The 144,179-nt window shown below is 43.7% G+C and overlaps 1 protein-coding gene across 1 annotated transcript; it reads right to left on the reverse strand.

Annotated features, from left to right (window-relative positions):
* Positions 1-8,832: 8,832 nt before the first annotated feature.
* Positions 8,833-112,319, reverse strand: SPRED2 (sprouty related EVH1 domain containing 2). The gene is made up of 6 exons (XM_038751599.1): positions 112,114-112,319; positions 32,991-33,168; positions 31,313-31,481; positions 26,598-26,662; positions 10,271-10,420; positions 8,833-9,588 (listed from the first exon to the last, which is right to left on the reverse strand). The coding sequence occupies exons 1-6, from the start codon at positions 112,137-112,139 to the stop codon at positions 8,911-8,913; spliced, it is 1,266 nt and encodes a 421-aa protein (XP_038607527.1). The 5' UTR covers positions 112,140-112,319; the 3' UTR covers positions 8,833-8,910.
* Positions 112,320-144,179: the final 31,860 nt, after the last annotated feature.

Genomic DNA, 144,179 nt, shown 5'->3' on the forward strand with positions numbered 1-144,179 from the left:
GCTCTGCTACTGCCATGGTGCTTGCATAGACAACCCCTTCACAGGAAGAGGCTGACTTACCTCAGAGGCAACTTGCATACTGAGTCTGCTTCATCTTCCAGTGTTTTTGTCTCAGCCAATCGGATTGTCTCAGGAGGCTTGGCCTTGTTAGGCCTTGGCAGTGCTGTACTGGACACTACACCTATATCCTGTAGAAATACAGAGAATGGTAACCAAAAGCTCTTAGGATGCTATGCCCACAGTGAACATTCAAATTCTAGAGTGTGAGCTCGCTGTCTCTGTTGCTGAATTATACCTCCCAAGCACTTAGTATAGTGCTTGGCACACAGTGAGTGCTCAATAAATATGATTGAATGAATGAAATTCCACTGACTGACCCACCGTCATGGATGATTTGTATCCAAGGTGCTTTAGGCACTTTGGCTGGGTCTGGGAGAAGTCAGCTGAAACAGAGGGGATTCAGACTAGGGGGCAGGAGATAATTTAATTCTCTAAAAACTGGGACTTTCGGTCAAAGATGTGTGATCCCTAGTGGCGGATACCAAGAAAAGTTGCAGACTGGCCCAGTTTAAAGTCCACTAACAGCAGGAGAGAGTGGGGTGGCTAGAGTGCGGTAAGCACTCTCTCTGACATCTGAGGCCTAGTGAAAGAACTTAAGATATGAAGACAGGAAACTTGGGTTCTAATCCCTGCTCTTGCTCCTGGCCTGCTGTGTGACCTTGGGCAAGTCATGGTGCTTGTTTCCACATCTATAAAATGGGGAGAGTCATAAGTGGAATAGTGACTGAGTTTCATATGATTATTTTGTATCTACTTCAATGTTTGACCCAGAGCGAGGTTTTCATAAATACCGTACTATTAAGAGCCTGAGTCAAACCAGTTCTTAGAGGCCGCTGCTCCACTCCAAAGGCTCAGTTCTTCAAAAAGGGCATCTCGCAGGACCTAAAGAGGATCCCAGTGGGGAAAAGGTATGTGGTGAAATGATCCCTACTGTGAAAATCAATCACAAGCCTCAGAAACTCCTTAGTGGAGCAAGGGAGTCCAGCACCCAGGCCCCTAGTGAATGGAGGCGGGAAGAAAGGAGGAAAGGTAAGCAAAATAGTCTAATGGAAAGAGCACTGGCCTGCGAGGCAGAGGATCTGGGTTCTAATCCTAGCTCTGTCACTTTCTGTGTAACCTTGGGTAAATCACTTAATAATAATAATGGCATTTTATTAAGAGCTTACTATGTGCAAAGCACCGTTGGGGAGGATACAAAGTGATCAGGTTGCCCCACGGGGGGCTCACAGTCTTCATCCCCATTTTACAGATGAGGGTACTGAGGCACAGAGAAGTCAAATGACTTGCCCCAAGTCACACAGTTGACAAGTGGCGGAGCTGGGATTTAAACCCATGACCTCTGACTCCAAAGCCCGTGCTCTTTCCACCGAGCCACGCTGCTTCTAACAACTTCTCTGTGCCTCAGATACCTCATCTTTCACATGGGGATTAAGTACCAGTTCTCCCTTCTATTTGGACTGTGGGACAGGGACTGAGTGTGACCTTGATTAACCCGTATTTCCCCCAGGACTTGGTACAATGCTTGGCACATAGTAAGCGCTTAAACGGCGTCTGTGAGAGTCGAAGGCAGCAGTGACTCCAGTGTTACCTCCAGGCCCAAGCCCGGGCAGGTAGTGTGGTGGATCTAGTGTGGTAGTATGGCAGGTAGGATCTTGCCATACTGTGGTGCCCTTCGCCCGCCTTTCCCAACTCATGTTTGCCACAGTTAGGCCTATATCTAGTCTATTGGCCCTCTGAAAAAAACTATGGAACTGGTCAGCATCATCCTTCCAGCGCTTAGAACAGTGCTTAGCACATATTATTATTATTATTGAAACCACCCTGTATAATCCAAGGGAAATGTATGCCAGTGATCTGCACACAGTAAGCGCTCAATAAATACGATTGAATGAATGATCCCGGTCCCTCATTCCCTGGAATTGAACTCACAATGTGCTTCTAGGGCTAGTGGTCCAAAACTAGCTAGACAGGCTGGTCACTTTAATAGCTAGACCAAGTCCCAGCCCTCACCTAAGAGACTTCCGAGAGAAGCAGCGTGACCTAGTGCATACAGCGTGGACCTGAGAGTTGGAAGGCTCTGGCTTCTAATCCCGGCTCCAAGGTCTGCTGTGTGACCTTGGGCAAGTCACTTAGCCTCGCTGTGCCTCAGTTACCTCATCTGTAAAATGGAGATTAATACAGAGAAGCAGCATGTCTTCATGGAAAGAGCCCGGGCTTGGGAGTCAGAGATCATGGGTTCTAATCCTGGCTCTGCCAATTGTCAGCTGTGTGACTTTGGGCAAGTCACTTCACTTCTCTGAGCCTGTTACCTCATCTGTAAAATGGGGATTAAGGCTGTGAGCCCCTTGTGGGACAACCTGATCACTTTATATCCCCCCCAGCGCTTAGAACAGTGCTTTGCACATAGTAAGCGCTTAACAAATGCCATCATTGTTATTATTCTTACTGTGAGCCCCATCAATCAATCAATCAATCGAACCCAAATGGGGGTTCTTTAGGGTAACCTTGGAGGCGATAAATCTCCCTTCGGAGCCTTGGGCAGTTCATACGGGAAGTGAAAACACGCTTCCCCATTTTATGGGACAAAGATAGGCAGGCGTTGACTGTGTGAAAGCAACACACGCTTACCCCTCCGTCTTTCAGCAATAACTGCTTTGGCTGTTTAAACGTGTTTTTATCAGGCCTACGACAGCCCCACATATCTGACTCCTTTGGATAGATTTTCTGAGCCCAGTCTTGGTTCCAAAGCGCAATCTCTGAAATGACTTACGTTAATGCTGGTGAGCCCAGAGTGCTTCCTAGTCACATGGTTTTGATCACAAAACGGCCACCTCACAAAATGCACTGAACCTGAGGAGCTTACCACAGAGCTGGGCCGGGCTGCAGAGAGAGGCAGCGATTTGAAGTGTTTCCAGACCACACCTTCAAAGCCCAGAATGAAGAAAAGGGTTAAGCAAAATAACCCTAATTGAAAGGCCTCCCCTTGGCTATCTAGGCAGCAAAACCAAAATCAGCTTAATTACCTGGAGTGGTAGTGGCTGTGAAGTCTTGGCCTTCCAAAGCTCTGAACAATTCATGTTGTCAGTTCTAGGAGAACAACGCAAGGGCAGAACCAGAAATTCTTCCAAAATTGGGTAGTTCCATATTATCCCAGATGAGAGAGCCAGTCTTGTAAACCCACTGTGGAATGCTGGGAAGGCAAGCTGGGACCACAGCCCCTGCCCGCCCACGCACCCTTCAGAGTAACCCCCAGCTGTCCGCATCACATGAATGTTTGAAAAAACTGAGGAATCAAATCCTATATTAAATTCCCAGGCCCCCTCTCCTCAGACAAATACCATTTGCAGAACAGAAATCCAACCATAAGCTCACAAATACCAAATACAATGCTTGCAAGTCCTGAAGGCCATTGGCTTTTAAACTAATACAACATTTCCTCACTTTTCAAACACTCGATGGGTACAGATCTAGACTTGGACAAGCTTCTTCTCAAGGAGAAGCCCATGGCCTGTGGCCAGAGCATGGGGCCTGCAAGTAGGGAGGCTGGGGTTCCAATCCCAGGTCTGCCACTTACCTGCTGCATGATCTTGTGCCGTCATGTGACTTATCTGTGCCTCGGTTTCCTCAGCTGTATAATAGGGATAAAATACCTTATCTCCTACTTAGACCATGAGCCCTATGTGGGAGAGGGACTCCACCAGATCTGATTACATTGTATCTACTCCGATTGACGCATAGTAAGTGCTTAATACACTGATCGGTATTCCATAAAGTCCATAAAGTCAGAGGGGCTCAGAAAAACTCCACTTCCCCAGCTTATGCTTTCAGGAAGCTCCGTGGGATAGCACGTCCCCATCAGCCGTGGCTTAAGAGTGTTTGGGTAGAACCCACTTTAACCCAACATTCAGTCTCTGACAGTAGCAACAGAAGGAACTGAATGATTGATAGCGGCCTCCTCAACGGCCGATCGGTAGCGAGCAAAGGATCCCCGGACATGGAATTTTTCCCTCTCTAGTCCAAAGTTTCCCTCCCGGCAACCCATTACGGACCCCAGCCGTGAATTCAGCCAAACACCTCCTGATATATTTCGTCTGCACAACTTCCTGTGGTAACGAATTCCATATGCTTTCCTCCTCCTTGTGGGAAAGTGTTCCCTTGTTTTCATTTTGAACCGACCACCTTAGAGCTCAACTCATCCCACCAAGGGATTTAGCGAACAATGGCATGTTAGGCCTTTCCACACCCTTCACGATGTTCGACTTCCTCATGTCCCTCTCAGTCTTTGTCTTTCCCATGAAGAGAATCCTTCTTAAACTTTTCCACTGGTCCTTGTTTGGAAGTTTTTGTAGTCGTAGCCATACTTGGTGTCTTTTCTAAAAGGGAGCTTCCACTCAGGAATTCTAAAAAAACTATTCCGTAGTTTTATACTGTGGCAAAACTGTGCCTAAGCCTCTATTCTCTAATTCCTGGGCATTTTATTGGCCTTTCTGCCTGGTGCCCGTCCATGAGCCAGTCAACGGCGACTTCCAAATCTCCAGAGTTGTGATAGCTCAGTGCTCAGGCTCATTGTCGTTTGAATCATTTTCCCCAGTCGGTTATCTCCCACTGATAATCTACCATTTTTCAACCTAGATGTTTTGCTTCTGAAATCTTCCTGCAGCTCACCGCCTGGGGAGAAACATGGTGGCATTCGCAAAACTGGAGATTTCATTGTGAACTCCCTCTTCTGTATCATTTATGAAGATGTTCAAACAAGACTGGTGCCACCACGAATCCAGCTTGGGTGGGGGGTGGGGGGAGAAGGGCAGTGTAGAGGTATTATTCCAATGTTTATTGCTCTCCCTCCACAAAGTGCCTTTTCATACCCTTTGACATTTTTAATAGTTTCCTTTTTGAGGCAGAAGATGCCTTCCATTTCCTGATTGGAGGAAACACCCAATGCCCTCTGCCCTTCCAGGTTCAGAGGGGGTGGAGAAGTAGGGTAAGGTAGACAATCGCTCTAAGAACTGCCCCCTTCCCCCCTGCCCACCCTGTTAATCTTTATGCTTGGTGTAGGGCCGAGCTGTGCCTTTTGGACAAAGGGCAGCAGCAGTAACCTCATCACCGCAAACCTGTTTACCAGGCCAGGTGAGGGGAGCGAATTTATTTCCCCAAAGGGAAAAGGCACAAAGAATGTGCATTTTTCTCACTCATGTATATATATATATATACACATATCAGCGGGGACCCTGGGGAAGCTTTGTTGAATGGCTGGATTACATTTTATCCTCCCCAATCCAGTAAAAATCACATCACTCTCATGGAACTATTTCCCAGCCATTGAAGACGAAATCCTTAGCCTCGTATGGTGATCGTACCAGTCAGTGGTAAAGTTAGTTTTCAACATCTCCATGTCACTAGGACACACCACACCAGCAGGAAGCTTAGTAAGCTGCTCTCCATATTCCTTTTGGTGCCTTGATTCATTTGATGCAGGTTAATTTGCAAGAAGGTGTGGAGGCTGAGGGATGTGTCAGGGATTTAAAAAAAGGTAGCAATTCTTACCTCTTACCCCCTCATTCTGTCTCATCTAATTGGAAAGCATCACCGGTAAAGGGCTGGAACCATGGGACAAAAGTGTCCGGAAGAGAGGCTGATGGGAGAGCCAACTGAATTGCCGCAGTGGCTACAACTGCTTTTGGGAATAAGTTTGTATTTTTATAACCAGTACTTCCAACTTGGGCTTCCAGGATCATTTGCTCAGGAGACAGCCCAGAGAAAAAGCAGGTGTTCCCTCCATGGCCCGGGTGTGAAACGGGGGCCTCTGTCTGGGAAAGAGAGCCCTCACTCTTCTTCCTGCAACACCTGGCATTCCTTTCGCTCTACATATGTGTAGCCAAGGGTCATCTCCCATCTTCCTGAAAAACGTAACATAACTATCACCTTGGCTGCGAGAAAGCAGCGCCCCAAAATTCAGTTCCACTCTCAGCTTCCAGACTTCCCAAATTAAATCCCAATCCGGACCCTGGGAGAGCGTCTTTTTACAGGGTGACCAAGGGGACAAATATTCTAGGAGGCAGAAATCTGATATGATGTAATTATATTTACATGGTATATTTTAAAGCAACAGCTACATTGATCATACATATTAGAAACCATAAAAAAAGTTAAGAACTAAAATGTACATCATACACTTGTATATATATTTTTACACAGAGGTAAAAAGGCTTATAAAAAAATCAATACAACAGGGTTTTAGTATACAGATACATAATGAATGTATGCTTCAGGCACTTTAATCTGTTAATGTGAGCAAAGAGTTGGGGGGGGGGGGGGTGAGAGGTGAAAAGGGAACTTTCACAACAGAAAAACTTTTGGTTAATGTTGTGTTACCACAGATACAAAAATAAAATCTGAATAATTTCTTTCCAATGGTTGGTGTCAGTACTACAAAACTGACTGGGAAAATACCCCACACTGTTTAAGCTGCAGTGTGAAGCAGCGGGAGAAGTATTTACAAAAAGTCCCCATGTCTGTCCTTGTGCCCTTATACCGCTGCAGTCCCAGTCCCAAAACGTACACATACAGCAAAGGTCGGGAAGTACTTCCAAACAGGGATGAGGGTGGGACCTGGAGGGACAATGAGACTGAAAAAACAAAAATAAACAAACTGAACACAAACCAAAATAAAAAGGACGTGACATTCCAAAAGGCTTTGAGGATGTCTGCTCTGAAATAAATAGGGGCACTTAAAAATGTGACTTGACAAAAGCTCATGTTAGTGTTGTGCTTTGTAGAAATGAGACCGTGGACAGAAACAGAGAGCAAGAGCAAGCTAGAGAGAGAGAGAATGGGGGAAAGGGGGGAAAGGAAGAGAGAGAGAGAGAGAGAGAGTGTCACTGAGGATATAAGATGGTCTCACCACATCCTTTTGAGACTGGCTTGATGGTTATTCGATGCTACTGAGATTTGTCATTTGCTATCAGGCACAGAAGATTTTATCTTTTCATCCAATCAACATAAACCAACTTTCACCAGCAAAACCTGCCCTCATTCCTCCCTGGCTTGAAGACCTAATGAGTAACTGCTACCGAATAAGTGCTCAATAAATAGGATCGAATGAACGAACGATATAAACGCCAACCCTATGTTATGAGCTCGCTGGGATGATTTTTGTAACCAAATGAAACCGACTGAAAAGACCCATTCCTAGAGCAAGTGCTGAAAACTCGTTCTTGTATTATTAAGAATGTGGCAAGAACTTCTCCGAGACCTTCTGCAAAAGAAAAAAAAAGTTTGTCTTCAAGATGACGTCCATGTGCTAAAAGAGGGGAAGAGAAGGCCATGCTCTGACTGGCAATTAATTGACTGCAGAAAGAAATTATGGCAGGAACAGCAGTGCAGGCCTTGACAAGCCAATCCCTAGCTGCCTCAAAGGTATTCTGATTGTACTATGCTAGCTCTGGCTAACGGTTCTACTGTCTTCATTTTAATACAAAATTATTTGGCTATTCCTTGTGATATATTAGAAAAATACTCTTTTCCATCTAATTACAAGTCTTGTACACCGAGAGAAGACGTTTAGGGCAAATCTGCTGAAAACATAACCCATCTGTAAACACCAAACGACCAGTCCGGGTGTCGGGGAGGGAAAAAGACACTTAGGCATTGGGGTAGTTTTTACATATGGCCTTATTTCTTAAAACATAAACTCAGAATTGAGTTTTGGCGAACCGATTCAGAAACGTAAAGGAAAAAAGTCCTCAAATTGGGGACAAAATTTCCTCTATTCCGAGAAGAGAAAGTTTATTTTAAAAAAAAATTCACTACAATTTTAGTGTTTCTCAAAAATCCCAGTGGATTTTGGTAATGACTTCCGTGTTTACGTGGCTACCGAGTTTGTGACTACGTGCATCAAAATGAGCCGAATTTTAACTCGATTCGGATGTTAGTGTTTAACTCTAAAATGAGAAAAATCTTATGAGTGTGTTAAACTACGCATTGAGTAAAGCTGTCAAAATTAAAGTTTCATTTAAAACACAAAAACTCAGATGGGGGCCTTCCGTATAGTTGGAGGCCTCAGGCCTTTTCATGTTGAGGCTCATTTCTCATAGTCATTCAATAGGGAAATGTTTCACATCAGTGAATAATTTAAAATCCGGTTGCCAAAAGAAATGATGAGGGCCTGAAAATAGAAACTGCAGCTTACGTGGCCATTTTGGCTTCAGAACAGTAACAGCAATACTGCGTGTGGTTCAAGTCTGCTACTCGTGCACCTTCTGGACAAAAACAGGCTGCAGAAAACACGTTTGGGGTGGGAAATTTCCCAACGGATCCCAGTGGGTCCCATCTCTAAAGGTGTCAAAGCCTGCTGGCTACTGGCGGGCGGTCAGGGCCAACCTGACAGGAGCAACAGTCCCGAGATTCTCTTCCCGGAAAAGAACAACAACAACAGCAACAACAAAAAACGAAATTAAAGATAGGCGGGGGGTGGGGGGAGGAAGCAAACAAATAACAAAACCATCCCACTAGAAAAGACCAGTTCAGATCGAAAACTCCTTTCACCTGGGAAGGGAAAAGAATACAGCCAAATGTACAAGATACTCTGCCCGATCACGGATCATCAAAGATACGAGAGTCTCCGCCGAAGGCCCGTCTGGTCCGGGCTCCGGGGACGCGGTGGCTTCCGGGGGCCGAGGAGGGAGGCGGCCGTCCGAACGGGTCCCGGGCCGGGGTGGCCTCGGAGCGTCCGAGGCCCCGAACCGGGTCCTCAAAGCACCCAGAGCGGCACTTACTCCTGCACCTCCGCGTGGGGGGGAGGAAGAGCGGGGGGTGGGGGAGGCGAGGAGGTGGGGGACCCGCGTCCCCGCCTCACCCCGCAGCCTTGTGCTTCCCCCCGCAGCACCCGCAGGCGACCCCGCAGTGATAGCAGGCGCGCAGGGGCAGGTAGCAGCACATGCACGGGGCAATGAAGGACAGGGCGAGAAGGGCCACCCACCGGAGGCAAAACTTCTCATCGCTGGTGTCGCAGGAGCACGGGTCCGTGTAGTCGCCCTCGGGGTCGGACATGCAGTGGTAGAGCATGCTGTCCGCGCACCACATGCAGCTTGCCCGGCGGATGCAAGTCCTGACGGGGTCGGGGGCGTCCTGGCAGTGGCCCCGCCGGTTCTCCTCGTGGTTGAACATGTCCCGGCAGTAGACGCAGCGCGACCGCTCCCCGTCCTCCTTCCGCCGCCGCCGCCACTTGCAGCGGCCGGGCTGGGTCTTGATGGCGCCCCCGGCCCCGCCCCCGCCTCCGCCCTTGGGGTCCCGGCCCCGCTCGCTGTCCGAGCGGTCCACGTAGGGGTAGCTGTAGTCGTGCTTGGAGCCGTCGCCCTTGGCGAAGCGCACGTACGAGTCCACGTCGTCCGAGGCGTCCGGGAACTTGGGCCGGGTGGGCGCGTGCCGATAGTCCTCGTAGCCTGTCATCCAGATCTTCTCCCGCGGGTTGATGCGCACGATCTCGTCGTCGTCCTCGGGGACGAAGTGCCGGTAGGGTCGCGGGATCGGCTGTTCGCGATGGCGAGAGGGGGAAGCTGGGGTTGTTTGCCGGCTCCAAGCACGGTGCCTGGGGCCAGGAGCCCGGGGCAGCCCTCTGCTCCACCCAGTCCCTGACTACAGTTCCTTACCCCGTCGCCCCTTTCCCCAGCAAGCCCAACCTCGGTCGCCTCCTCCCCCAGCAAGCCCTGAACATGGTCGCTCCCTTCCCCGCAAGCTCCACATCATCAATCGTATTTATTGAGCGCTTACTATGTGCAGAGCACTGTACTAAGCGCTTGGGAAGTACAAATTGGCAACATATACAGACAGTCCCTACCCAACAGTGGGCTCACAGTCTAAAAGTCCACACCCACTCACCCGCCTGCTCTTTGCCCAAAGAGGGGTGAGTGGCCACACCCATCTCCCCCCACCAGGCAGCCCCAAGAGGCCAGCGGAATGACCACCGGCCTAATCTGAAAAAGCTCCCCTCTGAGCTCTGATTTCTGCCCGCGTCAGGGCCGGGACTTTCAGCCACCCTTCGTTCAACGGGACGCCTGGATCGTGTTCCCAAGCTCTTGTTTCCACGTTCCGTGGAACAAGGAGCTGGGGAAGGCAGGAGGGGGGCAGGGGGATGAGGAGAAGGGAGCCCGGTGGAACAGAGCCAACCTACCCCCTCCCAAGAAACAAACACCCCCAGGGGCAAGCTACTCACTTGTTCAAGCTGGTAGTGTTCGGGGCAGTATTGGTCATGGATCCGCCCCAGTGTGTAAATCCTGCGTTGTTCACAGGCTGGGGGGGAGGCCAGGGCCCGGGTGGGCTGCTCCCTCTTTTGAGAGGAATTAGAAGAACTGTCTGTAGCTGTCTGAGAGAGAGAGAGAGAATATAAAACAGGAATTGGCTCTGCCAGATTTCTCTTTTTCTCCCCCATGCACTCCTCACATATTGGCATCAGCTCTCAAGTACCACATATTCCCAGTGGCTGTATCCTGGTGCGGCGTCCCAAAATCTCCTGTTTATCCTGGCCGAGAGAGAGCAGGGTTCTCCCGAGGCACTGGGCTACCGGGATTGAGTTAGCCCACTTCCGGCCTCGATCGCTCACCGGAGCCTTGGAACAATTGCTTTGTTTACTCCCCGAGGCAGCAACGAGAACCTCGACTGGAGATCTGATCCCCGAGGCCTCCTGCTATCCACTTCGGTGAGGCCACGGCGCCTCTGATGCTTCAGTCGAAAGGTGCCCCGACCAAGACACAGGGACCAAAGATGAAGCTCTCTGTTGTCCTGGAATGGGAAATTCTCATGCCCAAAGGTTACTACTTGGAACGCTGAGGGCACAGATCACTCCTGTCCCTCCCTGGACTTGGTATTTTTTCACGCCTTCCTATCATAATAATAATAATAACTTTGGTATTTGTTAAGCGCTTACTATGTGCAAAGCACTGTTCTAAGCGCTGGGGAGGATACAAGGTGATCAGGTTGTCCCATGTGGGGCTCACAATCTTAATCCCCAATTTACAGATGAGATAACTGAGGCACACAGAAGTGACTTGCCCAAAGTCACACAGCTGACAAGCGGCGGAGCCGGGATTTGAACCCATGACCTCCGGCTCCTAAGCCCATGCTCTTTCCAATGAGCCACGCTGAGTTCTGGAAAGAGTTGGGTTGGAGGGGTTTGGGGTGTGCATGGTGGTGGAGTGGTGGTGGAAGGATGGATAAGGAAGCGGGGGGAAGTGTTGCTGAAATTCTGATTGTCCAGATAGGAAACAGCCAAGCAGAAGGATGCTCACAATGATCTCTAAAAGGCCCATGTCTTTTTCCTTCGGCAGCCAACTTTCCACGGTCTTGACTTGATTATCCCTTAGGTTCTTGCAAATCAACTCCCTACTAGCTTGGGCATCGAGTAACCTATCCTTGACAAGCTACTCAATTCTCTCTCTCAAAAATCAGTTGACACACGGAGAGCTTCATGGCCTAAAGCCGCCCAAACGTGCAAGTCCACAGTCATTACTCCTTGGTTAGGCAGCTCAATTTTCAACAAAAGAAGCCCTTAGGATTTCTAAATACACCAGGCACTGCTCCTCCAATGACCCGAAATTTGGTGATGGAATTGCCGCTCAACTCTCTGTACTAAAAGACTGGAGGAAACTAGAAATCACTGGCCAGCCTCTGACCAGAACCAGGAGGCTGTGCGCTACTCCAACTGCCTGCCGGAATGACTGGCAGGAGCCCTGCTTGGGACTGGTGGGAAAAGAAGAGAGGGGAAGTGCCAAAGCTTTAAACTAAAACCTGTCTTAGCACTGGATCAAGCATAACTCTGAGTTTCCAGGGTGGGAATCCCACTCCTTTAGGGCACAGGGGTTTTAACTGAGGAGGGAAGAGGAGGATAAGGAGAGAGGGTGAGGATGCTTTGGGCAAAACTATGTAAACCATTTTTTAAGCTCTGCACACACACACACACACACAAAATCACCTACTTTACTGACCAGATGAGAGCTTTCAAAGTCACCACTGTTCTAAATTCCTGCAGATCTTGGCAATCACGTGAAAATAAGAATCCTTCACAGTGGAATCTACAGTTGGCCTGAAACTCATTTTGAGGTCTCCTTTCCCAACTTATTGAGCTCTGCACCACCAAAATGGGCTTTATCCCGCTCCTCTTCCATTAGCTGTGAGATCCAATGAGGGCTGGGCCCAGGTCTTTGGCTTCTATTATATATTTTCCCAAGTGCTTAAGCAGCGCAGTGTGGCTCAGTGGAAAGGGCACGGGCTTTGGAGTCAGAGGTCACGGGTCCAAATCCTGGCTCCGCCAATTGTCAGCCGTGTGACTTTGGGCATGTCACTCAACTTCCCTGTGCCTCAGTTACCTCATCTGTAAAATGGGGATTAAGACTGTGAGCCCCGCATGGGACAACCTGATCACCTTGTAACCTCTCCAGCGCTTAGAACAGAGCTTTGCACATAGTAAGCGCTTAATAAATGCTATCATTATTATTATAGTAGGCATCACTGATGGGAAGCCCTCCTAAAAACCACGAGGCACGCTATATAGCCTTACCACACAGCCTCTCGCTCTCTGCCCAATCTCTCTCAGTACTTGTATTGATTTATATCTTTCACTTGGACGATTTCTGCTTATTTTTGTAAACGGAAGAGTTGAATACGTTCTCCTGCTTGTTCCCATTTTAGGAATACTATATCTGTCAGTTTTTCCCATTGGAGTGTAAGCTACTGAAGGGCAGGAAACATGACTTCTATATTTACCATGTGCACCCTAACACTTAATACTATGCTTTCCCTATGTATTGAGCCTTTATTCTGTGCAAGGCACTTGCCCTAAGCATTGGGGAAGCGTACACTGGAGTCAGTAGGCACGATTCTGCCCTCTATGACCTTTCAATCTAGCAGTGGAGACAGATACTAAAACAATTATAGACAGTGGAGAAACAACAACAATATGTACTTAAGGGCCAGGGTGGGGGAAGGCTGAGTACCCAAATGTTTAGGTGACCTGGAAGTGACCAAGTGACAATTGTGGTGGGAAAATAGGGTGGGGAGATACCCCATCCTCAGCCCTAAACACTTACGTACATATCAGTAATATATTTTAACGTTTGCCTCCCACTCTAGGCTGTAAGCTCCTTGTGGTCAGGGAACATGTCTACTGACTCTGTTGTAGTGTACTCTCTCAAGCACTTAGTACAGAGCACTGCACACGTAAGCACTCAATAAGAACTGATATTAGCCAATCAATGGTGTTTATTGACTGCCTCCTATGTGCAAAATGCTGTATGAAGTGGCCTAGAGAGTGTCATACAGAGTTGGTAGACCCATTTCCCACCCAAGTCCTAACCCAAGAACAATCGTCAAATTAGGATTCCCCTACACTGATTCTGAGAGACAGTGCTAATGTACTACGGAGGTTAAAATACCTCCAAGACAGTAGAGAGTGCCATACAGAGTTGGTAGAGCCATTTCCAACCCAATCAAGCCCTAACTCAAGAACCATCTTCAAATTAGGATTCACCTACACTAATTCTGAGAGACAGTGCTAATGTACTACGGAGGTTAAAATACCTCCAAGACAGACACTCACCTCAGTCGTCTTAGCAGAAATCCTTTACCTGCGATGGACAATTAAGTAGAAAAAGGAGGTGGAATAGTCCCAGAAATGACGTTAACCAAATTACACTTGGGGTCAACTCATCTAGAGTCAATCATTCATTCAATCATACTTATTGAGCGCTTACTGTGTGCAGTAAACTGCCCCTTCAAAGTGCTGATCCTTCATTCTGGCAACCCCATCTTTTTCTTTTTTTAAATGGTACTTGTCAAGAGTTTCCTATGGACCAAGCACTGTACTAAGTGCTGGGATAAATACGAGCTAATCAGGTTAGACACAGTCCATGTGCACTCGCACAAAGCCAGGCATGAGACCGCGCTGGAAGCAAGTTTGTGCCTTTCATTCATTCACTCAATCGTATTTATTGAGCGCTTACTGTGTGCAGAGCACTGTACTAAGCGCTTGGGAAGTACAAGTTGGCAACATATAGAGACAGTCCCTACCCAACAACGGGCTCACAGTCTAGAAGGGGGAGACAGATAACAAAACAAAACATGTGGACAGGTGTCATCTTGATACTGTGAAACTATGCAGGGTGATGGGATGTGTCAGAAGTTGAATCTCATTCACCATTAGTTACCCAAACTTGGCCTGGCCAATAGGTGTGAACTACCACTTCCGAAGAATGTACATATAAGGCCACCTCCACCGAAGACGAAGGAAAACAAAGAGAGAAAGAAAAAGAAAAAAAAAATCAATTTCCACCTCTCCACCCACTGACATCCTCAAAGACATTCTCTGCGTCTTGGTTGGGGCTGGTAAGGAAACCGGCTCAGGGTAATAGCAGGTGCCTGAGTGAAAGCAGCTCTGCATGTGCCAACCTGTGCCTTGGAAAAGGATCTGCAAATGAGTACTAATTTGGTGGAAAATTAGTCAGTGTGCAATCATACACACAATGAAAAACCCTTGCCCTCAAGGATGCTGAATTTTCATCTGTGCCCCAAGGATTAACACCTTCATAATCTTTGCAAAGCTTGTGTGTGTACACACACACCCCCACACACCCCCACCAAACAGGGAACATTGTACCTCCAATTAAAAACCCTTCACAGTCACACGGCTTCTAGACAGGCCACTGGCGCACAGAGAAATGACTTACCTAAGATCACTCAACAGGCTTGCGGCAAAGCTGGGATTAGAACCCCTGACCTTCTGCCTTCCAGGCACATGCTCTAGTCACTCTATCACGCTGCTTCTAGAATCACTAACTACAGCAGAAATGTACCCAAATTCGCCCAGTGCCCCAATCAATCATATTTCTTGAGTGCTTACTGTGTGCAGAGCACTGTACTAAGCACTTGGGAGCATAGAATTTACCCGAGTTGGCAGACACGTTCCCTGCCCACAGTGAATTTACAGTCTAGAGGGATGATCTTTCCCCCATGTAAAGGCAGGCCTAAAACAGGACCACACTGTGCAAGGAGGAAGGCTTTGGTTTAACTTCTTGGGCAGCAAACTGCAGGCTAGAAAACCTAAGACAGCAGGCCCGCCTGCCAACCTGCTGTCACCCTGCCTTACAAGCCAAAGATTGAAGAGGTGCTGAAGGACCCTTCGCTGCTCAGGCAGATGGGTTGACAATCTCCTGAAAAAAGGAAGTTTTTGCCAAGTAAATTGACCAATGAGAAAGTAGAAATTTTCTCTCTCCTAATGGAGACTGCGGATGAAAAACCCACACACCCAAACCACCTTCTAGTGCTGTGGGTGAGCAGAACTGTTGCCTCTCTGCCTCCCAATGGAAGAAACCGGCAAATAAAGGCACTATTTTGTTGCTTTTTCAACACCAGACGGCCTGGATGTTTTAAGATGTCTGTTAGGAGTTGCTTATTTGCAGTTATGATGACCATCTACATTATTTTTGCTGGAATCGACTACCAAAATAGAACTTGACAGCTGATGGAATTAAAACTCTTAATTTTACAACAAGCCTTCCACATAAAATCGCTCATGCTGTGTTCTAAAATACAGGAGTAAAAATTTCCAAACTCCTTTCATGCCCAGGACCGCCAAGGAATGAAAAGACCCCTTCCAATACTCCCTGGTTTTGACCTTTCTCAGAGCTGTCCTCCCGCGTTGAGAGGGCACCCAATTTCGGGAAAAACACTCCTGAAAGCTGGGATAAAGAGGACTGCTTACTGTTACATCCAGGGATCTAGTTCCCAGACCCATTGCTCCCAACACTCCTGGGATACTTGGCCCGTCTAGACTGTGAGCCCATTGTTGGGTAGGGACCATCTCTATATGTTGCCAACTTGTACTTCCCAAGCGCTTAGTATAGTGATCTGCACACAGTAAGCGCTCAGTAAATACAATTGAATGAATGAATGGATACCCTCGCTGGAGTGAAGGAGAAAGAGGAAGGACAGCCCTCAGCCCCACAGCTCTTTAGGTACACATTCTTATTTATTTTAGTGTTTATCTCCCTATCTAAACTGTAAGTTCTTTGTTGGCAGGGAACATGTCTACTAACTTTGATATATTGTATTCTCCCAAGCTGCTTAGTACAGTGCTCTGCACACAATAAGTGCTCAATAAATACCACTGATTGATTGAAGGTGGAGAGAAAAAGGGGAGGGAAACACTGATCCCCTTTTTATTACAGCAGCCATAAGGACCTGTGTGATCTTGGGCAAGTCACTTCACTGCTCTGTGCATCAGTTACCTCATCTGGAAAATGGGGATTGAGACTGTAAACCCCCTGAGAGACAGGGACTGTACCTACTCTGATTAGCTTGTGCTTAGACAAGTGCTTGACACATAGTAAGCGCTTAATAAATACCATCATTCAGAGCTTAAGTTGTGCTGGGTGTGTCCTTCCCCTTCGACACTGTGAGCCCAATGTTGGGTAGGGACTGTCTCTATATGTTGCCAACTTGGTTTTCCCAAGCGCTTTGTACAGTGTTCTGCACACAGTAAGCGCTCAATAAATACGACTGAATGAATGAATGAATGACTCTAGGCACAAAAAAAAATCAAAGCAATTCCACCTAGCCTGTGCAGCAATCTGCGATCATTAAGAAGGGCTTAATCTCACTTCACATAGCGCAGCCTTATTCCAGCTGAGAGGGAACAATGCAAGACCATTTTTTTCCCACTCTTCAACTGCCCCCAGCTTCCTCACCCCTGCTGAAGATGGTCAATCAGTCACTCCAGGGCAGCAGCGGGTTTTCAGGCAGGCAGAAATTCTCTTTCCATTACTGAGGAGGTCTTTTAATTACAGCAAGGCTCTTACTGCTTGGCCAGGCCTGGCTCCTACTCCTGTTCCTGGTTCCCCCTCAGGCTGCTCTCCTGGCTGGGAAGGAACCACAAGCCCCACACCCTGGCCTGTGTTCGGAAAACCGGTCATTCCAACAGGCTCTTGCCTCGATGGAGAAATCAATCAATCAATCGTATTTACTGAGCGCTTACTGTGTGCAGAGCACAGGGCCTGTTGCCTGGCACCACAGGGCACAAACAACTGGGTTCATTATGAAAATTTGCTCCCTGCACTCTGGTAATGTTTGAAGCTTGACCCCTTGTTTGCTACTCTCCCCCTCTTCAAAGCCCTCTTAAACTCCCATCTACTCCATGAAGACTTCCATGACTAACCACTTGTATCCCCACCAATCCTACCTCTTACTGTATCACCTAAATACTTGGGTCTGTACCCCTGAAGCATGTAGATACCCACCCCATCCCAGCCCCATGTTACTTATGTACATATCCTTATACCTGCTGCTTCCCCTCTCTGAAATAATGGTAATAATAATAATGGTATTTGTAAAGCACTTACTATGTGCCAGGCACTGTACTTAGCGCTGGGGAGGATACAAATACAAGCAAATCGAGCTGAACACAGACCCTGTCCCACGTGGGGCTCACAATCTCAATCCCTATTTTACAGACGAGGTAACAGGCACAGAGAAGAGAAGTGATGTTCTCCAGGTCACACAGCAGACAAATGGCAGAGTTGGGATTAGAACCCATGACTTTCTGACTCTCAGGCATGTGCTCTATCCACTATGCCATGCTCCTTCTCATTATGCCGTAAGATCTGTTATTAACTCCTTCAGGGCAGAGATCTCCCAAGCACTCAGCTCAGAGGTCTGCACACAGTACGTGCTCAATAAATACTACCGGTAGATGGCATCTCTTGGAGAAAAAAAAACTCCACTTAAAGAGTACATTCACCACTATAACACATTTTACAAAACTGTTTCTTGGGGAGTGCTATTTCCCATGGCTTCAATGACGACTTCAGTGTGTACATCCCACCCACACCTCCATTTCCAATCCAGCTCTCACCACTGCTCTAGGGCTGCCGTTAGTCCCGTTTCCAGGACGTGTGTACACACTGACCTTGTCTAAAACCTGCAGGACTGCCTAGCTTTTCCATGACTACTTCCTCAGTGTCTCATGCTGGCATCATCTTTGACTCATCCGCTGTTCCCTCCGTTCGGTCAACAGGCCCATTAACATCAACATTTCCTAGATGCGCCTTTTTCTCTTCATTCCCACAGCCATGGTAACAGTTCTGAACCGAAAATCCCTGCCCCTGAAATACAACAGTCTACCCATTTCTCTTGTTGCCTCTCCCCCTCCTCCAAATCCAGAATAATCTTCAATCTGGACAGGCCACTCTACTGCTCAGAAGTCTTCAGGGGCTTCCGGCTGCTGCTTACACCAAATCCAAAACTGCAACTTGGGCCTCCGAGACTAACAGAAGTGGTTCCTCATTCCCAGTCACCAACTCGCGCTACACCCTCTGCTTCAGTGTTTACAACAGTGCTTGGCACATAGTAAGCGCTCAACAAATATCATTATTATTATTCTCTCCAATGCTCTAGTCAACTAAACCTGCTCGCTGTCCCCCAGCAATAATTGTGGGATTTAAGTGCATACTACGTGCCACTACCGTTCTCTTGGATCAGAGCACACAATAATGATGGTATTTCTTAAGTGCTACTTTGTGTCGAGCACTGTTCTACGTGCAGGGGACATCCTCTTCCTCCTCCCAAAGCTTTAAACTCATTTCCTTCTCACTTATTGTCCTATTTTTTTCCCCCAGATGGTTTAGAAAACTCATTAAGCCAAGGCACAGGTCAAGACCAATGGCTAGGAACTCAGCAAGGCAGCTGAGCTTCTAGCCAGATGCTCCCAATGTCTGGGCATTTGAGGATGGAGATCCCGCTGTTGAGCAGCAGCATATCCTAGTTGAAAGGGCACAGGCCCGGGAGTCAGAAGACCTGAGTTTTAATCTCAGCTCTGCCACCTGTCTGCTGTGTGACCTTGGGCAGGTCACTTCAATTCTCTGTGCCTCAATTACCTCATCTGCAAAATGGGGATTAAGACTGTAGGCCTATATGGGGCAGGGACTGTGTCCAACCCAGTCACCCTGTATCATCATCATCATCATCATCATCATCAATCGTATTTATTGAGCGCTGTGTGCAGAGCACTGTACCAAGCGCTTGGGAAGTCCAAATTGGCAACATATAGAGACAGTCCCTACCCAACAGTGGGCTCACAGTCTAAAAGGGGGAGACAAAGAACAAAACCAAACATACTAACAAAATAAAATAAATAGAACAGATATGTACAAATAAAATAGAGTAATAAATATGTACAAATATATATACAGGTGCTGTGGGGAAGGGAAGGAGGTAGGATGGGGGGGATGGAGAGGGGGACGAGGGGGAGAGGAAGGAAGGGGCTCAGGCTGGGAAGGCCTCCTGGAGGAGGTGTATGTATCCCAGCGCTTAATACAGTGTCTGGCACATAGTTATGTACATTGAAAAAAAAAGGGGGTGGGGGAGGGAGAAGGGGACACTAACCCACTCCCAAGGCATATCAAATCATCTGTGGCAATACTTAAAAGACACCCAAATTTCCAATATATATTTTTAATGGCATTTATTAAGCGCTTACTATGTGCAAAGCACTGTTCTAAGCGCTGGAGAGGTTACAAGGTGATCAGGTTGTCCCCGGGGGGCTCACAGTTTTAATCCCCATTTTACAGATGAGGTAACTGAGGCACAGAGAAGTTAAGTGACTTGCCGAATGTCTCTGATTCACTGCCCAACCGCCTTTTCTCTCTCTGTTCCATGGTTTTAAACTAATTACTTGGGAAAAGTGGGATCTTTTTAAGGAATGCCTAAAGGCTTTTACATCTTTCATCCTAGCTCGGCAACCATAGGAGGAAAAAAAGCCACACTTCACAATGATTAGTGTATTAATAGTCCATCCTGGCCACTGCTCTCCAGAATTCATGGGCTAATACAGGATGTAACTTGTGACCGCTGTTCTAATGCCTAATCAGCAGTATATTGGGACCAGGGGCAAACCGGATATTAAAGGATGCAAGCTTGTTGGCACCTGGTTCTCTAAAGCTCTTTGCTTTTGGCAAAACATGGCTAGATGGAAATTTACATCATTACAAGAGGCTGTATTTCAGTTTCCTACAGGATACATCACCATCCATTGCAGAAATGCAGTACCTAGATGAGAAGGTAAAGCCCCAGGAAACACGTTAAAACAAAAGAAAAAAAAACCCCTCAACTAAATCCTGTTTATTTGATGCCAAAAAAAAAAAAACCCACTGGTAAGTAGATACGACACCAGCTGAGTGGTGGTGCTGTCCAAGGCTGCAAAACCACCAAAATGTCAATAATAACTGGTATCTGTTAACTGTTTACTATGTGCCAAGCACTATGCTAAGCACTAGGGTAGATGTAAGATAATCAAGTCCCACATGGGAGAACAGGCATTGAATCCCCATTTTGCAGATGAGGGAACAGAAAAGTTAACAAGGCAACACAGCAGGTATGTGGTGGAGCCAGGATTAAAACCCAGGCCCTCTGACTCTCAGGCCTGTGCTCTTTCCACTTGGCCATGCTGCTCTCTGAGCTGTTGCTCAGCTGTTCGTTTTCTTGAATTATACCAAAAACAGCCATTTTAGTCACCGGCACTAGAGCGCTTACCTTGTACAGAGCACTGCACTAATCACTTCGGAGAGTACAATAGTTAATAGATAGGATCCCTGCTCTAGAGGAGTTTATGGTCTAACAAATCTTTATCACCTGGTAGACCTCTAGAGAAGCAACCTCATCCATCATCTAGTTGTTCCCACCTTATCTGTGGATTTTTTTTTCCACTTGCCTCCATGAAATTCTGCATGAAGCTCTTTGCCCTTCACTCACAACTCACATCAACCAATCTCTTATCTATATTAATGTATTCATTAATATAAATTAATAAAGCAGGAAGCAGCGTGGCTCAGTGGAAAGAGCACAGGCTTTGGAGTCAGAGGTCATGGGTTCTAATCCCGCTCTGCCTGTTGTCAGCTGTGTGACTTTGGGCAAGTCACTTAACTTCTTTGTGCCTCTGTTACCTCATCTGTAAAATGGGGATTAAGACTGTGAGCCCCCTGTGGGGCACTGATCACCTTGTAACCTCCGCAGCGCTTAGAACAGTGCTTTGCACATAGCAAGCGCTTAATACCAAAATTATTATTATTATTATCTATTTGACCCTTACAGAGTCTTCCTGCACCTATCCCTGTCATCCTTTACCCATGTATTCCCCATTAACAAAGGACCAATAATCTTTGACCACTTGTGGATTCCCCCTTCTCACTGGAAACAATGGCTGGAAATGTCCTATTTGGATTTGGAATAAGAAAAATGCATTCACTCCTACAGCTTTTCCCACTATAGTTCTTCCAACAGCCTGATTAATCACCCCTACACTCCAACAATAGGAAGAGGCAGTGTAAATACAATCCATTTGTGAAAAGCCTGAGGAAGGATTCATTGCTAAGAGAGCCTCACTACTCAATGACTTCCATTTTACAAGATTTAAAGAGCCTTACAATTCACTCAATTCACTCGTGTTATGAAGACCAACCCTCTTTGGGACCCAATACTGAAAATGTTCAAGATTTATTTAACAAGTCCATGCCTTTGGGAAAAGCACAGGCATTGCAGTGGAACAAACACTGTCCATTCAAGTAAGTCTCAACATTCCTGAAAAAGAATTAAATCTCTTCCCATCATCTAGGGGGAAGAAAGCGGCCCATGATTAATTCAGAAGGTCCATGTAGAATATGGCACATACATGAAATGGACCATCATCTGGCCCAGAAGGGAGTCATGACAACTTAATAGTATTTGGGGGCTTCAGTAATCTCTCACTTTTCCCCAGTGTTCTTTGAAAAATATTAGTCTTATCCATTGAAAGGCCAATAGTGTCACCATCCAGATCCTCTGGCCCTTGGCCCCGACCATGGCTGAACAGGGATAGGCACAATACCAGGTTCCAGGAAACCATCTCCCTGACTCCTACCATATTAGCTGTGGCACACCAGAGGAAGAAAATCTAGCAGAAAACCAATTATCTGAACATTAGTTACCTGAAACAGGACTAATTCCCATAATCGAAAAAGGTGTTTGAAAAGCTTAGCTTTCAATAATCCAAACTAGCCTTGGCCCCAATTAAATGGGATAATCAGCTTTTCTATTGCCCATTTACAGAGAGCAAAGGCCCTTCTCATCTTCCAGCTTTAGAATTAGAATCCAGTTACTCAGCAACAACTTCCGAGTATCAGTGAATGATATTCACAGCTTGTATTTTAGGCTGAAAGCTGGTGTAGATGCACAGATACATGTCATGTTTGTGCACAAATACACACCCCCAAAATCAACTAGCCTTATCAAAATATCATAGTGAAAACAATTACATTTACCCAGTGAGCTGGATCAAAAAAGGAGCCAAGTTAAATAAAAACATAGGGGCCACAGAACCAAAGAAATGCAACTTGGAACAAAGTCCAATGAATTGACCATCAGGACAATGACGTAATCTTAATGGGACTTGAAGATTTGGAGGCTCCTCATGCTAGAGGCTTCTCCCACTCCTATGTTTAGGGGGATGTAACGTGAGGGTTAAGAGTCACTGGTGACAGGACCAGAACAGATTTCAAGGGTAAGGGGTCTCGAGTTGGACCCTGGGGAGAGGGGAGCCAGGTGCTACCTGAGAAAGCTTCTTCAACTCTTAAGCTATGATAAGTCCAGAAGACAACTGGGAGCAGACACCAGACATGGTCACCTCCCAGGTCCCTTTCCTCATTTTTGGATACAGTCCTCTTGGAAAAGCCATCCCTAGCTGCATTTAAGAGTACTGCCTGGACAGACAGACAGGCCCAAGGTTCTTTTTTGGCTCCTGGCTAATTCAGTGTTTCACCCACATTTACTCCCCTCAACCCAGGTTACTTCCAACTGAAAACAGCTCTCTATAACTAAGTTGCAGGGGCAGAGCCGAGCTCTGGAAGGGAGAACTCCTTGTCTTCCCTCCCAAACCCTGCCCTCTCCCTGACTTTCCCATCACTGTTGATGGCACTACCATCCTTCCCATCTCACAAGCCCGCAACCTTGGTGTCATCCTCGACTCCACTCTCTTGTTCACCCTTCACATCCGAGCCATCACCAAAACCTGCCGGTCTCACCTCCGCAACAATGCCAAGATCCGCCCTTTCCTCTCCATTCAAACCGCTACCCTGCTCGTTCAAGCTCTCATCCTATCCCGTCTGGATTACTGTATCAGCCTCCTCTCCGATCTCCCATCGTCCTGTTTCTCCCCATTTCAATCCATACTTCATGCCGCTGCCCGGATTGTCTTTGTCCAGAAACGCTCTGGGCATGTTACTCTCCTCCTCAAAAATCTCCAGTGGCTACCAATGAACCTACGCATCAGGCAAAAACTCCTCACCCTCGGCTTCAAGGCTGTCCATCACCTTGCCCCCTCCTACCTCACCTCCCTTTTCTCCTTCTCCAGCCCAGCCCGCACCCTCTGCTCCTCTGCCGCTAATCTCCTCACCGTGCCTCGTTCTCGCCTGTCCTGCCGTCGACCCCCTGCCCACGTCATCCCCCTGGCCTGGAATGCCTTCCCTCCACACATCCGCCAAGCTAGCTCTCTTCCTCCCTTCAAGGCCCTACTGAGAGCTCACCTACTTCCCAAGCGCTTAGTACAGTGCTCTGCACACAGTAAGCGCTCAATAAATACGATTGAATGACTGAATGACTGAATGAAAATGGCTGTTCTCAGTTACAAATTCAGATTACAAGGAGGCAGGGCACACTTGAAAGTTTTGTAGTAACATGTCAGGACTTGTATGCTCACACTACCAGATGCTGACCAACTACATCAAACCATCATACTCTGCACAACACATGGTGGAGTTCCTGCTGCTCAGATAAGGGGTCCCACAGACAATGACCACTGATCAATTCACCAATCAATGGTATATACTCAGTGCTTACTGTGTGTGGAGCACTGTACTAAGCACTTAGGAAAGTGTAATACACCAGAGTTGGTAGGCACAATCCCAGCCCTCAGGTGCTTACAGTTAACAGAGGGAGACTGATGAGGTTCTAATGACCCCCAGGACACGGGTGAACCAAACTGGATCTCAGCAAAGTGTGTCAGGGACATAGACAAATGCTGGTAGAAAACTCAATTGTTCATAATATGGACTAGTGTTGGGCCTGCTAGCCCAGATAATGGGAGTCTTCACTGCAAAGAGTTAGGCAAACATCATAGTTTCTTCCTTCTACTATTAGATATACTCTCGTACGTACTGAAATCAACATGGCTGGGCTCCACAGTAGACGCGGTCATGAAACGGTGGCCTGCGTGGAAGCAACAGCTTGGTCTGCAGGTGGGGGTGGAAGTTGCAAACTAAAAGCTGGCAAAGAATCAGTGGTATTTATTGAGCCCTTACTCTTTGCAGTGCACTGTGCTAAACGCTTGGGAGACAACAACAGAGAAAGAAGACATGATCCTTGACTCACGTTGCTCAACCCTTGAGGAATTACCTCCCATCTAATTCTAGCACAACTGGATTGGCTAGAATAACTCATTTAAGCACAACCCAGCCTGGTCCGGATTTTTGTCTGTAAGGACACAAATAAATTTAAACAGATGGAAATGACGGACAGCATCAGCAGAGCCAAGGTCACTCAACTGACCTGAAATCCCATCACCAGGTTTGAGTGAAAACACTTGCTCTCACAATTCTCTTCTTTCTCTCCTGGTTTCCAAAGAATTCTAACTTCTAGGTATCTGCAGGGGAGTACCAATTTATGAGACATCTGTTCTGGGATGAAACAACCTCTTAGCACCCAGAGCCTGGGGAGGCAGTGGGGCCTAGTAGAGAGAAGTGAGTCAGGAGCCCTGGGTTCTAGTCTCAGCTCTGTCATCTACCTGCAGTGTGCCTCTGGCAAGACATTTAACTTCTCTGTGCCTCAGATTCATCTGTAAAATGGGGATAAGCTATCTGTTCTCCCTCCCTCAGACTGTAAGCCCCTTATGGGAAGAGAGACTTTGTCCAATGTGACTGTGCTTAGCACAAGGCTTGGTGCTGAGTAAATGTTTAATTATTATTATTACATTACCATCCTAGTTTTTCCCTTTCTGTTAAACTATAAAACGGACAGTCACAATGATACTACATTTGCATTTAAACAGCTCTTTCCCAAATTTTGGGCTCGTTAGTAAAACACGCTTCATTTTTAAACAAATAGTTGGTGGGAGACGATTATTCTTCTGCCCAATTTCCAGCTGAAGACTATAAGTAAAATTTTTCACCCACTGTTTAGAAAAGATGACTTGATTATGATTATTCCTTCTGCTGGTCATCTACATTTGCTCTTCCCCCAGATGACACACACGCCCTTCCGGGTGAGAGGACAAATGAAACCACCATGGCTCCGATCAGGCCTCCTCTCTATAAATCACTCCTGGCAGGTAACTGGGAAGCAGCTGCTAATGAGAGTTTTGCTCTGGAGCACAGGAAGCCACCTTTTAACCCAGCCTGCTGTTGTTTGTCTCTAGAAACAGTGACAAAAGAACAGAGGCGAGCTACGTGCCAGGAGCTGGTGGGACAGTCCACACACTACAGGAAGTCGGCCGGGATCCACACTTCACCAAGTGTCTTGCGGAAGTTTAATATAGTCCGTATTCTCCAAGACCTCAGAGGTGCTGTTCAAGTTCATGAATGAACATGTGAAAGGGATGAGAATCAAATTAATTAGGTCCATGTCTATTAGTTGAAGGTGGGCAGGCTACATAGCCTTCTCCCCAGTGGCACTCGGACTGGATGGATCAATCAATACATTTTATTTACTGGGTGCTTACAGTGTGTGGAGCACTGTTCTAGGTTCTTGGGAAGAGGACAATATAACCGAGTCGGTAGACATGTTCCCTGTTCACAACGAACTTACAGTCTAAAGGGGGAGGCAAGGGAAAGGTGGCAACAAAACACAGTGGGAAGAACAGGGTCCTAGTCCCAGCTTTGTCACTGGCCAGCTGTATGACCTTGGGTAAATCTCTTATCCTCTCTGGCCTTCAATTTCCTCATCTGTAAAATGGGGAAAAGACAGACTGGGCATCCCATGTCAGAAGTGAATAGCGCTCAATACATACAACTGAATGAATGAAAGTGTATCTCTAACTCAGTGCTCACCACAGGAGGAGTGTTTTAAAAAATGCAAAATCATCATCATCCACATGGACTGCTCTCACAGTATGACGACAAATTTTTGGGTGATCCTGGGCCATCCATCCATTTTTAAACCCCTCCCCTCATGCTCCCATTCCCCTAACCACCCTCCCCCCCACCCCCCAATCTCCCCACCCCCATGCCTGCCAGGGAGTCATGTATACCACACACTAAAACAGCATCTGTATGACCTTGCAGGTGTTAGCTGTGTGAAGGACCGTACAGCAAGATGTCAATGCGACGAGGAAGATGATGAAAGGACATATACTCTATTCATGGCCCTTGAAGAGCAACAGCAAATGCACACTGAAAGAGTGTTTCATGACCATAACAGAACCCTTTTGATATTTCATTGGCAATTCCGGAAAGTGAGAGACTAAGTGAACTTACTGTAAATACATCATCATCCCCAAGCTCAGCTTCATTATGGATTGTTGAAGAGGAAGTCGTGGAGCCTGGAGGGGAGAGAGAAATGTTCAGTTTTCAAGGAGAATAAAAGCTACTTGTAAGAATAAATTGTTTTATATAAATGGATTAAATATCCCCCAGTTGCATGTTTCTGACCCAAATAGGTCCAAAACAGCCACGAACACTAAAAGCTCCCTGGGAATTTGCTGTTTTCAATGGGTCTCCTTATACCGCAGAGGAAAACAAAAAAATCAAGATGATTATTATTTGCTTAAGGGAATTTGGAAACATAGATGACACTGCTTCCTTTCAGAAGTTACATTTGCACCCCATCTCCTGCACGCATAAACTAGATGATTCAATCCTAGAATCTGAATCACTTAAATCGACAGAGTAGTATTTTAATACATGCAATGAAAATGAAAAATTTGTCCTGAGAATTAAAATGGTTCAGGTTTTACAAGTTACTGAGTCAAAATACGCTTCTTGGCCCCGACCTTCTCAACAGCATCAATTATATCTCAGGGTCGTGATTGAAAAAAAAAAAATCAGTGTTTTTCAAATCACAGAATTGTCCGCTGAATAAATTCACAGAATTCTTGCTGCATACTTAAGGAATCACAGAAACATGGAAACAGAGAGGACCTCAAGAAAGGTCAGGACCTTTCCTCTGCTGTGAATTACGGTGGCGTCACCAACCTCTAGACTGTAAGCTTGGTTTTTGGTTTTTTTTTTTTTTTCAATGGTACTTGTTAAGAGCTTACAATGTGGCAAGCACTGTTCTAAGTGCTGGGGAAGATACAAGTTCGTCAGGTTGGCCACAGTCCCTGTCCCACATGGGGCTCACACTCTTAATCCCCACTACACAGATGAGGGAACTGAGGCATAGAGAAGTGAAGTGACTTGCCCAAGGTCACAGAGCAGACACGTGGTGGAGCCAGGATTACAACCCAGGTCCTTCTGAACCCCAGGCTCGTGCTCTACTCACTATACCACACTGCTTGTTATGGGAGGGGAACGCGTCTGCTAATTTTGCAGTACTGTACTCTCCAAATCGCATGTACAGTGCTCAATTAATGCCACTGATTGAGATCCAACTTATCTGACAAAGGTGAAAAATTACCTTCTGGAATCCTTGCTCTCTTTGGTATATCCTCTTTCTGTAGTTACTGATGATACTAGGGACTGAAGCAGAGAGGTTTATCTCCTTGCCCTAGGGGACCTGTCTTAAAGTTTAGCTTTAGTTCTTTGTGATACAGTCAGTTTATGAAAGTTAAATTTATTTACTACTTCACATCTTTCTCATCTTGGTATGCATGTCTGCACAAATACTCCAAGACAGACTAAACAAAAGTTTGCATTTACAAGCAGTCAGTGCCACTCCTCCTTTTCTATTAGGATCCTGAATGCATGGATTAAGCCGAATGAAGGGAGTTCAACAGCCTGGAGGAAGGGCAGTAATCAAACTCAGAATGTGCCTGAGCTGGTATGAAAAAGGGGAGAGATACCAGAAGAAATGTTATAAATCCTTCCTAGCCCAGTAGTCTTGATCAGATCTTCATGAGTGTTAACAGTGACCCTGCAACCGGAAAAATACTTAGATTTATTTGGTAAAATCTTATGTTTTTTAATCAAAATTCTGGGCTGGGAAATCTAAAGTCTAAAAACCAATGAATAAAGATTTAATAGTTCACGGGGCTTGGGGGGGAAAAAAAACCTCAATCCAAAGGATGGTGTTTCATTAGCACAAATGATACCTGGTTTGCCCAACTCCATCCTATGTTGCTATTCCTCTATTCCAAGATAACCTAAGCAGGTTTGTTGGGAGAACACACCTTCAAAGTAGGCAGAGGGCCAAGGTCACCACAAAGGAAGTTACAATGATAGCCTCTGTTCTATGGCTACAGTTCCTTGGGGACAATCACTCACTACTATACTTACCGGTTTTAACACTTTGCTGATGCTGCCTTCTCCTCCTTTCTTCAACATCAGCGTTTACTTGAAATATTTGTACTTCAAATTTATATTTTAAGCACTCACTAATCATTAGAGTCTTATGACATGAAATTGGCTTCAAGAACAAACATCTCCTCCCTCTCCAATGCATTTAACCACCTGTCTGTGCACTATTTCGATGTTCAACCCTTAAAGCAATATTACTTCCTTCATCCCACGCTTGCCCCAGGAAAGGGGAGTTTCTGAAAACTTGTTAAACATGTGAACATCCTCTTAGGGAAAGAATTAATTTAAAGTGTCAGTAGACAGGCAGTGTTGCCTAATGGAAAGGGCATGGGCCTGGGAATCAGAGGTCCTAGGTTTTATCCTAGCGCCACAAAATTGCCTGCTATGTGACTTCAGGTGTATCACTTAACTTCTCTGTGTCCCAGTTGCCTCATCTGTATAATGGGGATAAATGCCTGCTCTTTTTCCCCTCTTAGACTGTGAGACTCATGTGCAACTGTGTCCAATGCTGAGGAACATGCTCAGCAGAAATGTTCTCAACCAGATTTTTAACCACATGTTAACTAATAATAATTATGGTACTTGTTAAGTGCTTACTTCTAAGCACTGTTATAAGAACTGGGGTACATTCAATTTTGTCAGGTTGGACCCAGTCCCTGCCTCACACTCTTAATCCCCATTTTACAGATGAGGTAACTGAGGCCCAGAAGCTAAGTGACTTGCCCAAGGACACACAGCAGACAGGTGGTGGAGCTGGGAATAAACCCCATGACCTTCTGACTCCCATGCCTGTGCACTATCCACTAAGCCAGGCTGCTACAATAATAATTATGGTATTTGTTAGACACTTACTATTTGTGTCAGGCACTGTACTTAGTGCTGAGATGGATACAAGCAGATTTGGGGCACTAACCCACAGCAGTAAGGTAGTTTCAACTACCCTAAAGACTGTAACCTACTTTTGGTCAATTTTTGGTATGCACAGGTAGAGAAGCAGCGTGGCTCAGTGGAAAGAGCACGGGCTTTGGAGTCAGGGGTCATGGGTTCAAATCCTGGCTTCATCAATTGTCAGCTGTGTGACTTTGGGCAAGTCTCAACTTCTCTGTGCCTCAGTTACCTCATCTGTAAAATGGGGATTAAGGCTGTGAGCCCCCCCTGGGACAACCTCATCACCTTGTAACCTCCTCAGTGCTTAGAACAGTGCTTTGCACATAGTAAGCACTTAACAAATGCCATCATTATTATTATTATTCCTAAGCAACCAAAATAGAGGTCAAAGACATGTTCCCTGGCCAAAAGAAGCATACCATCCAACCGGGGAGACGGACCTAAAATGATAAATAAGTGCTCAAATGAGGGCTCTTCCAGACAGAAAAGCATAAAACAATCAGGTTGTTTTGGCACTTCTGAAAGGGCTGCATGCTTGGGGGCAACTGCCCCAGTCAATCAAAAGTATTTGCTGAGGACCTCCAGCATCGTGCTCATCTCTAAATCCTGCCAGTCATCTCTGCCCTCTGCCTTATGGCCCCCATGATGGTTCAAGCCCTCATCATCTGTATATATGTTTGTACTTATTTTTTACTCTATTTATTTATTTATTTTATTTGTACATATCTATTCTATTTATTTTATTTTGTTAGTATGCTTGGTTTTGTTCTCTGTCTCCCCCTTTTAGACTGTGAGCCCACTGTTGGGTAGGGACTGTCTCTATATGTTGCCAATTTGTACTTCCCAAGCGCTTAGTACAGTGCTCTGCATATAGTAAGTGCTCAATACGATTGATGATGATGATCATCATCATCATCTCTCAGCTGGATTATTGGAGCAGCCCCTATACTAGACATCCTGCCTCAAGCCTCCGCACAGCCACATGTGCCACCTTCCTTCTTACCATGCTATTCAGAACACAGCACATTCCCCTCCTTCAAAACTTCCGGTGGAAATTCATTCAATCGTATTTGAGCGCTTACTGTGCTCAGAGCACTGTACTAAGCGCTTGGGAAATACAAGTTGGCAACATATAGAGACGGTCCCTACCCAACGGGCTCACAGTCTAGAAGGGGAAGACAGACAACCAAACATGTAGACAGGTGTCAAAATCGTCAGAACAAATAGAATTAAAGCTATAAGCACATCATTAACAAAATAGATAGTAAATATGTACAAGTAAAATAGAGTAATAAATCTGTATAAACATATATACAGGTGCTGAGGGGAGGGGAAGGAGGGGGAAAAAGGGGGCTCAGTCTGGGAAGGTCTCCTAGGAGGTGAGCTCTCAGTAGGGCTTTGAAGGAAATCTATTTCTTCTCACCAAACACAAGAACACAGCTGTCCCTCTGTTAGCTAACTGTCCTTTTTCTCTCCGCTCATACTCTTGCCCTCCTTCCAGATTGACCTTTTAACAGCTCCTCTCCCATATAAAGAACTCCTTCCCCCTCCTTTCCTCCAACCACATCCTCTCTCACCTGCAAAAAAGCCACCTCCTTCGAGAAGCATTGCCTAACTAGTTCTCCCACAACTCAATCAGCCATCATAGCACTCATACATCAGTTTTTGCTTTTTAATCATCTGATTTTGTTTGTATCAGCTTGCTATGCTCTAACTCTCTCCTGTTGAATACTTGGCAATTTATTGTCACATCGACCTCCATTAGCTTGTTCATTTGTGACGGATGTGGAAAACAGGACTTAAAAAGACAAGTGATGCTAGTGGAATGAGGTTATGGCATTCAGTACCTTCAATAAGATCTTCAATTGCTTTTCTCACTCCTCTGTCAAATGCTCGTGCGTCAGCTGGGCTTTGAAAAGTAAGTCCAAACTTTCTGTTGTCCACCTTCCAATGATGAAATGTCGGATTTGCTTTAGTGTAGACCAGGTCCTTCCGCACAAAGCATTCCAGTACCACCTAAGGGTTAAAGACACAGGAGTGGTTACACTTCAGAAGTGCATGAGGCTTTAGGCTTGTTTACAATGAGATGCTTTCTTCTTCACAAGCACAATACTAATCCAATTGCCACATTTTGGTAGTTTGGAACAAATAACACTCACAAAGTCTGCTGGAATAGTGTGTGTGTACAAAATAAAGTATGTCTCATCTATGAAGAGATGGATGTATATCTATTAATAGATAGGTGGGAGGGGGAATAGGCTTGGAGACAGCATGAGCAAAAGAATTTCCAAAAACACTTTATTTCACTCCTCCATTAAGGACCCTGAAGAAATTATGACCCATTATATTCTACATATATTTTATTAGGAGTAGTCAACTTTACAGGTAACAATAATAAATTTACCTCATACTGTTGCATTTGCAACAGTGCCTTCTCCAATTGAGATGCACAATTTTTCTAGGTTAAGTTGCTCTTTACTTTCAGGGGGGCAGAAAAAAAAAATCTCTTTTTGACCACAATTTTCCAATTTTAAGATTCAACCAAAAGGCACTGTGGCCAATTGGAAAGAACCTAGGACAGGAACAAAGTGAGGAGACTTTGTTTCAAGTTCCAGCTCTGCCAATGGCCTGTTGTGTTTATTTGAATTCATTTAATCTCTCTAGGCCTCATTTTCCTTATCTGTAAAAAGTGGGGATAAGAATTGGGAACTCCAGGTAGGTCAGGGGTTGCATCAGATTTCATAACCTTGCATCCACTCCAGGACTTTGGATATAGTAAGTGCTTAATACCATGGTTAAGGCAATTTTCTTCAGCAGGTTTAAGCTTAAATCAGCACAGATTTTTGAATTCTATAAGAACAGGAGGGAGGAAAAACTGCAAAATTTAATGCCAACAGGGATAATAATTTATATCAAATAAAAGTTTGAACTAGTTTGTAATTGTTTCTTTCTGCTGAAATGTTTTATTCAAAATTCTGAGCAATTAAAGATGATCTGTTTTCTTCGATAAATGTATCTGAAAGAAAGTGATGCACATACTCCTAAAATAACATCCTTAATTTTTACTCTACCAATGCCCACATCAGTAGCTCACCCACATGAATAACTAGTTTTTCAGGTTATTTCTACAGAGTGGGTATGTGATGGACTTTATGGATTCCTTATGATCAGATTGGTAGATAAGACTGCAAAATTCTGGTGTGATTTTCGAAGTTGTGAATGGAAAAAATGTTCAAATGGCCTTTCAAAGGCACCAAATGATAGCCTAATGTTGATCCAAATTTACCTCAGACCATCACTGTGGGGGCAGAGGGGGCGGTGGCGTGGGGAATTGTTGGACATAGAGGCTTTGTCTGAATTGGAGGGCAAAGGGAGTTTGTGTAATCAGGTTGCCCAAGTTTCAGAATCTTGCATACAAGTTGGTAGTTTAAAATTTACATAAGCATTTTTTTCTTCAAAGGAAAGCAATTTCTTTTTTGAAAAAAAATCACTGGCCAAAAAACTAAGAAGTCTTTTTTCAGTTACCAGTTTGTCTTTCTGCCTTTCACCATGGATGAGATAGCCGCTCCTCCCATTGCCTTCTGGGTGCATGACCTTACAGACGCCAACTCGACTGATGCCACCTCCTTCTTGCGGTAACCATCCCCCACTGGAGTCATCGCGGGTCATAACCACAGCTTTGACACGCACAATATAGCTGTCACTACAACAAAAGAAAATTTGGTAAGATTGGAGTTTGGTGGCTGAAGGAGCTTGGCCTATTGGAAAGAGCACAAAGCTGGTAGGAGACCTGGGAGCAATTCTTGCTGTCACGTACCCAATGTGTGATTTTGGATAAAGTCAATTAATCCTTCTGTGGCTCAGTTTCCTCATCTGCTAAAAGGGAGGATTAAATCTCTGTTCTCTTTCCCCCCTTAGACTGTAAGACCCATGGGACAGATCCTGTGTTTGATTTGACTGAATTTTGTCTACCCCAGCATTTAGTATAGTGATTGGCATATATTAAGTGCCTAAATACTATACTATAATAATAATGTTTATTTTTATTAATATGGACAGTGGTAGTATTGGTAGAAATGCCTTTTTTAAAAAGGTAAACTTTCTGTGAACTAAGTGGGCCAAAAATGAAAACCAATTTTGTTTTCAAATAAAACATTTAAAAGCTCACCCAATCAAGTATGGTCTTAAGCAAATGTATTGGAAAAAGGCAAACAATATGCTAAACTTTTCCCTAGACAGTATCTAACAAACAAAAAGTTTAAATTTGGTCATGGTCCTCGCTTTCTTGAAAACCCTGGGGTCAAATTTTTAAAGGGATTATCTTTTGGTGGGATAGCCAAATTTTGCAACCACAGATAGGTACTTTACAATTACCTTTGTTTTTTATTTTTAGGGTTCAAGTAGAATGTGAATTTGTCCTAAAATATATGTAGAGCTGCAAAAACAAACTGATACGATCCTTTAGGGCTCATATTAATTGATCATCTCACATGGTATTCAGCTTTCAAAAATATGTTGGTTTCATCCATGTGACACTTTTAAATTAAGGAAGGAAAAAGACAAAAAAAGTTCAACTGAGAGTCCAGAGCAGTTTACATTTGCTGCTCAGCCACATTTCATAAACCCAATTACATTCTGATGTAGGATAACACCGACAGTAAATTTTTCACATTACAAAACAAATTTTTATATTAGAAAACATTTCAATTGGAATACCCTATTCAACCCATTGCCTTCTGTTTTCATTTTATTTTCCAGTCTAAATAATTTTAACTTTGCGATAAGTAACTATGCACAAGTGTCAAAATTCTCCTTTTCTTCCACAGGCTGGACACTGCCTCCTCTGATCCTTCACCATTCTTTGGAAAAACCTGGATTTTGGTAAGACTGTTATAATCTTATTTAGAATAGTCCATTTTTGTATTTAATGCAACTTACCTAAATTTCCTAATTATTCATTCATTCAATCGTATTTATTGAGCGCTTACTGTGTGCAGAGCACTGTACTAAGTGCTTGGGAAGTACATGTTGGCAACGTATAGAGACGGTCCCTACCCAACAACGAGCTCACAGTCTAGAATGTTATGCTTGAGCAAACCATCATAGAGAGAAAATATTTTGCTCAGTGACTTCTGTGTATTTACACACTACTTTTGAGGAAATCAAGCTATTCGAAAAATTCAGGTGATGTTAGTAAGTGGTAAAGTTGTGACAATCCCTGAGCTTGATTCTCTCCTGTGTGCCTAAATCTGGCCCTTGTGTGCTAGGCAGGAACTGAGGGCAGCAGCTTCATTCATTCATATTTATTGAGCGCTTACTGTGTGCAGAACACTGTACTAAGCGCTTGGAAAGTACAATTCGGCAACAGATAGAGACTATCCCTACCCAACAACAGTTCACAGTCTAGAAGGGGGAGACAGACAAGAAAACAAAACAAGTAGACGGGCATCAAATCAGGCAAATTGAACTTAATGAACATCAAAGGTCCTGAAAGAACTAAGCCCACTCAACGATCCAACTTTTTAACGCAGCATTTTTATTAAATGTTTACGATGTGCTAAAGTCTGGGGTAAATAATCGGACTAGACACCATCAATTCCCAAGCGCTTGGTACAGTGCTCTGCACACAGTAAGCGCTCAATACAATTGAATGAATGAATCAATGTCCCACAGTCGAGGAAGAAGAAAGCAAGTATTTTATCACTATTTTTAACAGGTGAAGAAACTGAGGTTCAGAGGTTAAACCATTTGCACCCTGAAGGCCAAGACAGAATTGTGACCCAACCCAGGGTACCTGGCTCCCAGCCCTATGCTCTTTTCACTGGGTTCCACTGACCCATTCTCTCCCCAGTGCTTTCTAGGGCCAAATATCTTTCACCACTCCGATCTCCCATTATGCAGGTGGGAAAGTAGCTTGCCATGATGGGACACCTAGCAGATCGGCTTCACTAGAACAAACATTTAGATCCTCCCTTTGGAAGAGACTGTAAAAGAAGGAACAAAATAAGTTCCAATAAATTGCATTTATGGAATTCATTATCTTCAACAACGTATCTGGGTTATTTGAGTTGGCTAAATGAACATCAAAACGGTTACCCACAAATTAAATATACTCTGCTGAATTCTAAGCCAAAAATTCAAGGCCCTAGGATTTTTTGCTTTACAGTTTGCAATAATAATAATGATGATGATGACATTTGTTAAGCACTTACTATGTGCAAAGTACTGTTCTAAGCGCTGGATATAGTTTAGATTGATTTTATCACCTTCCCAAAGTGTACAAAAACAAACTGGTATATCTGTCTATATTTTAGAAAAGACTATAGGATTAGAGTGTTAAAGTTAAGAAGGAAAAAGACTAGCCAGCTGCATGGGCAAGGAGCCAAATACTTCCTGTGCATTTAAATTCTGCATTCACCTCACCCAGAATAAAAATGACAATGAACTTTTCTGCCATAAGATATAGCAGAGTAAAGCAGTCTTTCCACTACCAATATACCTTGCTTTCTTTTTCCAAAATCTGGAAAGAAAGGATTAAGTAACAGATTGATAGGGAAGGAAGCAAGAGGCAAAGGAGGGGGGAATGATCAAGGTTTCATTTTGGATGTAAAATGCACCTATTTTATTTATAAAAATATAAAAGGCATAATCATGGAAAGGAAAGCAATGGGACACGGATACCCACTGTGGAATTTTACATTCTTGGGTTTGACTGGGTTTTAAAGAGGTTGACAGATCAGGGTGCTATTACAGAAGGCCCTGGCAGAACAAATTATGCTCTTCCAAAGCTAAGCCTTTCATTTTGTTGGTCTAGCCTGGAGTAAAGTTGTGTGTTTCACTTGATACACTGGTTTTTGGTTGGGGAGTTAGTGCAAAAAATCTGTTCAGTACTTTTTTCGAAGTGGAAAGAAATATGGATTTTGGGTGACTATTATCCATTGCAGTAAGAGTCTTTTTTTTTTTAAAAAAAAATAGGCACATTTGTATACGTACATACATAAAAACAGTTAACATGCGGAACCGTAAGCTACATACTCTTAGGATTTGGGGATGTTTAGACCATCTGTGGTCCATATTTTTTAAAAATCAGAATAATCCTAAAAAAGGAAACCCCAACTCAATATATTATTTGGTGATTAAAACTTTTTCGATCTCCTACACAAAGATTTATTTGAAAGAGACTCCAATATAAACTAGTACCCTCTACCTATGTCAGTTACTAGTTTAATATATCATCAACTTTTCCTTCACCACCACCCACCCTCTCCATTCCTTTCTTCTGGTCTTCCTGTTGGCTTTGTGGTAGACCTAGAAATGCCAGTAGTATTTTTATTTAAGAATAAGTAATCAAACATGTATTAAGTAATTTCTATTTTTGTGAAATGGTTTCAGCAAATGTCCAACAGCCACACCAGTAAGGTCTGGGTTGTCTTAGTAGCCTATGGAAAAATTTTCAGGCCACAAACTGATGGTTAGAGGGGAAAAAAATTCTCAGGTCAAAACTTAAGCAAGGTAGGTGCATATTTTTGAAAGCTGAATTCCATTAGATTTAGCAACTTTAAGTCAGGTATAATTAGATGCCCCAACTACCCAGAGGGTCTCCTGTTAAGAGATAAAAATTAATGTCTTTTCATTTATTTCCATTTCAATTCCTTTATACATGTTCACGGGAATTCTATGGCAGCTCTGTGCACTGACACTCTAGATCAGGTCAGGCCATATTTAATATGTCTGCCTTTCATTTTTCAATTGTGCTTTTAAAATATGAAATGCTTCCCTCTGAAAGGGGCTGCAAGCATCTCTTTTCAAGCTGGTAATTCAAGTGATATATTTAACTACTCTCTTTAAATATACATTGGTTGTCTCAAAATTGCCACTTAGAAATTCAGATTTTTAAATGCTTTCTGGTCCCAAATCTAGGCAAAGTTTAAAAAGCTATCTTATAGAAATTCAGATTTTTAAATGCATTTTGGTCCCCAGTCTAGACAAAGTTTAAAAGCTATTTTAGAAATGCCTCATTAATAGCTCTGAAACAGTGATTGTTTTTCCACACAAGTCTTGTCTTCAGATTCAATTTTCTAGTTTTTCTCTCCAAAAACTGAACAAAAGAAAATCCTGCCCTATTGGAAAATTTAAGCAATTCTTTGAAAATGCCTTGTAAAACTCTATGGAGAAAGAGAAAATGGTAGAGACAGAGACAGGAGAACCCAAAGATTAGCATAATGATTACTAAGTGACTAAAGTAATTAGAAAAAATTAACATATTCTAGATAACTTTTAATTTTCTCTTCCTAAAACTACACAAAGTTTTATATGGAAAAAAACAATCCGCAAATAACCCACTCCCTCTGAAAATTAATACACTAACTGTGCAATTTCCGGGTGTGCCAAAATTGGAATGGTTGGGGTGAAGTACAAGTTTTAAGAAAATCTGTACGTGCTTAGTCCTGTAAACAGGGAAATAAAGCATATATACAAGTGTTAGAAATAGAAACGGTAAAAGTTGAATGAGGTACACACATTGCAAAACAGACTACAAGATTGTGCAATTAAAGGAGGAGTGCTCTGCACACAGTAAGCACTCAATAAATACCATTGATAGATTGACTCTAATTACTGCATCCCATGACATCTCCTGTTGTGACAATGATATATGAGCAATTAACCCTTGAAAAAGGGTAATGCATCTAAGCCAGAGAATCAGCAGGGATTTCACTTGATGTGCTGTTTCTTGGGAAAGGGGGTGGAGTTAACGCCACCTCAATTGCTGCAGTTTGGGGTTCATTCACTCATTCAATCAATCATATGTACTGAGTGCTTACTGTGAGCAGAGCACTGTACTAAGCGCTTGGGAGAGTACAATACAACAGTAAACAGACATATTCCCTGTCCATAATGAACTGAGTCTAGAGGTGGGGAGACAGACCTCAATACAAGAAAAATTTGTAATATTTTTATTACAAAAATTTGTAATATTTATTATTACAAATAAATATGTTACAGATATGTATGTTAAGTGCTGTGAGGCTGGGAGGGGGTTAAATAGCCATTCTACTCTCATGGCTCCTAGCATTTACAGGTCTTCTGCCACCCCGACCCATCAACAGTGCTCTTTACTGAACACTACGCAGTGCTTTTGGTAGCACACAACGATAGAAGATATGATTCCTACCCTTGAGGAACTTAGAGTTGAATTAGGGACACAAGAGGACACAAAATAGCAGGGTATCGAAGTTGTGATATGTACAAGAGCTAAAGATGGTGGTGCGTGCTGAAATGGTGAAAAAAAAAAAAAAAAGAATCAACACCACTTTCCAGGCCACTAGATCTCAGTACTATCCTTACTATCAGGTACCTTACCATCCTTAGTCAGTCAGCTGGGGCCCTCCTACCGCACCAGCAGACATGATTCATTTGTCTAATCATATATGTCACCGTAACTCCTTGTCCACGTCCTCCCTCTGGCCTGGAACTCCTTCCCCCTTCACGTACGACACACCACAATTCTCCCCATTTAGAAAGCCTTATTAAAATCACAACTCCTTCAAATAGCCTTCCTCGATTAAATTCTTAAATCTCCTAATCCCTCTCCCTTCTGCTTCACCTAAACACTTGGTGTATCCTTTAAGCACTTGGAATTCAGCCCCACACCACTCATGTATGGATTGTAATTTATTTTAATACCTGTCTCCCCTTTAAATGGTAAGCTCCTTGTGGACAGTGAACATGTTTACCAACTCAGTTGTATTGCACTCCCTCCAAGCACTTAATAAAGTACTCAGCACCTTAAGTGTGCAATAAATACCATTGACTTATACCCTTCTCCCCTTTAGATGGTAAGCTCCTTATGGACAGGAAACATGTTTACCAACTCAGTTGTATTGCACTCCCTCCAAGCACTTAGTACAATACTCAGCACCTTAAGTGTGCAATAAATACCACTGATTGATCAACACTATTTGAAATGGCCCCTGGCAGAGTTGATGCATTACTAGTTCTCAGTGAGAAACAGAGGGAATAAATATAGGGGTAGCAGGTGCTCCCCAGAGACTAGGAAAAATGGTGGTCCTGGACTCTGGTGCCTAAGGTGGGTACTTCAGGCTGAAAGGGGAACTAACAAAGAAAGTCTTAGAAAAGTGCCAGGAAGACCCTGACTCTTTATGAATATCCACATATACATCAAGCCTTTCCTCACTGATTTAAATAAGCATCTGCACATGATTAGAATACTTTGTGTGTAACCTTTTTGTAACTTTCTAAAAGAAAAATGATCTGCTCTTCCCCTGGGTAAGGAGGTTAGTCTGGGAGGCAGAAAACTGGACTGGAAAGCACGCTGAGGCTTCTACAAACATTCAGTTCTGCTAGGCATAACACTCCCCACCACAACCCTTCACTGTTGAACTTAATATGTATCTTTATACTCTATAGCTTCCTTCTACCTATAATTTATTTCAGCATCTGTCTTCCCTGCTAGACTGTAAGCTCCTTGAGAGGCACACAGTAAGCACTCAAGAAATACATCTATTCTTCAAATTACACATATTTGAGAAAACAGCAACCAAGTTGGACTGGAAGCCCAAAGCACTACAATTGCAAACTTTACAGACGTTATTTTACACAAACAAAAACCAACAAGGGTTCTCAGCAACACACTACTGAAACTAAAAATGCACAGTGAAACCAGCATGACCTAGTGGAAAGTAGGGAGTCTGTTCAAATCCCAGGCCTGCTGTGTACCTACTGTGTGACCTTGGGCTAGTCACTGCTTCATGTGTCAGTTCCCACATCTGCAATATGGAGTTCAGTACTTGTTCTCCTTCTTACTATGAGCCCCATGTGGGACTTGATTATCTTGTATCTACCCTAGCACATAGTACAGGGTTTGACACATAGTAAGTGCTTAACAAAACCCACAATTACTGTTAATTATTAAGGCCAGTAGGATGGATGTGAGTGGGGAAAGCAAAGAACCTGTTAAAACAACAAAATTAAATAAGCACTTTTAATTACTGGCAATGGCACAGCTATTACCAATTGCTTTTTAAACCAGATTTTTTACCAATGTTTAAAGTGTTCATCATTGTAGCTACTATTTCTAACTGGTTCTCCTGTTCACCCTTCTTTTAGTTCTAATGAGTTGCAACTCTTTCCCACTGTCTTCTAAAAACTACTGAAATTTCACTGATCTCACTTGGCATATACTTCTGAACAGGAAAATGGCCTTCCTAGGCCCACCAATGCATTAATCATCTTCTATTATTGAGCAACGTTTATGGTAAAGTGAAGCCTCACACTCCTTCCCCACACCCAAGGCCTAAATTTGCCCCCTCCAGGGGATGATGAGAAGACAGACACACACATATCAACTCTTCTCAGTCTGCATGGAAATGATTATGAAAAATCTAATATTCCCGGACACATTGGATGTCTTAATCCATCTGTCTCAATGTCCCGGGGGCCATCTTGAGAATTAAAGAAACGTGATCACTTAGTGTGGTGCAATGCTCTCAAATACCATTGTTAAGATTTGATCAGCCATAAAACCGTTTGAAATTTTTGTCAGTCATAGACAGTCCTTGACAAGCCTTGAACTCTGTGAAGAATACTAATTTTGAAATCTAATTAATTATAAACAAAATAAAAATACATCCAAACTTTCCACATGGCCCAATACAGCATAAACCAAATTGAACGACTAGTAGTAGTAAAGGAGTTTCAGAGCATACTGGTTGCACAGCACTAGTTCTGCAGTTCAGAATTTCAAGGTGATTTCACTGCGGTAAATGGTGACAACTTACCCCAAGAGGTAAAAGAACAAAGTTTAAAATTTGGTTTTACAATTTTCCTTTTATTGGTTCCTTAGAGCTTCATCACCAGGCAGTCGTATATATGCATATAAAATATTGGGGGGCGGGGGGCGGTGGTTGAAGAGGGGACAGTAAATCCCATAGATTCACATTTTAGCTCAAAAAGTCAGACAACAGAACTGGTAAAGTTCATCAAGCATTATCAATTCACTTATAAATACACCATAACCAGGTATATAAGCAGCGTGGCTTAGTGGAAAGAGCACAGGCTTGGGAGTCAGGGGTTGTGGGTTCTAATCCCACTCCGCCTGTTGTCAGCTGCGTGATTTTGGGCAAGTCACAACTTTTCTGTGCCTCAGTTATCTCATCTGTAAAATGGGGATTAAGACTGTGAGCCCTAAGTGGGACAACCTGATTACCTTGTATCTACCCCAGGGCTTAGAACAGTGCTTGGCACATAGTAAGTGCTTAACAAATATTATTATTATATAAATCAAAAACACAGGCAATGCCAATTTTTAAAATATTCCTATTTCCAATGCATGTTTTACACTGAAGCCCTATGCACAATTGCAGATATCTACATCTGATTTTCTCAGATTTTTGGTGAAAGGATAAAAAACAGCAGCTTCCTAGAAGGGCTAACTTCTCAAACAGTGCATCTCAAAAACTTGTTTGGGGTTGGTGTGTGCGTTGTGGGGTGGAGGGATGAGTAACAATTCTACTAGAGAATGCTGACTTGGTTCTTGAGTAACCTACAAAGTAGAGAGATGCTGCCTCAGTAACTGAGAAATCTGATAAGTTCCTCTCCACCCACCCCTAGGCACAAATTTAAGAGTTCACCCCTAGAGTAGAGGCCAAACTCTGGTCAAAAGGTCAGGAAATGACTCCAGTAAACTATGCTAATTCAGAACAGTAATCCTTTGACAAACCAGTACAAAAAGAAGAGAAGAAACAACAGCAGGCTCCAACTTCACCCTCAAAGAGGAAGGAAATTCAGCATTAAGACTAGCACCATAACTTGCACACTACAAATTAAGTAGTTCTCCACCCACTCCCCCCTTCCCTTACAACCTATTAGAAGTTCAGAACAATGAGCCAATGTAAATGTAATATATGACTGACCCCAAGAGTAAGTCAAACATACCAAGTCCTGGAAGAATTGTGTTATCTGGCCCCAGTGACATTCCTGATTATCTCCTATTTGAGAGTAGTCTTGGTGTGATTGATCCCTTGAGGAAGAAGTTTACAATAATCAGGATGTGTTTGAGTCCTTCCTGAGAAAGGGGGTGGTGGCGTGGGAGGGGGGGGGGGGAGTCTGTCTGCACTCTCCCTGGGGCAACAGTCCTTCCAAATACTTGACCTTATGTCCAGTTGGAGTCTCAACAAAGCAATAAACTTTTCTCTCTGTCTACAAAGTAAGCTCCTTATGGGCAGGAGGTATGCTCCTTATGGGCATCAGTTACAGATGAGATAACAGAGGCCCACAGAAGGGAAGTGAATTGCCCAAGGTCACCCAGCAGAAAAGTGGCTTTTGGCTCTGGAGATGGAGTGCCAGGTACTGTACTAAGTGCTGTGGTAGATTTAAGCTAATTCAGTCATTCAATCATATTTATTGAGCGCTTACTGTGTGCAGAGCACTGTACTAAGCGCTGGGGAAGTACAAGTTGGCAACATATAGAGACGGTCCCTACCCAACAACGGGCTCACAGTCTAGAAGATGAGGTAGTACACAGTCCATGTCTCACATTGGGCTCACAAGCCTTCACTCTTTTACCCTCTGTCCCGGCTTAGGATCTCTCACTGGGGTACTGGCTTGGCTATCTCCTGAGGTAATTCATTCTACAGTGTCTTGTCCAGTGGGATGGGGAGCTGGAACTGGCTCAACTCCCAGACCTTGTGTGTCTGTCATAGCATTTCGTTTGTCTTACAGGTGGCTTTAGATAGTCCAATCTTTCAGGGGAACATGCTGTTTCCATGACCACTGAAACATGCCCTCCCCTGAAAATGGAAGGCTCCTACGGCATTATGGCTGAACCAATCAGATCTAGTTCAACTGAGCAGTGAAAAAAGTAGAGCCAAATAACCATCAGCCAGGACCAGAAATGTCCAACTTCCCACGGCATGCCAATGAGGCTACTACTCCACAGTGACACCTTTAGCAGTTCAATACTACCTGGCCCTTATTTGAGCAAGTTTGGGCAGGAGCACTAAAAGTTGAGGTTAAATACTAATGGCAAACAGCATACCTGCAGCCTGCTTGCCCTGGCTCCCGTTATCATTAGCATCTGCAGAGTCATGGTACACGAAGCAAGGTAGTCCATGAGCCTGAGACCATGAGAGCAGAGACACAGGAATATCTCCACAAAGTCTAGCTAAAACCCACTAGACATAATAAAGAGAAACCAGAGGGAATTGCATTGTGGGGCTAAAGCAGCCAGGACATATTGCACATGTGCAAACAGACCACAGGGCAGATGCCGGGGCTGGAAGATAATTAGAGCAATGATTCTCCAAGTGTGGTCTGTGGTCATTCTGCTGCTGCCACCACCCCCCACCACTCCCAAAATCTTTCATCTCCAGAAGGGGTTGCCTGCCTCCCTCCTCCCACCCCCTACCACCCCACTGCTCCAGCTCCTTTGCTGAGAGTGCTCCTGCCCTTCCGGCTGTTTCTGATGCTATTTATATTACAGAGCCATTGCCACATGGTCTTGGTCTAAAATCAACGTAAGTTGGTGGCAAGGGGGAGGCAGAGGATGCATATATTCTTATGAGTGTAGAACTGTTGCTCACCCACTTCCACCATACTAGGAGTAGCCACTGAAGCTTGAAGGTCCTGAGACGAACAAAAGGAAAATCTCCAAGCAGGATGAAACAAGCATGTGGAATGAATTTCCAGAGAAATCATGGAGGCAAAAATTAGGATTTTTTTAAAAATTGGGGTGTCAGACTGCTCAATAAAGGGTTTGAAGATCCTTATGGAGGAATGATAAACCCATGAGGTGACAATTAGGGAAAATGAACAGCGTTCTGCACACAGTAAGTACTCAATAAATACCACTGACTGATGTCTAACTGGAAAGGTGGTTACTGAGAGAGTGCACCTGCTTACCCAGGTATCTTTTAAGGCTAATGCTGGGCATAGAATGCTGGGCTAGATGACTCTCTCTGGTCTAGTCTTACGCTTGATGAGAGCTTGGGGCTGGATGAGCAGAGCAAGGAAATCCAAAGTGGGAAATGATCCATTTGGTTTTTGTCTGCTTTGGCAATCCTGAGCTTGAAAGGTTTGAGGACTACTGGATTAGGGAGTCTAAAACAAATGCTGTGGTTTGAAATATTCCAGGAATGGAAAGGATGTGTAGAATTTGCTTGCACAAATGCAAGTTGGATCTCTAGTTCCCAAGGCATTCTCTTTCCTCTCAAGATAGAAAGTCCCACTGCAGTCCAATCAATCAATAGTGTTTCTCTTAATAATCTACCATACAAACCCAGTTTGCGCTGATCAATGGTAATGGTGATTCCCATCAAGAATATTGGATGAGCCTCGGAACAGATTTCAGGATTGAGAACTTGTAAAGCGCCCACTGGCATCTTCTCATCTCTACCAGTCATATTCCCATTGGGGCAAGGAGTGTAGCGAGTGAATAGGCAGGCATGAAGTGCAACACACTGTAAAGTGCACACAAAGGCTTTGGGATTGTTGGGTTGTTTTTTTTCCATATGCAGTTCCCACGTAAGGCAGCACAGTGCCAATGTTAGCCAAAGCACCACGACCTTGGCAGGTGCCTGGGTAGCTGCTGCCATTGTTGGCACACACACCCCCTCCCCCCCCCTTGTCCCCCAGGATTCCTCCTAGGCTTGTCCACCCCATGCAACAGCTTACTTGGTCTTTTGGTCATAAACTTTCTCCATAGCTGGCATAGTACTAAATAAGCAGAGCCAGGACTAGGAATGTAAGCCCAGTGTGAGCACAGATTGTTTCTCTTTGGTGCTGAACTGTACTTTCCAAGCGCCTAGTGCTCAATAAATATGACAATGAATGAATTTATGTTTTCTGATTATTTTTTTTTAATGGTATTTGCTACTCTCCTCACCTCCATATACACCAGACCACCACTCTCCCCACCTTCAAAGCAATATTAAGGTCATGTCTCCTTCATGAGGCCTTCCCCAATTAAGGCCTCTTTACCCTGGCTCACTCCCTTCTGCATCATTTATGCCCTTAGATCTGTAACCTTTGGGTACTTGATACTTAATAATAATAATAGTAATAATGGCATTTATTAAGGCTTACTATGTGCAAAGCACCATTCTAAGCACAGGGGAGGTTACAAGGCTATCAGGTTGTCCCACAGGGGGCTCAGTCTTAATCCCCATTTTACAGATGAGGGAACTGAGGCACAGAGAAGTGAAGTGACTTGCCCAAAGTCACAGAGCTGACAACTGGCAGAGCTGGGATTTGAACCCATGACCTCTGACTCCAAAGCCCAGGCTCTTTCCACTGAGCCACACTGCTTCTCATATTTGCCCCAATTTGCCTCACATTTGCCCCAATACCACAGCACTTACATACATACCTTTAAATTATGTATTACAAATTATTTATATTAATGTCTTCTTCCCCTCTAAACTGTAAACTCATAATGGGCAGGGAACATGTCTTCTAATTCTGTTGTATTGTACTGTCCCAAGCACTTACTATGTGCAGAGCACCGTATTAAGTACTCAATAAATACCGTTGGTTGATTGTTAAGTGCTTACTATGGGCCAGGCACTGTATTAAGTGCTAGGGCAGATACAAGCTAATCAGGTTGGGCACAGCCTCTGTCTAACATGGGACTCAGTCTTAATCCCCATTTTACAAACGAGATAACTGAGGCACAGAGAAGTTAAGTGACTTGCCCAAGGCCACAAAGCGGGCAAGTAGGGAAGCTGGGACTAGAATCCAGGTCCTTCCGCCTCTCAGGCCCATGCTCCTTCCACTAAGCTACACTGTTTCTCTTGAGCGTCTCTGCCTCCTAGAGTGGTACGTTTTCCCCTGGGCTGACAGCAGACCTAGTAATGATTATACTACTAAGGATCCAAACATTGAGAAAACAGAAGACTCCAGGAGGCAGAGAGGGAGGGGGGGGAAAATAGGGACCTCAGATACAGAGTACAAATGTGGAAAAAGTGAACGCAACTTCAGCACATTCTCTTTCAGATCAGATCAGCCACTGTAATGTGATGATGGAGAGAGAGAGTTTGTATGGTTGTTTCACATTTCTACTAGCTTGTCAACTCCTTGACAAGGCCAGGGGTCATGTCTAAGGAGAAGTCACATGGCCTGGTGGAAAGAACACGGGCCTGGGAATCAGAGGACCTGAGTTCTAATCCCAGTTCCACCACTTGCCTGCTGTGTGACCTTAGTCAAGTCACTTTTCTTCTCTGTGCTTCAGTTCCCTCATCTGCAAAATGGGGGAACTGTTCTCCCTCCTACTTAGACTGTAAGCCCCATGTGGGGCCTGACTGTCTTGTACCTACCCTAGCATTTAGAACAGTGCTTGACATATAGTAAGCACTCAATACCATAATTAATTTTATTATTATTACTAATTCAACTGTTTTTTCCCAAACTCTTACTATAGGGCTCTGCCCACAGCAGATAAATAAATACTACAAATACTATACTCTATAAATACTACTGATGGAGTGAAGTGGGAGAAGAGAAATATAGGAGATAGCAGCTCTAAGACCTGTATGTGATAGATCGATATCAGGTCCAAGTTTTTCAGAATTAATACATTTCTATTCCCACCACCAACAGTCACAGTTATCTGGAAATTTGAAAGATGTGGGGGGGATTGCATTTTCAGGGTTTCAATTACACTCAGTTCTACTAAAACAAGTGCTTTCATTTTGCAATTGGACACAACATAATGGAAGAAGGGGAGCATTCTTTCCATCCTCCAAGCCTGTTCTAGTCTACCACAATTTGACACAACCATCTCTGGGGTAGGAAGAAATGGATGTGCCCGTGGCTCCAGTCTGGGCATGATGCTGCTACACTTCCTGGTCTGGGCCTTCTCATATCGTGCCGTCAGGATGCCAGTTCCAGCTTGAAACTGAGACTGGCCTTTTTTCCCCTGCTACGGTTCCATGGCAGGGTTGGGGTGGGCTGTCCCTCACAGGCCTGGGTGCCAAGAAGCAGACTTACCCCCGACAGGGTTGGCAGCCTCATCCAAGGCCTGGGGCCTGAGGTGCAGCGTGCCAGGTGGCCAGTTGGCCCCCAGCAGTGTAGTGAGCTCCCACAGCTGGTGTGGCTCCGGGTGTGGTCTGGGGGTCACTGTGGGGCGGGGCAGAACCAGGTGAAAGTTGGCCTCTGCTCCTGCTGCTTCAATGCTTTAGGTTGGCAGGATGCAGCCTCCAGCTAGTAATAATAATTAAGTGCTTACTATGTGGCAGACACTGTTCTAAATGCTGGGGTAGATATAAGGTAATCGAGTTGGACACAGTCCCTGATCCACATAAGGTTCACAGCCGTAATCCCCACTGTACAAATGAGGTAGGCTCAGAGAAGCTAAGTGACTTGCCCAAGGTCATAGAGCAGACAAGTGGCGGAGCCAGAATTAGAACCCAGGTCCTTTTGACTCCTAGGCCCATGCTTTATCCACTGGGCCAAGCTGCTTCTCCTACCTAGGGACCCATGTCCTCACCAGGCTGAAAGGGTGAGTCAGAGTTTTGCTGCCATCCTTTAAAATGCCTTGCTTTCCTCCCCCCTACCTCCATGAGATTCCCAGCCTCATCAGAACATCCAGGGACCTTTAAATGCTTTGGGCCCGCTCCTGTTCCGATCTGAGCCAATTCTGACTTCCAGCCCTATGTACTGCACAGGTATGGTACTTTGGGTTTTGCCGCTTGACAGCCTCTAACACAGTAAAGCAACAACGAGTGACAGGGGAGTAAAGGATTGTAAGGTGATGGGCATAAATTACAGAAGTTTGTAAGAAAAAAGGTTAGTCATGGTGGTTTCTTCGATCCATCTTCCCCTAACCCATTAACTCCTGTTAAACCAGTGGCTACTAGAATGCAGTCTTCCAGTTAACACAAGGTTCTCCAGGAACACAACTACAGCACTGGGTAATAGCTGAAATGACTAATTAAGGCTGTCCAAATTGCCACTTCCCCTATGCTGACAAGGCAGTGTCCTAAAAGCCTATTCTTATCAGAAAACAGCAAGAGTGAGTCATCAACACTATGAAATCCATGTCTTTACAGTGTGCAGAGCACTTACTGTAGAGGGTGGTGCTGGGAGGAGGAGGAGGGGAAAGAGATAAGAAAGAGAGCAGACACTGGGCCTGGACCAGTTTACCTTTGCCCTGCCTGCTGCCCACTGGAGAGATTGCTTGGGTCAATGAATTGAAGAGATTAAAAAAGAAAACTCTAGATTTAAAATTCCTGGGTGAGCCTTGGAGGAGAAATGTGAATTCCAAATTTCAGGCTAACTTTTACACAGACTCCACTTTGAGCTAATTACTGTAGGTTTAAGTCATCTTCAGTAAACTGAAATGCTAAATGATTCTGCAGAAATCCTTACAAACCTTGCACCTCTAGTCATTTCATACGGGAGGCAAATGAAAATGAGGTACTCAAAGCACTGTGCTACCTATGCAAAACCTCTCCTGGTTTATCAGAAGGGTAAAATTCACAAAATCTTGAAAAATTCTAAAGAGCATCAATCCCAGGTCTCAATAAATATTAGCTTTGTATCTTGACCAAATAAAAACATAAATGGATCCCTACCTCAAGCTCTCTCCCTCTGAATACACTGAACATTCTTTGGCTTATCTCTCTGTTCTATTCTAGCTCTTGTCTCAGTAATTCTCTGCCTACCACCCGCTGTGTTTGCTAATCACATGTAGGATTACCTCCTCCACCTTGATTTTTCAGTAACTAACAAATAGTTGAGCCCTAAATCCACTGCATTTATTTTAATAAGCTTCTACAATGCTCTAACTTCCCACAGACTTGGCTTTAAAGATCTTCATCTGAGGCTACTTCCTAGCAAAACAAAACAAAAATTTTCCATAAGAACAGTACGAAAAAAGGTTCCACTACAAAATGGAATTGAAAATGTTTTTTGCTAAAAAAATTCAAGTCACCAAAGTATAAGAGGAGCAAAATATGTTGCTATAAATGGTGCTAACTGTGTAATTATAAGGGTTCAATGGAGAAGTGATTTATCTAAAGCATTATGAAAACCTACCAAGCCTAAACTCTTAGAAGTTACACTGGTTCCATCTTCGAGAAGCAGCGTGGCTTAGCGGAAAGAGCACGGGTTTGGGAGTCAGAGGACGTGGGTTCTAACCCTGGCTCCGCAACTTGTCTGCTGTGTGACCTTGGGCAAGCCACTTAACTTCTCTGTGCCTCAGTTACCTCATATATAAAATGGGGATTAAGACTGAGCTCCACGTGGGACAACCTGGTTACCTTGTATCTACCCCAGTGCTTAGCACATAGTAAGTGCTTAAATACCATTATTACTATTATCTTTGCACAAAATACCTCAAACTTATTCCACTATCTTAGTTTAAATATTTCAACTGGTGGTCAAACTCTACTGTGCAATAATTTGACAAATTCCAGATCTTTCATGGAGGCTCCTTAGACATCTTCAACTTCACCCCCACCCTCGCCAAATTTACTGGATCTATGGGGGGAAGGTGGAGGTGGAGAAGAGGAAGGAACAAAAAAGAGCAAAAAAGAAACCTTCTTTCACTCCCCAACATCTTTGCTCTTGTGGCCACAATGACTCTAGAATAAGCCAAGTTAAAAAAAAAAAGCTTTGCAATGACGGGAAAAACTTTTTTTAGAATAAGGACACAGAGCTTTTATTTATAGCAGTTATCGTTCTGACTAAAGAAAAACTGATCTTCAGATGGCAGGTTTTCTGCACAACTGTTTTTGCAAGTTGTGCTTGGGACCTGCTGCTAGCCATGTAAAATCTGAGGTTGAGAATTTTAACACTTCACATTGATTACTTCCCCTTTACTAATTTTTAAATTACATTTCCCCCAGGAAACCTTAAACTCTCTATCCCCCCAAACCCCCAAAAGTCTCTATGCCCAGACATTACCACACCTCCCTCTTAGAGATGCTGACCTAGGGGAGAGAAGGGGAGAGAATCCACTTCCTCCAGGTGGTCCTGGGTCCAGTTGCTGGAATAAAAGCAGGAATCTGCCTTCACTCCTAGTCTTGAGAATAGCTTCCCTCCTCCCTCTCTCCACTCCACCCCCAAACACAACATAAACCAGCTCTATGCTGGTTATTGATGTACATCTCTATAAATTATACATGATAAATTATTTATATTTGTCTGTCTCCCCCTCTAGGCTGTACGATTGTTTGAGGCAGAGTCTACTGACTCTGTTATACTGTACTCTCCCAAGCGCTCAGGACAGTGTTCTGAAAGTAGTACACACTTAATAAATACCACCTCTGATGGTGATTTAGAAGAGGTAGTTTCTCACCTAGTGTCTAATTCATCACCCTCTTGGCTCCACTTGGGTATCCTCCCTTTTTCTGGGTCCCTAATAAGTTATCACAACTAGAGGAACTGCATTGGAATTTGAGCTCTTTTCCTCTCCTATCCCAAGACAGACCCAGAAATGTCACCTTCCAAATCTACCTGGCTAGTCCCGCTCCCTCTAGGGATGCCCACTCCATGGAAGCAATAGGGGCCATCAGCCCATAGCTGTGTGAGCTGGACATTCAGACCTGCAGGTATCTAATTAGTACTGAGAAAATACGCACCCCCTTCCAGGCCCCCAAATAGTGGCTTTTTGACCTAGGAGCTCTTTGAAGCCTGTACCTACCTAGTTCAGTCCCCATCCTCCTTAAAAACCCTCCAAAGCCCCTTCCTTTTTATTTTCTTCTCCCACTCCCTTCCTGATTGTCCTTGAAATTGGATTTTCCCCCTTAATTCACCTCAGCTCCGCCACACTTAAATACATATCTGTAATTTATTTATATTAATGTCTGTCTACCCCTCTAGACTGTAAGTTTCTTGTGGGCAGGGGATGAGTCAACCAACTCTGTTATACTGTACTCTCCCTAGTGCTTAGTACATTATTCTGCAGCAAGTAAGCACTCGATAAATGCAATTGATCTTTTCACTCCCAAGTTCAAAATGCAAAGCTGGCACTGAAAAGCGCCTCTCTCCTCCACCACAATCTTGCATTTCTATAAGGATGTACCACTAGCCACTGAAAGATCAACATGTCCAGAAATGAACTCATCTTTTTTCCCTCTCAAATCCTCTAAACCATTGACAGTTCTGGTCACAGTTGAAAATACCACTACCCTCCCTGACTCAGAACCCTGTAACTTTGGCATTTTCTTTGACCTCTCCTTCAACCCTCTGTCACCAAATCCTGTTGATTTTTCAGAATCCGCCCTTTTCTTTCCTTCTACCACAAGGGTCATTTGTCATATCCTGGCTTGACTACTACATCAACCGCCTCTCAGAACTCCCATTCTCCAGTTTCTTCACTTTTCAGGGCTTACTTCACTTCAGAAGAAGCAGTGGGGCCTAGTGGGGAACAGCTCAGAACAGAGTCAGAGGACCTGTGTTCTAATTTGCCACTTAACCGCTGAGTGATCTTGGGCAAGTCACTTAACTTCTCTGAGTCTCAGTTCCCGCATCTGCAAAATGGGAAGTGTGACCTGATTATCTTGTATCTACCCAGAGCTTAGTATAGTGCTTGACACACAGTACACACTTAACCCTTTACTCTGCAGCCCAAATCGGCTTTAAGGCAATCAGTTAGCTCCCTCCTGCCTTACCTTACAGATTTCCTACAACCCAACCAGAACACTTTGCTCTTCTAATACTAACCTACTCATTGTACCTCAATCTCTTCTTTCTCACTGCTGATCCCGTGCCCATGTCCTCCCTCTGGGATGGTCTCCCCATTCACACCCAACCGTTCACCACATCCCCTTTCTTCAAAGCTTTACTGGAATCACATCTCCTCCAAGAGGCTGCCCCTGACTAAGCCCTCATTTTCCCTATTTGCCAACCCTTCTGTGTTGCCTATGCACTTGGGTGTGTATCCCTTACGTACTTTTCACCCCTCTCCCACAGCACTCATGTAAGTATACAATTTATTTCTTTATATTAATGTCTGCCTTCCCCTCTAGACTGTAAGCTCATTGACGGCAGGGAGTGTGTCTGTTTATTGCTATATTGTACTCTCCCAAGCTCTTAGTAAGGTGTTCTACACACAGAAAGCGCTCAATAAATACAATTGATTGATTATACTCCAAAAAAATGTAGGCTAATGCTGTCCCCTCTCTTGCAATTGAATGTACAGAATTAATGTTACCAAACATGACGGCTAATCATTTAAAGAACTCCTAAGTTTTGTTAGGCAGATGTGCTTTGCCTTTCAGGATGGGGGAAAAAAAGCTGATGTTCAAAGTGGATCCCTAAGAAACTTTCTTTAGCCAGGATCTGCGATAACCCTTTTGAATTTGGTTAAGCACTCAGCAGTCAAAACTAGGTACATTTCAAAAGTTCATGATGAAATTTTAATTAAATTTTAATTTCAGATGCCTACGCTTTTGCATTTCAGTCCACGATTGCCTCTCAAAATGAACTCTCAAAGGGACAGGTTTGGAGACAGGGATGGAAACAATCTATCTGGGGCCCAGAATGGCACTTGCTGTTGAATCACTTGTATAATACAAGAAGCTAGGTCCTGAAATTATTCCCCCTCATTCCCACTTCTGGGTACACCAAATCATATTTTCAAGGTTTTCAATCAATCGTATTTATTGATTGATTTTCGTTTTGCCCCACCTTCTGTTTTTAGCATTATGAAAGTGGTGCTGAAGCAAATGGAAAATGACAAAATGTGGGATTTAGATGAGCTTATTCAGTAATAAAACACACAGAGGGCCATTTTGAGGGAAGCCATTTTGTATCAGCTACTTTTTCTGCTGCAGGTCAGTGATGTTTTTAATATTACACAAAACTAAGACGTGGTTGTTTGCTTTTCTTTGGAATGAGTTCCTGCCAATTTTTTTTTTTTTAACATTGCAGCTCCTTGGCTTGGTGAAGAGCACGCACATACGTGCACGCGCACGCGCACACACACACACAGACACTAATTTGGCTCTTCCCCCTTCTCAACCAATGCCTTCATGACAAATACAGTCTGTGCTAAGCTAGTGCTCTTAAAAGTCCTGCTTATTGAAGGTACCGTTAGGTCAGCATCTCACATCCCTGTGTAGAACTAGAAATCCACAATACCAAGGCAGACGAGCCCAATTTTTCTCCATTCTCAAATTTAAAAGTAAAATCCAAAAAAACTAAAACCAAACACTTTCATGAACTAAGACAACCTGCTAAAAATCAAACCCAGTGCTTGTCTGCAAATTAGTAACAACAATTTCTCTTATGGACCCATTCAAAGCAAATATCTTACCAAGATTCTCTAGCTCCTGCCAATCACTTGATGAAGAGCAACCAAGTTTTACCAGGAAACCGAGATCTAGGCCAAAGCTATTTTCTAATGTGGTAACAAGGGGCAACACATCTGAAAACTTTCATCTTGAATAGGATGGCTAGAATCGAACACTCATGACACCTTAACTCCAGTTGAGTAAAAACCTCACTGGAATGAATGTAAGCCCCACCTCTAGATCCACTCTTTGGCAACAAACCAACTTCGCAATTCCCCTAATCAAGTCTGAGCATAACCAGCTAAAGAAACAATGATCAGACATTTCTAATGGTATTTAAATGCTCATTGTGTGCCAGACACTGTACTAAGCAGTGGGGTAGGCAAAAGATAGTCAGGTTGGACAGTCCCTGTCCCACATTCATTCAATCGTAATTATTGAGTGCTCACTGTGTGCAGAGCACTGTAGTAAGCACTTGGGAAGTACAAGTTGGCACATGGGGCTCATAGTTTTAACCTCCATTTTACAAATGAGGTATAAGGCACGGAAAGTGCTTACAACAGTGCTTGGCATATACTGAGTGCTTAAATACCATTATTATTATTATTAAGGGACTTGCCCAAGGTCACATAGCAGACAAGTGGTGAGCTGGGATTAGAACCCAGGTCCTTCCAACTCCCAGGCCAGTGCTCTTTCACTTTGCCACAGTGTTTTTCATTTTGCAACACAAAGCCACTCCTAGTAGTCATAGTAGCATTTATGGAGCATCCACTAGGTACAATGCACTGTACTAAGAGCTTGGGAAATTCAAAACAACACATTTACTGTCACAAGGAAGATGCACTCTACTGGAGGAGACAAATAATAAAAATAATATTACTATAGTAATTGTGGTATTTAAGTGCTTACTAAGGACCAAGCACTGTGCTAAATGTTGGAGATAATTGGGTCAGACACACACCCTATCCCACATGGACAAAATCATGTACACAGTAATCAAAATAAATAATTGGAGCATAACTGAATAAATGTATAAGTGCTGAGGCCAAGTATAAATAATCATTAATATTTATTGAGCACTTATTGTAGGTGGAGCACTTCACTAAGCACTTAATAGGGACATAAGAGCTCGATATTACTATCGGGTTTACAGAACTTGGGATTCTGGACATTAATTGGGGAAAGAAAGCATGCTGGATCCTGCTCGAGTATTAATTTCTCTTCTTGCTTCCAGAGGCCTATTGGTCAGCTTTAGTAAACTAGAACCTTCTTGGTCTTGGGCCCCTAGGCTTTCTGGTGATACGAGAGCTGGTTGAAATGTGGTAGGACAGCGTGTCAATCAATCTTATTTATTGAGTACTTACTATATGCACAGCACTGTACTAAGCATTTGGGAGAGTACAATATAACATTAGCAAACACATTCCCTGCTCATAAAGAGCTTACAGTCTAGAGAGGAAGATCGATATTAATATGACTAATAATTTATAAAATGTCAAACATATGTACCTAGTGCTGGGGGTTGGGAGAATATCAGGTGTCCAAAGGTTACAGATTGAAGTGCGTAGATAAGCACTGAAGTACATATTACTTTCTTTCCAGAACTTTGTTTCCTCCTTCTGTGCTTCTTTCCCACTCCAGCCAACTCCCCTCCCATTGCAACCTTCCCTAATTTGTTAATGCATGCACTTATGCTAATACATTTTCATTCATTCAATCGTATTTATTGAGTGCTTACTGTGTGCAGAGCACTGTACTAAGTGCTTGGGAAGTACAAGTTGGCAACATATAGAGACAGTCCCTACCCAACAGCAGGCTCACAGTCTAGAAGGGGGAGACAGACAACAAAACAAAACATATTAACAAAATAAAATAAATAGAATAGTAAATATGTACAAGGTACTTTCCAGAACCTTCCACTTTTGGAACTGTTCCATTATCTACGACTAAATGTTGGGGGTGGGAGAGGGGAGAGGGGAGAAGAAGGGGAGCAGAAAGGATATAGCTTCTGCTTTAGGTTCAAGTGTCAACACTGTGCCATCATATAGTTTGCATAAGCACTAGTGAAGTTGGATACTGGAAAAGTGAGAATCTGACACAGCAGGCAATCTTTAGGGGTGAATCATTGGGATAATGTGGAGGGTTTGCAACAAGTTATTTGCCCTCTGCGTACATTCTGGCCTATCTGGTGGAAAAAAAAAATGCTGCCTCTTTTTGCCAGGAATTCTCAAAGCATACTTGTCCCAAAATCCTAATCCCCTTCCAAAGGGATTCTATATCCTTAAATCTACCGTCCCCCTTTCCTCTTTGAAATAAAAAGTACAAAAGAAGAGCCCACATGGCTCATGTCTACTAACTCTATTGCCCTCTCCTAGTGCTCAGCACACAAGTTCAAGTACTATCGATCTCTTCTGCAAAGCCCCATGAGTTCTGAGACCCAGCTCTAAGCAGACAGCTTGTTGATCAGGTCATGTTTGGAGAATCATAATAACAGAATGCATAAGGAATGAAATTAAGAATCACAGAAACTATCCCTCAAAGTCTACATGAAAAAACACAGTTTACTTGGGATGATCAGAAATCACATGAGTTAGAATCAAGCAATATTTCTGCCAACTAGGAAACCAAAATCAACCTTCCTCTTACTCACCTCTTTGCTATCTCATTTGAGGTATTCCTAAAGATGCTCCATTTTCATGATAAAATCAATAGAGCTCACATTATTTGGAACATTTTACTCCCTATCTGATTACAGTTTCCAATGATCTTTTAGAAGCCTGAGCACTAAAGTACTTTGATTGCATATCAAACGTTTGCTGGAACCCACATTTTCTAGGAGACAAACCAATTCCATTTTAGAAGTTAATAGCTCTTCAATGACTTTCCTTGTCAGATACTACAAAATACCTAAACAAGGCCTGAAAAAAATCTTGAATTAACTCTGTGTATACATCAGTATATGCTATAATACATCCACCATGTTCTTAATCTACAAAAGTACGGCAGACCTGGGCAGAAAATCTGTAGCAAAAGAGACCATAATTCTAAATCAATAAAACAAGTTTTGGGGTAACAGGTGGTTTTTATTTATAGAAAATAGAAAATTAACTGAATTTTAAGCACAACATGTCTCACCAAGCAAACAAGACTTACAAAAAATAAAATAAAATTAAGAAAATATAATCTTGATCTTAAAAAAAATCTCTAGGTTCAAGCTTTCTATCTTGTCTCAAATCCAAATGCACATTAAAATGTATGCTGTATATGCACAAATTCCCTTCCTAAAATAAAACCTTATTTAAAATTCCCAGATTTACTGTTCTTTACGAAGAGCAAGTCGTTTTGATAGGCGCTTTTGGATGGGTGATGGAGGAAAAAAGCCTTTCTGCTCTTAGGACTCGGTAACACAAGATCTATTTAATGCTCAACCAGTGATACAAGATTTAATACCACAGACTGGCAGTCTGTTCCAGAAACTACCAATTGTAAAGAATTAGTGGACGGTTGTGTTACAGGTCCCAGCCCAGCCAAACTGGTGTGGGTGCTCAAGAAAGCATAAATAGTACTTGCCAGCCAGCCTAACTATAGCCATTTCCCTCCAACCACCAATGCTAAAAATTTTTCTTTTTTTTTTCCCCATTCAGCAGGCATGGTATAGATCCTGCACCCCACACAGGAATGCTTGACATTTTCAGTATAAAATTCACATATCTCCCACTGTTTAATTTTGGTTAATTTTGGTCAATTCAAAAGACAGACTCTTTTATAGGGTTTCATCGCCTGGTTTTATACTGGGACCCATGGTTCATTTGAGAGTTACAGTTCTATTTTGCAATCTAATACTGCCTGCCCCCTCCCCCACAAAAAAAAATTATGCCATGAATTTAGCATGAGAACATACTGATTCACAAATATAACTGTATTCATTAGTGAAATGATTTTTCCTGCATTAAGTCATGTACCTTAAAAAATACTAGAGCAAAAATATGACTTTCTACTCTTGACTCCAGTGGATTTCATAAAGCCCAACCAGGATTGTTCAGGTTCAGGTCTCAAAATCTACCCACCCACAAAAGGGCAACACTTTCACAAGTAGTTCCCTAAACAGCATTTTTCTGGTCCAAGAATTCATTAGGCAAGTGGCTGTACAAAAGACATTTCCGTCCGACTGCCTAAAGGAAAACTGAACATCTCTGCAAGGAAAAGGGGGAAAACCTGCATATCTGGCTATATCTGTAGACACACAGTATCACAAATGAAACAGTCTTCCAGTTATAGATACACAAACATATGTAATAATGACAGAAAATGAAGAGGGAGGGAAGAAAAGTGAGGGGAAAAATATATAAATAGAGGGTACATACCTGCTGGGAGATGCCATTTCGTCTACATTTTCTACCCAGAGAGTTCAGTAATACCATTATTGCTACTATAAACCTCCTGATAAAAATGGATCGGCTCTTGCTGACTTGAGTACCAGCTGGCTGCCTGAAAAGTGGTTTCCCCCATATATGATTCAGTCTCCTTGACAAATATACTGCATTGTACTGGATGAGTCATCAGAGGGTTATTCTGCATTTTACAGGCCTGTTGTGTCATTACTCACATTCAACATCCTGCTTCTCCAAAGTGGAAGATGGAGGCTTGACAGCTGATTGATGTTTTTTTCCAATTGAAATATGGTTTTAAAAACTCCATAACCTACGATTAGCATTTATGTGAGTATCATAAGTAGCTCCTAAGGCAAATATCTCAACATTAAATTACCTAAAATTGCAGTATGCCATACTGTATATTAGCAAATAGTTAAAAAACAAAAACAAATCCAAAATAACCCACCCACCTCTTACTCTTCAGAGTCAAAAGCGGGTATACTCTCAAGGTAGAATACAATCTCAGTCGCTAGTTAGACCTTCATGATTTATGTTGGTCCTCTCCATTCTTGCAAGTTAATAGCTGAGCTTGTAAAAAGGCAACACTATAAATATTGGCTATGTTTAGAAATATATTATCATCTTGTCTTAGTTTATTACCTTCCATGTATACTGCAAGACTTTTTTTTATAATTTGGCTTAATCCCACCTTATGAGAGAAACAGGAAAAACCCTTTAAAGGATTTTGCTTTCCCTGCTCAGGGGGTCAGTAGTTGTATCATATATGTGCCTGATATTACTTGAAATACATGCATCTTTTACAAATCCCCAAATAATATTTTACACACTCCTCATATATGATAATTCATTGGTTCAAACACACACACACACACCATTGATCAAAAGATCAATACTCACTGTGCCTAGTCTTGAGGTTAAAATACCCCCTTCCTTATATAGTTTATAACCTCTACCAGGTTATTTTAAGATGAGCCGCATCTAATCTTATTAGGCACAAAAATTTGAGTACGAGTTTATAAATACAAAATGTAATATCTCTCTCCTTGTTGGGCTTATCTAAAAAAAAAAAAACTCCCCTGAATGCCACATTTCTAGGGTCTGGACAATCTGGAAGTAGGCATGATGGGTAGCTGTGTCATCAGAAAATAAAGTGTAATACCCCTGGCTAGTTTTGCTTCCCCTCACTAGAAGAGAGGTAGGGTGGAGATGCAAAGTTGGTCTTTAATGCACTTTCAAGTTTCCTCCAACAGGCTCCTACCCATTTCTCTGAAACAAGACTTAAGACACAAGTCCCATTTTCTGGCCAACCTTGCCTGATGCCAAGTTTGTAGAAGAGATTCCAGGTTAGCTACCAGTTTGACAGCACAGAAATACTTTTCATTAAACAAAAAACCCACCACACTACACACTCCTGCCCCAAACCCAAGTCGCTAGCTCTCACCCGCAAACTAAAATCCTTTATAACTGCCCTAGACAGATATTTCTTTTATCCTAGTGGCATGAAAGCAATGTTTGACCATCTAGCACCAGGCTAGAAATACATGGTTGCTGGGTTACCCCTACCTATTATAGCATGCCATTGGCCATCAGCTGTTCAAGGACCCAGAACCAAGTAGCACCATTGGTGCTGACAGTGCAGTGAAGGTGGTATAGAGGTAACCTCACCTGATCAGACTGTTTCTTTCCCCCTGCTTCCCCCACTACTCTCCAGCCCCAACCACCATCACCCTCTATCCATTTAAGGTAATGGAGTAGTAACACCCCCAAATTATCTTGCCAAAATTTCAGTCACTGAATCCAGCAATAGAATCGAACACATTGTGTAGAGCAGAGTTACCTCCCATCCTCCTGTCTCTCCCCACTTCAATCTATACTTCACGCTGCTGCCCGGATCATCTTTGTGAAGAAACGCTCTGGGTATGTTACTCATCATCAATCGTATTTATTGAGCGCTTACTATGTGCAGAGCACTGTACTAAGCGCTTGGGAAGTACAAATTGGCAACATATAGAGACAGTCCCTACCCAACAGTGGGCTCACAGTCTAGTCTACTCCCCTCCTCAAAAATCTCCAGTGGCTACCAATCAACCTATGCTTCAGGCAAAAACTCCTCACTCTCAGCTTCAAGGCTCTCCATCACCTCGCCCCCTCCTACCTTACTTCCCTTCTTTCCTTCTCCAGCCCAGCCCGCACCCTCCACTCCTCTGCCCCTAACCTCCTCACTGTGCCTCGTTCTCGCCTGTCCCGCCGTCGACCCCCGGCCCACGTCCTCCCCCTGGCCTGGAATGCCCTCCCTCTGCCCATCCGCCAAGCTAGCTCTCTTTCTCCCTTCAAAGCCCTACTGAGAGCTCACCTCCTCTAGGAGGCCTTCCCACACTGAGCCCCTTCCTTCCTCTCCCCCTACTCCCCCTCCCCATCCCCCCACCCTACCTCCTTCTCCTCCCCACAGCACCTGTATATATGTCTGTACAGATTTATTACTCTATTTTACTTGTACATATTTACTATTCTAATTATTTTATTTTGTTAATATGTGCTGTTTTGTTGTCTGTCTCCCGCTTCTAGACTGTGAGCCTGCTACTGGATAGGGACCGTCTCTATATGTTACCAACTTGTACTTCCCAAGCGCTTAGTACAGTGCTCTGCACACAGTAAGTGCTCAATAAAAACGATTGAATGAATGAATGAATTAGCAGATACATCCCTTCTTTCAAGAAGTTTATAACCTAGGGAGAGAAGGGCACTAAAAAAAAAAAATCGAGAGGCACTAAAATCCATTACAGGAAGAGGAAGGAGCAGTTTAAAGATATGTGTACCTAAGTGATACTGGAGGTGGGGGTGGGGAGGGGGAGTTCCCAAGTAGCTAGGTTATGCTGAAGTGGAAATGGAGGGGCTGGAAAGGAAAGAATAATCAGGAAAGGCCTGGGAAGGATATGTGAATTTTAGAAGGATTTTGAAGATGGGGAAAGCAATGGTTTGATGGATGTGAAGGGGGTGGTACTTCCAGGCAGAAGAAAGAGGGTATGAGTATGAGCAAGGGACAGCAGCAAGAGAGAGAGAGCGACACACACACACACACACACACACACACACACACACACACAGAGAGTGAGTCAGGTGACAGGGAGAGAAAAGTGTAAGGAAAGAGTTGACTAAATACCTTGAAGCCAAGGGTCAGGAGTTACTGCTCTACGTGGAAGGGAATCCGGAACCCACTGGAGGCTTTTCAAGAGTGGAGATGTGTGCAAAACAATGTTTTAGAAAAATTATCTGGGCAGAACTACCAGTTTCCAATGAAGACTCTACGCTTCAGTTGCCAGAAGAGATGGAGTACTGGGCAAAAGATTCACATTTTCCATTTTTATAATAGTCCTCATTTGATTTCCTTTAGATTAAGGCTTTTGCTAATCCTAGAGGCTATTCACTCAAATTCATTGTATAGCAAATAAATGGGTTCCTGAAATTTTGATGGGAGAAACTGATGATCCTGAAAAGAGGGCAAGCAGAAAAGTAGGCAAGTTGGAATGTTGCAAATAATATGAACGATGAAATTCAGTGACATCTCATATCACACTAATTGCTTTCTTGGAAAACACTAGGTCATAGAAATATATTTTCTGATCAATGGAAGATGGAGGGTTAAAATTCTACTGCTACAGATAGAAGAGAGGGGGGTAAACAGTTTAACTCTCTATTTCACATTAACTCAATGATTCAGAAAGTGGGCTTAATACGGGTGAGGTACATGATCCAAGTCATCTGCCTAGCTCTTGGTCCAAACCGGGGAGCCGGAAGAGGTGGTGTCTAACATCCTTGAGGGGGACTTATAGAATGCTTGGGGAGTGCAACCTAGTGGAAAAGGCATGGATATCAGGGGACTAGGAAAGCTGGGTTCTAGTTTCAAGAATACCAGTTGAATATAGTGTGACCATGAACAAGTCACTGAACCTCTCTGAGCATCCGTTTCCTCACCTGTTAAAATGGGAAAGAAAAATACCTGTTGTCCCTCAGGCTGTAAACCTCTTGTATGACAGGGACTGTGTGTGATTTGTCTTGAATCTATCTCAGAGCCTAGCACATAAGCACTCAATAATAATAATAATTATGATACTTCATAAACACTGCATATAATTAGTGCTCTTGCAAGACAGATGTATGTGTGGGGGTGGGTGGAACTAGGGGAAAAATAAATGACTCATTTTGATACTTGATCTGCTGGCCTACTGATATCAAGAAGAAGAAACTGTAAAACTCATCTCCTTCTTGTCCTGTACACATGACTGGAGAACCAGACTGAACATTCAACAGACCACATCTCTCCCCATATTCAGAGTCCTCCTAAAATCCTGCCTCCTCCATTGACTATTCATTAAGTGCTCAACAAATACTACTGATAGATTGTTACCCTGCTGCTGGGCTCCAAAGGTCAGGGCTTTCTTTCACCTCTTCAGAGGCTCCAGTTTGACAGCTTCTGTCACTGCCAAAGCCACCACTACCAGCAGAGCCTCATCGCCTCACCCTTGTCTACAGGGCATTTCGTAAAGGCTCCTGTATTGGGGACTTCCCATCCATGAATCTCCTGGACTGGGAAAACAAGACTGAACCAGCAAAAGCCTTGCATGTTCTTTATAGATTTACATGGAGCATCTAAATTACTGCCACTTGCCATAAATGCTATGTCAGTAGTAGCCAGCTACTCTGAAACCTTAGGTGACACTGATTTCTATGAGCCTTCTAGTATTGTGATGGGATCTTCCATCGTGAATGATGGATGAGCACTGGGTCTGAGACAGAGCACTGTGCTGCAGTTCTAGCAAATGCTTAGTGCTCTGCACACAAGGCTACTCCCTCATCCCCGCAGAACACAATGAGTGATTAGGTGGACAAGGGCGTAGCACACTGTGACATGTATTTGCGGTTTTGGCTCACTTAGCTTTTGGGAGCGTGGGAGTAGACCCCAGGAAGTCTTGGGGTGGGAGAAGCCCAGAAAAATCCTAAGAAATATATTTTCCGGACAGTTGGGAAAAAATGGACTTGAGAAGAGGCTAATGTAGAAGCAGCATGGCCTAGCAGATATAGAATGGGCCTGGGAATCAAACGGACCTGGGTTCTAATCCCGGCTCCACCACTTATCTGCTGGTTGTCCTTGGGCAAGTCACTTAACATCTCTGTGCCTCAGCTCATCTGTAAAATGGGGGTTAAGATGGTGAGTCCCACCTAGGACACGGACTGTGTCCAACCTGATAAGCTTGTAACTACCCTAAAGCTGAGAACAGTGCCTGGCACATAGTAAGCGCTTTAACAAACACCAATCAATAAATCAATCAATCAATAAAATGAAGCCAAGGAGTTGTACACTACTGGCTCAGAGTGATTTCTGGCACGGTCCCCCAAACTTCTGGTTCTTTTGGAAACCAGAAATTTGGACAAAACAAATTCCACGGTGATAGCACATACAGCACAAAATGATTGAAACTCTCCTTAACAAGGACACTGGTGTTACCTTAAACAGAGAATTCAAGTGGACTAGAGAATTTAGAGTGGATTTAGGTCTAACATACCTAATGGACTTGGGGAAAGCCAACAACCAAAAAGTGTGGCTTCAACAAAAGATTAGGTATCACACTTATTCATCAGGCAGATGTAACAATTTAAAAGGTTACTCAAGCTTAATAAATGAGCTTAGTGGAAAGAAGGAATAAAAGACTGCAAGGCTTTGAAGTCTGAGAATCTGACTGCTAAATTTTCCAAACTCCATTAAAGAGCGCCAGGATCTCCACCATTTCCGTCTGGGGTGGTTTGTGGAAAAGCCTCTGCCCATTTTGTCAATCCAAGTTGAGGGACTGAGGAACAAATCCGTAAACTTGGAGCTATGTCAGAACAACTGATAATAAAATCACAAGTAAGTAAAACCCATTAGTTGGGTCAAGAACAGAGCAGAACCGTTGCTTTCTAACTTCCTGGTTAACAGACATTCCAACCTTCCACTTGCTCATCTCTTCCTCCCCATGTTTCTCCAAAGAAATTCAGTGCTCCTAAAAGGGACTGAAACACATGTGACTCAAAATTAAACAAAAATTCCAGATCTGATTTCTTTTTTTTTTTCCAAGATCAGTTTTAGTATTGCAGTATTGTCACTGGGAGTGAGAAAACAGGTAGGGGATTCTGCCACTCTGCAGCACACTAAAAATAGGATTTCAAATTCACAGACAACAGGCAACACATCTAGATGCTCTTAGATAAGCAAAATAGTTCATAGGGCACAGAGCAGTGGTTCATTCAATCATATTTATTGAGCGCTTACTGTGTGCAGAGGACTATACTAAGCCCTTGGGAAGTACAAGTCAGCAACATATAGAGACGGTCCCTATCCAACAACGGGCTAAAAGTAAAACTCTCATGAGGTTTATGCACATGTAGTTGAACTGTGGAGAGGAAAGGCAATAGCCCTTCCTTCTCCTTCAGATCTGCAATCACAATTGTGGTTGCTGGGCTACCTCTCTTTTTCTGCTGCATTACTGAGGAAGGGAGAGGGAATAACCACAGGAATAATCTAGCATGTCTGAAGGCTATTAATGAGGGAAGACCACTAGTGAGGGAAGCAGCGGGGCCTAGTGGAAAGAGCACGGGACTGAGAGTCAGAGGACCCAAATTTTTATCCTGATGCAGTCACTTATCTGCTGTGTGACTTTGGGCAAGCTGCTTCTCTTCTCTGTGCCTCAGTTACCCCATCTGTAAAAAAGACTGTGAGCCTCACATGTCACAAGAAACTGTGTCCAATCTGATTAGCTTGTATCCACTCCAGTGCTTAGTACAGAGCCTATCTCAGAATATGCATTTAACAAATACCATTTTTAAAAATGAGTAAAAATATGAATTCTCATGTCAGAGGGGGGATAGATGAAAAATCTCACCATGTTTTTTTTTAATTTTCTAACAAAAAATGGACCAATCTTAAGTCAAGAAGGAGTTGGACTTCCAAAATGACCATCCCAAATGTGGACACTCACCATGGTGCTTGTGCAGCATTGCCTTCAGACAGTGGAAGCATTATGTCTGAGACCAACCCAACATTACGGGTAATAATAATTACCTGCCTCTGCACTAAAGCTATGGAAAGATAAAAATAAGTTTCCTATTTCAGTCCAGCATTTTATGACGCCATGGATTTTTACTGGGGGAAGAAGGTGGGGTTGGGGGGAGATTCCTGACCTTTTACACCTTTGAAATCCAGTATCCTAAATACCACGGTGAAGTATATGCCTTCGGGCAAGGCAGGGTACAGGCCATAAGGTTATATGGTTACACGCCTTAAGTGGGACAGTATCAGAGGGTCCATATTAAAGTAACTATAGTTTGCTTCTGCAAGCCTGAATTATACTAGGTTAGGCAACCACTGCACTGCAAAAAGGACAGTTCAAGTGCCAAGCTCCACAATCACTCAGATTTTCTTCTACACCTCCACAAGTAGAACTTAGAGAACTTAGCAGTCTTCAAAGAGGGCAGGTCTGAGAAGTGTGAGAATCCTTTCCCAGCAGATGGGCAGAAGTTGACAGACCGATATCCGCTGAGACTTCCTGTGTTTCCTAGCTGCTTGTGATTAGATCTTCTGTTCCCCCTGCCTGTAGTAAACACCAGACTTCCTTGCAATTAGCATAGTGCAATTAGGGCTAGGCCCCAGCAGCACTAAAAACTAAGAACCTGGTAAATGAGAGATAAAGGCAGAAGCTATGACTTGGCTTGCTTTTATAGAAGAGATAACCTTTTATCAACACAGATTGCTACAATTTAGGACAGAGCAAATGCACCTCTCCTTCCCTCCCCCCTCCACTGACTGATAAAGTGCAGCAGCAATTGACTTCTTTACAGTAGAGTCTGGGAAGTCTATTTATTTTGCTCTCGGGGTCTTCAGAAGGGTCAGCTGCTTTGGAGCCCAAGCCAGAGGCAACAAAGTGTTCTTGAAGGCAGCTTGGAATGTGGGTTCACAGTCTGACTTTAGCCCAAACAGCTGTCATGTGCAGGGGGAACCCACCAGGAAGAACCCCCCACCCCTTCACCATGGCAGGCAGTCGGGGTTTTACCCACTTCTGTGACAGCTTTCTCTTTTCCTGTCAGTAACCATGAAACCCTGGTTTCTATAAGGTTGTTGGCTGCCGACCGCTAAACCATGGTTTCTGCTCAGTTACTGGCTGCAGATCCAGCAAAACAGAAGTCAAGCTTTCAGTTGGTGTGAGGAGAAGGGAAGGGGGTGAAACTAGGGGGGTCACGCCTAGCGGCCTCCACTGAAATGAGATGAATGTATGCGTAAGACAGTCTCCCATATCAAATGTATCGCCCCCCCCCATTTGGTTCAACTGGTCTCCTTCTCCTATGCTGAGTAGAATTCAAAGGCCATGACTGGACTCTGAATGACCCTGAGTGACCCTGCCCGCCTGTTTGAGGACAAGCTTGAGTTTCGAGCCCCAATTTGGGCCTGGACCTCATGAGCCACAGAACAGCGCTCTCCTTCAGCCCCGTCAAACAAGAAGTCACAGGGCAGACACACAAATTCAGTTTCAAAAGATGTGGACTTGGAAACTGTCCTGAAGTTTGTCCTCTCAGAAATCCCTTGGATCTTTCTGGATTCACAGCACTGCCTAAATACCAGCATTCAACTTAAAGCCATTAATTGGTCAAATAGCCTTTTGAAGTCTTTTGCCCCTCACTTCCCCTCCCACGCAGTCATTTCAGAGCAGACATTTTGAGACTGAGCGGACCCTCAGACCCGCACAGCTGCATTAGAAATGCTCTCCCACCAGATGTGTTGATTCCGAGTCCTGAATTGAGGGGATTTCTCCAGTGAAAGGGTTCTGTGGTCTCTGGCCTTTTCTTCTCTTAGCCAGCAATAGAAAGCTAACTATGTGAGACTTTAGTATCCAAACCAAGGCTAATTCAGATAATTGTAGGAAAAGCGAAGAAAATTGGTCATGCACATACCAGATTGCTTGGGTGCCTGGTTTCCTTCTCTACACCAACTGTGCCCTCGGGATTGGTTCGAACAGGTCCGCTGTCCATCTGCCAAGAATGTGGCCCCTTTAAGGGAGGTCGGCCGCAACCACCACTCTAGAGTCTCACCTGGCTGAGATGACCCACCTGGGCATTTTGGGCATGTGGTACATGAAAACCCGAAATTAGGTGTCGACAGTGCCACAAACTAACTTGTGGTTAGCTCTCTCCATAAATTTGGTTCACATAGGTTGCAAAATGAGCTAGTTGAGGGCAAAACCAGTAAAATTAAACAGCAGATACTCTGCTCCCACTGGTGCATGCTGTTGTTGGCTTGCGGTATTTGTTAAGCGCTCACTACGTGTCAGACACTGTACTAAACACTAGGGTTGATAAGAGTTCATCAGGTTGGACACTGCCCCATTCCTTCATGGGGTTCAAACGCACAAGCACAATGTACTGTTGCAAAGGGTTGAGTTCCTGAGTCCACATATTGAGGTCCACAAATCTCGTCAACTTGGAGCATTCAAACTAGGCATTTGGTCAGAAGTGTGCTTTTGGAGGTGACAGGATCTACTTATTGTATAGAGGGGCCGTCTGGGGAGGCTTCACATGCAGGGGTGGGGGTGAAGAACATGGCATCGGGTGGGAGAGAAGAACATGGCATCCTCTACCACTGGGGCAGTTTGATGAAGGGAGGAAGGAAGGAAAGACTCTGTGTCCCATCCATCCCCTCCCCCTTACTTACTTTACCCAACTACCCTGTCAGCTTAAAACCCTGCCCTACCGTCCTAATGGTATATAAGGAGGCACCACTTTCCCTAGACTAGTGAGGCTATTTCCTATCTCCCTCAACAGAGCTGGACTGCTATTCCTATTGTTCTTGCTCACTGAATTTATCTCTTATTCTTATCTCATTCTTTTCCCTCTTCTTCCCCTCCCCAAAATGGTCCTCTCCTTGTAGGCTAGGGTCTGAATCAATGTCTTTGCAGCACCTTTCTCTGAGTTTCGTACAGTGCCCAGCACATTGTGTTTGTCCAGATGAGCTTTAATAATAAATAATGGTGGATTTTTTAAAGAGCTTGCTACGTGCCAAGCACTGTTCTAAGCACTGGGATAGATACAAGGTAATCAGGTTGTCCCACGTGGGGCTCACAGTCTTAATCCCTATTTTACAGATGAGGTATCAGACTCAGAGAAATGACTTGCCCAAAGCCACATGGCTGACAAGTGGTGGAGCCAGGATTAGAACCCACAACCTCTGACTCCCAAGCCCGGGCTCTTTCCATTAAGGCACACTGCTTCTCCTAAACTTTTTAAACTTTGGGCTTTGAGCTGTAGACTTGAGACTCCAGGACTGAAGACCTGTGAAGAAGAATTGACTACAGTGCCACTCGCCATTTCTTGTCCCTGACAGTCATGTCCTCGTTGGGGCACAGAATGCAGAGTAAGTAGAGGGGCAAGGGGTAAACTGTTTAAAATATGGGGAAGCAAACAAGGGGGAAATCTCTCCAAAAGGACTGCTGGCAGGAGGCCCCAGGCCACAACACCAGTTTCATAAGAGGAACACACCCACATTTAAAATTCACTGGCCCTCTGGCAGCCCTTGGAAGCAGTTGCTGAGTAGGCCACCACCAGGTCCAGCCCTGACCTTACTGCAAACACGAGCCAGTCTTCGCAAGCCTGCATGGATCTCAGGGAAGGCCAAGACCAAGTCTTGGCCCTGAAACAGTTAGGAGACAGAACTAGTGTCCCACAAGGCTCAGAAGATGAGAGCTGGAAGGCCTATAACATTTGCAAGGTTCAGAGCAGAGGGACAACCCTACAGCAGGATAGAGAGGAAGATCATGTATCAATTAGTGAAACCTTTGACTTCTTGGACTGTGAGACCCCTTGGGACAGGGACTGTGTCCAACCTAATTAACTTCTACCTACCCCAGCACTTAGAACAGTGTTTGATACATAGTAAGTGACTAACAAATACTATGAACAACCAAACAACACTATGTGTGGGATGGGGGTGAAAGCAAGAATTAAATACCCCCCATAGGGTGGCTGAGAACTTATCTTGCTTTGAAGCCATCACCCAAACCCAGATCAAACCAGTCAAAACATCAATCAATAAATCAATGGCACTTAGTGAGTGTTTACGGTGGACAGGGCACTGTGCTAAGCACTTGGGAAAGTACAGTACAACAAAGTTGGTAGGTAAGGTTCCTGCCAACAAACCTACAGTCTCCTGCAGTTTAAAAGTTGACCTCCCTGCACTGTTCTTTTACAAACTAAAAGCTTAGCCCATTTCCCCTGTACTTCTGGGGTCATCTGAAAATTATCCTCATTAAAAGGGATTGGGGCAGTGGACACCAGAAAGGCTGGTTACTGCTAAAATTCCCCACAGCAGAGCAAAGCAATGAAACACGACAACCTAGGGACTGGCAGTCCTTGTTCTCAATATCCAAATTCAGATGTTTAAAATCTATTTCCCTCCATTTCTACCAAAAATATGTTAAGTGTTTCACCATTCCTGGTACAAAAAACCAGCACAAAAACTGGGCTACAAAATTGGATTTCCAGTCAGACAATTACAATTAAAATGTTCCAAAAGCCTTTAAATTTTTGCATTTTCTGGGTGGTTTAGCTGAGGGGGTTGGGGTAGGGAGGTGGGAGAGAGGGGAGGAGGAAAGCAAGAGAGAAGCAGAGGAGGAGACTAAGGTATTACCCGAAATGGTAAAGGCCAGACCTGGGGGTGGAGGTGTCCAGTCCCTCCACAAGGACAGCAATATTGCCAGAGGGGCGAGGAGGAAGGATTTTGGTCCCCAGGGCCTAGCAAGGGGAAAGTCTTTCCACACTGCTGGATTGCAAGGTCTTTTCCCCCGCCCCATTGAGCAGCACTTTCAGAAAGTACTTTCAGAATCTGTGGTTGACTTAGTAGGTGTTCGGTTACCAAATAGCTTGAGGCACAGCTGAATATGAGTGGGCTGGTGAACCACCATGGAAAATTACGGTTGTTCCTTTCAGAGGAACTAGAGAAATCCTTCCTTCTGTCCTCTCCTAGAAGGCGAAATGAGGAGAGGACAAGAGGTTAAGAGTCCTACAGAAACTGACAAATGAAACTTTATGCCACAGCCACATAGGAAAAAAATAAATCAAATCAATTAAATTGATAGTGTGCAGAGCACTGTACTAAGCAACTAACAAGAGTTCGTAGGCACGTTACCTGCCCACGGCAAATGTGTCAGACCCCCACTATGAGAAGATCCATGGTCAAAATCTCCAGGTCAGTGCCCCACAACAGGGGAGTTCACGTAAAATCTTCATGCCCCAGTCCCCTTTTCTAGAACTCCATTGAACACCTTTCCCAGGAAACCTTGCTTCACTAGGTCAAGGAAATTTTGGACTCATAACAAAATTCCATGTTCCCCTGGGCTTCCAGGTGGGCAGAGTGGCCATCTGTTGGATAGAAGGGGGAAGGAATTCCAGGCAGAGGGAGGATGTGGACAAGGGGTTGGCAGCAAGATAGATGAGATCGAGGTAGAATGAGTAAGTTGGCTCTAGAGGTGCAAAGCGAACATGCTAAATTGTAGTAAGAAATCAGTGAGGTAAGATAGGATGGAGCAAGGTGTTTTAAAACCAATGGTAAGGAGTTTCTGTTTGTTGTGGAAGTGGATGGGCAACCACTGGAGTTTTTGAGGAATGTGAAAACAAGGACTAAATAGATTTTTAGAAAAATGATCTGGGCAGTACTGAAGTATTGACTGGTGTTTATTTTCAATGCTTACTGTGTGCAAAGCACTATACTAAGCTCTTGGGGGAGGAAAACAGAATTGGTAGACATGACCCCTTCTCTCAAGGAACTTACAATCCAGTGGATGGCACTCATGTGTTCAGTAATAATAATAATGATGGCATTTATTAAGCACTTACTATGTGCAAAACACTGTTCTAAGCACTGGGGAGGTTATTACAAGGTAATCAGGTTGTCCCCGGGGGGGCTCACAGTCTTAATCCCCATTTTACAGATGAGGTAACTGAGGCACAGAAGTTAAGTGACTTGCCCAAAGTCACACAGCTGGCAATTGGCAGAGCCAGGATTTGAACCCATGACCTCTGACTCCACAGCCCGTGCTCTTTCCATTGAGCCATGCTGCATCGCCTCCAAAAAGCCTTCCGTGACTAAGCCCTCCTTTCCTCCTCTCCCACTCTCTTCTGCTTCGCCCTGTCTGGCTCCCTTTATTCATCCCCCCTCCCAGCTCCACAGCACTTAAGTACGTCTGTAATGTATTTATTTATATTAATGTCTGTCTCCTCCTCTAGACTGTATGTTTTTTGTGGGCAGGGAATGTGTCTGCTTATTGCTACATTGTACTCTTCCAAGCACTTAGTACAGTGCTCTGCATACAGTAAGCACTCAGTAAATGTGATCGAATGAATGACTGAATATAGTAATTTCCTTTATGCTTGCCTTGTCACTTTGTAGAACAGGGCTGTGGTATCAATGCCTGAGAATTTAGATTCCCATTTAACTGGTGAATAAGGAAGTTGAAGTTTTTGAATCTAGCTAGAGCTGTAAAAAATAACAATTACTAAGTTCAGAAATATCAAAGCAATTGCTATGTCTTGGTGGGTCTCCCTCCAGAGTTAGTCTCCCAGATGTGTAGACGAAATAGTATTTATTAATAGCCTATTTGTCTAGAGCCCTCAACTAAGCCCTGGGAGAGAATACACAGGTGAGAATTAAACATGGTCCCTCTCCCTCAGGGGACTCACTAGAAGTGTTCTTCTTCCTATGCAGACTATGAGCAGGGACTGTATCAAACCTGATTAACTTCTATCTACCCCAGCGCTTAGAACAGTGCTTTACATAAGTGCTTATCAAATAACATCATAATAACAGTTATATTGTGCTCCAATCCTTAGTATTCTCATCTGCAAACCTCCACTTCAAGGAAAATTCTGTCTCACTACTATGGAAAAATTCTTATCATTGGAGAAAATAATTTAAGAATGAATAGATAAACATGTACAGGAAATACTTCTATAGAGGTCTTGATCCTCTGAAGATTAATAATCCACACAACTGGAGCCCAAACTCCAACACAGAGGAAATAGGCAAGTTATAAAAACAGGAAGAACTGGAAGTTTATTTTTTAAATGTTATTTTTGGGCGAATATTTGTTCTTGTGCAGCTCCAGATACTGACACAAAAACCTTGATCTGCAGGTCATTTGCTATAAAAGCGCAGCTGCTTTGCACGTTTCCTCTAGCCATCCCATCAGAGATCCCAATTCCCTGCTTGGAAGGGCTGGGCTGCACAGCCCTAGAAAACATCAACTTGGGTTACAAGGCTAAATGGGTTTCTACTCTGTCCATGAGGGGGTCTTATTTTAACCAAATCAAACTACGGCAGCAGCACATAAATACTCCCAAATTGGAGTGAATGGAGGCAGAGAACAGAGAAAGGAGGGGAGTGAACCGAAGAGTGAGGAAATGACGTCTCACATGAATTAAAATGCATTGAGCAGATAGTTTTCCTCGTACCTTTCCCCTGTCCCAGGCTACATACCTCCCTCCAAACACCCTGAGGTAGGAGGCGTCCTCCAAAGGGGCCGAATTGGTTCTAAGTCTCTCCTGTGATTTCGGTCCAGTTGGGTTCCAAGCTGGGTTTTAAATTGGGTCCAGTTCAGACTTGCAACCCCAAGGCCATCTTGGGCTCATCCCAGAACAAACCAGGAAGAGACTCTGTGCTTCGGTTCCAATGCCAGGCTTCTATGATATAAGGAGAATGAGGATGGGCAAGACACAAGGGGGTAAGAAGTTATGTTTGTCAAGTGAGGAGAAAAAAGTTCTTGGGGTGGTGTGGAGAAGAAAGACACACTTAAATTTATCTTTAGGGAAGCAGCATGGCCTAGTGGAAGGAAGAAGCACAGGCCTGGGAGCCAGAAGGCCTGGGTTCTAATCCCAGCTCCAGTAGTTGCAGCTTTGTGACCTTGGGTAAGTCATTTAACTTCTCTGTGCCTCAGTTTCCTCATCTGTAAAATTGGGGATTCAATACATGTTCCCCCTCCTGCTTAGACTGTGAGCCCTATGTGGGACAGGAACTAAGTCCAACCTGACAATCTTGTTTCTACCCCAGCTCTTAGTACAGTGCACAATAATAATTTAACAAATACACTAAAAATGTTATCCTTATTATTAAAAAATTAATGGTACGAGAACTCTAGTCTGATGACAGAGGGTCACTGATAAAAATTCGTTCATACACCTTCAGATTCTCAGAATATGGATTCCTTCCAACCGTAGACTGGGATTCCCAACTGACTACATGCTGTTAGCTGCAACTCTGCATGCCGGCATGGGCCTGTGCCTAATGACACCAAGCAGGGAATTGTAGACATGCTTCACCCAACACCTGGCTAGGCCTGACTGACCAGTTGTGGTCCTGCAACCTTCCATACTGTAAGCTCCTTGAGCCCAGGGAGAATGTCTACCAACCCTACTATATTATATTCAGTGCTTGGCACATAGTATGTACTTAACAAATACCATCATTGTTATTATTATTATCCCAAGTGTATAATACAGTACTACTACAGTACTACATAATACAGAGAAGCAGCGTTGTCTCGTAGATAAACTGCAGGCCTGGGAGTCAGAAGGACCTGGGTTCTAATGCCAGCTCCACCGCTTGTCTGCTTTGTGACCTTAGGCAAGTCACTCCACTTCCTCTGTTCCTTACTTACCTCATCTGTAAAATGGGGATTAAGACTGTGAGCCCCACCTGGGACAGGAACCGTGTCCAACCCGATTTACTTCATTCATTCATTCAATCATATTTATTGAGCGCTTACTGTGTGCAGAGCACTGTACTAAGTGCTTGAGGAGTACAAGTTGGCAACATATACAGACGATCCCTACCCAACAACAGGCTCACAGTCTAGAACGGGGAGACAGACAACAAGACAGAACATGTGGACAGGTGTCAAAATCGTCACAACAAATAGAATTATAGCTATAGGTACATCATTAACAAAATAAATAGAATAGTAAATATGTACAAATAAAATAGAGTAATAAATCTGTACAAATAAATACAAGTGCTGTGGGGAGGGAAAGGAGGTAGGGCCGGGGGAATGGGGAGGAGGAGAGGAAAAAGGGGGCTCAGTCTGGGAAGGCCTCCTGGAGGAGGTGAGCTCTCAGTAGTGCTTTGAAGGGAGGAGGAGAGCTAGCTCGGCAGACGTGTGGAAGGAGGGCATTCCAGGCCAGCGGAAGGAGGTGGGCTGAGGGTCGATGGAGGGACAGGCAAAAATGATGCACCGTGAGGAGGTCAGCGACAGAAGAGTAGAGGGTGCGGGCTGGGCTGTAGAAGGAGAGAAGGGAGGTGAGGTAGGAGGGGGCGGCATGATGGAGAGCTTTGAAGCCGCGAGTGAGGAGTTTTTGCTTGACTGTAGGTTGACCGGCAGCCACTGGAGATTTTTGAGGAGGGGTGTAACATGCCCAAAGCATTTCTGTACCTGTATCCATTAGTACAGTGCCTGGCACATAGTAAGCATTTAACACATACCGCAATTACTACTATTACTCTGCACACAGTGAATAACTAAATAAATGCCACTGACTGATTGCACTTGACTGCCTTTAAATGGAATAGTTTAGGTATGCTATACAATGGACTGCTGGAGTTATGGCCCCAAGAAGTGCAGGCAGCTTTTAGCTAAGCAAAGCATGGTATCATGCCTACCAGGGCAGGTCTCCCGGACCTTTGGCCCACGGAGGAAGAAAGTCTCAAATCAGGGCGAGGTGAGAAAGAAGTGACAGGCCACCACTCTCTCCCCCCATCAAAGCACTACTAAGGTCACATCTCCTCCAAGAAGTCTTTCCCCAAACAAGCCCTCTTTTCCCTGGATCATTCTCCCTTCTGCGTCATCTATGCATTTGGATCTGTGACCTTTGGACGTTTTTATATTCGCCCCACACCCACAGCGCTTATGTATGTATCTGTGCACTATATTGTAAATTATTTATTCATATTAATGTCCATCTCCCCCTCTAGACTATGGGCAGGGAATGTATATCATAATTCTGCTGTACTGTACTCTCCCAAGCACTTACAGCGCTCTGCACATAGTAAGTGTTCAATAAATACCACTGATTCTCTGCTCTGCCAGATCTGAAGCCATCATAGAGACCTACCTCAGACTGGGTGGAGGGAGGGGCAGGAGGAGTGGCAGCTGACCACTTTGGGTGTGGGGACGAAATGGGAGGGAACAGGAGTTTTAGGAAAGATGAGAACTGGGACGGGCTGACTGGGCAGAGACACACCTCTTTTGGGCCTCTTCAACTCTGATTAGGAACTCTCAAGTCTGAGCATCTGGCTGAGAAAGCCATGGGGGCCATGGAGATGCTAGAAGAAAGCTAGTGAAGGCAACAAGGTTTCCAACACTTCCAATTTTAAAAAGTATCTCTGGTAATGCATCGTTTTAAAAATGGAAACTATTTTCAGAAAATGTTGCCATTCAAATCCTGTTCCTTTTGGTCAGCAATTGATATTTCATTGCTTATTCAGGGCATAATGGACTCAACTGCATTAATTGGAACAATAGCCGGTGTTGGGATCACTGGAAACTTCTTTTTTAACATAGTCCAAAGAAAGGACAAACCCATCTCTCTCTGCCCCCCACTCTCCTATTAGCTCCCAAAAGAAGGGAAATAAACCTTTAAGGAGAATTTTTAAAACACTCAAACTACTTTCAAGAAAACTTCAAAATCATGTCTAATCGAACTTGCTCAACTTTATTTCCACTTTTCCTTCACTGTATCCTCTTTTGTGAGTCCTCAACCAAAGTATCAAGCCAAAATTTGGCACATAAAAAGCAACACAGTCTACAGACATTTTGTGAATTAATTTTTCTTGAGAACTCTTAGTTTAATAAAAAAACATTGTGTAAGGTACAAACCCTTTATTACCCATGCTTTTCTTTTGAATGGGTAGCAATATTCAAATGGAATGGATAGTTTGATCATCTGCATTACTTAAGAAATGTATAAAGATTCATAATTAGTAAAATAATAACCCACAGCCCAACACCCATCTGAAAAAAAATACCTGGTCAATTTTCCAAAGACGGGTTATGCTCAACTTATTTTGCAGTTGATATTTTTGAATTATTGAGTTTTAACCTGCCCCACGGTTAACTGCATGTTGTCCTCTTATTGTTTTACATCCTCCTCCACATTTTGGGGCAAGTTCTGTAGCATTTACTGTCATCATCATCTATTGGTTGCCCAAATGCAGAGCAATGAATTAACCCGTATATAAGTGACAGTAGCCTGCCTTCAAGGAGCTTACAATCTAACGGAGAAGACTAGCAGCTACAAATTGCAAACAGGCACCAGATAGCAAGGACACAAACAAATGAATAAAATAAAGGCAAACAGAGCTAAGAGAGCTGATTTAATGGTATGAGATGAAGGTGAATGCTAATCTTGGAATGTTTCTTGGAGATGGTGGCTTTTAAGGTTCTTAGTAAAAGCGTGGAGACATTTCTTCAATCTGCAAAAAAAAACCAACCCAAAACCCCAAAACTTCACTATACCCCAAATTCCTGCAGATTATCCATTGAAATACAAGAGAGACAGGAGGAAGGGGGCATTCATTGCAGCCCCACTGACCATCCCATCAGCAAATCAGGAGGCAACTAGCTGGCAAGTCATTTGAACACAAATAGCCTCACCTCAATACATCCTTCCGCCCTAGACACAGATTATCTAACACACTGATTTTCACTGGGCTTTAAATGCCGGTGACATCACTAAACTTCCTGAAATCTTCCTCCGCCTTTCTGGCTGTTCCTTACAGAAAATGAGTACAGGAAGAGTGGAGGGAGAAGAGGTTTGGGGGTGTAGCAGGGGAAAGGTAGCCAAGTGCACATCCACCTCATAACAGATGCAGACCTAGGGGCATAGGAAAAAGAGGGTGATCTAATCTCCCCATCCCGCCCTTGCTCACACCCCCCTCCCCAGCTGTACAAGGAGGTTAAATAAGGACAATGACTTCATTGCCTTGGTTTTGAAAGTTTGAGGGAGAATTTCAATATTTAAAAATATTTGCCTTAAGTGGATTAAGCTTTTCTTGCAAATTGAAACCAGGCCATCGAATACCTCATTCTCATACACTCTAGGGCACTGCGTGTTAAGGATTTTTGTTTTTAGGGAGGGGATTGGAGTGACATTTGCCAATCACTCTCTCTAATCGGGATAGCCATTCAACTTTTTTTAAAATGGTATTTGTTAAGCACTTACTATGTGCCAGGCACTGTACTGAGTGCTGGGGTAGATACAAACTAATCAGTTTGGACACAGTCTCTTTCCCAAAGTGGTCATGGGTTCAAATCCCAGCTCCGCCAGTTGTCAGCTGTGTGACTTTGGGCAAGTCACAACTTCTCTGGGCCTCAGTTATCTCATCTGTAAAATGGGGATTGACTGTGAGCCCCCTGTGGGACCACCTGATCACCTTGTATCCCCCCCAGTGCTTAGAACAGTGCTTTGCACATAGTAAGCGCTTAATAAATGCCATCATTATCATTATTATTATAGGGCTCACAGTCTTAATCCCCATTTTACAGTTAAGGCAACAGAAGAGATGTGACTTGCCCAAGGTCACACACCGCAGACAAACGGCAGCACCAGAAATAGAATCCAAGTCTTCCGAATCCCAGTCGGTACTCTATTCACCAGGCCACACTGTTTTTATAATCACTAGTATTATTTTTGGCTGGACTGTCCACTGCTCAGTCCTGTACATGTGGGTGGGAGAGTTGGCAAAAAGGTGTTTCTTGAGTTCCTTACTATCATCAATGGACAACCTAACTCTACCTTCGGTCCACCACATTCTTTAAAAAAAGAAAAATCTGTTACAGAAAATACTTTAAGTCCTAAGCACAGTTTCCTGAATTGTATGGACATGGTTGATCTTTCCACTGTTTCTCTTTAAAAGCAATCCATTAATGAAATGAGCTCTGCCCTGAGTTAACAACTGTGATTTCCATCTATCATAAGAGAGCACTTGCACCAAAAGTGATCGGAAGTGGGTGGTGGGGTAGGGAGAAAAGAGTCTGAGAGAAGGGTAAAAAAGGAGAAGGAGGTGGGAAGTGGAGAGAAAAAAGAGAACTAAGGTGGGAAGTGGAGAGAAAAAAAGAGAACTAAAACACCCACTGCAAAATCCTGGGTCGGGTATGCTCTGCTTTTATTATTTGTCATCTTATGCAGCAGGATAGTGATTTTGCAATGCTGTTGTTGCTTTTGTGGTTACGTTTTTGGAAAGGTTCCCTTCATCTAATTCTTTCAAAATAGAAATGAATCAAGCAGATATATGGCCCTTCTCTCCCTGCAACACCCCACCCCAAAGAGAGACTGAAGATCAAGACAGAAGGGAAATACCAATCAATCAGCATTCAATGCTGTAACATTGACTTCTATGCAATCAATCGAGGGTATTCATGCACAATTACATATTTTTATGACATTTTAAATACTGGAACTTTTTCAGTTAGGTTTCAGAAAATAAGAGGAACATTTCTACAAGGAGAAAAGTTTCTCAGATGAAACGCTCAATTGAGCTGAAACGTGTTTTCTGGTAATGGAAAGTTCTGAATGGTTGCTTCACAGGATGGCATTTCTCCTTGCTGCTATATACTTAACTCCTCAATTTTTTTTACCCAACACATCATCTTCCCAAATCTCCTGTCACCTCAATAGGAATTAGTATATATTTTTTTCTTTTTTCAACAGTTCCCCAGCTACGATCATTATGTGCAATTTCTTCTTGGTGGTTTCTCATTCTCACTTTTAGCAATCTGGAAGCCTGATTATTTCACAAAAAAACACTCGCGGTCACACTCATTTCCGGCTTCACTAGCTGAGAGCTCTAACAAAACTCTGACTTGTAAGGTTTTCAGCCCCAACAAAAATGTACAATATATTAAGGAACACATCATGTCTGCAAGGCTCTTCACTATTAAAGCCATTATTAAATTCCACATTTTGTGGCTGTATTAGGTAGCTGTGTACATAGTAACAAGAGGGCAAATATATTTTAGGACTTATTTGAAATAATTAAATCAGAAGTGTCAAAATATGAGAAGTGAACACTGTAATGCAGAGTATTGTTCTTTAAATATTTAACAAGCTAATAGCTCTCCTACTAGCAATGTCTGAATAGCTGTATCTTGAATTTGATGTAGAAAAATTGGGAAAGGAAAAAGAACATCAAGAGCTGAAATCTTCTGCCCTATCAATCAATATGGCTCTGATCCTTACATTGAATCTCCTGTCAGATTTAATACCTAACCACAAAATTAATGATGAAGCCGGTGATTTTAACCAATCAAGTTGCATCTGGCCACTTGTTTTAACAGCAAATTAAGTTATGAAGAGACACTGTTAATCCTGAGGAAATTGGGGGACCATGGCATTAACATCACCCTTTAAGATAGTGATTGAGTGTCCTCTTCCTGAGGCTTTGAGATAGGTAGCTTTCAAACCTCCATTCTTAATTTGCAAATAATAGTTATATTAATGGTTAAGCATTTACCATGTGCCAAACACTTTACCTATGCACTGGAGTAGGTACCATGCATTCAGATCAGATTAACTAATTGACTGTTTCAGTCCTTATCCCACAAGTGTTCATCGTCTAAGGGTGCAAAATCATGTTTTTCCAATCCTCAAAGCCTGGACTTAAGTTCACAGTGCTTGTGTGGCCACAAAAAAAGGGCCTTAAACATTTATCGATCATCAACTTTTGGTGAATGCTTACTATAAACTGCAGCCAGACCAGTCCCTACCCTCAAGGAGTTAATGCTCAGTGCTAAAGCACCCATTTAGCAATACCTCCAAAGAACAGAGAAGTAGAGTGGCCCTGAGAAGCAGTGTGGCTCAGTGGAAAAAGCCTGGGCTTGGGAGTCAGAGGTCATGGGTTCTAATCCCGGCTTCGCCAACTGTCAGCTGTGTGACTTTGGGCAAGTCACTTAACTTCTCTGTGCCTCAGTTACCTCATCTGTAAAATGGGGATTAAGACTGTGAGCCTCCCGTGAGACAACCTGATCACCTTGTAACCTCCCCAGCACTTACAATGTGCAAAGCACTGTTGTAACTGCTTAATAAATGCCATCATTATTATCATCATCATCATCAGAGGATCCAGACAATATCCTACAAAGTTCTGCCAAGGGACATCTGGCTATCTTCAGAGTTAGAGGACCTGAAATGGCTTATGTTCAGGGCTTGGGACGTGGACAGTAAGCATTTACAATTCCTAGTTTCAAGAGAAGCATCGAGGCCTAGAGCATGGCTCTGGGAGTCAAAAAGAGCTGGGTTTGAAATCTACATGACCTTGGGCAAGTCACAATTTCTCTGTGCCTGTTACCTCTTCTGTAAAATGGGGCTCACCTGTGAACCCAATGGTGGACATGGACTGGGTCCAACCTGATTAACCTGTCTACCCTAGCACTTAGTACAGTGTCTGGCACATAGTACGTGCTTCACAAATACCTTAAAAAAATTAAGTATCCTTCTTCACTTTCCCTTTTCCCCACCTCATTAATCCTGTCACTGGAAGGAGAAAGAGCCCAAGTGTCACTTACTGCCCTGTACAGTGCTCTGCACACAGTAAATGCTCAATACGATTGAATGAATGAATCTCCCCCCTTCATCTAATCCCTGCCTTTCCCTACTTTCCCCAATTAAAAAAATACATTCCGATCAGAAAAGTCAAGCAGTTTGCTCTGACAGGAAGGTTTTAGTAAATATAAGTCCTGAGGATAACACACCACAGGCAGCCCAATGACGGAAATAATACTGGTAATCCTAAACAAAGTCTTTTTATTGTTCTTGAAACTTCAGATTGTTCTTCAACATTAATAATGGCTGTGTCTTTCCAAGATTGAATTGGACTTTTCAAACAGTTGGAGTAGGCTTTTCAATTTGCGTGAAGAAGGTAGAACTCTAAAAATGGAGGAATCAGTCACTCAGTAATGAGTTCTTTTGGCACGAAGGCTACAGTTTGGAGGTACATGTTCAGACAACAGCTGAAAGTATTAGTTTTGGCAGCATAATGAGTGGCATGTACTACTTGTTTCTTGTGAAGCAGACTTATTTGCTTTGGTTTTTAAACAGGCTGCATTTGTGACCACCAGTTTGTCACGAAAAAGATGTACCTTGACTCAAGTAGGCTATTTACATTTTTGTGGGAAGGAATTCGGTTCATTTTTAATGAACTATCCTGCCAGGTTTCTTAGTAATCCTGACAAATACTACTACTACTACAACTACTACTACTACTACTACTACTACTACTAATAATAATAATTGTGTTTGGTAAGTGCTTTCTATGAGCCAAGTACTTAGCATTGAGGGCGCTGCAAGATTATGGGGTAGGACACAATCCCTGTCCCACACAGTGATCACAGTCTAACAGGTATTGGGCCCCCAATTTACAGGAAAATTGAGAGCCCAACTGAGGAAAAATTGAGGAAATTGAGGCCCAGATAAGTAAAATGACTTTGCCCAAGGTCACACAGTAGGCAAGTTGGCAGACCCACAATTAAAGCCCAGGGCTCCTGACATAGTTGTGTCCTTTCCACTAAGCCATGCTGATTAAATACCTGTTCTCTCTCCTTCTAGACTGAGAGCCCCATGTGGGACCGGTACTGTGGGACCTGGTGATCTACCTCCATGCTAAGAGTAGTGCTTGGAACATCATTTTTATATTAAGGTTAATATATGTTAATATATTTAAATTTTATATTAATTAATTTATTTATATTAATATCTGTCTCCCCCTCTAGACTATAAGCTCATTGTGGGCAGGGAATGTCTCTGTTATATTGTACTCTCCCAAGCATTTAGTACAGTGCTCTGCATAGAGTAAATGCTCAATAAATATGATTGACTGACTAGTAAGCACTTAAATACTACAATTATTACTAAATGAAAACAAAAGGCACACACGTGTGTATAAATAGTAATAAGAATGCTACAACTGTAGAAAGAAAAAACAGTAGCCACAGGTGTTCAATGAGCATAACTTTCATTTTCAGCTCCCCTCAAGGAACAGACCAGAAAGAAAGTCTTGTGTGTGGTAAAATCTGTAGCCTGGCCCAGTTGAGTCACAGTATTATATGTTATTATATGTCACAATATTATACGTTGCCAACTTGTACTTCCCAAGCGCTTAGTACAGTGCTCTGCACACAGTAAGCGCTCAATAAATACGATTGATGATGATGACAGTAGTGGGGCTGGAGAGGGAGAGGCCATAAACTCACTTCCAGGGACTTTCAGGTTGTCCCGGGGGCCACTAGAGAGGTAAGGGAGGGAACCCAAGAGAATCAGCTTTGGACCTCATAATAGAGTAGCCATGTTTGGTTTGTTCTGGACGGGTGGCTTTCGGCTGGCCTGACTTCTGTGAAGTCACACAAGGCACTGGATCTCTCTATATCCGAAATTTTCATTTTTAAGCTCCCAGCCTCCCTCCAGCTGTCCTCAGATTAGATAAACTAGCTGGGTTTTTCTCTCAGAGAGGGAGATATCACAAGGAAAGAAAAACAGTTGGTTTTTCCTTTTCCATTCTCAGCTAAATTCTGACAACTAAAAAACAGTACCATATGCATGAAAAAATCTCAGAACATTGGAGAGAAGTAAACAATTGTTATTCTAAATGTGATTACCATACGGGGAACAAAAGCAATCTCTAAAGATAACTGAAGTAGCTAGAAACTCCTGTTCACCATTTCTCACAAGAAATAAGAGTAGAATATCTCCATACAAAATTTTCTTTCTGGCTTTCTGCGAAATGGGTTACGCTCTCCCTCCTCTTTAGCCCTCAGGATACTAAGTGAGGGGAGGAGGAAAGAGAAGAAAACTTTAAATGGAATATTTCAAAAGTCTCTAATTCTGAACTTACAAAACAGTTCCTGCTAAAGAAGCCATGTACAAAGTAGAGGTGGTATCACCCTCACCTCATAATGTACTAAAAATAGCTCAAAGACGCTTGGGAGGCCAAATTCATCTTTGAATCATGAACAAAGTTCATGGTGTTTAAAGCTGATATGGAACCCCATCATGGAACAGACCTCAGAGGAGCTGAGGAGATGGTAAATGAATGTTTGACTCTGAGGTTAACACTGCTCTAACAGGCAGCAAATATACTCTAGAACTTTAGTCCAACTGAATGAAGGTGCCAAACTTTTCATCTCATTGAAGTTAAAAGACTGACTTTCTGTACCTTGACTTTTCAGGAAAACAGCAGGAAGGAGTAGAGATCACCATCAAAGCTTTAAAAGTGAAAAAGGCTGAAGCTTCATTGAGTAAAACTCCCTGTAAACACTAAATTAGTTCCCAGTTGCTCCTCCATTTCAATGCAGTCTTTTGAGGCAGAACCACCTCCTCTTCAGCTAAATAAATCTCAGTTTCCTAGAAAAACTGTGCTCACACAAAGCACTTCAGGTTTTAAGCATCTTTAAGTGGATTGGCTCTTTGGATGCCAATAGAAGCTGACAGAAACCCACTCCCTGCAGGTGGGATCAAAAAAGCTGAAGAGGGGACATAAAAGCAACATGCTTATATCCATCACACACTGTCTTTAAGGCATGAAGTCCCAGAAAGGCTCAAGGGAAAAATTTCACTCTTAATAAATGTCACATTTGTTAAGTGCCAAGTACAGTACAGTGCCAAGCACTGGGGCAGTTGCAGGATAACCAGATAGAACACAGCCCCTGCCCCACATGGGGCTCAGAATCTGAGGGGGCGGGAAAAGAGATATTGAATCCCCATTTTCATCTCTGAAATTATTTAAACCAAACGTTTCATCCTTAAAAACTGTTAATGGACTGAGACGGGGACACGGTCATAACTGCGTGACGTGGGCTGGGTTGTTCTGACCCAATGATTTCTGCACCTGATCAACTAGAAGGCAGTATGGCCTAACAGTGAGACCACAGGACTGGGAGAAAAGAGACCTGGCCTCTGCCACTTGGCTGCTGTGTGACCTTGGGCAGATCACTTACCCCTGTCTCAGATTCCTCACCTGCAAAATGGATATTAAATATCTATCCAACCTCCCTCTCCCAGATTGGGAATACTGTGTGGGACAAAGACTGGGTCCAATATGATGATCTTGTGCCTACCCTAACAAGAGAGACCTGGTACGCAGGTCTCTCTTGTTTACAAAGTGCTTTATTTACAAAGTGCTTTGTAAATACCAAATCAATCAATGGTATTCATTGAGCGCTTACTGTGGGCAGAGCACAATATTAAGAACTTGGGAGAGCACAACATAAAGATGGTAGACATGTTCTCTGCCCACAGAGAGCTGTCTAGAGGACATATTATTATTTAGCCATACTAAAAAAACAACAAAAGCCACCCTGTTTTAACCAAGCCTGTGACTTCCTTCTTTCCCTACTATTGACTCAAAATCAAATCTGGTGATCTAGAGTAACTGCCACACAGTTATTCTAGCAAATCATTGCCTTTTTCTTTAACAAGAATGTGTGATGTGTGAAAAGACAAGTTTCAAAAGATGCAGTTATGTCGAAGGGCACCCACTCAGAGGGGGATGACAGAGGCCACCACCCTCAAAGAACTGGGCTTCCAGAAGCCTGCCCCAAGTTGGCTCATAAATCAGTCAATTAATGGTATGTGCAGAGCACTGTACAAAGCACTTGGGAGAATACAATATGAAACAAAATCTCCATATGAAGTGTTGATGCCTCTTATTACAAACTCATGGGGCCAAAGAATTTACTGTCACCAACTCTTTCAATTTTGTGTGATTGGATAATCGACAAGTTTGGCCACCTGGGAGCCAAAATTAGAGCGGTAAAATGATAACTGAAAATCTCTATAGCAAAACCAGGTTCCACTTCAGGTTCCTTTCCCATAAGTGGAAATGAATGGCCAAAAGTTAGGCTACAATTAAGGAGAAGCAGTGAGTCCTGAGAATTACCACTTTGGAACATCAGGCCCTCCTTGAAGGATTTATAGATTAAACCACTGTCATTCTTTTAAAAGTATCTGAAAACAGTATTTTGAGTTTTAATAGTTTCTTCTCATGCTTTACAATGAATGCCAGACAACATCCACACTGATGTTACATGACCACTCACTAGTACTGGCAAAGAATCATGGGGTATTCTACAAAACTGTTATTTTCCAAGTTATTATTTTGAACCTGCCCTTGCAACAAGAGAGGCAAATATGTTGTGAGGCATCTCAGTATGTAGAATAACAAAAATTGCAATTAAACAAAGTCAAAATTCCCTAGCTCTTTCCTTTCATGATAGGTGGGAAGAAAGCCATATTCAGAATGTGACCTTTTAAATAAAATAACTTCCAAATTAAATATTAACAATGTTCAATTTCATTTATTTTTTTAGCAGTTTCCCTCTATTTGCAAGGTTGAAACTATTGGCCATTTGTATGCTTTAGGGAGCAAGGTAAAACAGAAATGTAAATGGAAGCATTAATTTAGAGGAAAATAAATTATGTGTACTCTATAGACAAATTGCAAATTATAAATTAAGCCTTCTGAATCTGCTAAATCACTTTGTACATGGACACTGCGGCACCACAAGTTACAATTGTATCTCTTGAGTTCTGTGAGCTTAATTAGAACCTTTAACTTTTTTTCCAATTCCCAAATAAACAACATTCTGAAATGATTATTAGCATATGTGGTTCAGACATTTCAAGAAATCATAAAGTGGGAGTTTTCATTTCATGAAGCTCCATCCACAAAAGTGAACTCCGTGTTGCAAAAATGCTAGACAATGAATCACAGTTGCACACATTTGGTATAATGGAGAAAAACAATAAATGAAGCTGCCAGCTTTGGAACATTTTTCACTTCTGCACATCAAGAAGTTACTGGCATGGTTTATATTCTTAGTAAACACTCTACCCTATAACACTTAATTTACTTACACAAAAGCCAATTACAAAGCCTCAAATTTCCCACACGTTGTCCAAAATGAATTCTAAAATGTATTTTCTCCAGAAGTTGTTGTAGAGAAACTTGGCAGTTTCTATTTGTGCTATCCAAATGAAAAACCACATGAGAGATCCTTAAGGAAAGATCCATTTCCAAAAGGGATTAACTGTAAAAAAGTTAAGATAGTCTGTCCCAGACATTTTTAAAAATGGAAAGAAACAGAGCATTAAGGCAATCTGGACTCTTAGCCTACAGATCTTGGACTGTAAATGGCTTCCTAGATTGTGGGGACCTAGATTGTGTCCACTTCAATTGCTTTTGTACAGTACACTCGTTCTGCCATAACGCCTGCTTTCACTAGATTATTTTGCCAAAAAGTGTCAGGGATTAGGGAATGTTGCCCCAGCAACACAAGCCTGTTAGGATACAGCATGCACCCTTTAGGGCCAAAGAATTAGGTATGGGCACATCAGAGCGGGTGAATACCACTGCACACTCATTTTCCAAGCCTTGGGTTTTTCAAGAATGCAACCCCAATGATACAGGATAATTTGTTGTAACCGGCAGAGTAATGTAAACAGAAGTGCATAAATGCACCCCCTCAAACCAAAGGCATCTACTAACAATCTTACAGATCTTCTGGAGCAAGGAGTGGATTTGGTGTGTGGGTGTGGTGTGTATATTATTATACTGCTTGTAATAATACATATGGTATTCATATAGTTTTATATATGGTATTTACTGAGCACTTACTGTGTGCAAAGCACTGTACTAAGTGCTTGGGAGAATGCAATACAGAGTTGGCAGACACATTCCCTGCCTACAACGAGTTTACAGCCCAGAGGGGATGACAGACATTGATATAAATAATTTATAATATAGTAATTTCCTTCCACCAGGTTTCCGGTGCTCATATTTTTTCATCCAATCCCTAAGGAATTTTTTTTAAACCAAAATTGTAGATTTTCCTTCCAAATTTTAACTAAAAATATGCAACAGGCCTAGGAAAACATGAAAATCTCCAAAACCTGCTAATCATTTCTAGGAGCCATTATTTCCCATACAATGAAACAGTGTTTGGGTCCTTTTCTTCCAAATACTAGCAGAAATGCTTTTCTTTGCCCAAATTTGAATCACAGGTAGACAGTCTCTCCCACTTTCTCTTTTCCCTTCCCCATTCCAACTTCTCTCCTACTGTTCTCTTTCTCTGGCTGGTTGACCCTGTCTCTAACTGCTGTGTGAGTATAGCTCGAGTGAGAGCATTTCTAGGCCTCTACTGGGGTCATTCCCCTCTTGCATATCCCACTCAATGGTCTCTGGTGTTCACAGTTCTGTGAGCACATGGGGTTTATAGTGGTCTGTCCATCCATGTATGTGCATGGTTGTATATTTGTTTAAGAATGGGGGAGGGAGAGGAGATGGGGGAGAACAGGATGGGGTGAGGAGTGAGGTACTGATGTGCGTGAGTCCATGCGGACATGTACGAGTGTGGTTTCCTGCCTCACCACTGCCAAGTCAGAGGGATTGGGCAGCATGTGAGATTCCTTGGAGGAGGAAAGGGGGTGGGGAATTTTAAAGGGCTCCTCTTTGGCAGCAGTAGCTGGGTCACTGCTGCTGCTGCATCCTGGGCTTGAAACCGAGCAGACAGTAAGGCCAGAGAATGCTCTAATCCCCATCTCCCTCCCTGCTCCCTGACTCCAACCAAACCCAATTCTCCATTAGCTCCATTTCCTCCATTCCTCTTCCCTTGTCAAGCTCCAGGATCCCCTGCCAGAGGCAGGAGAGTTCAGGGACAGCAGGGCTGGTGGGCAAGAAATCCTGGCGGAGGAAGCCAGCCCCCACCCCTTCACTCCCCAAGGCAGCAGGAAATGCCAGGAGCTGTGGTGAGGGCTGGAAAGCGGATTGCCTGCTAGGGCTTGAGCACAGCTGTGAAGACAAGCAGAGAAGGGGAAATGGGGCCACTGTGGATTTGGATTTGTAAAGGCCGAGAAGCAGGGCCTGGGGCAATCCCAAAGTGACTAGCCCCATAATCCCGTGCCTACATACAGGCTATTGGTGCAGACCGTTGGAAGATTCACAGACTTCAAGCAGTTGGTCTGGTGTGGGTAGTAGTGGCTGTGGAGTGACTGGAGGGAAAGAAGGGAAAAGCTTGTGGCAGAATTTTAATCTCCAGGGTGATATTAAGTGGCCTGAACAGTGGACCCCTGCAATACTGTATGTCTGCTTAAACAATGAAGAGTAAAAACCATCAATTCACTCCAAACCAAATCCCTGATCTTTACAACACTCCTGTACCCAGGAAGTTGAGGCCTAGCTATGGTCAAGTGATACCAAACATGTCTGGCTACCCAAAAGTCCAAAGGCTATTTTGTGAGAAAAACTACTACGTGGCAGCCTTCTTTTCCTGATTGCGCCTCATTCTATAATACTGTTCATGCATTCAGCCTGAGCAAGTACAGAAATGACATTCTCACACTGAACTAATTTAAGCGACCACATCTGAGCTCCATCGGTGCCGTCCTCCAAGCTCACACGGCTTCCTCCTACCACCCAAAGAAATGGTGGCACATGCAGAGTGCCCAGATGGCTTTAGTGTGGTCAGAAACGTATCCCCCTCTATAAATGGAAGAAGATCAAACCTTCTCTGGTTGGGTGGGGGGGGTCAGGGGAGGGAGATGAAGGGAGTGAGTCCTATTCTCCTTTGCGGGTGGCTAATGGGGTTGTCATGCTAGGAGCTCAGCTCCCTGGGTGGTTCTACTTTGCAAAACAGGAAGTGATACTGCATTTTCCCAGAGCAAATTTTTCTGTCTGTTCCTCCTCCTCCACCATTCTCCCCAAACACCATTTCAAATGAAGAGAAAGTCACTTGGCCTGGCATGGGTTGCAGTCAGCTCCACAACAGTGACCAAGTGCAAAAAAGGCTTAACTGCGCTCTCATCTTTATCTCTCCCTCTCTCCCCCTCCTAAAGAGGGGGAGAGAGGGAGAGAGGGAGAGAGGGAGAGAGGGAGAGAGGGAGAGAGGGAGAGAGGGAGAGAGGGAGAGGTATGTGTGTGTCTAGACTTCACTCACTCAGAGCATTAAGAAAATTACACCCTTAAGAGTCACCTGGAGGTTACAGAGACCCACACCTCCTGTAAGGGGATAATCTTGTTAAATTATTTTGTTGAAATAATAATCTTTTCCCCCACATACTGAAAAACTCTTAACAAATCTGGCCCATCTACTTTATGAAATACTACATATTTTATTTGGCTCTCTTCTTCTACTGAATCAATTACTTGCTGTGGCATGTTATTCATGCACTAGGTAAAGAGAAAGACCCTGAAATGGAATAGTTTATCTCCCAAATTTCCTTTCTGCCTTCACAGCAAGCACTCAATAAGTATCAATAAATACCACTGATTGATGGATTGAGCAGATTGGTTTACCTGTTCCAGGGACAGAATGATAAAGGTTGCCTTAGAGATAAGGACAATCTTACTTCAATCCTAATGGGTCTATGCTTTTTCAAGTTCTGCCCTTTGCTATTTACTGGAAGGGTATCTGAATACTTAACAGAAAGTTTGCTTTTTTGAAATGTAACATTCAGCTACCTGTTGACTGTACAATTGTAGATTGTTCAGAGAGTATCTGAAGTGTGTGTGGGGGGGTAAGTGTGGTAAAGAGGATTTAAGAAACTCCATGGGGCTTAAAATAATTTCTTTAAGGTATTATGTAGACAGCAAAACTGTAAAGAAAGTAATGATGAACATTAATTCTTTAATTCCAGAGATAAATCATGCACAGTAAAAAGCTGAAATTTGTTAGATCATTTTCTTTATCTAGTTGATTTCCTTTAGCTAAGATACTACTGAAAGGACATCTTGTTTAATGAAATATATCCTTCTTAACTATGCAAACTATATTTTGGGATCAAATTCTCACCATAATCTTTCATTCCTTAACTGGAATTATGATATGGCCTTTTCTTGATACAGAAGAGGAAAAGTTAGTTTTTCTGAGGGGTATGGAGAAGAGTCGATGGGACCTATCTTGACTTATTTCAAAGCTACAAAGAGAGGAAGTAATAATAACAGTAATACTTTTAAGCATTTACTGTACGCCAACCACTGTACTAAGCACTGGGGTTTATATAAGATAATCAAAGCAGATAGTTCCTGTACCACATGGGGCTCAATTAATCAATTTGTTGAGCACTTATACTGTGCACAGAGCACTGTACTAAGTGCATGGGAGAGTACAACACAACAGAGCTGGTAGAAATGCCCCCTACTCACATGGAGCTTACTGTCTAGGGGGGCAGGGAAGAACAGGTATTCAAACCCCAATCTACATATGAGGAAACTGAGGCATCAGACCTTAACTTGTCCAATGTCCCACAGTTGGCAAGTAGCGGAGCTAGAATTAGTACCCAGTGTTCCTCTGATTCCCAAGTCCATGCTCTTTCAGCTAGGCCATGCTGTAATAATAATGATGGTATTTGTTAAGTGCTTACCATGTGCCAAGCATTGTTCTAAGCACTGGGGTAGACACAAGGTAATCAGGTTGTCCCACGTGGGGATCACAGCCTCAATCCCCACTTTACAGATGAGGTAACTGAGGTAAAGAGGAGTTAAGTGACTTGCCCAAAGTCACACAGCTGAGAAGTGGCAGAGCCGGGATTAGAACCCACAGTCTCCAACTCCCAAGCCTGTGCTCTTTCCACTAAGTCACGCTGCTTCTCTATACAGACTACTTGTGAGCCTACTATAATTCTAACACTTAAAGGGGGAAAAACTGAAGGACTATAGTTTAAATGAGACAAGATGGGAAAAGCATAACAATGCCAGGCTCTGCAAACAATAAACATGTCAGCACAAAGAACAGCTTTGGTCTCTGCACAATTCATGCATTCATTCAATCGTATTTATTGAGTGCTTACTGTGTGGAGAGCACTGTACTAAGTGCTTGGGAAGTACAAGTTGGCAACATACACAGTGAGGCTGGGGCTGTGGGCCCCTCATTGGCTTTTCAGTCACAACCACCAGTGGTGTCTTCAATAAAAATACATACATTTTAGGGTTTACAATCACATTTAGACTACCATGAACAAAGGCAGGTTTTATATGCCAGCTTAAGAGTTTTGATTCACCGAAGCTATAATTGAGGTGCTGGGGGAAAAGCACTTTATATTGGGAATAGAAAACAGTGGCACAAAAAAATGACACCTATTTGAGTGGTAATGTCAGCCCTCATCTTCTGGGCTTTTCATTTGAGGCTCCCCTTCTACATGATCAGAACCCTTGCATAAAAACTAAAGAACTGTAAGTGTGTTGTGGGCAGGGAAAGCACCTGTTATATTGTATTCTCCCCAGCGCTTAGTATAGTGCTCTGCACACAATAAGCACTCAATAAACACAACTGCCTAACTACAGCAGGGACTAGAGACTTCGTAACAATCATTCTCCACTAGTTTTCTGAAGAAACAACCTTCTAGCCCCGTTCCAGTCCACTGCAGAACTACCTGAACAATGTTGCTCAAAACAACATTAGTTCCACTGAAAATCTGCTCCACTGTTTCGTAGGTCAAAACTATTTCCCCTGTAGAGCATTAGGTCAAAATAACATTGATTCTGCCCAAGATCTGTTCTACATACCACATGTTACTGAACAGTCTGCTAATGGTGTGGGGATAATACCCTTCCCCATGGCCCTCACCATTGGTTTTAAGCGATTTTTTGATTCATGCTATTTGGTCAGAATGTGTGCCGCACTAATAGCTGGGCTGATTTGTAAGGTGAGTGGAGAAATCTGTTCACAGTAAATGCAGCAAGCACCAAGACTACGATGGGTACTCAAAGCTCATTTTCAGCCCACCTGCTTCCCTAATTGCAGCTTCAGGGGGAACAAAACAAAAAAATGAAGCCATGAGAAGCCAATTGGGCAGGCTAATCACTACTAAAATTTGAAGAGAAAGAACTGAAGCCCTGGATATTGACAATTCACAGCAGTAATTCTACTTAAAAATGAAGATTTTAGTTAAAGATACTAAAAATCCTAACGAATTATTTACAAAAGGACCACAAAATGCATAACTTCACAAACCAATAGCTGTCACTCAAAAAAAAAACCCCATACACTCACATAAATATCCTGAGTGAAAGCTGTTTCAATACTTTATCACTTTTAGCCACAGTCTTGACGGCTTTCCCCAAAAACACAACCTAAATTTTCCTTTAAGAGCCTCATATTTTGAGAAGAGGCTGAAAAATGTAAAAATCCCTCTGAATCATTACTCCGAGTGTGTAATTATTAAATATCAATCACTTAATGCCACTGACACTACTGAGCTGCATATCTATTAGTTCAAAAGCTTCCAATTATACTTATGTCTTTGGCAAAGCAAAACGAGGGGGCATAGGATGGGCCTTGTTCTAGAAAGCCATCGTGAGTCCTCCTTCCCCAGGCCAATAGGGCCCATTTTTACCCTCCATGCACCCTTTCCCCCAACTTCACATACATTTTCATCGTCGGCACTGCCTGAGCTACTATGTCCAGAATGGATGCAGAGGTGACAGGTGAGGGTAGAAGAATAACGGGGACATGATATTTTGATCCCCACCTATGGAAGGCCTCCACAACCCCAATGAAAACTTGGATCTGGACCTGAGGAATTCAGGGCATTGCCATGTTTGTTTTCCCTGAGAACAAAAATTTGAAGCTTCCCTTTAGTCAAGTTTCTGAAATGGGTCCATGCCTTGCCCAAACCTGGTCAACACAACATGCACACAAATACACACTCACTACAATCCCTGAGCTTGTCAAGGGCCCAAGGCCCTCTCCCCCTGGCCTGAGGAGTTCAGAGCTGAGGGGGTGCAGGGCTCTACTGAGGTTTTACTGACAAACTCCTGCCACACTCCCACTAACTTTTAGAAGATACCATGTGAGTGTGGGAGAGGGGATGGAGGGACACACTTTCACATACTGTTTTTCTTGGGTATGTTTCCCCCCCCTCATTAAAATGGGGTTCAAAAGCACCACATTATATCTCATCTTCCTATCCCTCTGAAGTAGATAACAGGGCAAGTAGTGCTCCAGTAGTAGTAGTATAGCAAAATGTCCTGTGTACATAATGCCATTTTTTTATTTAGAAAGGATTTAATGAAACATCAAATTCCATTCTTGCTCCTCTCTCCCACTAGTCTATAAACTTCTTGTGGGCATGGATCGTGTCTACCAATTCTATTGCATTGCGCTCACCTAGGTGCTTTGTACAGTGCTCTGCACACAGTAAGAGTTTAATGAATACCATGGATTGATTGACTGCATACACAGTATCTAAATATCGTTTAACAAAAACTTAGTTCCACTGAACATGTTAAAGATGGATGTCAGCCTTAGCTAAATTACTTTGCTTTAATTCACTTGAGTTACCTAAAGCTGAGTTTTAACTGACTCACAAATATTTTTAAGGCATTTGTTAAGCGCTTATTACGTGCTAGGCATTGTACTAAGCACTACGGTAGAGACAAGCTAATCAGGTTGGACAAAGTCCTGTTCCACCTGGGTTCACAGTCTTAATCCCCATTTTACAGATAAGGTGACAGGCACAGAGAAGTGAAGTGACTTGCTCAAGGTCACACAGCAGACAAGTGCTGCATGGCAAAGTAGCTAGAGCACGGGCCTGGGAATCAGGTCATTGGTTCTAATCCAGCCTCTGCCTCTTGTCTGCTGTGTGACCTTGGGCAAGTCACTTCACTTCTGTGCCTCAGTTACCTCATCTGTAAAATGGGGATAGAGACTGTGAGCCCCACACAGGATAAAGAATGTGTCCAACTTGATTTGTCAGTATCCACCCAAGCACTTAGTACAGTGCCTGGCATAAAGTAAGCACTTAACAAATACCATTATTGTGTGCCAAAGCTGGGATTAGAACCCAGATCCTTCTCTAAGGCCTATGTTCTATCCTCTAGGCCATACTGCTTCTAATAATAATTGTGGTATTTGTTAAAAAGAAGGAATCACCCCTCATTCCAACAGGAGAGCAATGATCTTTGGGGATTTTTGTGATTAAGCAGGCTTTTACAACAAGCAGAAAGCAATTGAGTGTTGCTGTCCTTGAGCAGAGGCTTCTCAAAGTGAGGGTGCCCAGAAGCTTTTTTGAAAGCAGAGACAGACCTTATTGGGGAAAAAGGCCTCAACCCAGCAAGGAATTATCTTCACCTGCACACAATGCAAAATAGTCATACATTGGTCTTTTTGACCTGATGTCCTGGTTGTGTCACCTTCATAAACAATTTACTGCTACCTATGTATGTTTTTAATGGTTTCATAAAATGCAGAGGTATCTAGAAACTTGTAAAAACAAGGACTACTGTAAAATCTGTTTTTATAACTAAAAAAACTTATAAAAGCCCAAGAGGTACTTCACAGAGCTTAATAAGCAACTTCCTTGATTGGTAAAGATGGCCTTAGTGATGGAGAATTCCCCCCTGCTGTCCCCATTCCATCCACCCCACCCCCTGGCAAAAAAATATATACATACTTGCCTACCTCATTCTTTTCTAGTACCTCAAAATGCACACCCAGGAACTGGTTAAACATCAACTACTATCAATTCCAGGATCACACTTTTGGAGCCCTTTCCATCCTCTCCAATTCAAGATTGTAACACTGCAGTGGGGTAGAAGCCCCTAGAAGTCTCGGGTAGGGAAATAAGGGGAAGAAAAAAAGTAAAGGAAGCTAGAAGTCACAAAGACCCAGGTCTCAATACTCTAAATATTCTATGCTCCCAATAAGAGGTGCAGAAATCTTCTAATGGTCAATTCCAAACTTACTGGGCAATGCATTTTAACTTAAAAGCAAAAATGAAAATTCCAATTTGATTAATCCACAAATTTTACTCTGTGAGAGCTTGCTTTATTCGATATTAAATGAACACATGATCTATCAACGATATTTATTAAGTGCTTACTGTATACAGAGGACTATTAAGCGTTTGTACTTGCTTAGTATTAAGCTGTCATTAGTGACTTGAACTGTCAAGGTTTGTAGTTAATTATTTTAGAGATTGAGTCAAATCATTTTATGCTACAATAATTATTTAAATGGGGAAAATATCATTATCAAAGGAGATGTTAATATTTACATTATGTCTGTGCCACAACCACCACAATCATAGAACCACTTAGTACTGCCATACTATCAAGTGCAGCTTTTATTTTTTTACATTAAATTCATTTGTTAATCAATGCAGACTTTAAAAGCTCTTCAATTTTAAAAATGAATAAATGGCTTTCAAATATTTCTGGGGCTCAAGGACACAGGATATGTTTCACTCAGGCTGCATGTAGGAAAAATGAGCAACAGAAGACATAAAAGAATTGAGCAGAGTTGTCTGATTAAAATGTAGTTTATTTAACCCCATGGAAACCTAAACTGGTGTCCTTTCACTACTTTAAAAAAAAAACACCACCGAAAAATAGCAACTCTCCTTCAGTATTTTCAGGAGTAAGAGATTTAATTTTAGGGATCCCTGAGTTATTCATTTTATTGCAGTCACACTCTGTAGTTTAAGAGCTCTACTCTGAAATCATTATGCATCAGGCTTATAGCCCAAGGAAAGGAAAGAAGGCACCAAAGGTTTTGTATGCCAAAATCTAGTGCCTGAACACCCAGCAACTTACTTATAACCTTAAATTATTTTATGTCTCAACTTGAGCACTAAACACTTTTCTGTATCTGTCTTGACTTGACATATTAGTAACATTATCTGCTTTGGGGCAAATCTTCTGAATTCCAGTAAACAAGCAGGCTATTTTAGGAGGGCTAAAACGTCTTTACCGTTGGTTAAGATTTGCACAGCAAGAGGCATCCAAAAATAAGGATAAGGGAAGAAAAAGGTGGCATGTTGAAGGTCAGGCCTCTTGCTTTGTATTAGGTTTGAGAGATGGGGAGAAGAGAGGTTATCTGAAAGGGGGACAAAACAGCTATCTTCAGGGAAAGGGGTCTGCTTCACACTAATTTTAGAGTGCCTGACTGGAAAACGCTAGGGAACAAATTAAACCAGCTTCTAATTCTGCATTTTCAAATTAACACTGGTGGATTTTAGGGCTATACCCCACCACTTAGAAGACTCCATTCCAGAGATACTGCAAGAGTATGAACAGTGGTTCTGACAGGCTTCCTCTGAAGTCTGTTTACTTCTGTATTAACACCACAGCCACCTGTAAGGTTGATGATGATGATGGTTTTTGTTAAGCACTTACTATGTGCCGAGAACTGTTCTAAGCGCTGGGTTAGCTACTAGAGCACGGGCTCTGGAGTCAGAGGTCACGGGTTCAAATCCCAGCTCCGCCAATTGTCAGATGTGTGACTCTGGGCAAGTCACAACTTCTCTGAGCCTGTTACCTCATCTGTAGAATGGGGATTAAGACTATGAGCCCCCCGTGGGACAACCTGATCACCCTGTAATCTCCCCAGCGATGAGAACAGTGCTTTGCACATAGTAAGCACTTAATAAATGTCATCATTATTATTATAACACTAGGTTATCAGATTGTCCCACGTGGGGCTCACAGTCTTAATTCCCATTTTACAGACAAGGGAACTGAGGCACAGAGAAGTTAAGTGACTTGCCCGAAGTCACACAGCTGACAAGTGGCAGAGGCAGGATTAGAACCCATGATCTCTGACTCCCAAACCCGGGCTTTTGCCACTAAGCCACGCTGCTTCTCTGTGTTGAGAACTTGCCAATTACTCCAACACCAAAGGCCCAATGGGAAGAAGGAACTCTTGGAAAAATGCTGCAGTTTTTCTTCCTCAAACACAGGAAAACATCACAGGAAGCTACCAAATCTACACACCTCTAGGAATGGCTGCCTCTGAATGCACCCACATGGAAGGCTGCTTCGAATATGCTGAGTGAAGCAATCAAAAGGTTTTTAAGTTGTTGGGTAAATGGGTTCTTCATAAGAGGCCATTGACACTATTTCCTGTTAATTAAGAGAATCTTCCAACCTCACACTACTGACATTCTGTGCAACACTTCCTCCATCACTAGCTACAATCTTGAAACTTGGCATCGGTTTTCACGGGACATCTGTTTTACTTCAACATTTTTCATTTTTAGATAAAGCATATGGTTCTATAACATTGTTTCCTTTACATTCAAGCAGATATTCATCCCTCCTTGCAAATGTTTGTCAAAAAGTAAACTTCAAGAATTAATCATTTTATGTACAAACCCCCCATCATTTACTACTTTAACTCTAAAAATGGTTAAATTCATATCCTGAAGGCATCTGTGTTACATCACAAAGAGAAACTTCTGAAAAAATTAATAGTGCTTTTAAAGTTTCAGCCAAGCATTTTTTAAAATAATAAAAAACAGTCACAACCTAGGAGGACAGCTGTAGGTGATTTTTCTTGGGGTTTTGATTTCTTTTTTTGTTTTAGGCCTTCTCACTTCTCATTGTTACTTTTTCTTCTCAAGAACTCAAAAAACAAACTTTGCCTTACATATAACAATTTAGATATGAAATTACTTTGATCTCTTTGGGAAAATAGGGGGATCTCAATCAATCAAAACACAACCCAATTAATTCTTAATTCTGGTGCTTATCACCTACAGGCCCATCCAAAATTAAATATTTCAGATTAATATGGATTAGCAGGTAGAGCACCATTAGCCAACCAAACGATACATGTGAAAGTGCACAAAAAGTGTCTCTGTTGCCTGTCAGCAAAGGTCAGTTTAATTCTAACTCTTAAAAGGTAGGGGGGACAGGGGGAGGGGTCTAGGCCCAGGAAGAACCTAGAACAGGCACTCAATAAATCCCATTGATTGATTAACTGAGGTGGAAGACCAGCCTGTTCCTGAAAAATGCAGTTCTGCAGCTCTATAATAACTGTTATGGTACTTGTTAATTGTTTCCTATACGTCGAGCACTGTACTAAATGCTGGTAGATCAATCATTTATTGAGCCTTACACCCTACAGAGCACTGTAATAATTATGATACTTAAGTACTTACTATGTGCCAAGTACTGTTCTATGCACTGGAGCAAATACAAGTTAAGCAGGTTGGACACAGTCCGTGTCCCATATGGGTCTCACAATCTTAAACCCATTTTACAGATGAGGTAACTGAGGCCCAGAGAAGTTAAGTGACTTGCCCAGCAGACATGTCACACAGCAGACATGTGGCAGAGACCAGATTAGAATCCATGTCCTTCTAACTCTCAGGCCCACGCTCTATCCACTATGCCACACTGCTTTAAGTGTTTGGGAGAGTACAATATAATAGAGTTCATGGACACACTCCCTATCCACAAAGAGCTTACAGTCTAGCGGGGATACAAAATAATCAGGTTGGACACACAGTCCCTGTACCATATGGGGCTCACAGTCTTAATTATCCCCATTCCAGGATGATTCCAAGTGATCCCAGATCCAGAACTGCATCTAGGTTTGCCCTAGGGCAGAGCCTGAGTCCCCAGGCCAATTTAGCCTCTCTCACTTCCTTAGGAATGGGAAGAATACAACTCCATCCAGATTACACTTAGGCTTGGTCATCCTGCCTTACTAGCATATTCAACAGATTTCAGTTAGATATATGGGGATTTTTGGTATTCATCATTAGGCAATTTTAGAACAAATATTTTGTGCCATAATTCAGATAGTTGGGCAGCAATGCATCAGGTTACGGTTGTGCAAGTGGGATATCTTTATGATGAAGACTGCTTCCTCTAGACTGTGAGCTCCTTGTGGGCAGGTAGCATGTCTGCAAACTCTTGTATTCTCCCAAGTGCTTAGTAGAGTGTTCTACACATACTAAGAGCTTAATGAGTGCCACTGATCAACTGATTCACTGCAGGTGATTGATTGGCCTGGCTATCTACACAATTGCTACTGCTTGAAGGTGTTGGTGACTGTGCCAGTGGACACCCCCCTCCAAGCCATTCATTAGCCCACTGGGGCTCTAGGCTCCTGCCCTCCAAAGTGGCAGGATACCTGAGGAACTTGGTTAGAGTCAAAGGTCCTTGAACGCCCGTATTCCTGGGACAAGCTCAGAGGTGCAACTACCTGCCTGCCACTCCAGGAGCACAATCCCCACATTCTTTAGATGGGCACTTAAGGAATAGGTATGCCTGGGGTAAATCCAGATTTCAGATGAACTTTTTTTCTACTGAAAAATGGTTTTCAGGGTTTTTACCTGGCTGAGGGGGCAAGAACCAATTTATCTGGGCTCACTTGCCTTCATCTAAAATGTTTCTGCTACCATTTGACCCCAATGCTTGCAAAAAACATCAGGAGGTTGGTGGAAGAGAAGCACCACATAACTTTAAGGTATTATTTATGCTCCAATGATACAAGATCTATGATACAATAACCACCACCGACACACACACACAAAAAGGAGAACCATCTATCCTATCCACATCCAACAAACGAGCACTCAGCCAACTTTTTTTTTTTGGCTTCCAACATCTCGTAGCCTAGAGATACACTTCTAAGTTCCCATACTAATACAGTGAAATAACCATGTTTCTGTTGTGGGATCCACCTTGCTTATATGAAGATCTGCACACTGTCAAATGTTACTCCTTGCTGTCTATGACCACACTCTTTTGGCTGTTAACATCAAAAGCAATCATAAGGCAAGGAGGGGGTTGCCAGTGGGAAGCCCTAATGCTCCTAACTTTAGAAGTTAAAAATGTCTTACAGATACTTTCTGTTGCTGCCCAGGTGCAGACCAAGCCTTGAATATATGCATAAATGGCAACTTCCTGTCTCCGGTCTCATCCACCTGAGAGCCATTTATGGGTCAGAAATTAATGGCCTAAACTCAGCCCTGGTCTGGAGTGTCTGAGGCATATCCAGGTTGTAAATAAGCACAGACTAAACCAGAAGTGGATTCAAGAGACACATATGATCATGTGCACTGGTCCCTTAGGACTACAACTCCCACCAGCCCAACAGCCCAGGGGACATTCGAACACCTGTGATCAATCCACAGTATAACCATTCCCAAAACAATGAGGGAGAACTATAGAGAGTGTAAAAAGGGTGGGCAAATCTTTTCTGACCCTCTCACCTTTATGCTGGCCCAACTCCAAGGTTATGGGCTCCTCAGGAACCTGTGAAGGCTTTGAATCTAATTTACTTCCCCTGTACATTTAAAACTATGGAAGTAACTCAAGTACAACTAGCTGCTTCCCCACATTAAATGCACAAACTGGGTCCAGAATCATCTTTTAAAGTCAGACTGGGTGCTTGCTAAATCACATACTCTCCCCAGTTGTAGACCTAGTAATGATGATGGTATCTGTTTTACTATCTATCAAGTACTGTTCTAAGTGCTGGGGTAGATACAAGTTAATCACATTGGACATGGTTCCTGTGCCACATGGGGCTCACAGTCCAATTTTACTGATGAGGAAACAGGTACAGAGCAGTTAAGTGACTTGCTCAAGATCACATAGCAGGCAACTGAAAGGCAGGATTAGAACCCTGGATCTCTGACTCAATCAATGGTATTCAATGAGCACTTACTATGCTCCCAGTCCCTGTGCTCTTACCAATAAACCTAGCTGCTTCTCAAGAATTAGACCTTCAAGAGTTCTCCCCTGGCACACTTATGAGACACTAACTGCACAGACATAGATGATGAGAGAAGACCAACACATTTTGGAGATCAGGAGCACAGTGGCACCTTCCACCCTGTTGTATCTAACCACCATAACACGGAAAACGGTCTGTCAGAGCTATTTGAAGGAAAAGACAAAGTCTACAGCAATTGTGTAAACATCTCATTATTCAAATAATTCTAGTGTATTCAGTAGTGGTGAGGAGAGGAGAGAAGGGGAGACAGATGAACACTACAAAACCCTTCACTGCAGTAACATTTTCCTTTCCAAGTTCTTGTTACCACACTTGTAGAAACCCTTTCACACATCTTTCTTAGAAAGAATACCTTTCTGCAAAAACGCTGACCTGTCCAAGCTCCAACTAGCTTGCTGTTTCAAAAAGGCTGGATAATACAACATTCCAAACAATCCATTCTTCAAGAGAAACTGTTCTGTGCTCAGAGGGTAGAGGCATGCCCCTACAAAAACCTATCCTCCAAGATCCAGGTCCCCAGTTTAATAACTGTGGCATTCCATCTTCCCTAAAGCCATGTTGTGTCTTTATAAATGTTTTATTGATTCTGAAGGGAAGGGTCTCTTTTGAGGGTTGGTAGAGCCAGGATTAATGTAAATCAGTCAGTGGTATCTACTGATTGCCTACTGAGTGTGAAGCACTGTAATAAATGCCTGAGAGAATAAAAATGCATGATTCCTGCCCTTAAGGAGCTCAAATCAAAAAGGAAGAATCTAACAGGGAAGTATATATAATGAAGGGAGAAGGATTTCTCCACCAAAATCTCCTTTTCTTCTTGCCTATCCCTCTCCAGTTCTGTAACTCCTCTAGCCCTTATTTTTATTACTAATGGTAATGATAATAATAATGGTATTTGTTGAGCATTTACTATGTGTCAAGTACTGTACTAAGCACTGAGGTACATACAAGATATCCCTTCAGTCCCACTTCACTAGTTTTCCTCCTCCTTGACACTGTGCGGATTCAGAGAGAGGCAGGAGGGGTGCAGAAGCCTGCAGACTAGATTGGGTGCTCAACTTGCCCAGGTTACTACCACTGGAAGTTTGCATTCATTGAGGCTGCATTTGGACACTGACACGAAATTAGCTCAGCGCTGGTATCTGCAACACCCTCAAAAATCCCTATTACTCTAAACTTCTGTAACCCCGCACAAGCTAAAGAGATAGCCTCAATACACTTTTCCACTTCTTCCCTTGTGGTATCATTTTAATGCTTTTAATGCCACCAACCCTCTCCTGTCCTCTCCTTTTCTTGGTCTTCATATTTTGTCTAAGTTTTTCTCAAGGACCATCACATCGGTCTGCTATTCTCTTTTCATCCACTGTATTTGTTTATGGTACTTGTTAAGTGCGTACTGTGTGCCCAGCACTATTCTAAGTATTGGGGTAGATACAATTTAATTCAGTTGGAAATGGTCCCTGTCCCACATGGGCCTCACAGTCGGATCCCTGTCCCACATGGGCCTCACAGTCTAAGTAGGAGGGAGAAGGATTTAATCCCCATTTTACAGCTGAGCTAACTGAGGCACAGAAGTTACAATGATGTGCCCAAGGTCACAGAGCTGTATTAAAATGGAAGGAGCTAAAAACTAACTCGCTCCAAAAAATAAAGTGCTGTACATTGAAGCCCTATTGTTCTTTGTTATCCATGAACTGTCTTGGATTCATATCCTCTAAACTGTAAACTCCTTGTGGGGAGGGAACATGTCTACCAACTCTATTGGATTGTTCTCTCCCAAGTCCTCAGTATAGTGCTCTGCACACAGGGAGCACTCAATGAATATCACTGATTGAGCTGGGGAGAGAGGTTTTGCTACTCGAGATACCTTTTCTCTAAGGAAGACCCCCTTGGCTCAGGAGTCTGGCCTCACCATGTGAAGGACTACTCTGACCCCTCCCATTCTCCTTCCTCCAAATGAGTGTTTTATTTTGTACATGTCCAAATATGAATGCATCTCAGGTCAAGTTGCTCTCCACTTTGTACCTGCTCATATCATCTCCTCTGGGCTCCTATAACAACTAAAACCGGTGAATGAGGTATACTCATTTTGCTGTACTTCATAATTCTAAATTACATTCCAGAGTTTGCAAGATAGGAACCAACACAAATTCACTTCACAGGTCTATGGTCTTGGGGGCTTTTATCAGCCCTGAAAGGAAGGTGGGAAGAACATAAATAGAAACTATTGTTAATTCTACTTTATGCACAGTACCCAACAAATTTTTGGCTAATCAGTATTATTAATGACTTTGAATCCAGTGGACCTCAGGTACAAGCTAGTCAGGATACTTGGTTTCTGTTGCCACTTCCACCTTTAGTGTAAAAACAGTGGTGCCAATCCCAAGAAAATGCCTCAACTCACAAAGGTATTTAAAAGTAGCTTTAAAAGAAAATCTAACCCAGTTGGAGGAGTAATCATTAATATACAATGGATGAGGGTAATTTGCAAATTGACCTTGTTTAAACTTAGGTATTTAAATTTGTTTTGCAGGTCAGTATTTCATCAACTGGTGCGATTTTTAAAATCTGCTGTTAAGTAGTTATTCAGAAGACTTTGGAGGTGGGGGAGCAGGAATATAAAGTTTAAGCCCCTGGAAAGATAAAGATCTATTCTTACCATTAATTTTAGGCATATTTATTTTTTCCTAAGATAGAAGGCTAAAGTCTAGCAAGTTTTCCTTGAAATCAGATAAGACCGAAAAGCTATTCATTTCCTAACTGATTGATGTCACAAAGAATAAACTGAATGGACTGTAATTTAAATACAATCAAGCTCCAGAAGCAGCCCAACATTCCAAAGAGACTTAAACATCATCATCTCGATCCAAAGTAACAACAATGCTATTCGCATCAGAAACACAACCACTTCCTCATTCTCTGACCTTTTATGTTTAATTACTTCCTGTGATTTCTTCTAGGGTTGAGTATGCATGCTTCCCAGGGCAGCAAGTCTTCGGAATGACTAAATGTGTTTGCAAGTGCAGAACATTGGCCAATATAGATGTTCACATGTTGGGTGATTTGGGTTTTTTTGCTTTTTTTTTTAAGTACCAAATCTCTTTACCTGCTGAAATGCATTTATTAAAGTTTCTCTTACATCTTAAAAAAAAAATCCCACATACCATTCCCCACAAATTAAAGGACTTGATTCCAAATTGATTCGAAGACATAGTGGCCTGGTGTTAATTTTGCATTTTTCCAGATGTACCCCAATGCCAAATACTTGAAGTTGTGCATTTAATGATCTAGACAACCCAGACTGAAAACTAACTGAAGATTCAGAGTTTGAAATCCCATCTCTACGTTTCATCAGAACTCATCCAGCATTCATAAGGAGAAAAACGATAACAACAAAAATAGAAAACCCTAGCCACCACCAAGAAGTTCATTTTTCTTCCCCCTTAGATTGCTGACTTTACTCTTTTCTGGCTTCTTTCCTGTAGACCTTAAGTTTCTTGTAAGCAGTAATGATGTCTAGTAACACTGTTGTACTCTCCCAAGTGCTTAGTATAGTGCTCTGCACACAGGAAGTGCTCAATAAATATCACTGATTGATTACTCTTGAGAGAAATGGGAAGAGTTAAAAATTGCACTGGAGATGGTAATTAGGTCTGCAGAGCCCAAGTGAAGTGCAATTACCTCGATTTGCTCAATGCAGACATTCCAAAGAGATAATTTATCTCAAACAACCTAATTTTGCAACCTGAATTACCCAAATGGATATTTCAGGGTCAGATCAAATGAAAAACTGCTTCACTCACCTCTTTTGGATGACAGTCCCAGACAATGGCTTTGCCTGCCTTCCCCTCTCCTCCCTTGCTACTCTCACCTGGTAACATTTAAACACTGAAATACACCTAAGTGCCATGAACTAAATGCTGATAGATAATGACTGAAAAGTACACTGGTTTCTGCTGTCCTCTTATAAAGCAAATGAACAACACACTAATGTAACTTGCCAAAAAAGAGAATGCTCTATTTGAGGCGCCTAACTGTGACCTCTGCTCACTGAGCATTTTGTGAAACACCAAGTAAATTAAATCGGATACGCCTGGGAAATAGCAGAGTAATGTCTAGCAGCACTAAAGGTCTGGTGTACTAGCTTTTGATAAAAGTGTGCATGACTTTTAACACTAAATACAGAACAAGGGGATCATTTTAAGCGCTCGATAAATATGACAATGACTTTTACCTTCTGCTGCAGTGGAAGTACCCTATGATTGGTCAGAAACACTATGTATCAGTGCTGGACATGAAACAAAGGACAACAGGTTCCACTGAAGCTAGGGAGGAATTTTAGATCCTTCTGGGGGTACAAGTACACTGAACGGGGCCACTTTTTAACCAGGGCTGAGGCTCCTTCAAAAAGCATAAGCTTCTACAGAGTTTTCAATGCCTTCGGGCAGTCCAAGGGTTTCCCTTAAGTAATCCCGCCTCCAGCTGCAGTTCACAATAATGGGCTGGATTCTGCCCGGATACAGACAGAGAGATTGGAACCTATGAAATCATTCAGCTTTGGAATGCAGGTGGGGAAAATAAATGTAAGCTCACCCCCAACAAACCATAGTGGTTTAATGGCATATGATGCTAAGGCATTTCCAGCTAGCTGAGATATTTACTTCAGTTCTAAAGATATATATGTAATAAATAATTTTACTTCCTATTCGAAGAAGTCACCACTGACAACCAAATTCACCTGTATGTACAAGGGAAAAGGCTCTACTGGATCCACCACCCTTTCCCCATTCTGCATTCAAAAGGCTGTCGGTTTGTTGTCACGCTTGATATTTGCACTGTTTTCTTTTTTGCCTTCTTGTCTCCTTCCTTATTAAATGAGTTTTGCTCAAGAGCCACCCCTTTACTTGATGGCAATCTGCCAGGCTTGTCCATCCTCAGTAACCGACCCCCACTTTTTGGCTGGGATGCACATTGTCTGAGACTTCCTTTAACTGCATCCCTAAAGTATTTCCACTGCCCTCCTTGCTTTTGGGTTTCCCAATTTCAGCTCTCCATGCAGCAGCTATAGAGGGGTGTCCTACTGTTATTCATTCTCATGTGCTCCACCAAGCATAGCTGTGTGAAGGTGAGCATAGCTTTGATATTAGGAGACTATGTTTCAGCACTTCATGATTTAAAAACTTGTCTTGCCAATCAATCAATGGCATTTATTGAGCACTGAACTAAGTGCTTGGGAGAGTACAGTACAACAGAGGTCCCTGCCCATAAGAATAATAATGATGATGGTATTTGTTAAGCACTTACTATGTGCTTAACAAACACTGTTCTAAGCGCCGTGGTAGATACAAAGTAATCAGGTTGTCCCACGTGGGGCTCACAGTCTTAATCCCCATTTTACAGTTGAGGTAACTGAGGCCCAGAGAAGTTAAGTGACTTGCCCAAAGCCACACAGCTCATAAATGGCAGAGCCGGGATTAGAACCCAAGGCCTCAGACTCCCAAGCCCATGCTCCTTCCAGTAAGCCACGCTGCTCCACTAGGCTTACACACTAGAGGAGATGGGCAGTAATATCAATTACCATTTTTTATTGAGCAAGGCTTGTAAATGGCACCAATGGAGCTGTCCAAACGGCTGGATGTGGCACCTCTGTGGCCCCCAGGTCTCCCAGACAAAGAGAAGGTGGATCAGCACTACAGACCTGCAGACTTTCCTTTTGGGTTGGAGCCTGCTACCACACACTATTTGACAGACTCCCAAAGCACATGCTGGCCTTCTAGATTCAGTTTTCTAGTTCTTCCCATACCAGTACTCATCAAGGGGAATCAAGATCACTGTTCATTCATTCATTCAATCGTATTTAATGTCTACTGCTGCACAGAGCACTGTACTAAGCGCTTGGTAGACTACAAGTGAGGTAGAGGAACACAGTCAACCAATGGTTTCCACTTTTGTGCACTTGAAAAGTTTATAAAAATTGAAAATAAAAGCAGTGCAACTTGACAGATGTATTCACACCTTTTGCCAAACAACAACTCTTCCAAAAAAGGAGGAAAAGTAACCGAGATTTAAAATTGTGGGCAAGGAACGTGTCTGACAATTCTGTGTTTTTGTACTCTCCCAAGCACTTACAATACTCTGCGCATAGTAAGGGCTCAAAAATGACCACTGATGATATTGCCTACTTCCCAATCAAGCAATTCTAAGAGCAAGATGGAATCAGAGGTAAATAATGTAGACTTTCACAAACTAGTCGTTCTCTCTAGATGGAAAATGATAAATGCTTCCTGCAAAGATAAAATGGGAAAAATTTTAAATCAGCTGATAGTTCACCGGAGGATCCACCTCTGGACATCTGAAAGAAGCATTAACATTTTAGACTTTTATATCTTTTAAACAGAGGAGTCAATGAAAACAGTGCCATAAGATAGACACCTTTTAATAACCCTTTTTTCATAAATGCCAACAATTTCTTTCCATTTCTGGGATGAAGTTTAAGTTTCCTTGGTCACATAGTAATAATTGTGGTATGTGTTAAGCACTTACTATGTGCCAGGCACTGTACTAAGCCCTGGACGGAAATACAAGCAAATCAAGTTCTGTCTGTCTGTCCTAATGTCCATCTGTCCTAATGTCTGTTTCTCTGCCCTAATGTCCGTCTTTCCGTCTGTCCTTATGTCCGTCCGTCGGGGAAGAGTGAAGGGATGCTGTGTGATCCTGGACAAATCACTGCACATCTGTGTGCCTCTGTTACCTCATCTGCAAAATGGGGATTGAGACTGTGAGCTCCACATGGGACAGGGACTGTGTCCAACTTGATTTGCTTGTATCTACCCTAGTGCTTAGGACAGTGCCTAGCACATAGTAAGCATTTAAATATCATCATTATCATTATTTTTATGAATAAAATTACAGGTGCATACACAATAACAATGATAGTAATCAATAACAATCACAACAACATTTCAAGTGATAACCATTGCCACCTCATCTCACCCCTCCTACCTCACCTCCTTCTTCTCCTTCTACATCCAGCCCGCACCCTCTGCTCCTCTGCTGCTAATCTCCTCACTGGGCCTCATTCTCGCCTGTCCCACAGTCGACCCCTGGCTCGGTTCCCACCTCTGGCCTGGAATGCCCTCCCTCCACACATCCGCCAAACTAGCTCTCTTCCTCCCTCCAAAGCCTGAGAGCTCACCTCCCCCAGGAGGCCTTCCCAGACTAAGCCTTTTCCTCAGCTCCCCCTCCGCTCCCCATCGCTGACTCCCTCCCTTTGCTCTACCCCCCAATCCCTGCCCCACAGCACTTGTGTACATACATATCTATAATTATATTTATATTAATACCTGTTTTACTCTTTCTGATGTGAATATATATCTCTAATTCTATCTACTTATATTAATGCTACTGATGCCTGTTTACTTGTTTTGATGTCTGGCTCCCCCTTCTAGACTGTGCGCCCATTGTGGACAGGGGCTGTCTCTGTTGCTGAATTATACTTTCCAGGTACTTAACACAGTGCTCTGCACACAGTAAGTGCTCAATAAATACGATAGAATGAATGAATGAATGAAGTTGGACAGAGCCCCTGTCCAACATCAGGCTCAGTCTTAATCTCCATTTTACAGATGAGGCAACCGAGGCACAAAAATGAAGTGACTTGCCCAAGATCGCATAGAACACACGTAGCAGAGCCAAGACGAGCCCCCATGACCTTCTGACTCCCAGGCCTGTCTATGTTAGGCCCAACCGACCAGAGATCCACCAGTTCTTATTTGAAAGAGGGAAAAAAAAAAAAAAAAATCAGTCCACTTCGAGAACCCGACACCTTTTAACACCATTCGATACCAGATGGCCCAAACATACAGAATATGCACTCATTTTTTTCTGATTAGGCATCTGGGAGAGGCAAGAAATGCTATTCAAACAATTTTAATAATTTAGTATAAAATTACTTCAGTATTTCTGATATTTCCCAAATTATTAAAACTATGTTTGAATAGCATTTCTTGTCCCTCCCAAGAGTATTTGAACACTTCATTTTGGACAGAACAATGAACTTCTATAATCAGAATAATGCTTATGAAATATCTGGTTTTGGTAGCAGCTACTGGGCAAATTCCTGAAACTCATCACCAATTTTCCAGTCTTATAAATACCGCTTAAAGTGTGCTGTGCCAACAAATTTTTATATTTTAGGAAAATAAATGTGTACAAGACATAATCATACAATTTAGAACAAGCCCAAGACTTGAAAGGGTGGAATGGGGGGCAGGGGAGGAAAAATGAGAGAACCTAGAAATTCCAGGATCTTTAGATTTGGAGATTGCTTCATTTTTTTAAACGCCTTTTGAGAAATCAGATCTGGGTTTTACTCATTCAGACTACTCTTCCTTGTGCTTGTCGAGTGAGGATTACAACTAATGGGACATCATGGGGGCTCATTAGCTCATGCAGAACTGCTCTGGGCCTCTACAAGAAGGGTTCTGACAATTTGACAGTCAGACGTTATCTATTTGGAAGGGAGTAAAATCAGCACTTTTCATATCTAGTTTCCACCACTGGTTTCCTATATTTCACTTGGCACCATTCAATGAAAAGGAGGGCCGGTTTATTTCACACTATCATTTCTCTACGTGAAGCATTTCAATCGTTGGTTCATCACCACTGAAAGTGCTTGCTAAATTGAAATTACTCAAAATTGCTTCCGGTACGCACATCTTTCTCACTTTCCAAAGTTTATTTTACTTTCGAGTTTGAGGTTTTCCTTTTAGAACTGAATGTTCTCCCCTGACACTACAACACACCTTACCTTCTGCTTTCCCTCTAAAATTACCACCCCGCCTTCCTACAAAGGGATTCAAACTCAATGGGAAGAGAAGTGTACCGTACCGGGCGACCCATGCTCAATTTCACTCCCTAGCCACTCTGTTTAAAGAACCTTCCAGTTCAAGTTCCTTTATTACCATTCCAAATTAGCATTCAAAAGCAAACCAAAACAAACGGAAATAGAAACTACATTACGAACTGATAAGGCCTTGGTAAAGGAAGCCAACACCAACTGGAGGAGATCCAAGTAGCCCAGGACTGCTGGGGCGTGATCAGGTGTTAAGAATAACCGTGCTACTTAAGGGCTTACTACAGCCCTCACATTGTGCAATGCGCTGGGGTGGAAACAATACCAGCGGATCGGAGGAATTAAGGTTAAAATCCAGGGTGGGGGAGAAACCTTTTTGCATTTCAAACTCAAGTCGTTCACGGTCTTCATTAGAAGAAGAAAATGTCTCCCCCCACTCTCCAGAAGCCTATGGGTTTTTCATCCTTGGTGGGAGGAGGGCAGGATCTGGGAAGCTGTGCATTCCTCCCCTTTCCCCTAAATCTGTCTTTGTTACGGAAAACCCCAGGGACCCAGGCCCACCGAGGGGCAGGAGATAGATTCTTTGGTCCGCCGCATGATGTAACCTCCTCCCTCACCCCCCACTCCCCCTCCAAACCCTCCTGTCGCACAAAACTGAGTCACTTCCCTTTCCCTGGCTGTGCGGATCTGTCTTACAAGGGCAAGGGGCTCGGCCCAACCCCGAACGAAGAGCCCCCGCCCCCCAATATCCCCTCCCCAGGCCTGTATCCTCTGGGCTCCGCAGTGGGAGGGAGGGAAGGAGGGCAGGCCGGCCTGAAAAAGCGAAAGGAGTTGCCTAAGGTACCGGCAGTGTTGAATGAAAGAGGCTGAAGGTTCACACCGGATTTATGAATGTGTCGGGGATCATGTGACAATAAAGGGGCTCGTCTTATTCAGAAAAAAAGGGCAGGGAGAAAGACACACACTCACACACACACACACAGGCGGTCACCGACGGCAGCAGCTCGGAGAGGGGCTGAGTCTAGAGACCCCAGAATAACAATGATCATCATCATCCTCGATCGTATTTATTGAGCGCTTACTATGTGCAGAGCACTGTACTAAGCGCTTGGGAAGTACAAATTGGCAACATAGAGAGACAGTCCCTAGCCAACAGTGGGCCCATAGACTAAAAATGATGGTATCTAATTACTATCTGCAAAGAATTGTTCTAAGCGGTGGGGGTGGGGGGGATACAATCACAGTCTTTTAGACTGTGAGCCCACTGTTGGCTAGGGACTGTCTCTATGTGTTGCCAATTTGTACTTCCCAAGCGCTTAGTACAGTGCTCTGCACATAGCAAGCGCTCAATAAATACGATTGATTGATTGATTGATACAAGGTAGGGCGTCCCAGGGAAAACGCCCCAGCGCCCAGAACTAAAAACTTGCGCCTCGAGGAGGGGAAAAGAGGAAGCCAAAACGCAGGCACGCCGACAGGGATTAAACATGGAAACTGCACCCTCCCACAGGGCTTGCACAATAATCCCACTTGTTTGGGGTATAACGTGGAGGGGAGGTGTCTCCGGGCAGCTCAGCCCCACGGTGCCCGCAGCGCGGGGGGACTAGGCCGGAGGGCCGCCTTCCATCGACCTTCGCCCCCCAGCCCGCTGCAGGGCACCCAAAGAGGGCAAGGCAGGCGGGCATCCACACCCACGGCCGGGACAAATAACTGCCAACTCCTTCCGACACACTCACTCTCTACCTATGCATATAGATAAATATATACACACACACACTCCCGCTCCCTTTGCCCATCTGCTCCCCAACCTCCTCCACGTCTCCTTAATTGCACGGGCAAGAAGAACGCACGAAGCGGAGTGAAGGCGCGCGGGCACACACACACACTCAGACACACAAACCCACAACACACACACACACACCCAGAGTCCCAACAAGTCCCCCCCCGAGGCTGCTCTAAAATGCCGGCCCAGGCGAGGGTACGGCGCGTCCAGATGCCACCCGGCGCTCCCGCGGCGCGGCATTTCCTCTCCTCTCGCCGGGGGTTTTTTATGAATGAAAATGTGGTATGCAAATGAGAGCGATTCAAGAAAAAGAAATGGCGGATGGAGGGTAGCGCCGGACTCCCGGGGAGTCGCCGGAGGGCTTAGAAATAACAAAGTAACAACAAACAAGGGGGGGGGGGGGCAAACCTTCGGGGTCTGCGGCAGGAGGTCCGGAGGGGTGGGGTCTCTGGGAGTCCCAGCCCGGGGGGAAGAGTTTACCCACCATTACCGGAATGGGGCCATGCACAGAAAACGCATCTGCCCTCCTCCCTCCTCTGCACAGTTCCCCCCACCCGCGACCCCCCTCCGGACACAGTTGGGGTCCGTCTGCTGCCCCAATTCCGGCCTCCTCGACTGCAACTCTCCCCAGCCTGCACCCCATCCTGCAATTTCCCCCGCCACCCAGAAAAACAAAAAAAGGTGGGGAGGGGGAGCAAAATCTTTCAGCAGCAATTCCTGCTTGTGCACCCGGACCAGCTTGTCCCGTCCCCCCCAGCCAAATGCACCGATAGAGGGGTGCAACTTACTCGTCTGGGTGTGTTTCTTCGGTCATTTTCTTGTTCACCTGGATGAATGCCCCGCAGCGGGTAACTCGGCTCCCTTCATCTTCCTCCCCACCCACCCCCCGACCTCACATTTCCACGGATCGTCCGGCTCGGGAGGGGGAGAAGAAGAAGGGGCCACCGAGGCTGAAGGCTGGGGCTCGGCCACGGGGGTGGGAGGGAGGGGAGAAGGCGCAGCAGGAGACAGAGAGGGGATTGGGGAGAAAGAGGGGAGGAGGAGGGAGAGAGAGAGAGGGAGGGGGGAGAGCAGCCGTCCCAGGGATTTGGGTCGGGGAGCAGTGGGAGGAGAAAAACAAGTAGGAAAGAGGGCCGGAGGAGGGAAGGGGGAAGAGGAGCAGCCAAAGGGGGGGGGGCTGCCCGACGTGAGGGTTGGGGGCCCGGGAACAGGGCGGGTCACAGTCCCCAGGAGCGGCCCGGGGGCGGGGGAGACGCGCCTGGGGAGGAATGCTGGACGCCCCGTCCGAGCCCCATCCTCCTCCTCATCATCATCTCCTCCTCCTCCTCCTCCTCCTCCGTTTTACTCCATATTGGATCCTCAACGCCGCCAACAGGAGGAGGAAGCGGGGCGGAAGCGATGACGTCTTCCCCAGCGGCCCGAGGTGGTGGAGTGCAAAGAGCTTCCTCCTCCCAGCTAAAAAGGAAGAAAAAAAAAAAAGAGAGAGAGAAAGAAAGTTTATCCCCCGGCACGGAGCCGCCGAGCCGGCCCCGCCCCCGGACCGCTCCGGGCTCCGGAGAGGGCTCGGAGCGACGGGGCCGCGGCCCGATCCCGGAGCGGAGGGGCCGGGCCGGGTTTTGCGGGCGGCCGGAGCCGGGGCTTCGCACGCGACTGTCCCGGACCGAACCCCGGGCGGGACGCGCGCGCGCGCGCGCCTGTGGGAGCGCGCGCGCGCGCGGGTTGCTCATTCATTCATTCATTCATTCAGAATCAATCCATCAATCGTATTTATTGAGCGCTTACTGTGTGCAGAGCACTGGACTGAGCGCTTGGGAAATACAAGTTGGCAACATAGAGAGACGGTCCCTACCCAACAGTGGGCTCACAGTCTAAAGTCAATCAATCAATCAATCGTATTTATTGAGCGCTTACTGTGTGCAGAGCACTGGACTGAGCGCTTGGGAAGTACAAGTTGGCAACATATACCAACAGTGGGCTCACAGTCTAAAGTCAATCAATCAATCAATCGTATTTATTGAGCGCTTACTGTGTGCAGAGCACTGGACTGAGCGCTTGGGAAGTACAAGTTGGCAACATATAGAGACGGTCCCTACCCAACAGTGGGCTCACAGTCTAAAATCAATCAATCATCAATCAATCGTATTTATTGAGCGCTTACTGTGTGCAGAGCACCATAATGAGTGCTTGGGAAGTACAAGTTGGCAACATATAGAGACGGTCCCTACCCAACAGTGGGCTCACAGTCTAAAGTCAATCAATCAATCAATCGTATTTATTGAGCGCTTACTGTGTGCAGAGCACTGTACTGAGCGCTTGGGAAGTACAAGTTGGCAACATATAGAGACGGTCCCTACCCAACAGTGGGCTCACAGTATAAAATCAATCAATCAATCGTATTTATTGAGCGCTTACTGTGTGCAGAGCACTGGACTGAGCGCTTGGGAAGTACAAGTTGGCAACATATAGAGACGGTCCCTACCCAACAGTGGGCTCACAGTCTAAAAGCGGGAGACAGAGAACAATCGATCAAGCAATCGTATTTATTGAGCGCTTACTGTGTGCAGAACACTGTACTAAGAGCTTGGGAAGTACCAGTTGGCAACATATAGAGACGGTCCCTACCCAACAGTGGGCTCACAGTATAAAATCAATCAATCAATCATATTTATTGAGCGCTTACTGTGTGCAGAGCACTGGACTGAGCGCTTGGGAAGTACAAGTTGGCAACATATAGAGATGGTCCCTACCCAACAGTGGGCTCCCAGTCTAAAAGGGGGAGACAGAGAACAATCAATCAATCAATCGTATTTATTGAGCGCATGCTGTGTGCAGAGCACTGGACTGAGCGCTTGGGAAGTACAAGTTGGCAACATATAGAGACGGTCCCTACCCAACAGTGGGCTCACAGTCTAAAAGCGGGAGACAGAGAACAATCGATCAAGCAATCGTATTTATTGAGTGCTTACTGTGTGCAGAACACTGTACTAAGAGCTTGGGAAGTACCAGTTGGCAACATATAGAGACGGTCCCTACCCAATAGTGGGCTCACAGTCTAAAATCAATCAATCAATCAATCGTATTTATTGAGCGCTTACTGTGTGCAGAGCACTGGACTGAGCGCTTGGGAAGTACAAGTTGGCAACATATAGAGACGGTCCCTATCCAACAGTGGGCTCACAGTCTAAAAGGGGGAGACAGAACAATCAATCAATCAATCGTATTTATTGAGCGCTTACTGTGTGCAGAGCACTGTACTAAGCGCTTGGGAAGTACAAGTTGGCAACATACAGAGACGGTCCCTACCCAACAGTGGGCTCACTGTCTAGAAGGGGGAGACAGAGAACAAAACCAAACATACTAACAAAATAAAATAAAATAGATAGGTACAAGTAAAATAAATAGAGTAATAAATATGTACAAACATATATACAGGTGCTGTGTGGAAGGAAAGGAGGTAAGATGGGGGGATGGAGAGGGGGAGAGGAAGGAAGGGGTTCAGTCTGGGAAGGCCTCCTGGAGGAGGTGAGCTTTCAGTAGGGCCTTGAAGCAGCGTGGCTCAGTTGAAAGAGCCCGGGCTTTGGAGTCAGAGGTCAGGGGTTCAAATCCCAGCTCCGCCAACTGTCAGCTGGGTGACCTTGGGCAAGTCACTTCACTTCTCTGAGCCTCAGTTACCTCATCTGTAAAATGGGGATTGACTGTGAGCCCCACGTGGGACAACCTGATCACCTTGTATCCCCCCCCAGCGCTTAGAACAGTGCTTTGCACATAGTAAGCGCTTAATAAATGCCATTATGATTATTATTCATTCAATCGTATTTATTGAGCAATTACTGTGTGCAGAGCGCTGGACTAAACGCTTGGGAAGTACAAGTCGGCAACAGACAGAGACGATCAATCAATCAATCAATCGTATTGATTGAGCGCATACTGTGTGCAGAGCACTGTACTGAGCGCTTGGGAAGTACAAGTTGGCAACATATAGAGACGGTCCCTACCCAACAGTGGGCTCACAGTCTAGAAGGGGGAGACAGAGAACAAAACAAAACATATTAACAAAACAAAATAAATAGAATAGTAAATATGTACAAGTAAAATAGAGTAATAAATCTGTACAAATATATACAAGTGCTGTGGGGAGGGGAAGGGGGTAGGGTGGGGGGGATGGGGAGGAGGAGGTTGCGCGGACCTTGGGCGGGGGGCTGCGGGAACAAGTCACCGCTGGTGGCAGGATGCGGTGCCCCCCGCATTCATTCATTCATTCAATCAATTTATTGAGCGCTTACTGTGTGCTGAGCACTGTAATAATAATAATGATATTTGTTCAGCGCTTACTAAATGCCAAGCACTGTTCTAAGCGCCGGGGGGGATACAATAATAATGATGGCATTTTTTAAGCGCTTACTATGTGCCAAGTACTGTTCTAAGCATTAGGGGGATACAATAATAATGATGGCATTTTTAAGCGCTTACTATGTGCCAAGCACTGTTCTAAGCGTTAGGGGGGTGCAATAATAATGATGGCATTTTTTAAGTGCTTAACTATGTGCCAAGCACTGGGGGGGATACAAGGTGATCAGGTTATCCCACGTGGGGTCACAGTCTTCATCCCCATTTTACAGCTGAGGAAACTGAGGCCCAGTGAAGTGACTTGCCCAAAGTCACCCAGCTGACAAGTGGCGGAGTCAGGATTAGAACCTATGACCTCTGACTCCCAAGCCCGGGCTCTTTCCACTGAGCCACATAAGTGCCTGGGAAGTACAAGTAGGCAACATATTCATTAACTCATCATCATCATCATCATCATGTGAGCCCGTTGTTGGGTAGGGACCATCTCTGTTGCCGATTTGTACTTCCCAAGTGCTTAGTACAGTGCTCTGCACACAGTGCTCAATAAATACGATTGAATGCATGAATGAACGATGGTACTCGTTGAACGCTTACTCTGTGCCAAGCACTGTTCTAAGCGCTGAGTAGGTACAAGGTTAGCAGCTTGTCTCACGTGGGGCTCGCTGTCTTCATCCCCATTTTAATAATAATAATGATGGTATTTGTTAAGCGCTTACTATGTGCCAGCACTGTTCTAAGCACTGGGGTAGAGACAAGGTTATCAGCTTGTCCCACGTGGGGCTTGCAGTCTTAATCCCCATTTTAATAATAATACTAATGATGGTATCTGTTAAGTGACTACTCTGTGCCAAGTACTGTTCTGAGCACTGGGGTAAATACAAGGTTATCAGCTTTCCAAGTGCTTAGTACAGTGCTCTGCACACAGTAAGTGTGCAATAAAGAAGTAGCTTGAGAAGCAGTGTGTCTTGGTGAAAACAGCACGGGCTTGGGAGTCAGAGGTCATGGGTTCTAATCCCTGCTCTGCCACTTATCAGCTGTGTGACTTTGGGCAAGTCACTTAACTTCTCTGTGCCTCGGTTACCTCATCTGTAAAATGGGGATTAAGACTGTGAGCCCCCTGTGGGACAATCTGATCACCTTATAACCTCCCCAGCGCTTAGAACAATGCTTTGCACATAGTAAGTGCTTAATAAATGTCATCATTGTTATTATTATTATCAGAGAAACAGCTTGGTCTAGTGGAGAGGCCAAGGGCCTGGGAGGCAGAAGGACCTGGGTTCTAATCCTTCCTCTGCCACTTATCTGCTGTGTGACCTTGGGTAAGTCACTTCTCTTCTGTGCCTCAGTTACCTCATCTATAAAATGGGGATTGAGGCTGGGAGCCCTAAGTGGGACAGGGACTATGTCCAATCCGATTTACTTGTATTTACTCCTGCACTTAGTACAGTGCTTGGCACATAGTAAGCACTTAAATGCCACAGTTATTATTATTATTATTATTATTATTATTATTATTATTATTGGAGTCCATAGGGGACATCCACTCTCCTATGAATCGGCATCTTACCATGGCAGGAGAGTTTGCATATGCTGATGAAGCTTAGAGCTATGCCATATAGGGCTATCCATAATGGAAGCTCTAAGGTGAAGCAGCAGCGGCATAGGAAAGAGTGAAAGGCAGGTGAACAAATGATCAAAACGTTGATCAAAGACAAGTTTTTACGGTATGGAAGAAGGCAATGGTAAACCACTTCCATATCTTTACCAAGAAATCTATGGATACACATACCAAAACGACTTTTTGACAGAAGATGGGATGTTCAGAAGAGGGTGAGTCCATGGAGTCGCTACGGGTAGGGAACAACTCGATGGCATTTGATGTAGAAGGGGACACAGAGGGGAGAGTAGGTAGGGGAATTGAGCTTGTTTTTCTGGACTATAAATTCCTTCTACTCAGGGAACCTGTCCACCAACTCCACTGTACTGTACCCTCCCAAGCACTTAGTGCAGTGCCTGCACATAGTGGGAAGAGCACAAGCTTGGGAGTCGGAGGGCCTGGGTTCTAATCCCTGCTCTGCCAGGTACTTGCTGCGTGACCTTGGGTAAATCACTTACTTTGTGTGTCTTTTCCCTCATCTGGCAGCTCACTGTGGGCAGGGAATGTGTTTACTATAATGTATTCTCCCACGTGATAAGTACAGTGCTCTGCACACAGTAAGCACTCAATAAATATGATTGACTTATAATGTGAGTCCCAACGTAGGACTTGATTGTCTTGTATCCGTCCCAGTGCTTAGCACATAGTAAGTACTTAACAAATGCAATTATTATTAGAGTTCAGTACACAATGAGCACTCAAATACCAGTGAATCAATTATATTTGAGCTATCACTATGTGCAGAGCACTGTCTTAAGAGCTGGCCAGAATTCACGGACTATTCCCCAACCATAACAAGCTGGTTGATTGATTGAATTGAGGGCTTAATCAGGGAAGGCCTCCAGTAGGAGCTGTGATGTTAGGCAGGCTTTGCTCAGGGGTTGCATATGCACTCCCTAAATACCATGGATTGACTGAAGACATTTACCATGTGTGGAGAGTATGTTTTAGGACTACCATTCCTTCCCACATCAGTCCCTTGTCTGCTTACAGGCCTGAACAGGCATCAGAATGGAGGCTCCTAGATTCTTCCCCTCTGCTCTAGTCCAATCCCACATCGCCTCTAAACCGGATGGGGGGCGGGGAAGAGCACAACCAGAATCTGTTGGCAAGATGATTCCCAAAGCTCCTCCTCTCCCTCCCTAGTTCCCTGTATGCACCCCCTCTGCCCCTCCCTAGCTTCCTGCAGGCACCCCCCCCAAGCTTCCTGTGTGCACCCCTTCTCTCCCTCTCTAGTTCCCTACATGCACCCCCTCTGCCCTTCCCTAGCTCCCTGCGTGCACCCCCTCTCCCTCCCTAGCTCCCTGCGTGCACCCCCTCTCCCTCCCTAGTTCCCTGCTTGCACCCCTGTCCCTCTCAACCTCCCTATATCCCTGCGTGAAGCCCCTCTCCATCTCTGGCTCCCTGCGTGCACCCCTCTGCCCCTCCTTAGCTCCCTGCGTGCACCCCTTTCTTTCTGTTTTTCCCTTTCTCCTTCCCTCTGTCCCTCCCTCTCCAGCTCCTGCCCCTTCCTGCATGCACCCCCTCTGTCCCTCCCTGGCTCCCTGCATGCACCCCCTCTGTCCCTCCCTGGCTCCCTGAATGCACCCCTCTGTCTCTCCCTAACTCCCTGCGTGCACCCCTCATTCTCCCTCCCTAGCTCCCTGTGTGCACCCCCTCTCTTTCTCCGTTTTTCCCTTTCTCCCTCTCTCTGTCCCTCCCTCTCCAGCTCCTGCCCCTTCCTGCATGAACCCCCCCCGTCCCTCCCTGGCTCCTGAATGCATCCCTCTGTATCTCCCTAGCTCCCTGCGTGCACCCGCTCTGTCCCTCCTAAGCTCCCTGCGTGCACCCCTTGCTTCCTGTGTGCACCCCTCTATTTTCCTTCTTCCTCTGTGTCTCTGTTTTTCCTTTTCTCCCTCCCTTCCCCGCTCAGCCACCGCCAAAGCCCGGAGTCCGGATCCTCCGTCACGTTGGAAACTCGTGCGGAGCGCTAGGCCTCCGTGCTGGGCATGCTCAGTGTTTCTTGGGCAGGTTTCGTGCCCAAGAAAGCCCCTTTTTCTTTTCTTTTTTTCTTTTTTTTTTGCAGAACATTGCATACGGTGGAGGAGACATTTTAATCTCCTCTGAAAACTGTTCCCCTTTCGCCCCCGCCCCGCTGCAGCCCGCGTCCTGGTAGGAAAGACCTAAGAGACAGCTCCAGGGAGGGTCTGGGCACCGCGGAAAGGCTTTGGCAGCCTGCCAGTCATTCATTCATATTTATTGAGCAATTACTGTGTGCAGAGCACTGTACTAAGCGCTTGGAAAGTACAGTTCGCCAACAGAGACAATCCCTACCCAACCACGGGCTCACAGTCTAGAATTGGTACATATTTATTATTCCATTTATTTTATTAATGAGGCGTATATATCTATAATTCTATTTATCTATTTTGATGCTATTGATGCCGGTCTACTTGTTTTGCTGCGGTGTCTGTCTCCCCCTTCTAGACTGTGAGCCCATGGTTGGGTAGGGATTGTCTCTGTTGCCTAATTGTACTTTCCAAGCGCTTAGTCCAGTGAACGCTCAATAAATACGATTGAATGAATGAATAGAAGGGGAGGGGAGACGGACAACAAAACGAAACAAGTAGGCGCCAACAGCATCAAAATAAATAAACAATGATATATATACACACATTCATAAAATAAATAGAATAATAAATATGTACATATATGCACAAGTGTTGTGGGGCGGGGATGGGGGGTAGAGCAGAGGGGAGGTAGTGGGGGCGATAGGGACAAGGAGCAGAGGAAAGGGGGGCTCAGTCTGGGAAGGCCTCCTGGAGGAGATGAGCTTTCAGTAGGGCTTTGAAGGGCTGGGGGGAGTGAGCTACTCGTTTACTTCCCGCAAACGAGTGTGCGGTCACCCTCCCCGGCCCAAAGCCCCGTTTCCGAGCCTTTCCTGGCCCTGGGCTCTGGAGGAAGAGGAATAATAATAATGGCATTTGTTAAGCGCTTACTACGTGCCAAGCACTGTTCTAAGCGCAGGGGTAGATACAAGGTAATCAGGTTGTCCCACGAGGGGCTCACAATCTTCATCCCCATTTTACAGATGAGGTAACTGAGGCCCAGAAAAGGGAAGTGACTGGCCCGAAGTCTCACAGCTGACAAGTGGCAGAGGCAGGATTAGAACCCACGACCTCTGACTCCCAATCCCATGCTCTTTCCACTAAACCACGCTGCTTCATATGTCTCCCCCCCCGTCGAGGCTGTAAGCTCTCCGTGGGCAGGGAAAGTGTCTACCAACTCTGTTGTACTCTCCCAGCCGTTTAGTACAGTGCTCAGTACACAGTAAGTGCTCAATAAATACCATTGATTGATTGATTGATTGATTGCCCACTGTTGCGTGGGGCCTGTCTCTATATGTTGCCAACTTGTACTTCCCAAGCGCTTAGTACAGTGCTCTGCACACAGTAAGCGCTCAATAAATACCACTGATTGATTGATTGATTGGAGGAAGGGGAGCTCCCTCCCTCTCTGATGTTGCCCTAGTAACGGGACCCCAACCGGGAGGCGGCTGCAGCTCAGCCTGTCCTCACCTCACCCTCCTCCACCCCTTCTTCGCTATTTCTCAATGACAGTGACATTACTGAACGCCACCGGGGAGGGGAGGCTGCTTAAGGACCCAATGCTGCTTTCCCCATTTCCTTCCCCTATGTTGCAAGCCCGACCTTTATTGCATTTCGTCTCCTCCGATCGATTAGTTCTTCGGGACCATTTTTTCCCCCTTTCGGGTATTTCAGGGGGCCGCGCTTCGGTCCTTGATGTCAGGCCGTGGGCAGGCGCCTGGCGGTTTGAAAGAGTTGCGTGGAGTTGCACGGAATTGAAATTAAAGCACCTAAGGGTATGATGAAAACTATGCGCTGACACAATACAGGAGAAGGATTCTTTCAGAGCCATTTAATAAGCCCTCTTCATGGTCTGAGTATGAATGACTAGTACATAGTTTCATAATACCGGGTATAAATAGCCTGTTGGTCGCTGACACGGTGAGTTGTACTACTGTCAAGGAATGAAAATCCTTGGGAGTGTGCAATGCTTAAGCTTCGTCCCATTCATCCTCCAGTCATTTTTCCAGGAAGCGTATGGCTCGAATTTTCAATGAAAATAAATAAAATATGTAAGGCATCGAAGTTCCGGTACAATGAATGAAACAATAGCCTTGCAGCTTCAAACAGAATGCCCTGTTCCGTCCCTATTCTGGTCGGGTAGAGACGATGTCGTGTACGCAGTGAAAAAAGGAAAGTACGATCAGAATCCAGGTGCTGAATCATCAAACGGTGCTATAAAAAGCATTGATCTTTTACCTCTATTATACTCTCCCCAGCACTTAGTACAGTGAACTCCATTAGAGTGTTAGCTCTTTCTTCGACCTTGGTGCTTCCGGTGTACTCTTCCAGGTGCTTAGAATAATGCCATTTTACCAAGTGGGCACTCAGTAAATACCATCAACATTGCTATTGTCCGTAGAAGGCACGAGATAGATACTGCTGATGGAGCTGATTTTTGTTCTGAGGGTTTTCAGTTTATAAGTACATGCACCTTACCTAAATTTAAGGATGGGTTTATGCAAGGACATTTCCCACAAAAATCGTTTCTCCAGAGGGTGTGGAAGAGATTCATACTGTCCACACTAGTCATTCCAACACAGCCTCAGAGAGTCCAAGTCAAATATCAACTTGAACAACCTTTTTTGTGTGCCCAGTGTGTATGAGACTGTGGCCTTTTCAGCCACACGCACACTCCTGGATAAATGTGGACAACTTACACATACATATATGTACAATTGTATAGATGTATATATGAAAGTTCCCTGTCTCCAAGGAGCTTGCAGAAACCTCCTTTCATTCCTCAACATAGAAGTAGTAGTAATAGGGCAGGGAATGTGTCTACCAACTCTGTTACATTTTTCTCACCCAAATGTTTAGTGTAGCGCTCTGCACACACAATCAACTGACTGATTGACAGTAATAGTATTTATTGAGCTTCCACTGGGCCAAATGCACAGTAGTAAACCCCTGAGAAAGGTGCAACACGAAGGGGATATGTTCCCTCTCCTCAGAGGAGAAAAACCTGAAAGTATTTACAGATGGCATCATCAAAGTAAATAATAGAATGTACAATTGAATAAATATTTACTCAAATGTTGAGGATGAGGTAAATAAATATATGTGCAGGAAATGAGTGTTGAGTTTGTGCAGTTTAGGGTGTTGGTCAACTGTGATTTCAGGAGGATTTTTAATATAAGGAAAACTTTGATGGATTTGAGGAGGAATTTCTAGGCCATACATTTAAAAATTCCAGGCAAATTTGATTAAAACTGGATTTTTTTTATTGTTTGCCCAAAATAATTCTCAAGAATGTCGTACTCGTTACAGGCTCTCTTTCATCTTTAAAGTGGTATTTATTGAGTCCCTACTGTGTGCAAAGCACTCTATTAAATGCTTGAGAGAGTACAGTACACTAGAGTTCGTAGACACAATCCCTGTCCTTACAGTCTAGAAGGGAAACAGACAATAAAATAAATCAAAGACAGGAGAAATGGCAGAGGGCAAGGATGTGTATATAAGTGCTGGAGGGCTGGGGGGTGGAGTGAATATCAAGGTGCTTAAGGAGTATAGACAAAGTGCATAGGTGACACAAAGTTCAAAATATTTATTATAAGTAGAGGCTATACAGTGTGGAAGCAGCATGGCCTGCTGGAAAGAGCATAGGCCTGGGGGTCAGAGGAGCTTGTTGTGGACAGGGAATGTGTGCTAATTCTGGTGTATTGTGTTGTGTTCTCCCAAGGGCTCAGTATAGTACTCTGCACAAAGTAAAAGCTCAATAAATACGATTGATTGATTGAATGATTGACCTGGGTTCTAATCTCAGCTCCTCCGTGTACTTCCTGTGTGACCTTGTGTAAGTCCTTTGTCTTCTCTAGGCCTCATTTCAGCCATCTATAAAATGGAGATGCAATACCTGTTCTCCCTCCTATTTAGTCTGTGAGTCCCATGTGGGACCTGATGATCTTGTATCTATGCCAGCTCCTAGTACAGTGCATGGCACATAGTAAGCACTTAACAAATACCACAATAAGAAGAAGAAGACAAAGAAAAAGTATGATTTTCCCAACTAGACAATCTTGCATCCAGCATTTTCTACTTTGCAGAAAGAAGACATCTATCATTTAAATAGCCATTTATGGTTGCACTTGCATTTGGGAAATTGAACTTGCACTTTTCATTATCATTAATAACAACAGCTTTTTCTGTTCATTTTTCTTTTTCAGCTTCATGGGTGCAGGAAAATAAAACTGTACTGAGCAAAACGATGTTTAAGGGTTAAGCTACCAACTACACTGGCTTTTCACAGCATGACTCAGTGGAAAGAGCACAGGCTTTGGAGTCAGAAGTCATGGATTCAAATCCCGGCTCCTCCACCTGTCAGCTGTGTGACTTTGGGCAAGTCACTTAACTTCTCTGTGCCTGTTACCTCATCTGTAAAATGGGAATTAAAACTGTGAGCCCCCTGTGGGACAACTTAATCACCTTGTAACCTCCCCAGAGCTTAGAACAGTGCTTTGCACATTGTAAGCACTTAACAAATGCCATCATTTTTATTATTATTATTTTCATCTGGCTAAGTCAGGTAGAAAGTATGTTTCACTGGTGCACTGCATCCATCTTGTGTTTTACTGACTGAGTTTGTTACTCTGCTGCCTCATGGTCGAGTGATGGAATTCTTTGTTCCCATACAGAATTGGTAGGTACCTGAACAAACTTGGATTTTTTTTCTTTTTCCTGTTTGGACAATTTCAATTTCAATCTACTCAAACCTCATATGATCAATCCACTTCTACCAAACTTTCTGAAAAGGCTACAGATGGCCTAATTAAACCATTAATGGTATGAACACTTACTGTGTATAGAATACTTTACTAAGTGATTGGGAGAGTACAAGCAGCTTGGCTCAGTGGAAAGAGCACGGGCCTGGGAATCAGAGGCCATGGGTTCAAATCCTGGCTCTGCCACTTGTCAGCTGTGTGACTTTGGGCAAGTCACTTCACTTCTCTGGGCCTGAGTGACCTCATCTGTAAAATGTAGATTGACTGTAAGCCCCACGTGGGACAACCTGATCACCTTGTATCCTTCCCCAGCGCTTAGTACAGTGTTTGGCACATAGTAAGTGCTTAACAAATGCCATCATTATGGAGAAGCAGCATGGCTCAGTGTAAAGAGCGCGGGCTTGGGAGCCAGAGGTCATGGGTTTGAATCCCCGCTCAGCCACTTGTCAGCTGTGAACTTGGGCAAGCCACTTAACTTCTCTGTGCCTCAGTTACCCTATCTGTAAAATGGGGATTAAGACTGTGAGCCCCACGTGGGACAAACCGATCACCTTGCATCCTCCCCAGTGCTTAGAACAGTGCTTTGCACATAGTAAGCGCTTAACAAATACCAACATTATTATTATTATTATTACAATGCAATAGACAATACAATGTAATAGAATGCAATGCATGTGTCAAGCACTGTGTTAAGCACTGGGGTAGGTACCAGATAATCTGGTCCCATGAGGGGTTCACAGTCTAAGTAGGAGGGATCCCTGCCCACAAGAAACTTACATTCTAACAGGGGACACTAGATTGTGTGTACCTATGTGCACTATTCTCTGTCCAGGAATTGCTCTATTATAATTATCTCTCAAGGACAGGAGCATAGGTGAGGAACCACTTTGTGACTGCCCCTCTGCCCTCTTGGTGCCCCTTTAAGGGCTCTGAATTCTAGAGGGATTCAATTCCCAGTCATCTTGGATCCCTGTGTGGTACAGGGGGACTGTGTTCAATTATATTATCCTGTATCTATCTCAGTGCTTGGTACAGTTCCTGGCACATAGTAAGTGCTTAACAAATACCACAATTCTTAATATTATATTGTTAGTTAATAGTCATCAAATTGCCACTGAACTGAACTGAGAGTTTGTAGTATGTCAAACAAGGAGCTACCCAGTCGTCTTCATCCGGCAGGGCTGGGCAATGCAAACATCCTTCAGGTCTTCAACCAGACAATGATGTAATTGGTGAGACATCCTTGTTGGATTCTTGGATGAATCCATTGTGTTTGTTCCTCGTTGCTCAAGTAGAAGTCATTGTGAGCCCACTGTTGGGTAGGGACCGTCTCTATATGTTGCCAACTTGTACTTCCCAAGCGCTTAGTACAGTGCTCTGCACACAGTAAGTGCTCAATAAATACGATTGATTGAATGTTGTTGATCCAGGGGGCTGTTGCTTGCCATGTTAAACCTGGAGGAGGAAGACAATGACATTTGCTGTTTCATATTTTGCTCTGTAGAATACAAGTCCTTTTTTTCGAGTGACACATTTTTGCAGACATATATCCTCCACTGCAAGCTGCTTTCCTCCTGCCAGGGATGGCCGGATGTTTGCTTCATTGCCTTGTAGATGTTACTTTTTCATCTTGCTTATCATAATCAAAGCTGATTATCAAATGCCTAAGGAGTACAGGGCATTGTTCTGTGGCGGGAGGCCAGGGAGGTTGAAGAGGTCTAACTATGGCTCTGAATCCACTCATTTGAACCTTCTTTCAGTCCCCCCCCCACTCACTTCCAGTGCACATACCTTCATACTGGGCACTTAATCAATCAATCAATGGTGTTTATTGAGCACTATGTGAAGAGCACTGTACTAAACACTTGGGAGAATACAATACAACAGAATTCTCAGAAACATTCCCTGCCCAGAATGACCTTACAGTCTAGAAGCTGTAGTCTGAAAAGCATAAATCCATAAATAGGAAAGAGAGTGTCTTCTCCCTTAGCAGAATGTTTCCTGGTTGCATTTGTTCTTTGCTTTCCTTCCTCAGCACTTACACATTAGAACCTAAATCCATCAATCAATTATTTTGATTGAATGCTTACTCTGGGCAGAGTGCTGAAATAAGTGCTTGGGAGGGTACAGTAGAGTTGGTAAACATGTTCCCTGCCCACCTAACTTAGGGAAGAGAGGGAGTCACTATCGTAGTTGTAATATGTGATAGAGGGACAAAGAGCTTCTAGTAGTAATAGTAGTAGAAATAGTATTTATGGAGCACTTCCCTTGTGCAGAGCATGGTACTAAGTTCTGGGAAAGAATACACAATTGTGAATTAATGATAATAATAATAATAATGATGGTATTTGTTAAGCGGTTACTTTGTGCCAAGCACTGTTGTAAGCACTGGATTAGACACAGTCCCTCACACTTGAGGGATTCACAATCTAAAAATTGTCAGGGACAGTAGATGGGCTGGGGTCAAGTCTGCCAACTTTAGTTTGTACTTTCCTAATTGCTTAGTACAGTGCTCTGCACATAGTAAACACACAAATACCACTGTATTGATTGGGGCTGGGGGTAGACAGGATGGAAAGAGGAAGCTGACAAACAGCAAATTAGTTATGCCCTCTTCTATTCATACAGATCAAAATAGTTTGTATATATATGTACATATTTATAATGATAATTATATTTATTTTTATTCATGATGTGTATATATCTACAATTGTATTTATTTATAATGATGCTACTGATACCTGTTTATTTGTTTTGATGTCTGTCTCCCCACTTCTAGACTGTGAGCCTGTTATGGACAGGGATTGTCTCTGTTGCTGAATTGTACTTCCCGAACACTTAGTACAGTGCTTCCTACACAGTAAGTGCTCAATAAATACGATTGAATGAATGAATGAATGAAAATAAAAAGAACTCACGGTTCTAGACATTTTTCTCCTTGAGTATTTTTTACTACTAAGAACTCAAAGAATCATTTGATAATTTGCTAGGCCTTGGGCTTAGAAATTTTAAGGCAAGTGCCTGCCTGAGAGCAAAATTCTGCCAATAGGACTTGTTTCCAGAAGTCACAGCCAGTTCCTTTGTGTGGCACAGTGACACAGTGACATAGTGCTTCATGGTGTTGATCTGTTCAATAGTATTTACTGCATGCCTACTGTGTGAACAGCAGAGCAGTGCTCAGAGCTTGAGAGGGAATGATACAATTTTGACTAAATGAAATGGTTGTTTGCCAATTATGTGGAAGATTTGAAACCCTAGAAGTTGCACTTGCTTCTAAAATGCTTGAAGATATGCTATGGATCAGAAATAAAGACTTAGTGTTCTTCCTTCTTCCTCCTCCCTGTCCCTGAAATGGAACAAAATGTTTCCAAGTGGGACGGCCATGAGAGATTTTCAGAACTTACAAGTCAGATTCTTGGCTTTCTGGCTTTTGCTGCCTCTGGCAGGGAGACTCTCTCTTTTGAGAATTTCCCTTTTGTAGCCAGCTGCTGCCAGAGATGCCATTCATTTCCCTGGCTCGCTCTGCCCTCTCCCAGCCCCTCACTTCTGTTGTCCCACTCTCCCCACAATTTTTTAAACTTCCTTTGAAAAACCCCTTGACCCTTCATTCTTACATCATTGGGGAGACAGCACTCGACTTTGTACAACCCCCCCAACCACACACCATCTCTTACTCTCCCCTACCCTCAGCCCCCTCATGTTTTATTTTTCAAGTGTCCCCCCCCGCTTCCTCCTCCCCTTGGTACTGCCATGGTGGACAGCTGGTAGCAGACCAAAGCACAGCAGGGATGGAGACAAGATGGGGAGTTAAGGGAAAGTTTTTTTTTAAGTGGGTGGATTCAGGGTTTTGAGTTTTAGCTGGAGAAGCGGGGGGTTGGCAGGGAAGGGTAGGGCTAGGTAGGGTTCACCAAAACTGCAGGGATCATGGGGGACAGTGACTGGGACAACATCTGTGCAGGTTTGTTAAGGCACCTATTTACATAGATCTCCATTCAATCACACAGATTTCCCTCCCCCTCTTTTGCCAACCTTCTCTCCACCTCTCCAACTTCCCTTGATAACCCTTACCTCTTCTTAACATTCCCCTGCATACTCCTTTCTATGCAACACTCACAAAGGAGCACTCCCTAGTGGAAAGAGTACAGGCCGGGAGCCAGGGGACCTGGATTCTAATCCTGGCCCTACCAATTGCTTACTGTGTGACCTTGGGCAAGTTGCTTAACTTCTCTGTGCCATAGTACTCCTGACCTCCCTCCAATTTGGACTGGGAGCCTCACATGGGACAGGGACTTTGTCCAGCCTAATTGACTTGCTTCTATCCCAGGGCTTAGACAAGTGTTTGACACATAGTAAGCGCCTAGCAAAACTATTTAAAAAAAAAAACAAGAAACTTCTGCTTCCCCTCCCCATCTGGACCCGTAGTTCCTCATGGCCTGAAAGGGGTGGAGAGAGGTGTGCCTCACTGAACTCAATCAACAACCCAACTGGGAGGGATTGGCAAGGGAGCCATCACAACCTTATCCATCCTTGGGTACTTGTCCCTGGCTTTCAGGAGCCAGAGGAGGCCCATCATCCAGACCTAATTCAGGCTTCTTGGAAGCTGGAACTGTACAAGTCTAAACACTCTCTACAACATTGTCTGTATGTGCTAACATTTCTTAATAATGATGCTGTGATAGACTAGAGACAAAAATTTTATTTATTTAATGTCTGTTTCCACCATAGACTGTAAGTTCCTTGTGGGAAGGGATCACATCTTCCTACTCTATTGTACTGTACTTTCCCAAGCGCTTAATACAGTGTTTCACACACTGTATGCACTCAATAAATACCATTGATTGATTGAAATGGGGAGCAAATACTCTGTCTAAATTACTAAGAATTGTAGATTAGTGGGGTCTGAATTAATGCTGTTTTACAATTGAATCCATTTTCCTTTTGACATTTATCAGCCAGCCAATCAATGATATTTACTGTTTGGTGTGGAGGTAGGAGGGAAATCACTGGAGTTCTTGTAGAGAAGAGAGACTTGGACTGATTGATTGATGATTTTCAGAAAAATGATCTGGGCAACAGAGAGAATCACAGACTGGAGAAGGGAGAGACAGGAGGCAAGCAAAGAGGCTATTGCAGTAGTCAAGTCAGGATAGGATAAGTGCTTGGCTCAAGTGCTTGGTTCAGTTTGGATGGAGAAGAAAGTGTGGATTTTAGTGTTGTTGTGAAGGTAGAACTTACAGGATTTAGTGACAGATTAAATGAGAGAGATGAGTCAAGGATAATGCCAAGATTATGGACTTGTAAGTCAGGGAGGATAGTGGTGTCTACACTGATGGGAGAGATGGGGAGGACAAGATTTGGGCAGGAAGATAAGGAGTTCTGTTTTAGACATGTTAAGTTTGAGGTGTCCCTTGACATCTCTCTCCCTGCCATATATGGACATATTAATTTGTCCATAGCCAGTGGTAGCCTGTTCATTCTCTGTACTGTGGGGAAGTGGGCTAATTCAATTTTGGCTCTAATTCAGTTCTTATATTTTCAATTGTCTTTGGTTCCTTAAATACTAAAGCTCTCAGACACAATTCACATGCACATGGAATATTGAAGATCATTTTTTTAAGACATCATTATCTGGACATAACTTGGAAATAGCTTTTCTTGACTATTACTAAATTGGGTTCAAATTGGTAGTTCTAAGAAATGGATCCTTTTGCAGTCAGTGACAAAGTAAGAACAAAGCTTTTAGTACTGGGCTATCCAGCTAAATGCCTTTCAATAAATCCTATCAATTCCTCTGCCATCTTGCAGCCACTGTTCGACTTCCAGGGTAAGGAGTGAGTTAATAATAAATAATAATAATTATGGTACTTGTTAAGCACTTACTATGTGTTTCTACTACGTGGGGTAGATACAAGTTAATGAGATTGGACACAGTCCCTCTCCCACGTGTGTGAGGCTCACAGTTTTAATCCCCAATTTACAAATGAGATAACTGAGGCCCAGAGAAGTTAAATGACTTGCCCAAGGTCACATAGCAGACATGTGGCAGAGTCAGGATTAGAACCCAGGTCCTTCTGACTCCCAGGCCCGTGCTCTATCCACTAAGCCACACTGCTTCTCACAGAGTGGAAGCCAAGCAAAGAAACAAATGGCTTCAGAAGAAATTAATAATAATAGTAGTAACAATAATAATTACATTTCTTAAGCATTTACTCTGTGCCAAGCACTATAATAGGCACTGGGGGAGACACAATACAATCAGATCAGGCACAATCCCGGTCCCATGGTCTAAGGGGGAGGAAAAACAGTTTTCTTGTTTTACAGGTGAAGAAATTGAGGCATAGAGAAGTTAAGTGACTTGCCCAAGGTCACACAGTACCTCAATAGTAGAGCCAGGATTAAAACCAGCTCCCCCGGAGCTCAGGCACTCCTCTATTCTTTAGGCCATGCTGATCCCTAAGATCTGGGAGGAGATTGGGGAAGCTTTATCCTGTCAACTGGAGGTATTCACTGCTAGTGCCCAATGCCTTACCTAGTGTTAGAGGCCCCAGTTCCCATATCCCTAGGGGCAGATAGAGTAATCCTACTCCCTGGCTGGGACTAGGGGTTGGTGGGGAAATATGCCCTCCCATGTCTCTTACTTCTCCAGGGGAAGCAGCATTTGCCTGGAAGTCAGTAGGACCTGGGTTCTAATCCTGACTCTTCCACTTGCCTGCTAGGTGACCTTGGACAAGGCACTTTACTTCTCTGTGCCTCACTTATCTGTAAAATGTGAATTAAGATTGTGAGCCCCATGTGGGGCAAGGAAAATGTCCACCTGATTAGCTTGTATCTACCCCAGCACTTAGAACAGTGCTTGACAAAGAGTAAGTGCTTCTACTCCAAGAGGCCTTCCCTGACTAAGCCCTCTTTTCCTCTTCTCCCACTTCCTTCTGCATCACCCTGACTTGCTCCCATTATTCATCGCCACCCCCACCACAACCCCACAGCGCTATGTACAGATCTGTAATTTATTTATATTGTCTGTCTCCCCCTCTAGACCGTAAGCTCGTTGTGGACAGGGAATGTGTCTGTTTATTCTTTATTTTATACTCTTCCAAACAGTACAGTGCCTGCACACAGTAAGCATTCCATAAATACTACTGAATGAATGAATAAATACCAATGATGATAAGTGTGGATGAAATGGAAGTTTCAGTTGGAACATTCGTTTGGGGATAACATCAGTTCCTGACACATGCATGACCATAGAGATTGTAGATAACGGCTAGCCAAACAAGTTAATAGACTGGTACAAAAGCATCTGATAGGGATAATCTGCAAACAGAATAAACTGTGAATGGTCATACAGAGCAAGTCTGTTATTCCATGGCTTGGAGTAACTCTAATATTGTGATAATTCATTGAGAAAATTCAACCCCTTATAAAGTCACCATAGCAACAGCACAGACGGTACTGGAGTGCTGAACCGAGAAGTAACGTGGCCTAGTGGAAATAGCACGGTCCTGGGAGTCAGAGGATCTGGGTTCTAATCCCAGCTCTGCCAATTGTTTGCTGAGTGATTCTGGGCAAGTACTTAACTTCTTATGCCTCAGGTACCTCATCTGTAAAACAGGGATTAAATCCTCTTCCTTCCAATTTAGGCTGTGAGTCCCAGTGTGGATCAGGGACTGCTTCCAACCTGATTACTTGTATCTACCCCACCACTCAGGACTGTGCTTGATATATAGTAAAATGCTTAACAAATGCCTTAAAAAAGGAAGGCAGAGTTTTCAGAGTTCTCATCTTGGCACTGACCCCATCTCTGAAGGTAGCCTTGAGCTAGTCACTTGATTTCCCAACTTACTTATCTGTTGAATAGGGACAATGTTCAACTTCTTTCTTTCCTGCTTACTCTCCAGCAGGGCTGAGGGAGACCTATTAACCAATGCTCCTCTGAGTACCTTGAAGACAGAAAGCAACACGTTACCTTCCCAGGCACTAATAAGTGGCAACCTACAAGGATTCACAGTTTTTTGACACACTAACTGGCAGAGAGAAACCACAGACTCAAATGAGACTGCGGGAAAAACAGAGAAAACAGTTGAAGAGCAGCTGTAGCATGACCGGGTGGATAAAGCAAGGGCTTGGGAGTCAGAAGGATCTGGGTTCCAATTCTGGCTTCTCCACTTGTCTGCCGTGTGACCTTGGGCAAGTCAATTCACTTCTCTCTGCCTCAGTTACCTCATCTGTAGAACAGGGATTTAAGACTATGAGCCCTTCCTATGTGGGACAGGGACTGTGTTCAACCAGATTAGCTTGTACCTACCCCAGGGCTTAGAACAGTGCTTGACACATAGTAAATGCTTAACAAATGCCATCATCATCATTATTATTATTATTATTATTATTATTATTAGCAGTTAGTACAGTGCATTGAACCCAGTGGGTACTCAGTAAATGCTACTACTGCTCCCAGAGTGCCAATCTATTCCTGGATGAGGCCAAGGCTGGAAAGCCCATTTCTAGCAGGGGGCTGGGAGGAGCTTGAGGCCCTCTCACAGCTCTAGTTTCCAGTGGTCTGCCTTCAAATTGAGGAATGGGGCAAGCTAGCTGTAGTCACCAGCCTTGTCGATAGTTTCCATTTCTTAAGGTTGATGGTCCGCAGGCTTCTATCCCTATTCCCAAATTCTGACCCCGGAGGTGGAGAGAATATAGAATAGAAATGTGGGTACTTTAGCACAGCCCATGATTGAACCAATTTCCACAAGGTCAGGTTCTGCTGACACATATCTTCAAAATGAAAATGCCAAGGAGAAGGAAAAGAGAAAGGTTTGTGGTCTGAGCCAGCCACACCTCGGCTTGCTGCCACATAGAGTTGCTCATGAGATTGGGTTTGTCATTTCTCTCATATACAACCAGAGACTCAGCCATAAAGACACACACCTGCGCACACATGCACGAACACACACATACGAGGACTAAATGAAGTAAGGGAAAAGGGGAATCTGAGTGAGTTATGGTCATGCTACCAAAAGGAGGATTAGCTTTAGATTGCCTGTGTTTCATCTCCAAAGACTACACTTTATTCTATGCTAAGCTATGATATGCTATTCTAAGACTGCTAAGCACGGGCTTGGGAGTCAGAGGTAGTGGGTTCTAATCCTGCCTCTGCTACTTGTCAGCTGTGTGACTTTGGGCAAGTCATTTAACTTCTCTGTGCCTCAGTTACCTCATCTGTAAAATGGGCATGAAGCCTGTGAGCCCTACGTGGGACAACCTGAGCACCCTGTATCTACCCCAGTGCTTAGAACAGTGCTTGGCACATAGTAAGCGCTTAACAAATACCATTATTATTATTCCTAAAATTCCCCTCAGTCCCTGCCAAAGTTCTCTGCCCAAGGTAGCTTTCAATCAATCCATCAGTCCATCAATCAACCATATTTATTGAGGACTCATGTGCAGAGCATGCACTAAGCACTTGGGAGAGTACAATACTACAGAGTTGGTAGATGCAATTCCTGTCCTCAAGGAGGTTACAGTATTACTGATGTTGAGGGGGTATCTAGGAAGATCAGAAAATCTCCGAAGACATTGGGAGGGAAAAGTTTTGAGCTTGGAACAGACATCAGGCTCCAATAGAGCTGGGGAACAGAGACTGGTATAGACACAAAATGAGATTTGGGGTAAGTTTTAGATTGGGGAAATGTGCTCTTGTTTGGAAATTTGGGGTCAAACAGGCTGCCATTCTTAGATTACATTGCATCTGACCTCTGAATGGCAATTTCACCTCAGACTTGTTCAGAAAGGAAAATAAGTCTTGCCTTAACGGTGGCAATGGTGTGGTCTCAGAGCTGGTTGGTCCAGGATGATTTAGATATGAATAAATAAATACCCACCACACACTCAATTGTTTGCTCCAATTTACATTAGCAGCACATTAAGGAAAGATTGGTTTGGCCTGAGTGACTTTGAAGGAAAGCATATTCAGGGGCAATTTACACCCCCTGAAATGGAGGATGGTCACACAACTCAAGAACAATAAAGCATCAGGATTTACCCAGAAATAGCTATTTCACCTCAAATCCCAAAACAGAGAAGCAGCATGGTCTAGTGGAAAGAGCATGGTCCTGGGAATCAGAAGACTTTGGTTCTAATCCTGGCTCTGTCAACTGCTTGCTGCGTGACCTTGGTCAAGTCACTTAACTTCTCTGAGCCTCGTTTCTCCTGTTCTTCCTCCTACTGTTCTCTCCATGCCGAACAGGTACTGCATCCAACCTAACTTGTAACTTCCGCAGAGCTTAGAATGATGTTCGACACACAGTAAGTGCTTATCAATACCATTAAAAAAGAAGAAAATCCCTAGGTTTCACCCCAAACCCACCTCTGAGTGAAATCCCTATAAGTAGCTGCCTCACAGACTGTATTTATACCTGAATAAGACTGTTGTCGAACATAAGACTGTCGCATTGCGAAGAATGAATGACCCATTTTTGGTACTGGGACAGACAAGCTGAGGGTGTGAGGGGCTCGTGCTTGTCACAGTGGTGGGCGAGAAAGTGAAGACGCCTACAAAGTCAGGGAGGGGGATCTTGGAATTCAAGGAGAATTAGATGTTATCAGTGATATTTTCTCTTTATTTCTGGTTGCTTTCATTAATGGCTTTTGCATATTCAACACTATTTTCTTATTCTCCTTTTTCTACCCCTGATTCCTGAGATGGAGCCAGGCCTCGGCTAAGGGAAGCATTTTGAGTGAGGCCGGTTGTTTTTTTAGAAAACAGAAGAGCAACAACAACAACAACAAAAACCATCCTCGACATTTTCCAGGCTCCTGAGCTTGGGATCAATCTAATGGAGGAAAAAATGAACTGCTCCATTGTTGGCGTAAACCCAGGCTATTGCTCTATTGAGCTGACTACCCAACGGACCCAGGCCGAAAGGAAGATTGCCAGACTGCGTCCTTTGTTAACTGGGGCAGGGTTGGAGATTTATTGTCCATATTTTCATGTTCCCTTGATTGGATTATTGCAGCTCACTATATTTTAGTCTGCCTCCTAAGTAAATCAGTGTCCAGTACTGAAGCCAGACCACTCAAGAGTCACTGGCCTCACATGTTACCAACGCTCTTAAGTAACTGGATTGACTTCCAGTTGTTGAGAGCATTGATTTTTTTTTTAATTGCACTTATGGTTTATAAGACCCTAAATAGCCCGAGACTTTAGAACCTGGCCAAAGCTTTTGCCTTGAAGCTCCTCCCTGGTGATTCTGCTCTCTAAAAGCCCCTTCCTATTGGCTATTCTGGTTAACAACAGGAAACCTTAGATGGAGGCAGATAATTTTATTGATGTTACTAAAGGATAATTAAAGTCTATATTTGTTAATGTCAGTAATCACCATTAGAGAAATTGATGCTTAAAGAAAGCACTTTGAGATGTGCTGCATAAATAAAGATTGGGATGATTCAGTCACCCCAGAAAAGAAAGTCACTCTGTTTTCGAGAGTGACTCCCTTTTCTAAAGGAATTTCAATTGCACTTCTTTCTTTCCCCAAAGCACTCTCTCCAGGTGTCTATAGATCTTTGGAGGATAAACTATCTCCCTGGGAAATAAAAAAAAGTGACCCCAACAAGGACAGTAATGCTTTTCTGTAGATCCCCTTTTTCTTACTAGATGCAGCTATTCACTATTCTTTAAATGTGATAATATCCTTGTGAGAGAAAGAAGCTGGTTTAGTAGAAGGAGAAAGCAAAGGACAGAGCTGATGAATCCTTTGCTTAGGAATAGTAAGGGTGATGTGTCCAAGAAGTCAATGAGAGGGGCATAAATAGAATCTTACCTTTCTCACAGCAGCTATCAAAGAAAGCTCTGCATTGCTGATTCAACACTGTTGCCAGTCTGTGTTTCCAATCCTCTCTACACCTGGCAACTTGAAGCTGGCTTTTCTCTATGTTCTGTGCTTTGTGATCCTTTATTCTTTGATTTTTGCATGAATACCTCCAGTGACTGAGGGAAGTTTCTTAGACTCAGACAACAGCTCTTACTTCTGTACCTCTGAAATCACCAATTTGACCATGTTTTCTGTGAGTTTTTGTATTATCATCAGTGGAAAAATCTACCTAAATAACAACTGATTGTAATAAATTACTAAATTTCATCAATAGTATTTATGAAGCACTTACTTTGTGCAAAACATTTCCTAAGCATTTGGGAACAGCCAATAGAATTAATAGGTATGATCAAAGAGCTTACAATCTAGTAATGAGAGAGTCTAAAATATATGACTGATAGAAAGTAAGAAGAGGGGAGTATGTGTATGAGTTAGTACTTAAGAAATAGGCTAGGTAAGATACAAACAAAAGTGTTATGAGAAGTTGTGAGTTCAAAAGTGCTCAGGTGGCTCAGAAGTGCTTAAGTGGCAATGGGGATAAAAACTGGCGAAATTTAAGGTAACTGCAGAAAACCTGCTGGAGGAGATGTGCTTTCAGAAGAGCTTCAAAAATAGGGGCAGCCGTGGTCTATTGGACTTGAAGGGGTAGGGAGTTCCAAGCAAGAGAACAGGGTTGAACAGGAGATCAGAGGGGAGAGATGAGACTAACCACCTTGAGTAGATTACTGTGAGTGGAACTAAGCCCTTGTGTTGGGATGTAGTGTGAGAAAAGAGTAGATTTTAGTAGGAAGGAGAGAACTGATTGTCCAAAAGCCAATGGTCTTGTAGTTTTATTGATGCTGAGAGGAATGGACAACACTGGGGACTGGGAAAATGTATATAAATATTAAAAACTTAGATTTAAACCTATTTAAACTACTTTTTAAAAATTTTAAAAAGTCAAAATACTGAATGCTGTGCATAGAATTGTCCTAGACTAAACTCGCTGTGGGTAAGCAGCATGGCTTAGTGGAAAGAGCATGGGCTTGGGAGTCAGAGGACATGGATTCTAATTCTGCCTTTGCCACTTGTCTTCTATGTGACCTTAGGCAAGCTACTTAACTTCTCTGGGCCTCAGTTACCTCATCTGTAAAATGGGGATTAAGACTGTGAGCCCCACATGGGACAGCCTGATTACCTTGATCTACCCTGGTGTTTAGAACTATGCTTGTCACATAGTAAGCACTTAACAAATATTATTATTATTATTATTATCTACCAACTCTGTTATATTGTACTCTCCCAAGCATTATGTACCACTGATGATAACAAGTCAAAGTCAGAGGACCCGTGTCCTAATTCCAGCTTTGTCATTCCTCTGCTGTATGACCTTAGGCAAGTCACATAACTTTTCTATGCCTCAATTATCTTATCTGTAAAATAGGGGTTAAGAATGTGAGCCCCTTGTTAGACATGGACTATGTCTAAACTGGATAGCTTGTATCTACCCCAGCGTTTAGTACAGTGCCTGGTACAAAGTAAGTATTCCCGTTGTTGGGTAGGGACCGTCTCTATATGTTGCTGACTTGTACTTCCCAAGCGCTTAGTACAGTGCTCTGCACACAGTAAGTGATCAATAAATATGATTGAATGAATGAAATACCATTAAAAAAGATTTTTATAAAAAGTGGTATTACTTCACTAGTCTGGGCAATAATGTCACCATATGCTGTTGGTGAGCATTAATTAGAAATGTCTAACTACCATCTTTAAAATAAGTGAAAGTGAAAGAGCATGTGTGCAAACTCAATCAATCAATCATATTTATTGAACACTGTGTGTAGAGCACTGTACTATGCTCTTAGAAAAGTTCAATATAACAGTATAACAGTTGTGAGGTAAGAGTGAGCACGTGTGTGTGATCAAGTGCACATACTTGTACAGGTACTACATGCATGTGCATGCTGTAAGTGTACCATGAGGGCGTGTAACATTTCAGGTGTTTTAGATTAACTCTGATGTCATTTCCTTACTATAAACTTGCTCTTTTCATTTACTACTTCATCTTCTTTCCCTTCATATAGGGTGTTTGAACACAATGTTCCTTCACTGATTTCACAATGTGTACTGAAGATCCCGTGTGTGCATTTCTCGGGGAGGGAATCACAGGGCAGAAACGTTTCCCTGAACAAAAGATTGAATGGAGAGGGAGACTTGGAACAAGCCCTGAAGTCACCTGTAAAAAGAAGGCACGCTGGGCGAGGAGATTAGAAACAAAGAAAAAGGAAACGGCTAATTTACTGCTGCTCTTACTAGAATAAGCCTTAAATAGTCCGATTGTGTGCTGAGTGAGGTTTCCTTGTTTTCATAAGATAAATACACTGAGGGTGGATAGCAGTGTGCTAACTGGACAACTCTTCTTCAGAGAAAGATCTTGTTTTCTCAGTGGATCACAGAAAGCCTCTTCGGGGGATTCTTCGGTTGATGTTCTGTGGGACGGTAATAGGACTCTATACTCTCCCTGTTCTAGGGATCTTTCCTGACCAGAGTAGTCCCACCCATCCCTCAGGTTGGTTTTGGGGTGAAGTAGCCAGAGGGAGGGGAAATCAATCAATCAGTGATATTTACAAAACACTAGGTGCAGAGTACTGTACTAAGTGCTTGGGAGAGTACCACACAATAAAATTAGCAGACATATTCCCCGGCCAAAATGAGCTTACTGTCCAGCCTGCTGGGGCTAGGCTATGAGGGGTGAAGCTTTCTCACCAAAGAATCACCTACTCAGCAGGAATCCTCAAAATTTCTGCCTAATATGGGTGGCAGAGACCAAAGTGGTTACTTGCAAAACAGTGTGGTCTAGTCAGAAGACTTAATAACTGATACAAGATAATCAGGCCCGACACAGTTCCTGTCCCACGTGGGGCTCACAGTCTAAGTGGGAGGAAGACCACATACTTAATTCCCATTTAATAGATGAGGAAACTGAAGCCCAGATCATTTAAGTGACTTGTCCAAGGTCGAACAGAAAGCAATTGGAGGAGACTGCATTAGAACCCAGGTCCTCTGACCCTCAGGCCCTTGCTCTTTCCACTAGACCCTTAGAACCTGCCACTTTCCTTCTGTGTGACCTTGGGCAAGTCATTTAACTTCCCTGGGCCCTAGTTTCCTCATCTGTCAAATGAGAATTAAATACCTGTTCTCCCTCCCCCTGACATTATGAGCTCCAAGGAGAATAAGGTCTACGTCTTGCACTTATCACAGTGCTTAGTACATGGCTTGGAGCATAGTAAGTGCCTAATAAATATGAAAAATGCTCATCTGTGGTATTTTGTCACCTTGCTATGGTCTCTTTAGCCACGAATGGGTTTTGTGGGTAAAGTTATTGTGGGCACTTCAGTGTGTCACCCCTGCCTATCTCCTTGCTTGTTGCCCTCCGGGTCCTACAGGGAACATTTTCTAGAAAACCACCATTCTGGATGCACGGGAAACCCTGTGTGTCATTATGGTCACTGCATCATTGGCAGGCCTTCCTTGGGTCACGCAGTTAGTTTTTGGTAAGAACTGTGATCTCCTTGAGAGTAGCAATTGTGTCTACCAATAATTAATTATGCTACCCTCTGCAAAGCCCACACAAATGCCAACCTACTCATTATACCTTGATCTCATCTATCTCACTGCTGACCTCTCACCCACATCCTTCCTTTGGCCTGGGACACCCTCCCTCTTCACCTCTGTCAGATAATCACTCCCCCCACCTTCAAAGCCTTATCGGATGCATGTCTCCTCCAAGAGGTCTTCCCTGATTAAGGACACATTTCCTCTTCTCCCACTCCTTTCTGCATCACCCTCACACTTGGATTTGCTCCCTTTATTCATCCCTCCCTCGACCCCACAGCACTTATGTACATATCCATAATTTATTTATTTATATCAATGTCTGGGTCCCTCTCTAGACCGTAAGCTTGTCTACAGACTCTGTTATACTGTACTCTCCCAAGCAGTTAGTAAAGTGCTCTGTACCCAGTAAGGGCTCAATAAATAACATTGCAGATTTGCTTTGCAGATGCTTTGTTTAGGACTATCCAAAAGGCCACAGAGCAGTGTTGGAAAAGCACTTAGTCTAATTCCAATTGACTGCAACAGGGATTAGTTCTCTGGTTTCCGGAAATTTATTGGATGGAGAGAAGAGAGGGAAAGGCTCAGGTTTCTATAGCTTGTTTCCAACAGCAGACTATCCATTCTGGCTTGGACACACTGATCCTTCACTTTCTTGCCCAGGCAGGTCTTGGGACAATCGCTGTCTTTGCATGCTCACTGATTTGCCCCTCCCCTCTTTGAAAGCCAGAATCTTTTCTGCTCCCTAGACCTGACTGTGGACTCCACCTGACTTTGTCTGCCTTGTAAATTCACTTGAGTGTTGATTGTCAACAAACCCTTTTGAAATCTGCCTGCTCAGCAGATTTCCAAAGCAGCTTGGGTCTGGTCAGACCAGTGGGCTGTGAACCTTTTTTCATCTCTGGAAAAAAAAAATATTTGTTTAGGAAAAGTCAAATGAATTTGTCTCTTTTCCTGGGCTATCTGGTTGTTGCATATTAGCTGAAACTAGACCCTTGTTAGTATCAGAGGCAGAGTTGGCTATCAGTCCGGGAAACACTCAGAGTCTTTCCAAGATGGAAATCCCCTCAAGCCCAAGAGCAATTTCTCTGACAAGAAGGAAATTTATGGCACGTGTAGGCTGAAGTCATCAAGAAAATAAGAAACTGCTTGAAAGTGAACACACCTCATTTAATGCCCTTTCTTGGCTTTAGAATTTCCCAGAGAGGGACCTGGTTTTTTGGGGCAGAGCTGGGATTAGGAGCAGGCAACTCAGTGTGGGAGGGCGCTGGGGCACAGGCAGGGAGGAGATAGAGTTCTGGGGAAAGGGAAGCAAAATTGAGCCCCATTAGATTGGACTGGGATTTGGGTGTCTCGCCAGGGCCCCAACAGCCCTCCAGATTCAGACCACTTGGTAGCTGGAGGGAACTGAGAAGTGGCAGCTAAGACACTGCAGGGCAGGTCGTGTGCCCAGGCCAAATGAATCACTTCTGGAGGGCACTGCCACGTGTTAGGTGATTTTGCACTTGTGCGGTTGTCACCTATGTTGTTGGAACTATCCTGGAAGGGAGCCTACTTCATTGAGGACTTTAGGGTATAGGCTGGATTGCCTCTAGGGCTGCCAGGAGGGGTGGGATTCCTAGACCAGAGGCTACATCTCCTTCAGGTGGTCTTCCCTGACACATCTCTCACCTCTCCATTCTATTTTTACCCTCTACTGCCACTTCAACACTTTGGCAACACCTATCCAGGCACTGTATTAAGCACTGGGAAAGAGCTAATCAATTTGGATACAGTCCTTGTTCCACACGGGGCTCACAGTATTAATCTCCATTTTGCAGATGAGGTAACTGAGGCCCAGGGAAGTGAAGTGACTTGCCCAAGGTCACAGAGCAGACAAGTGGTGGATCTGAGAGTAGAACCCAGGTCCTTCTAATTTGCAGGGCTTAGTGGAAAGAGAGTGGGCTTGGGAGTCAGAGGATGTAGGTTCTAATCTCAGCTCTGCCACTTGTCTGCTGTGTGACCTTGGGCAAGCCACTTAACTTCTTGATGCCTCAGTTACCTCATCTGTAAAATGGGGATTAAGACTGTGAGCCCCACGTGGAACAATCTGATTACTTTGTATCTACCCCAGCACTTAGAACAGTGCTTGGCACATAGTAAGCGCTCAATAAATACGATTGATGATATGATTGATGAACAAATGCCATTCTTCTTCTTCTTATTAGGCCGTACTGCTTCTCCTTAAGTCCTTACCCCCTAAGCACCTTCTCTCAAAGATCCTACAATCTAGTGGGAGAGACCCAAGGGATGCATCACTCTCCATCCCATGGAATTCCCATTGTGTAGTTGTGTGCTCTACGTGACATACAATCACAACAGCTCCTATGTCATGGCTTCATTTTGATCCACAAAATTATGGAAAAAGTACATGAAAAAGTATTATTTCTCATCTGAAAAAGGTCTATTTCTAATCAAACTGCTTCCCCCACTTGTGCATGAGTTAAAGCCATCCCTCATGGTCAGTTCTAGCTGCAAACTGAATTTCATAAAAAGGATTTATCTCTTAGTCCCAATTCTCTCCGGTCTGCTTTGTAAGAGTAGAAGATCATAAATACAGCCATTACTAGGAAAGACCAATGGTTCATCCAGCCTACAGTTGGAGACAGAAGTTTGAGGAAATCATATGATGGTTGCCCTTCTTCACATACCCCTAACTAGAAAAGCCCGAATATTATTATAATTATAATAATAATTATTACTAATAATAATGGAATTTGTTAAGTACTTACTAAGTGCCAAGCACTGTACTAAATACTGGGATAGATACAAGATAATCAGGTCCAAATATGGGACTCACAGTCTAAGTAAAAGAGAGAACAGGTATTTGCAAGTGAGAGTCTTTAAGTGGTTTGCCCAGGGTCACACAACAGGTAAGCAGCAGAGCCAGGATTAGAACCTAGGTCCTCTGATTCCTAAATCTGTGCTCGTGCCACAAAGTTTCACTGTTCCTGGAAAGTTAATATCCCCAACTTTCCTTTTAGTAGCCCATTATGGACTTCTAGTCCATGAATTTATCCAAACCCCTCTCTTAAAATATAGTGGTTAGGTGGGAAATTTTCTCTCTTCCTACCTTAATGTTTTGGTGTAATGAATTACTTCTTGGGAAGTCATAGAAAAAACACTTCACTTATTTAATTTATAGAGTAAATGGAGTCCATTTGAGAACCATTTTATGTATGCCATAGTTACCTTTTTAATAATTTTCTTTACCTAGTGACTTTAGTGTGAGGTACCTAAGGAGTGAAAACGCTGAAGTGATATAAAATCAAATTTCCATTCTGTGTGATCCAACAATCACACTTGGAATAAATAACCTACTAGACCACAGTTTCATGGAAATTAAAAGTTGAGTGTGGAAAATGAATGAAGCATGCCTTTATATTCCTCAGCCATATCTATGCTAGAGAAATAATATTAGATTAGTTCAAGTAGTCTGGCGGGAAATGAGTTTAAAAAAATAGGTCACAACCTGGATTCCTTTAACACTTTGGTGAAGGTGTTCTTCAGTTTCTTCCAAATCCTAATGTATTTTGGCCTGGAGGCAAGCATGATCTTGGAGTGGTGAAATTTGAATCCCCCCTGCCAGTGAATTACTCCCACTGGCAGTATGGATCGTAGAAACATATACAAAATTTCAGAGGCCAGGAGACATCTAGTAGAGACCTGGACACATTGCCTTGAAAGTCTTTGCAAAGCTCCAACTACCTCAATCAGTAAATTTTTTTCCAGGGAAAAGTGTCAAGAGATGGAACTTTTCAAAGGAGGTTGTAAATCTGGGTGGAGACTAGTAAGTTAATGGTGACTTCTCCAGTGCCATTTTAACCTGCCTGACTTGCTATTTCCCATAATAATAATAATAATGATGATGGCATTTGTTAAGCACTTACTATGTGCAAAGCACTATTCTAAGCGCTGGGGGGATACAAGGTGATCAGGTTGTCCCATGTGGGGCTCACAGTCTTAGTCCTCATTTTACAGATGAGGTAACTGTGGCTCAGAGAAGTTAAGTGACTTGCCCAAGGTCACACAGCAGACACGTGGCAGATCAGGGATTCGAACCCATGACCTCTGACTCCAAAGCCCATGCTCTTTCCACTGAGCCACGCTGCTTCTCTAGGCTCTAAGCTCCTTGTGGGGATGGATAGTTTCTACCAGCTCTAGTAAACTGAAAATTCCCAAACAGGTAGTACAGTGCTCTGCACAGAGAATTGCTAAACACCACTGATTGATTTCTGTTCTGTTCCCTTCTGTTCTGAGACCCACAATAATAATTGTGGTACTTGTTAAGTTTTTACTATGTACCAGGCACTGTACTAAGCACTGGGGTGGATACAAATGGGGTTGGACACAGTCCATATTCCACATGGGCTTATGGTCTTAATCTTCATTTTACAGATGGGGGAAACTGAAGCACAGAGCAGTATAGTGACTTGCCCAAGGATACACAAACAGACAAGTGGCATAGCTGGGATTAGAACCCATGACCTTCTGACTCTCAGGCCC

This window comes from Tachyglossus aculeatus, chromosome 9 (genome assembly GCF_015852505.1).
Source record: "Tachyglossus aculeatus isolate mTacAcu1 chromosome 9, mTacAcu1.pri, whole genome shotgun sequence".
NCBI lineage: Eukaryota > Metazoa > Chordata > Mammalia > Monotremata > Tachyglossidae > Tachyglossus > Tachyglossus aculeatus.

Excerpts from the sequence above, each read along its gene's own strand:
- SPRED2 (XM_038751599.1), bottom strand. The coding sequence starts at position 112,139 with ATGACCGAAGAAACACACCCAGACGA. Across the intron at positions 26,663-31,312 it reads AATTGAAGATCTTATTGAAG|GCTCCACGACTTCCTCTTCA; the intron begins GTACTGAATGCC and ends TCTCCCCTCCAG. Across the intron at positions 10,421-26,597 it reads GGGATGATGATGTATTTACA|ACAGCTACAGACAGTTCTTC; the intron begins GTAAGTTCACTT and ends TCTCTCTCTCAG.